The following is a 103,749-nucleotide window of genomic DNA, read 5'->3' as shown; positions in this document are numbered from 1 at the left end:
ACAGAAGTTTAAATTCATGACTCTATCCAAATTTAATCTACAAAACCCTGTTTAATACTGTCTTCCAAAATGGGGGGCAGTGCTACCTGTCTGACACTAAGGAGCAACCCTCAAAGAAACTGGTATGAATGCATCAAAAAGAAGGAACAATTCTGGTCAGGGGGAAAAATTAGGTGTAAATTTACCTGGGGTAAATATAATCCACAGAGTGAGGGAAGAAGCTTTTATAATGATGGACAAAGATCTGGACATCTTAATTCCTTTGTGTATTTAAAATATTCAGCCATTGAGAGAATGCTTCTGTTTTGTGTGTACTCGGTTTCATTCATGCAGTTCTATTTACATTTATTTATATTAATGTGGTGTATTTATGCCATGTTTGTCTGTCTGATTGTTCTTCCTCCACAAATACTTTTGGTTTTATATTACATCCAACATACCTTTTTTCCCTCTGTGTTAAATAGTAAATAAATGTAATCCTGTTTATCAGCTTTCAATTTAGCCTGTTGTTTACTTCTTCATTATTGGCTGAGTGGGCCAGACCTTACTGAACCTGCCTCCTACCTATCATTTTTGTTAATTGTGATTAGATACAGTCCCTTAATCCAAGATAGGCATTGTTCAGGACCTGAGATTTATAGCATCACAGTCCTCTAACACCAAATAAAAATGTAGACTCTCTTTAAGAGGAAAAATTCTATTCAGCTATGCCTCTGCAGCTGCTAAGCTATACGGATCCCTCTAGTCTTGCTGTTATACACAATAGGGAAGCTGTGTCTGAAACTGTGTCTTACTCAATAGAGAGATGATGGTGTTCAAGGTGATTGCATTGGTGTCAGGAACCAGGGCCTGCAGTGGACCCAGTTAGGGTGACCAGATGTCCCGATTTTATAGGGACAGTCCCGATTTTGGGGTCTTTTTCTTATATAGGCTCCTATTACCCGCACCCCCTGTCCCAATTTTTCACATTTGCTGTCTGGTTACCCTTGACCCAGGCTCTGGGCAACCTTCAACCACAGCTAGCCTGTAGTTGGCCGCCTGATTGGCGATACCACCTGATAGTTTGGAAGGGTCAGCAGAACAGCTTTTAAGCCCAGCAGCAGCAGAAGTTCAGTGGCTCTGCAAGGCATTAGCACACGACTTTGATAGCTCCTGCATCTGCTTGGACGTAGCCCTGTTCCTGCCTGGTTCTGGCCCATGGCCCCAGTTCCTGACCTCTGACTTCAGCTCTGGTCTGTGGCTCTGGCATCTGGTCTCTCAGTGTAGTTCTGAGCCTGGGCTTCTGATCCCTGGCTTTTGGTGCCTGCTCTAACCACTAGGCCTGAGTGCCCACATCCTGGTCACTGAGGACTGGTCCCTAACCATTTTTATTATGTCATTCCCACGTATCATTCAGTGTGAAGAGTAGTGGGGTGTGAACCCTCCATGAAGGACTGTATGTTTTTTGCTAAGCTAATAGCCTGCTATTGTTGATCATACACTGCAGGTGAAATGGGCCATGCAAACAGGCACACCTAACAGTTAAAGGAAAGCAGTAGTAATGAACAGTTGTTATAATAATTTACATAAATATGCATGTGTGAAAGTAGAATGAATTATATTGAAATTATAATTCATTAAAGAAATGCTACTTGAAGGGTTTGTTGAAATATAGTTGTCAGGAAGAGAAACATTAAGGAGTGTGAGACAATGGGTCCTCAAACTAATTAACTTAGAGCTCCTACTGAGCTAGGAGATTGGTAAACGTTAGTATGCAAATAAGATATGTATGTATATTTGTCAGTTTCTGCTTTCTTTTGTCTCTTATGTTAAATTGGCTCTGGCTTAGCTGTATAAGTTATCTTGAGCCTCAGAGAGGGGCTCACATCTGGGTGCATTAGCAAAGCGCTTTGCTAATAAACAGAGTGGTCTGACAAATTATGTGAGTCCTGAATCTGACTTTGACAATTTGGAGGTTCCACCTAGATGGCAACCGTCTTCTCTGGGGCTGTGTGACTCCTGACTGTTCTTAGGATGGCCGTGGCAAGCCGGCACCTGGGCATTTGGCCCGAGCGGTCCTCCGCCAGAATGGAAGGGGGCATGACCACAGTGAAGTCTACGCCATCGAACCTGTTGGTTCCCACTCTGTTCTGGTAGGGATCCCGGGATCTGACATCAGGAATCTGGTCAGGTAATTATTTCTGTATTTTGTCCGGACTGAGGACTGTCTTGTCTCTGTGTCTATCTGTCCTCCCTGTGGTGTGTTTGAGTCTGGGCGTCGTCTCCGTCCGGGGATCGGCTGACCAAAGGGTTCCTGTCCCCACGGTCTGAGTGAAATCTGCACAATCGCAGCCGCACCGCACCTTGGGTAAAACCCTTGGTGTGAAAGCAAGGGCGATTAAGGCAATAGCCTGTGGGCTCCTTTTGTGTGTTGCACCGGGCATCGCTCTGACGAACCCGACTTTCCTTCTTGTGTGATTGGTGTGTAAAGTCCTCCTGTATGGGTAACCAGACGTCTAAGTCGGGACAGTTCCCTAAAGGAATGCCAGCTCAGTTTATGTATTTTAGGAAGAGTCCGGACTCCTGTAAATTTCTGGAAAAATGGTCTAGGCTAAGGGGATCAGATAGAGTGGCTACTACCACCACTACGCTTCTGTCCCCAGAAGCCTTTACAGCTATTCTGAGGGAAAATGGGCCCTTTTCCCACAGAAATGGTCTATAAGGGACTGCTGCAGGCAGAGAGAGAATCTGATCAAAATTGTTTGACTATTGGGTAATGTAATCAAAATCACTAAAGGATGTAAGGGGTTTCTATTGGAACTTAACTTGGCTGCTCCTGGGTGTGTCTAGTTGTACAAGATGGAAGTGTTATCGGGGTACAGTTGTGTAAAAGAGTAATCACAGTGCAAGGGATGTTAGGCAAAAGAGAATTTTGTGTGTGTGTATAGTGCTAAAATCTGAAGCTGTGTCTCAGCTATTACCTGAGAATAAACTTATAGCTTGGTACAGCAGAGAAACTATTGCAAACATGGTCTGTTGCACAAGAGGGGAAACTGAGGTACACCACCTCATGGATTTCATAAATGACCAGTGAGTGGGGTAATTCACTAGCCTGACTATAGAACAGCCTGACTATAGAACAAAATAAGTTCAGCCTGGAGGTAATTCTTCTGTTTTTCCTGCAATTAGCAAGGAAATTTGTAAAAGAAAGTGGTATTATTATGAAGCAATAATCTGTCCCCACCAGGGGGGTGGAAATTGTTTCTTTTGTTTTTAGACTCTACAAGCAAGCTGGCGCCAGCGGAAGAATAACTCAGAATACCATGGATCTATGTTTTGTGTTGTTTGTCTGTGGTGTTTGTCTTGTTGCTAGCATTGTTGTGTTTTAATGAACAGAAAACCTCATGACATGGGTGGGGGATGGCTTCAAAAGGCTGACCTTGGGGGGTGGGGTGGGGGGGAAGATGTGTATGGGAATGCAAAAGGCTAACTCAGGAGAATCCCAAAATTCAGTGGCCACTGTTAGGATCTTGGGACAAAGACCGAGTAGACGTCTTAAAAGACAAACTCGGCCAACCTAAAACTAAATTGGCAAAAGGAGAGGTTGATTGTTTCATGCAGTGGTGGGAAGAGGCAAATCATAGGTGGACAGAATCAAAACTTGCCTCTCTCAAAGATTCTGGCTTCTATCTCCCCAGATGCAACTCATTTTACTGTTGTTGATTTGTGCTCTGCTTTCTTTTCTGTCCCGGTTCACCCTGCCTCCCAGTTCCTGTTTGCCTTTTCTTACAAGGGACAATAGTACACATGGACCACACTGCCCCAGGGGTATACTGAAAGCCTGTCATATTTTTCCCAAGCATTAGCCTGAGACCTTGCTGACCTTGTTTTCCCATCCAGGTCCACACTAGTCCAATATGTAGATGATCTACTCCTCTGTTCCTCTTCATTGTCTGCCTCTGAAACTGACTCTTTAGTGCTCCTTACTGCCCTAGCAAATAAGGGTCACAAAGCTTCTCACTCTAAACTACAACTCTGTCAAGCTTCTGTCACATACCTTGGCTTTCTCCTCTCCCAGGGTTCCTGTGCACTTTCTCCCACCCGTGTCCAAGCTATCCTTAGCTTTCCCCAACCTCGCTCCCCACGCCAGGTCCGGAAGTTTTTAGGCATGGCTGGATTTTGCAGACAATGGATTCCCCAATATGCCTCCCTTGCAAAACCTCTCCAGGAACTCACTCGATTCTCTGTGCCTGACCCCATGCCGTGGCCCCCTGAGGCCAATTCTGCCTTTGTTTCCCTCAAACAGGGTTTGGCTTCTGCCCCTGCCTTAGGGCTGCCTGACTATTCTAAGCCTTTTACCCTTTTCTGCCACGAACAATCTGGGTGTGCACTTGGAGTTCTCACTCAGATGCACGGAGAAAAGAACCGCCCAGTGGCTTATTTCTCTGCCACTTTAGACCCTGTTGCCCAAGGCTTACCCCCCTGCCTGCGTGCTATGGCTGCTGCAGCGTGCCTAGTTGAAATGTCTGATTCCCTTGTTCTCCGCTCTCCTCTTACCCTCCTGGTCCCTCACTGACCTCACCCTGCTCCAAGACTCTGCCCCAGAAACCGAGAGAGAATCCTAGGTTGCTCAGGGTTGCTCTCTACATCCCAATTCCTTTTGGCGCTTGCCTACTGGCACCTTTGTAGCCCCCTTTTCACTCTACCCATCTCTGGCCGCCCTGCTACACGGGTGTTTCACATGTCGGAAAGAAGGGAATGGTCTCTGCTGTAACAAAGACAGGATGGTGGCCCCCCCCATTTTAGCTCTTTTGCAGCCCGCCACTGTGCAGCCTGTACCATTTGCCAAAGCCATAATATTTACAGGTAAACCTGTAAAAGTGGCCCAGGGGTTCCGGGGCCTGCCTCAAGCACCGTTCTTGCACAAATGCCTAAGTGTCAACAATATGAATTTATATTGGTTATGGTATGTTTATTCTCCGGTTGGATTGAAGCCTTTCCTTGTCACAAGGCTGACTCACTGTCTGTTGCCAAATTTTTGTTAAACCATATTATGCTTGCCAAGGGAATTCCTGCTACTCTGTCCAGTGATCGGGGTACACGTTTTACTGGACAACTTGTTCAACACCTGGACCGTATATTGCGTATCAAACACCTGTTGCACTGTCCCTACCACCCACAGAGTGCAGGTGCAGTTGAAAAACAAAATGGTGTACTTAAGAATAAGCTTGCTAAAATGTGTGACTCTACAGGATTAAGCTGGCCAGTAGCCCTTATGGACATGAGATCCACTCCATCCCAAAGGCATAAATTAAGTCCCTTTGAAATTGTTATGGGACGCCCTATGCGAGCTATGTCTACCATCACTCCCGTTCCAGATTTGAACTTGACTCACAGTGCGCTCCTTCAGTATTGCAAGGAACTAATGCAAGCTGTAAGTCTCTTCCATTCACAGGTTCGAGTCGCCTGGCCCACGGAACCCACCTCCGACGCTTGCCACAACCTCGAGCCAGGCGATTGGGTCTACATACGGCGCCATCATCGAAAGCACACCTTGGAGCCCCGGTGGAAGGGTCCTCATCAGGTACTGCTTACTACACAGACGGCTGTTAAACTATCTGGCATCGCAGCATGGATACATGCTTCACAGTGTAAGAAGGCACCATCCCCAGAGAACCAATCACCACCTCAGGACAACACAGAGTCAATTTTGACTCCAGAAGAAGACGTAGAGGAACAGTCTGCAATACCTTACAATCTACGCTCTCGTAAGGGTTGCCAGAAGCAGACGACGAACAAAAAAAAAAAAGCAGTAGCGAGCCTAGCGCCTACTGCCTGGTGGGCGTAAAACCGTGACTGCGGTTCCCTCAGTTGAGGTTGTCAGAACCAGAAGAGCCTTGCCTCCAACATGCTTCTCTGCCTGTTCCTCGGCTGCTGGTATCTTACGGTCTGGGGAGACCACGATGACAATTCTTTTATCCAGCAGCAGGTGTGGATAGCTCAGACCCTTAATATTTCTAATTGCTGGGTCTGCAGTCACATCCCAGCCCACTCTCAAACTGGTGTTCCTGTCCTGGCTATCCCACTCAAGTCCCCAGACCTCACTGGAGGGCCTTGTCCGTTTAACAAAATATGGAACAGCAATGACACTTGGGAAGCGGTGGGAATAAATGCATCTAAATGAATAAGTGTGGTGGAGGGAAAAGGTCATTGGTGTTGGGTATGTAATGGGACAGGGCTGAACCTGGGGAAAAGCCATTGCCTTCAGCATATTGTGGCCAATGGTGTATGGGATTATTCAAACAAAACTAAAAAGTGGCGGGCCGGGTATGGAGATATGAATTTTTTTCTCAACCTGGGATCAAACAGAGAAATCACTCATGTTCCCCCTACGGTAACCTTAGTGAAAACAATACAATCTTTCAATGTCATGCAAATAACACCACTCCTCGTAAGGAGAATTACCCTGTACCCTTTGGGGGATACTCCTCCTCCTTTGCAAACATCTATATGACAAATGGGTGCAACCGAACCTTCCTGGCCTTAATAGGCCATCACTGGGTGTGTGGGACCAGAGCTTATACCACACTACCAGCTAATTGGTCAGGAATCTGTTATCCCGCCCGACTCTTCCCAGAATTCCGAGTGCTAGGAACCTTCCCTCGACAACGCCTCCGCAATTTCAGGCGAAAAAGAAGGGACTTAACAGATGCCCAATGGTATGTAAATAACATAAGCCCCTTAATCTCGGAAGAGGCCATTGGCGGTTCCTTAATACCATTAGGGGGAGTAATACATCATGCAAAAAGTCTCCTAAGGTTACAAGCAGTAGTTGAAATAATGGCAAATGAAACCGGAGAAAGTTTAAGAGCCCTGGCCAAAGAAACAGGGGCAATCCGACAGATGGCCCTCCAAAACCGTCAGGCATTGGACATAGTGCTGGCAGCAAAAGGAGGGACTTGTGCTCTCATTGGAAAAGACTGCTGTGTGTATATACCAGACAACACCAATGAGGTAATAGATCGTGCTAGCCACTTAGAACAAATCGCATATCTTCCCCATGAAGAGCCAAGTTCTTTATGGAAGTGGCTAAGTAACTTTTTCAATTTCTCTGGCATAGGAAACTGGTTGTTTCAGGGAGCCCTAACTCTCCTGTTTGGAATCCTAATAATTTTTGTATGTTTTCAATTACTTTCCTGTTGTATCCAAAATTGTGTCAGGCATGCTACACAGATAGCTGCCCCAAACCAGAGTGCTAATTTGATGATTTTAAATATCACTGATGAACAAAGAGATAAAGAGCGATTGATATGTGGAACCCAGTCATTGTTGGTCATTGCGTAGCTTGACCAAAAGGAGGGATTGTGAAAGTAGAATGAATTATATTGAAATTATAATTCATTAAAGAAATGCTGCTTGAAGGGTTTGTTGAAATATAGTTGTCAGGAAGAGAAACATTAAGGAGTGTGAGACAATGGGTCCTCAAACTAATTAACTTAGAGCTCCTACTGAGCTAGGAGATTGGTAAACGTTAGTATGCAAATAAGATATGTATGTATATTTGTCAGTTTCTGCTTTCTTTTGTCTCTTATGTTAAATTGGCTTTGGCTTAGCTGTATAAATAAGTTATCTTGAGCCTCAGAGAGGGGCTCACATCTGGGTGCATTAGCAAAGTGCTTTGCTAATAAACAGAGTGGTCTGACAAATTATGTGAGTCCTGAATCTGACTTTGACACATGAAAGAAGGAAATATGTGATAATCTGTGGGATAATTCATTTTGATAGTTGTAAAGGTGGTAGTGACTGCAAGCTCTCACGCTTTTCTGATATAGCATGCTGGAAGGATGGTAGGATTTGGGTCCAGTGCATGCTATCGATAATTTAGTGCCCCTTTAACAAAATAATTATAATCCATAGAGTAGACTAGGCCTAAGTGTCTGGGTGTCTACTTCAGTTAAAGCCTTGGACAGAGAACCTAGATAGTTTAATGCTTTTAAGTTATAGAATAGAATAACCCTGTTGTCTAGATTTATCTTTGACAACTATTGTTTGAGGTGTTAGCTGGCATCCCATCAGTACTGGGGTTAGAGTGAAAATGAAGCTGGAACAGCCAAAATCTCCACTCATTTTGAGCTGAAAGCACAAAGTGCTATGTGGTTTCCAACTGAAATAGAAACATTTTAAGATTCAGACAAAATTATGTCCATTGTTCCTTCTATCCAGCGTTAAATTTTAGGTTAACCTTCCAAAAGTGAGTGAGTTGTCTAATGGCAACGTGAATCACATCATAGGCAGGTGAAGTGACTTGTTTGTTCATGAGCTCTCCATTGGCTATGTACATTTTTAAACTAATACAACCAGCTGGGACCCCAGCCCAGGATTGGTACGTAAGTGCTGCTCTGCCATTCTCTTCTTGTGTCATACTCTGTGCTCTGCTGATGGGGAATATGGTATCTTCTCTAGCTGAACTGTAATGTCACAAATCAGCCAATCAACTTCCTTTTTGTCTTTGTTGAATACATTTGCATACTGTCAGAGGATTGATTAAAATACATGACCTATTCATTATAAAAGCACTTCTCTTTAAAAACAACTCAAATGAATCTCAGCCAGCAAAATCAGAACTGTCCAGTAATTTTCAATAATCAGATATGTTAGACCACTGAACACAAGATACTGCGTGTGAGACTGTTACTCGAATATTATGTCCAGTTCTGGTGTCAACACTTCAAAAAGGCTGCTGATAAAGTATAAAGGGTTCAGAAAAGAGCTACAAGAATGATTTGAAGTCTGGAAAATCAGCCTTAGTTTCTCACTGTAAAGAAGCTCAGTGTAATAAAATTGAGTTGACTTGATTGTGGGCTATAACTACCTGCCTGAGGAAAAAACTAAAGGCTCTTTGTTAAAAATCTCCAGCTTTTAGGCTGAAGTTATCTAGCTTCTAGCTATTGGATACTGTCATGTCTTTGCCTTTTTGATTAGTGAGGGTAATTAGCCATTGGAACAACGTAACTAGGGAAGTGGGGATTCTCCTCTACTTGAAGAAATTAAATCAAGACTTGGACGTCTCTGTAAAAGAGATGCTCTAGTTGAACCTGAAGTTACTGGCTTGATGCTGTGAAATTGCTAAACTGTATAATTTCTGGTCTGAGATCAGACTAGATGATCCTAATGGTCTCCTTGTAAATCTTTTGAATATAACACAGCCGTGATGGTGATAAACTATGTTTATTATGTACCTGGGAATGCTCTGTTTGCTAATCCATTGACCAGGGACCTCATGTAAAACTGAAGACCCACAAGCAGCCTCAAACAGCTGTTTTGTAAATCACCTTGCCAGTGCAATCTTTCCTTCCCCACAAATATGGAATTCCCCTTCTTCCTGCTCTCACCCTCAAATCATTCATCTCTAAAGCCAAAGGTGGGAAGTGTTCAGTCCTGGACACATGAGAAGTTTAAACCCTGCTATCGCGCTACCCTTAGAACGAAAGAGGAGCACTTTATACCAATGTAAAGGGGACATCTCTCAGATGTACAGTTCTTTCTTTTCACTCTTGTATATGCCTAGATATTGGACTTTAAATCTGTGGAATACAGAAAAAATAGAGTTCAAATTTAGAAGTGCTTTTAAAAATATTATCTTTAATGTTTTTCCCCCTCACCTTCAGAAATCTGTACAAGCTAACTGAGGATAAATAAAGCAGTTGCTCATAGGTAAGATATTCCTAATAACTTATAATAAGGTAATATTCCTAATAACTTTTTAAAAACAAACTTAGAATGATTTTCTTAAAAAGAAAAGGAGTACTTGTGGCACCTTAGAGACTACCAAATTTATTAGAGCATAAGCTTTCCTGAGCTACAGCTCACTTCATCGGATGCATACAGTGGAAAATATAGTGGGGAGATTTTATATACACAGAGAACATGAAACAATGGGTGTTACCATACACACTGTAACAAGAGTGAGGTAAGGTGAGCTATTACCACCAGGAGAGAAAAAAGCCCTTTTGTAGTGATAATCAAGATGGGCCATTTCCAGCAGTTGACAAGAACGTGTGAGGAACAGTGGGGGGAAGGGGAATAAACGTGGGGAAATAGTTTTACTTTGTGTAAAAAAAAAAGGAGTACCAATGTATTTGAGCATAAGCTTTCGTGAGCTACAGCTTCACTTCACGAAAGCTCATGCTCAAATAAATTGGTTAGACTCTAAGGTGCCACAAGTCCTCCTTTTCTTTTTGCGAATACAGACTAACACGGCTGTTACTCCGAAACCTGTTACTTTGTGTAATGACCCATCCACTCCTAGTCTTTATTCAAGCCTAATGTAATGGTGTCCAGTTTGCAAATTAATTCCAATTCAGCAGTCTCTCATTGGAGTCTGTTTTTTGTTGAAGAATTGCGACTTTTAGGTCTGTAATCAAGTGACCAGAGAGATTGAAGTGTTCTCCGACTAGTTTTTGAATGTTTTAATTCTTGACGTCTCCTGCTGGTAATAGCCCACCTTTCCTGGTCACTCTTGTTACAGTCTGTATGCTAACACCCATTGTTTCATGTTCTCTGAGTATATAAAATCTCCCCACTATATTTTCCACTGTATGCATCCGATGAAGTGAGCTCTGGCTGACGAAAGCTTATGCTCTAATAAATTTGTTAGTTTCTAAGGTGTCACAAGTACTCCTTTTCTTTTTATGGATACAGACTAACACGGCTGCTACTCTGAAACCAATGATTTTCTTGTAATCTCTGCAATATAGTCAGAACACATGTTAATATGCTGTAGAACAAAGCAAGAGCATGAATAAAACCCATATGCTGAATATCTTACTTGTGCCTTCACAGCTCATGACTAATGTGTCCATCTCATAGTCATGATGACAAACCTTGCTACTGCACTGTACCATCAGCTGTGCATTTCTAGACTACCTTTCAACAGATAATTTGCACGCGGTTCATCCACTAACACCCTTACAACAATCTTTATGAGGTTCAGCAGATAAGTACTGTACCCATTTTACAGCTCAGGAAAAGGGAAAGATTTATTTTTTTTAATAACTTGTGCAAGGTCCTACAGTCAGCCACTGGCAGGATTCAGCTTTTCTTTCTAACCGCTAGATGAATTCCACATGTGATGATCTTACACAATGTGACTTAAATTAGCCATTTCTTATAGTTTCCACATTTTGAATCATTTAGATTTGTATCATTCTTTCTGTGGATAAAGGGAGGCATGAAAGTGGTGAATCTGAACTGGGATTAGGACTGTATATGTGGCAGTGATGAAAGGTTACTATTCTGCCCTCAGTATCGTCCCACTTTGTGGAGATTCGGTACCGTCCAGTCACCGCAGACCTACCCAGTCAATGGGTAAATTAATGCTGATTTTTGTCAGCGTTCATTTATCCATTTTCATAGATTAAGGCCAGAAGGGACCATTCTGATCGGCTAGTCTGACTGCCTGCACTACACAGCTCTGAAACTTCCCTGAATTGATTCCTACTTCAAGTCCAATAATTGTGGTTGAACTAGAGAAGGAAAGGGCAACCTGAGCCTGAGAAGGAGCCAGAATTTACCAGTGTACATTGCCAAAGAGCCACAGCAATATGTCATCAGCCCCCCATTCGCTCCCCCACCCCGCTCCCTGTGCCTCCCACCCACCGGCAGCCCCGCAGATCAGCGCCTCCCTTTCCCTCTCCCACCTCCCAATCAGCTGTTTCGTGGCATGCAGGAGGCTCTGCAGGGGAGGGGGAGGAGCGAGGGCACGGCAGGCTCAGGGAGGGGGCGGGAAGGGGTGGAGCGGGGGCAGGGCCTGTGGCAGAGCCAGGGGTTGAGCAGTGAGCGCCCCCCGGCACTTTGGAAAGTTGGCGCCTGTGGCTCCAGCCCCGGAGTCGGTGCCTGTACACGGAGCCGCATGTTAACTTCTGAAGAGCCGCGTGTGGCTCCGGAGCCTCAGGTTGGCCACCCCTGAACTATAGCATGTCTTTTAGAAAAGACATCCAACGTTGATTTAAAGATGTCCAGTGATAGAGAATCTACCACAACCGCTAGTAAGTTGTTCCAATGGTTAATTACCCTCACTATTTAAAATAAAATTGTGCCTTATATCTAGTCTGAATTTGTCTAGCATCAACTTCCAACCATTGGATCTTGTTATACCATTGTCTGCTAGATTTACGAGCCCTCAGTGATCAAATTTCTGTTCCTCATGCAGGTGCTTGTACACTGCTCAAATCACCCCCTAGCCTTCTTTTTGTTAAGCTAAATATATTGAGCGCTATAAGTCTATCACTATCAGGCCTGTTTTTCAATCCTTTATTCATTCTTGTGGCTTTTCTTTGAATTGTCTCCAACTTGTCAACATCCTTCTTGAATTCTGGACACCAGCACCAGACACAGTATTCCAACACAGTGGAACCTGTGCCAAATGCAGAGGTAACATACCCTCCTTCCTCCTTGAGATTCCCCTGTCTGTGCACCCAAGGTTCACAGTGGCCCTTTTGGCCACAGTGTCATACTGGGAGCTCATGTTGAGCTGATTATCCATCGGGACCCCCAAGTCCTTTGCAGCTTCTGCTTCCAGGATAAAGTCCCCCAAACTACACTTTACACTTGGTTGTAATAAAATCCCATTTTAACCAAACAATCTAAATCACTTTGTATCAGAGACCCATCCTCTTTATTGTTCATAGACAATATGAAGATTGGGGAAGTGGTAAACTTTATCATAGTGATTTCTTCCTTCTTCCAGGTCATTGAATAACACAGAGCCAAGAAAGTCCACACTATAAAGAAGTGCTTGATGATGATTCCCTGCTTACAGTTACATTTTGAGACCTATCAGTTAGCCATTTTTTAATCCACAACATGTGCTGTGTTGATTTTGTATCATTCTAGTTTCTTAATCAAAATGTTGTGCGATACCAAGTCAAATGTCTTACAAAAGTCTATTACATCAACACTCCTACCTTTATCGACCAAACTTGTAATCTCATTTTAAAAAAATCTGATTAGCTTGACAAAATATGTTTGTCCCATAAATCCGTGTTGATTAATATCACTGATATTATCCTCAATTCTTTATTAAGCAAGTCTCCTCTTAGCCATTATTTTGCCTGAGCTCACTGGCTGGTTGACAGGACGATAATTACTTGTGTTGTCCCATGTACAACACAAGTAATTATTTTTAATTACCACCACAATATTTGCTTTCTTCCAGTCCTCTGAAACTTCCCCTTTGGCCCAAGACTTATTAACAATCAACATGAATGCTCCGGCGCACTCCTCCTCTTCTACAGTGTGGACCACCCCTTTGAGAGCCGGCTTGGGGAGGCAGGGTTGCGGGTGGGAGGGAATATGTTGGTGCGCAGCCTGTGAGCGTTGTGCTGCCTCAAAGACAACAGGAACTGTGGCCAGCTTGGCATTGGTGCATTGGCACTCAGCTTCTGTGGAGCCCACAGATAGCGGGTACTGAGCCTCCTGCTACTGCCACCGAGATCCCAGTGATATATATACATCTTTTAATGGAAGGATTCCAAGCAAGTTCAAGCCCTGAGTTCCCTGTCCCTTAAGCAGGAGTAGGCTAAACAGTGAATGATACGGCCCATAACCATTGCCTTTATGTAAAGGCAACCAAATTCACATTCTGCTCTTCCTTTTTCTGTGCTACTGCTGCAGTTTCTTTTCCCCACCTTCTTAAGGCTTGGTTTGAGGTCTTTGTTCTTGTTTTCTGTAGCTGATCGCTTCTGTGCACCTGAGGCAGCATGAAACGGAATAATAGCCTTGGCTGAATAATAGCCTTGTCACGTAACGCATTCTCTGGAACAGCTGAATTATGTAAGAATATATTTCATTGGTTTTAAATTTACCACTGCCCAAAACAGAAAGCACTAAATGCAATACTTATGGAGAAGAATGAATGAGGTCATCTATTAAATTTTTCATCTACTGCAGCTGGTTAAGCCTGAGGGTGTCCTGAGCAATATAAATCTGAGAGCTCAGAGCTTCAGAATCTGAAGGAAATGGAAGAGGAGAGAATCATGTGCTAGATATACAAGGAGCTGTAAAAAGAAATAATATACAGTTTTACTGGAAAAGACTTGATGATGCTGAATCCACATCCGGGCTTTACAAACCACTTGCATTCATAGTTCTAAAAGAGTGTCTAAAAGAGCCCATATTACAGCAGGATGGATTCTGAGCAAGGACAAAAAGATGTGTGATGAAATTTGGTGTAATTAGAGAAAGGATCAAAAGAATTTTGGTTTATAAACTCTAAAACCATACCAGTTAGACCAAAAAACACCCTTCTCGGGTTATCTAGTGCTCCCGCCCTGCTACTGCAGTGTTAGGGTCAGGTCTTCAGCTAGTCTAAATTGACATAGATCTCTTAGAGCTCAACAGAGCCATGCTGACTCACACATGCTGAGGATATGGTCCTTGTTCTCTACAGCACATTTGCTCATTTTTAGTCCAGTCATGTTTTTAATGTCGCAAGTGATGGGGCTTCTAGCTTTTTCCTTGGAAGACTATTTGACATCTTGCTGCTAGGAAGACTTGCTTTAGTCTGCCTAATCAATTTCTCTTTTTTGTTTAATTTTATTCACCACCCCTAACTATGCCCTTGTTAGTACTTTAAATTAGTACTCTCCAGCCTGGGTTTTGGTTTTGTTCTTTCACTCTCCAATGATGCTAGCACACAGGATGCAGAGCAGGGAGAAAAATACTTTCCACATTTTCCAATATCTATTGGTTCCTGTTACATTTGGGTAATGAAATGATACCAACCAAGTCCTCCTATAAGTATTTTTAACTCTAGGGAGCTCAGTTAGTCTGATGCTGGGTTTAATGGACGAACCGAAGTAAACTAGAACTGGACCAGGAAAGTGAACAAAAACGAGCAGGGGAAGTTGGCACTTAAGCAGACTGCAGATTAGATACCTCCTTGGCTATGCTGAGTAGGCAGGCCTTTCAATGGCTCTTAGCAACGCCCCTGCTTTGACCCTCCTCATATGTGAGGAAAATCAAATCAATACACTGTTCTTCAAATCACGATGCTGCAGCAGCAGGGTATCGCAGCAGTCTTCATCTCTTCTTAAATTTCTCAGTGCTTTTCCATTTGATGGTCTCTGGATTTCTAAACCTCACACCCCGATTGCATCTCTGAAAGGATCCCTTGAGTTCCCATGTATAGTCTTCTTGTTATTAGCAAGTATTATGTAGGCAATTTTAAAGTACTTCTGGATTTGCTGGCAGTGATGATACTGATCTGAAACTCTATTAGAATCTCTTTGTTGCTATAGCAGAAATCTCACTGGCAATCTATTTTAATTTAAACTGTAATTTGATTTTTGCTGCTGTTTGGCTGTGGAAAAATGATTTTTTTTTTTTTTAAATTTTTGCCCCTGCAAAACAATTAAAGCCAATGCCTGCTTTTGTTTTGATTTTTGGTAGTCGATCTGCATTGACGTATAGATTTGGGCTGGTGTATATACTTAAATCAGTGTTATCAGAACCCTATAAATAAACAATTGGTATTTTTGTTCCAGAGATGGCTAACAGAGGACCGAGCTATGGTTTAAGCCGAGAAGTGCAGGAAAAGATTGAACAGAAATATGACCTGGAATTAGAGAACAAGCTGGTGGATTGGATTATTATACAGAGTGGTGAAAAGATAGAGCATCCACCTCCTGGAAGGCAAAATTTTCAGAAATGGCTAATGGATGGAACGGTAAGTGTTGATCTAATTTCATATAAGAATTATTTATATGTGTACAATGCATCTTAGTCTATTAACATCTATACCCTAACTGTGTATTTTCATCTGACTGCATAGGACTGAGGTCATGGGTTATTTTCGACTATATACTAGTATTGACTGTACTATTACTGGTTTCCTTCTGATCAGGATGTTTTTGATATTTCAGAATAATTTTTCTGCCACTGTATTGGGATATGTATGTTAGGTTTGACTCATTCCTTCGCTATAATTTCTCATAGAGGAACAAGAGACTTGCTTTTACAATCAGGTTTGTACTTTTTTGAGAAGAAAATAAGAATGTTGCTGTTTGTGTGTGTAATACATATAGACTGGTGCGTTTGATGATGTCTTTCTCCTTGGGAATAATTCTAGAGCTATTATGTTGTATTCCATTGGTTTATCAAATAAACACACAAATGCTGCTGTTTGCACAGGGCAGTAAGACTTGGCTGCTGGCTAATTATTGAATCTCTGCCAATGGTACTTTAACAATATTTCAATTGATAGTGCTGTGTTTTCTTTTTTTCCTCCCACTACTGTCAATTGTTACTTAACCCCTAGTAAATAATTGTTTTATTTCTTGCAGTAGATCAATGTATATTTGATCAGGTTATCGGTGTCATTTAATAAAACCTTTAATGGCACTTTAATACTCAGATTGATACCAGTGGTGGTTTTCTATCTTTTTTTTTTTTTTTTTTTAAAGAAATGATTTCTCTGAGAGATTCTCCCCATGTCAGAGCTTCACACAGCATAATCCAACACAGAGAAATTACCTTCTGCTTTAGTGATCTGGAACTAATAGATTTTTTTTTAAACTTCTGTTTCTATTTTTATCTCTTAGCTGTTGTGCAAGTTAATAAACAGTTTACATCCAAAGGGAAAAGAACCCATTCCAAAGATCTCTGAATCAAAAATGGCTTTCAAGCAGATGGAACAAATTTCTCAATTCTTAAAAGCTGCTGAAATCTATGGAGTAAGAACTACAGATATTTTCCAGACAGTGGATTTATGGGAAGGTAAAAAAAAAATGATATTGAAAATGAGCTCACAGTCTTTATTCTACTCTGCTTCGATCTCCACTAGCGGTGCATTTTGGCTAAGGAAAAAAATCTCTAATGTAATTATCTTTTGCTTCTGTTTGCTTTACCTCATTACCATTCTCTTTTGGTGGTGCATTAGCTCCTCCAAGGGATTTATATTACCCTAAGGACATAATGGAATCTTTGCAAGTTAATGTGTTACCCAAAAGCCATCACTGTGACAGGCATAAAGGTAATAAAACAAACTGTTCCCCCATGCCACTTATTTCCAAGCAAACAGCTCCTAATAACAAATATGAAAAACTCTATTTTCCTGTGACAAGCCTTTATTGAATGTTTCAAATTAAAAGTGAGGCTTAAATTTTAGCTGTAAAATTGGATCACAAAAATCACTACCCCAAAAAGGGAAAGAGACATTTGATTTTTTCAGTTTGTGTGAAGTCTTTTATCTTAATCATGACTAGCTAAAACGAAAAATCACCACTGACATATAGGAGGGTTAGGTTTCCAGAGTTGTCAGCCCAACGTTTTTTACCAGCATTAAAGTCTCTTTAAAAAGATCACCATGGAAACATTCAGCTAAAACCTGAGAACGCCCCCGTGAGTTTGCAATAGCTCAGGTCTGTGAAGATTTATGCCATTCCACACAGGAATGAGAAGGGGTCTATATTATTTCCCCATGAACTTATGATTCTTTCTGAAAGGCTATTTGTATCTTCTGCCTTTTACCTCCTATGTGGTGATCTATCACTTTCTAGTGCTCCTGCCATGTGCTCTGGGGCATCGCTAACGCCACATGGTAGAGCGCAGTGCAAGGGCTTGACGTAGAGATGGCCTTAGCGTCGTTGAAGACAGGAGTTGAGATTTAGGGGGTGGGGGTGAAAGGGAGCTACAGAGGGAACAAAACAATGGATGGGGGAAATGATCGGTTGTAGATGGTCACTCACTGGAGTAAGAGGGGAGGCTGCATGGAGGACCCTAGTGCAGGGTTGTTCCTTACTGTTTCTTCTCTGGGCTTTTGTCGAATGTAGGGTGTATCTTCATTGCACAGTTCACCTGGGCTCTCACCCACGTTTTAGCCCAGTCTCTCCCCTATCCACACAAAAACCTGTGCATCCCGGGACTGGAGGTGCTTTGAGGCCCGGCCAGGGGTAGTGTGGGTTAGAGCCTGAGCTTGCTTTCTCTCAGACTGGAACCCACCCGCTTTGCAGTGAGGATGCAGACAAAATCGCTTGCATGCTGATAATCCTCCACTGCCTTCCCACAATCCCCCCCACTCTCCCAAACGACAGATAAATTCTCATGCAATTGACTGGGAAAGAATCCTAGAGCATCTCAGTGCAACAAACCATGGGCTATGCCCCACAACACGCACCGGCGAGAGTGGACACAGTGGCGACACAGAACTGTAGCTATGGCTTTGCTGTGGGAGTGCTCACCCCCAGGCAAGGCTAAGCCAGGAGCTCAGACTCGAGTGCCGGTCACCTGGGTTAACTACTCATTTTAAATGACTGAAGTAAATGACCTTCCTCTTGCCCTGGAAAAAGATTCCACCGTCTAGTAAGCTATTGCAAGGGAAGTTTATTGTGTGTGTTCTTGCTCAATCTGTTTTCAGTATTAGCCCACTTCAGATGTTGTTTTGGCAGCATTTCGTGTCCAGTAGTGATTTAACTCTATGCACGTAAAATTGCATCAGCTTGGTTCTTACTAAGAAAAGGACTTCAGTTGTAGGGAATAGTTCCTAAAGATAATCAATCTCCCCCCACTTTGCTTTTCTTTTGCACTAATTACTTTCTCCCAAGATTTTGGTTATTTATTTATTTATTTTATTTAATGCATGAAAGTGTGGATTTAGCTGGGTTGGATGAAGCCAGACCTAGTGTGGGCAGGCACAATCTTTCCTCATGCAGCAATTGCAGTGCATCTCAACCCTTTTCTGCAGCCTCTATTTTCCTGTCCTGGCACCCCCACAGGTCTTCCAATGCATCTCAGTCCTGAAATGAAACACCCCTTGTTATCCCAGTCTTGGGCCCTACATAATGTCTCCCCCTTCGCCATAGATGGGGCTTCAGGCACCCCTGTTATTTCACTGTTGAGGCTCTTGATTGGGAAGAGTTAGAAAATGGAAATGTTGCAGCAATTCAGAGGACGGAGGAGATGAGTGTGTGTAAGTCCAACATTCACTTCCTATTTGTATCACCTCACATACTAGAAAAGATTGCCAGGTTGTCCTCTGCAGTAGGAGCGTGAACCCTATTTTCTGTTGGGAGGGAGCTATGCTCTGAGTTGTCTAAACCAAAAACAAAGGCGGACGGCCAGATAAACAGCCCCTTTTGCCACTAATATTTTTCCAACAGCTTTTGCTGCAAGGTTCTTGAAAACCGAGAGCCAAAAATACACCCCACACCCCCACTGCTTGGTAGGCTGTTTCAAACACAGTAGACCAGCCTGTACCCATCTTCACCTCTGTGGCTCCTTCACCAGGGCTGCTGCTTCAAGCAAGGTGAAGCCTTGCTTTCTCTCTAGTACTTTTCTTACTTGCATGTGTTGGTCCAGGAAGCTTTTCTGCACTATGTTCGCAAACATCCCGATTACCTTACGTGCTCCTTTTCAGTGCATTCCCCTAGTATATTTCTGGGTAGCTTAAATCAGTAATAAGCCAACCCCAAAGAGTTCAGAGATGCAGCTTTGGATCTTTATCTACATTTTTGAGGACTCTGGTTCAGCGATCCCCTCCAAAATAGTCCCTCTGTCCCCCTGAGGCTGATCCCACAGGTCCCATAGAAACACTTGGCATGAAGGCCCAGGGACTTCTGGATAGGTTTGTCTCAAGGAGAAGGGACTCTTTCCAGCAGCTCCTCTTCGGGACAAGTTAGAGGCCCTCCTCCAGCACTGGTAGTGCCCAGCTTTTCTGCTAGGCCAGGCTGTCCCATAGGTATCAGTGTGCATTGCACAAGGGCATTTCAGGTTGAGAAGAAATGGCAGCAGGGGCCGAGAAAAGATGCCGCCAGTGGTATTGTCGTGATTCAGGAGAGGCAAAGGAAGGTCGGGGAGACAGGTAAGACCCTGTTGTGGAGTCTCAAGTGTGGTGTGGGGCCGAAGAGAAATTTTTAACGAGACTTTTCTGCATCTTAAAGTCTTGAGTTGTTGAGTTTGGCTTGAGGGGAGGCTGAGAATGCAGAATGACTTGCATTTTGTGTCTGATCAGGTCTTATTTTGACTTGTTCTTCCATCCCAAATATACATCTTCCCACATCTTTCTTCACGATGATGCTCCAGTCTGACTGTCAGACAGCAAGAGATGCCCAGCATTCCTCTGTGGTGTGGCCTCCTGCTTTCATCCTTCTCCTTCTCAGCCTTTCCTAAACTGCTTGTATCCTTTGGTATTTGCCCTCTTTCCACAGCCATGTTCGGTCTCCACACAGAATTACAGTCTGTGCTTGCATCACCTGTGTTCTCCATCAGGCTTCACACGCTTGTCGGGGAGGTAGCTCAGATTCCAGTCTTGACGACTGCTTTGTTTCATTATGTGACAATCATCCCCTACCCCATCTGTTTCTCCGGTGTCGCTTCTCCCACTCCCCACTGCTAGTTAAAGCACGGCTTTGGTGGCAGCCTGCTGAAGCGGAATGCTAGATGCAGGGGAGGCTACAGATGGCTCAGGCAGGCTCATCATGACGTTTTGCTACCGGCCTTTTGTTTTCCAAATTGCCAGCATCATCCAGCTCATTCAGTTTCAACTTTTCTTCCCCTCCCTGCTTCTCTGCTCCAACCACGGTGGTGCTTGCTCCAGGGGAGGTGTCACATGGGCAACATTATACTTAGCATCTGCTACAGCATATGGTACATCTGCTACCTTAGGGGGCCCATAATGCTAAAACCTCATGCCATGCTCTGTGTGTGCGTACGTTATAGCAGCCTCTTAGACTGCTCCTTGCTTAAAATAGGGCAAAGCTGCTTCAGTTTGTGGTAAAGGTGGTCACTGGCTGGCCATTTATTTTATGAGAAAATTAGCCCTTGTGAATAAAATTCCTGGCACCCTGCGCGGATGCAAAAACTTGGATCTGCATCCGATCTGCATCCCCAATAATTAACTTGGATCCGACCCACAATCTGCACTCCACCTTTTATATATATATTTGCATCTGACTGTTTCCACGGTATGCATCCGATGAAGTGAGCTGTAGCTCACGAAAGCTCATGCTCAAATAAATTGGTTAGTCTCTAAGGTGCCACAAGTACTCCTTTTCTTTTATCTTACTGTTAGAGTCCTGTACGGATACAAACATTTGGATCCACATAAGAATGGCCATACTTGGTCAGACCAATGGTCCATCTATCTCAGTATCCTATCTCCTGACAGTGGCCAATGCCAGGTGCTTCAGAGGAAATGAACAGAACAGGCAATCCTTGAATGATCCATCCCCTGTTGCCCACTCCCAGCTTCTGGTATCCAATCCTTGATCTGCAAAAATGGTAAAAATACAAACTCATCTGCAAATGCAGATATCTGTGGATTTGCAAGACTCTAAAATAAACTTAAATGGGCAATATCATGGGCCATTTCGACACCGTTGGAAGCTGCTACATATGTTGAGCTTAGGGACCTTACTCATCACAAACAGTCCAAATGCTTTGTGTCTGAAGGTTTGCGTACGTCATATCCCTTAATTTAATCTGTATGTTGCCAGGGAAATGTAGAATATAAATGTGTAAAACAGGAGGCTTGACTTCCCAGACACACACTCTGCCTTGCAATGGCTTCCTTAGCAGTGGTTGGTTGGAAATTGGTATAGTTTAGCAATCTTTTTTTTCATTATATCTACTACAAAACATCATGTATCTAGCATCATAAATTTTCAGGTGTAGATTAAACCATACATTCCCCATTCTGAAGCGTTTACAGTCAATGACAGACAAGGCCTAACATTATTCAGGAAAGAGAATAATGGGATAGAATGAGAATATTCAGGGAAGAACTGGGGTGGAGAAGAAGGTAGGAAGGAATCGTAGTAGAAATGGGATGTGAGGAGGAGAAAAGACAGGGCACATGGGGAAAGCTTTTTCAAGTGCCCAGCACCCAATGTGGGCAAATCTGCTATATGATTTCTGTGACTTTTTAAAGATTAAATGGAAAAAAGGTTTTTTGTTTTATTTTTTTCACAGCATTTTTGATTTTTTTGACTAAATGGAAACTAAAAGATAGTTTGGTTTTTCCCTCTCTCTTCCTTTTTCCTTTCTCTCTCTGGGACACACACACACACAAAAGATTGGAGAGGTGGGAGAGAGAGACTAAAGGTGGAAGGGGCAAACTTTGAGGGTGGGGGGCAGAACTGCAAAATGCTGACTAAAAGGGAAAACTGTTGTTGAAGAGCCATTTTTTTTGTTAGAAAATGTGTTGATGAAAAAACATCAAGCAGCTGGAATGCTGAGCTCTGTTGAAAAAAACTGGCCTTTGATTTGGTGCCTATGTAGGTGCCTGAGCTCTTTTGAAAATCTGGCCCTTGGTGGACAGGGAGTGGGAGGCTGTTCCAGGTGCAGGGGTGGCATGGGAAAACGTGGGAACGTGACAGAGATGAAGGGGGAGAACTAAGTCAAGAATAACACTGGGAGTAGGACAGAGAGGAAGATGAAGGAAGGAAGATAGACATGAGGTGACACAGAGTCATGAAAGTAAAGACAAGGAGCTTAAATTTGATATAGCACAATATAGGGAGCTGTTAAAGGGATTCGCAGCAGTAGTGGATGGGTACTTGGGCAAAAATTGGTGAGAATGAAGGGCATAGTAGTTGCTAAGGGATGGGAATATGCTCTCTTAACAGAGGGTTCTTGCCCAGGAATCTCCAGGCTCTTCAGAAAGCTGAGTAAGCATCATTATCCCCATTTTACAGATGGGGAAACTGAGGCTTTTTTACACAGTGCACCTGTCTGCGCCAGAAGGGGGTGAACTATAGTGCGTACTAACGTGTCATGTGCTAACTGGTGCTATGATAATAAAAATAATAATAATAGAGCACAATGCAGTTGTCAATGCCATTGCTGTCTGCTAGGCACACATCTATTACTGAATGGTTCTTGATTTCTTACTCCCAACTTTTTGTATTAAGTAATATCTCTAAAGCAGAAGTTCCTGCACCCAGCTAATGTTTCTGTGCTTGAGCAATCTCCCTTGAAGCAGGGATGGGTTTTTGTAATGGAACCTGCCTCTTAAAGGCACACAGGATTTTAAACTCTTATCTGTTACTCTGCAAGCTCCCTCTCTCTACATGCTCCCTCCTGAACTACAGTATCAAAATAAATATGGGACTGGGAAGCAGGAACTCCTGAATGCTAATCGTTGCTTTCTACTCCTCTCATGGTCTTCAGCAAATCAGTCAACATCTCTGCCTCAGTTTCACCATCTGCAAAACTGGGATAATTATGCTCACCAGTGGCATTGAAGGGTTTAATTAAGATGTTGGGTGGAAACCTCTGTGAAGATGCTAAATGATGGTGGGAAAACAGTGTTGCTATCCTGAGATCATCTACTTCAGAAGCAGATTTTTTTAATGATTTTCAATGTCTGGCTTTTTAGGGAAGGACATGGCGGCCGTGCAGAGAACCCTAATGTCTTTAGGCAGCTTGGCTGTCACCAAGGATGATGGATGTTACAGAGGGGATCCCTCCTGGTTTCACAGGTGAAGTGCCAAGCAAAACCTCCCACAGCTAATTGCCATTGGATGGTGGGAATACTGTCTGCCTTTAAGCACCAAATGGATTTAGGAAATTAACTGGGGACCGATCAGTCTTCCCAAAATGTCCTGGAAATTTTTCACAGTCCTGAGTGAGGTACCTAGGTCCTCTTAAGTTTTAGCTGTAGACCAGGTTTCAGACTAGTTCTTAATTGAATTAAGCTGAAGTGAATAAAGCCTGGTTTAACTTGAAATAAGAGTGTCCACACAGGGATTTGCACAGATTTAAAAACTCATTTAAGTTAAACTGGTTGAACTTTCATATGTGGACAAAGCCATAGATATTCAAGGTCTGATTTTCTCTCACTCGCCTGCGCTGATAATTCCTTAGAAGTCAGTGGGCCTGATGCTTTATTGCCTTGCACTTTGTATCATCATTTGTGTCAGTGCAAAGTAGGAGTAAAATGCCACCAGGTCAGCATGGTGGCTTTTTACACTCAGTTTGCACTGGAGTGAAGTGCAAGGTAATGGAGAATCAGGCCTAATGGAGCTGAACAAAAGTAAAACCTTGGTGACAGCAGAAGCATATATATATTCCTCATATTTCAATCAAGCACCCTGAATGAAAAGCAGCAGTAGATCTTGCTATCCAGCGGACCACTTAATGCCAAACGCAGCACACCTAGCCCATGGAAGTGCATATGATGGTAGGAATAATGCTAAGTAATATAAACTGTAGCTGTACTCAACTGTTATTAATATGCCTGGATCTCCTTTGATGTCTTCTATCTCATTCACAGTTTTGCCTGTCTTTGTTAATAATCACATTTCAACTTTCTGTAGCCAATGAACAAATTATCCAGAGATACCTGCCTGACATGATTAATAAAAGAGGAATCAAAATAAAAGGAGGAATTAGTTCCCAAGGTTTTAATTAAAATAAAACAAAGAGCAAATGAATCCCTGTTAGAATTAAGTGCTGGGAAAATTATAAAAATAGGGAGGGGAGAAATCCTCTCTAGATGGCATTGTAGATAGTAAGCTTGCTTTTCAGGTTCTGGAAAAGAAATCGAGAGAAAATGAAAATATGGCTGGTTTTTCAATAGGTCTAGGCTAGGCTTGCATCCCTCCTAGAAGAGCAATGTTTTGTGGGAAGACAGTCCATTATCTGATTTCTGTTAATTGTTAACTAAGTGATAGGAGGGTTCCCAGAGTCTAGGGTAGGAACTCATGAGCCCTTTTATAATTGTAAATATGTGAAAATGAGCAATGGCCATCCATTCTGAAAAACCACAGGACATGGCTGATTTTTCCTAGATCTTTTCCATGTTTCTGCAAGGTTCTGTGGCCTGCAATGTGCAGGAGGTCAGAAAGGCTAGATGATCACGACGGTCCCTTCTGACCTTAAAGTCTAAGAGTCTCATGAGAAATTTGGGCTGCCTCCTGCAATCTGCCTAGCACCGTGAGCCAAATCCAGCCAAACAGTTGACCATGTACTTACAAGCATTGCAGGCCATAGTGCTCAGCCCCTTCAAGGATCCAGCCCTTGGAGAGCCCTGAATTGATTCCAAACACTGCAGCTTCCTGGTGGAGGATTTTGATGTGACAGTACGCTGGTGGTTGTGATCATACATGAAAACAGGATAATGCAACATTGCAGGGTTACCTGACCTGCAGGATAAATAGAAGCAGGTGGGTTCCCTGCCTGGGTGAGATCATAGTTTTGCTTGTGAAGGCTAGCCTCAATTTGTGACACTGTTCTATCTTGTGGCCTATATGGCTGTATGTCAGCTACTATCATTTCAAGCCCTTATACTGGTTTCTCTCCCTTTTTTAAATGACTTTTCCCGCCCAGGTACGTAAGCAAGAAACCCATCTAAGCGGAATGCCTATTTAAATTACCCACAACCTGAGATCTAACAGCAGAGCCCAAAGCCTTACTGGCTTTGCCATAACTACCGCTGTGTACTCCTGGCTGTATTGGAAGAGACAGACATCTTTGGGTTCTACTGAAATACTTTCACCTAAAGCACTTTGGGGGCAGGGGAAGGCAGCAGTGGTACATAGATTTTGCTAAAAGACAGGGACTGTCATTACCGCAAGGGTTTGTTTAGTGGTAATGGGGAATCAGGACTCCTGGGTTCTAGTCCTTAGTGCTGCCATTAACTCATCCTGTGAACTTCAGCCAATCACTTAATTTCTCTGTCACAGTTGCCCTATCACTAAAATAGGTATAATTGCTGGATTCGAAGGAATGGAGCCAAATTTTGCTGTCATTTACGTGGGTATAACTCAGGAATAGGTCCATTGACTTACATGGAATGACTCCCAATTTACACTGGTGCTCTAGCTGGATACCAAATTGTGTTCCATCACAGACACCGTCTCATTGATCATACCCTGTGGCCAGGACACTGTTGCTAGCTGCTTCTGGATGCCATAACCTTACACAACTTAACCTTCTCATGACTGTGTCATACGTCATCATACAAGTATTTTACCTCCCAGGGTGTTGTGGGAGTCAGCATATTTGTACGCACTTGGGGAGTCTAGCATGAATGGCACAATACAGGTGCAAAGTGTTGGTATGGCCTTGGCTGGCATGTACATCACGGTGTGCAGTGCAGAAAAGCAGTTAGGCTGCCAGTGTTGTGTAGCCAATGGGATGCTGAAATAAAGAATAAAGCATTGCAGTGCAGAGAGAACACTTGTGAAGGGTCAATTTCAGAGCCCTGAAGCCTTTTAAAATCATGTAGGCATAATCAGGTTGATCCGATATTGCTTTTGTGTCTGGACAGGAAAGCACAGCAGAATCGGCGAGGATTTTCGGAAGAGCAGCTTCGTCGGGGACAGAATGTCATAGGCCTTCAGATGGGGAGCAACAAAGGCGCATCACAGTCGGGCATGACAGGCTATGGGATGCCGAGGCAGATTATGTAAATGGCTGTCTGTCGAGACGCATTCTATGGCATGATCTGATTACAAACACATAGCTAGCTCCCTTTCAGCCGAAAACATGTTTTTTAATAGTTTGCCCTTTTTAGGATTTTTTTTTCAGCTGCAACTTTTTGACTAAGAACATGGATGTGTGTGTTGTGTGCCAATTCACCCCGCGCACTGCTGCCCCCTACTGTTCACTTCTGAACTATGCAAAGACTCTGGTTTTCTGTATTTATTTATTTGCGAATTGTTACCTTCGGCATTTGTGTCTTACAAAACTCAATCTTGTATCTCAACAAGTAACCTCATCCTTCAGATCAGTGACAATATTGTTTGATCTTCTAAAAATAAAGACATTTAAAAAATCCATTTAGACTGAATCTTTAAAGCCCACAACTTCCAACACAAGTTGCCTGTGGAGTGGGGTTACGTGAACCCTCTGCCACGTGTAGCACTTTGGTGCCAGGAACCCCCAGGAGTGAGCTGGGTAGTTGACCAGCTCCTCTATCTCTTTCCTGTGCAACATGCAGAAAGTGCTTGCTGGAAACTGCATGTGCACAGAATGGCATTCCCCACCATACTGCTGCTGCATCTGTGACCCTGCTTCTCCATGGCCAAGTTACTTCTGAAGCTTCAACCGGGGCCGTACTCAAAGCTAGAGCCAAATTCAGCTCCTGAAGTAAGGTGGTGGGATTGCAATGGAGCTGCACCAGGGCTGAATTTTGGCTTATAATGTCAATGGTCTGACAAATGCTAGAAGTCTGTTGTGAACGGAATTCTTTCCCACACCTCTCCAGTGACCAAACCAATTAGTGCAGTCCATTAACTGGAACTGAGGGTCCAAGATAGGTGTACCTTAGAGTAGTAAGTAACTAATGCATTGCTTTTATAGAGAAGGAAACAGAAGGAGGGGACTTACTTGTGGCCACATGTGAGTTGATGATGAGTTAGTGCGGGGGTGGCCAACCTGAGCCTGAGAAGGAGCCAGAATTTCCCAATGTACATTGCCAAAGAACCACAGTAATACATCAGCAGCCCCCGATTCGCTCCCCCTGCCCCCAGTGCCTCCCGCTCACCGGCAGCCCCACGCATCAGCACCTCCCTCTCCCTCCCCACATCTCCAGATCCGCTGTTTCATGGCATGTAGGAGGTTCTGGGGGAGGAGGGAGAGGAGCGAGAGCATGGCAGGCTCAGGGGAGGGGGCGGGAAGGGGTGGAGCGGGGGCAGGGCCTGTGGCAGAGCCGGGGGTTGAGCAGTGAGCACCCCCCGGCACATTGGAAAGTTGGCGCCTGTGGCTCCAGCCCCAGAGTCGGTGCCTGTACACGGAGCCGCATATTAACTTCTGAAGAGCCGCGTGTGGCTCCGGAGCCACAGGTTGGCCACCCCTGATTTAGTGGATTAGCCATGGTACTGGTCTCTAATCTTGAGGGAGACTGGTTCCCTCAGGGACACAGGGCAAGTCTCTCAACCTCTCTCTTCTTCAGTTTCCTCCTCCATAAAATGAGTGAATGAGATTTCCCAGTCTCCATAAGGGTGCTGCAACTAAGACATAACCAACTAATGCTGGTAAAGTGCTTTATTATTGATTTGAATATTACAGCAGCAGTGATGAGGGCCCTATTGTGCTGGATGGGGTGTGTGTGTGTGTGTTGTGTGAATTGTGACAAAGTTCCTCCTCTGCCTTGGTGAATCCTGCGCTTATTGGCGGATTTGCTCGCCTCGGAGGTTCACGGCAGCCCTCAGTTTGGCCACTTTCGTGGCTCAAATCTGCCATTCACTCAGTTAGCCTCATCACTGGCCAGCATGGAGAAAAGGAAGAAGAACAATTCCCGCAGTCTCTGCTGATCCACCTAGTGGATCAGGGAACAGGCCAGAGACCTTCCCCTCTGGTGGAACCCATAGTCTAGGTCAACTCCTCTGGTATCAAGTAGGGAGTTGGGGGGATGGGGGGAACCCAGGCCCACCCTCTACTCCGGGTTCCAGCCCAGGGCCCTGTGGATTGCAGCTGTCTACAGTGGCTCCTGGAACAGCGGCGTGACAGCTCCGACTCCCTGGGCTACTTCCCCATGGCCTCCTCCCAACACCTTCTTTATTCTCACCACAGGACCTTCCTCCTGATGTCTGATAATGCTTGTACTTCTCAGTCTTCCAGTAGTACACCTTCTCACTCTTAGCTTCTTGTCCTTCTTGCTCCCAGCTCCCCGCATGCACACCACAAACTGAAGTGAGCTACTTTTTAAACTCCGGTGCCCTGATTCGCCAGCCTGTCTTAACTGATTCTGGCAGCTTCTTGATTGGCTGCAGGTGTTTTAATCAGCCTGTCTTAATTGTTTCCAGAAAGTTCCTGATTGTTCTGGAACCTTCCCTGTTACCTTACCCAGGGAAAAGGGACCTACTTAACCTGGGGCAAATATATCTGCCTTCTAGGACCTCCTCTGGACCTGGAAACTGTTCTCAGCGACCAGTTCCGTGGCGGCCACCATGGGAGCAGATCTCCTCACGGAGCCCCTGCTACACAACCCCCAGCTCCGTGTGCAGGTGGCGGAGTCCCGCTCGGTGCGCCAGAGGTTGGTCCTGGCAGAAGTCACGAGGGTCGGAGACCTCCTGGACTACGACCGGAGAGACTGGTTGGATCCCCTGACGCTCGCTCGGCGCATGGGGCTCTCCAGCCTCCGTACCCCCCGGCGCGTACTTCAGGAGGTGAAGGCCGCCTTGACCCCCGCTGCTCGGGCTTACGTTAGCCGAGCCTTGTGCGAGGGCGCACCCCGCCCATCCCTTACCCCAGGCCCGCCGGACCTTTCCATCGGGCCCCTACCCCGTAGATCCCAGCAAACCCCTCACCCTTTCACTGCAAGCCGGCTGCACGAACTGCAGCCGGTTAGCTTTCAAATTGCACCACGGAAATACTTATATACACTTACACTTCACACCCTTCACGCCCACACCCTGGTGTCCCGCCCCGATACAAAGTGGCGGGATCTCCTGCCACCTTTGGAGGGCGAGCAACCTCCGTGGGCCAGCCTGTATTCCACCTGGGTCCCAAGGCCCGTCGGGGACATCAGTTGGCGGTTCCTTCACGGAGCTGTGAGCACGGGCGTGTTTTTGACACGGTTTACCCCAATTCCGGATACTTGTCCTTTTTGTAATGTGAGGGAAACCCTGGCGCACGTGTATTTAGAGTGTGCCAGATTGCAGCCCCTTTTCTGGCTCCTCACAAATCTTCTATTACGCTTTTGGCTTCATTTCTCCCCTCACCTTTTTATCTATACACTTCCCATCCGTGGCCCCACAAAGTCGCGGGATCTTCTGGTCAACCTCCTCCTAGCTTTGGCTAAAACAGCCATTTATAAAACCAGAGAGAGGAGGTTGGCCCATGAAACGTCCTGCGATTGTGGGGCCGTTTTCCGATCCTCAGTACATTCACGTATCCGGGCGGAGTTCCTCTGGGCGGCGTCCACCGACTCCCTTGACGCCTTCGAGGAGCGGTGGGCGCTGTTTGGGGTTCTCTGCTCGGTGACCCCGTCCGGTTCCCTCCGTCTGACCCTTTGATTGAGGGGAAGAGCGAGAGACGCCAGCCCCAACCGTTGCCGCTGTGGATACCATCCTTTCTGTCATCTAGGAGAGGTCCTATAATACATGGGTGTCTACCCCCCCGACCCCTAAACCGCCCACCCCGCAGCTGTGCCCATCTTACCGGGCACTCTCAGGAGAGGGAGGATCGGTGACACTGGGCGCGGCACTGGGTAACTCGAGGGGGTGGAAGACCATGAGTGTCGAGGAAGCCCCCCCGCTCTAGGCCACCAGGTAACTCAGGAGGGTGGAAGACCACGCGTGTCGAGGAAGCCCCCCCGCTCTGGGCCCAGGCTAGCCTGAACACTTCTCCCTCCTGAAAGCTGCTGTGTTATACCTTCTGATTGCCTTGTTTTGTTTTGTTTTCTTTGGTAATTCTGTAAGCATTACTTTCTTCCTGTTTCAAAAAAAAAAAAAAACCTTCCCTGTTACCTTACCCAGGGAAAAGGGACCTACTTAACCTGGGGCAAATATATCTGCCTTCTAGGACCTCCTCCGGACCTGGAAACTGTTCTCAGCGACCAGGTCCGTGGCGGCCACCATGGGAGCAGATCTCCTCACGGAGCCCCTGCTACACAACCCCCAGCTCCATGTGCAGGTGGCGGAGTCCCCCTCGGTGCGCCAGAGGTTGGTCCTGGCGGAAATCACGAGAGTCGGAGACCTCCTGGACTACGACCAGAGAGACTGGCTGGATCCCCTGACGCTCGCTCGGCGCATGGGGCTCTCCAGCCTCCGTACCCCCCGGCGCGTACTTCAGGAGGTGAAGGCCGCCTTGACCCCCGCTGCTCGGGCTTATGTCAGCCGAGCCTTGCGCGAGGGCGCACCCCGCCCATCCCTTACCCCAGGCCCGCCGGACCTTTCCATCGGGCCCCTACCCCGTAGATCCCAACAAACCCCTCACCCTTTCACTGCAAGCTGGCTGCACGAACTGCAGCCGGTTAGCTTTCAAATTGCACCACGGAAATATTTATATACACTTATGCTTCACACCCTTCACGCCCACACCCTGGTGTTCCGCCCCGATACAAAGTGGCAGGACCTCCTGCCACCTTTGCAGGGTGAGCAACCTCGGTGGGCCAGCCTGTATTCCACCTTGGTCCCAAGGCCCGTCGGGGACATCAGTTGGCGGCTCCTTCACGGAGCTGTGAGCACGGGCGTGTTTCTGACACGGTTTACCCCCATCCCGGACACTTGTCCTTTCTGTAATGTGAGGGAAACCCTGGCGCACGTCTATTTAGAGTGTGCCAGATTGCAGCCCCTCACCTTTTCCGGCTCCTCACAAATATTCTATTACGCTTCTGGCTTCATTTCTCCCCTCACCTTTTTATCTATACACTTCCCATCCGTGGCCCCACAAAGTCGTGGGATCTTCTGGTCAGCCTCCTCCTAGCCTTGGCTAAAACAGCCATTTATAAAACCAGAGAGAGGAGGTTGGCCCATGAAACGTCCTGCGATTGTGGGGCCGTTTTCCGATCCTCAGTACATTCACGTATCCGAGCGGAGTTCCTCTGGGCGGCGTCCACCGACTCCCTTGACACCTTCGAGGAGCGGTGGGCGCTGTCTGGGGTTCTCTGCTCGGTGACCCCATCCGGTTCCCTCCGTCTGACCCTTTGATTGAGGGGAAGAGCGAGAGACGCCAGCCCCAGCCGTTGCCGCTGTGGATACCATCATTCCTGTCATCTAGGAGGGGTCCTATAATACATGGGTGTCTACCCCCCCCACCCCTAAACCGCCCACCCCGCAGCTGTGCCCATCTTACCGGGCACTCTCAGGAGAGGGAGGATCAGTGACACTGGGCGCGGCACTAGGTAACTCGAGGGGGTGGAAGACCACGAGTGTTGAGGAAGCCCCCCCGCTCTAGGCCACCAGGTAACTCAGGAGGGTGGAAGACCACGCGTGTCGAGGAAGCCCCCCCGCTCTGGGCCCAGGCTAGCCTGAACACTTCTCCCTCCTGAAAGCTGCTGTGTTATACCTTCTGATTGCCTTGTTTTGTTTTGTTTTCTTTGGTAATTCTGTAAGCATTACTTTCTTCCTGTTTCAAAAAAAAAAAAAAACCTTCCCTGTTACCTTACCCAGGGAAAAGGGACCTACTTAACCTGGGGCAAATATATCTGCCTTCTAGGACCTCCTCCGGACCTGGAAACTGTTCTCAGCGACCAGGTCTGTGGCAGCCACTGTGGGGGCAGATCTCCTCACGGAGCCCCTGCTACACAACCCCCAGCTCCATGTGCAGGTGGCAGAGTCCCCCTCGGTGTGCCAGAGGTTGGTCCTGGCAGAAGTCACAAGAGTCAGAGACCTCCTGGACTAAGACCCGGGAGACTGGCTGGATCCCCTGACGCTCACTCAGCACATGGGGCTCTCCAGGCCTCGTACTCCCCGGCATGTACTTCAGGCGGTGAGGGCTGCTTTGCTGCCTGCTGCTCGGGTTTACCTCGACCGGGTCCTGCACGAGGGCACACCCCTCCACCCGAGGCCCTCTGGACTTTTTCATCGGGCCCCTGCCCCTTGGACCCAACCGACCCCCCCCCTCGCCCCTTCACCGTGAGCCGCCAGCACGATCTGCAGCTGGTCCGCTTCCAGACCGCGCCAAGGAAACATCTATACATGCTTGTGCTCCACACCCTTCATGTCCTCACCCTTGTGTCCCGCCCAGACACAAAATGGTGGGACCTCCTGCCACCTCTGGAGGGTGAGGAGCCCCGGTGGGCCAGCCGATACTCCACCCTGGTCCTGAGGCCCGCCGGGGATATCAGTTGGTGGCTTCTTCATGGGGCCATGAGCATGGGCGTGCACTTGGCGCGGTTCACCTCTATCCCAGACACCTGCCCCTTTTGCGGCGTGAGGGAAACCGTGGCACACATATACTTGGAGTGTGCCAGGCTGCAGCCCCTATTCCGGCTCCTCATGAATATTTTGTTACGTTTTTGGTTGCACTTTTCCCCTCATCTCCTTATCTATGCACTCCCTATCTGTGGCCCCACAAAGTCACGGGACCTCCTGCTCAACCTTCTCCTGGCCCTGGCTAAAATGGCCATCTATAAAACCAGAGTGAGCAGGTTGGCCGATGGAGTCTCTTGTGACTGTGGGGCCTATTTCCGATCCTCTGTCCATTCACGTATCCTGGCAGAGTTCCTCTGGGCGGCGTCCACAGACTCCCTTGATGCCTTCGAGGAGCAGTGGGCGCTGTCAGGCGTTCTCTGCTCGGTGTCCCCATCTGGTTCCCTTTGTTTGACCCTTTGACCGCACTCCTGTCCCTGTTATTTCATTAGTTGTCCCCCGTACTCATTTGGTTTCCGGGTCCTGTGGATCCCCTTCTTAGGCTGCGGGGGACGGGGGTGGAGGGGATCCTTTAGCAGGACATTTTCATTCCAGTAGGCAATATTATCTGGAGTTTGATAGCAAGCAATTGAAAGTTTCAGCAGCTCTAGACTTGCTTTTAATCTAATACAGACTTAGAAATACATGTGTTGACCTATGGGCTTCCTCTTCATTCAACCATGAAGCAGCCAATAGGATCACTCTCCTGTAGCCATCTGGCCTGACCCTGTCACATATCCCCCACCTCTGCTCAACACTACGGGGTTGGGCAACTTGGAACATCAGGCAGTGTACCCGTGACAAACCACAGTATATATAATGAGAGTGTGAGCAACACACATGAGAACTGAGTCCAGGCTCGACCTATTTATAATGACAATGGAAAGAAAATGCATTCAACAGAAATTCAATACAAAATTCAGTCAGCTCAATTAAAGAGAAGTCAAAGGGCAATTAAGAAAACATAAACTTGCTTTAAATAACAAATAATGAAGGTGACCCACGTGACAGACTTTGCTCGTTAGTGTTGCCTGTAGCCTCCCAGTCGGACATTTCTATAGATAACACCACCTACTCTTTGTGAGGACGTGAGGAAAATAGAGTGTTAACAATAAGATAGTCCTGCTCACTACCTTTGTGTTCGTTGCTCACTGGGTATTCGCATCATTTTCAAAAGCTTAGTACTTAATCATGAGTCAATGACAATTGCAAATATCTTGTACTGCAATGGAGATGGCATCAAGGGAGGAAGGGTGCCCAGAGCCCACAAAGGGACTTAGGCATTGCAATGCCTAACTTTTAGATGCCTAGAAAATCAGTGGAACAACACAGTGATCCACAAAGCCTGAGTGTGGGTGCCTGGACTCCCTATACAATGCAGGGGGCGAGACAGGTGCATAAGAATGTGATCTGCTAGGCAGGGTGATGCAGACAAGAAGGGTATATCGTTGGCTCCACCCCTCTCAGGGAGCTGGGTACCTAAATCCAGGCTCCAGGAAGGTATTTATCTTTGCTTGAGATCCACAGCTAGGAACCTTTTTCCTGCGGTCATGCAGCTTAAATGCCTAAGCCAGGGGAGGGGGCTTTAAACCCATGGTCTCCCATCTCATAGGTGGGTACAATAACAACCAGGCTACAGAATTATTCTCACTCATACTCCCTGGCCCAGTTTCTGTTTAAATATTTGTATACAGTGGGACAGCTTCAACAGGAGAGGAAACCCACATCAGCCTAGCCCGCAGCCTAGTGGTTAGCGTACTTTTCTGGGATAGGGGAGACCCCTGTTCAAATCCCTTCTCCCCATTGGACGGGGCGGGGGGAAGGAGGCGAATGGAACCTGGGTCTCCCACATCCCATGTTAGTGCTCTCACCACTGAGCTAAAAGTTATAGGGTGGGTACCACCATCTCTGCCAACCAGACCATGAATGGTACATGACCTGGTGGACATGCTCTGAGCATGCCTACCTGAATGGACCCCACAGGAAAGATAGATGGGTGAACACTTACCTAATTTGTGGCTCACATGGGGCTTCTTTGTGATATAGCTGTCTGGGTGCCTAAAGTGAAGCATTGTATGCATGCCCAGAGGCAGAAACTGAGGCACCTAGGGAATTTTACAGTGAAAATTTAAGGGCTGAGTGAGTTTAGGCTCCTATAGGTTTAGATGGTAGGTGTGTGTGTGTGAGTAAGGGAAGGGGTTCTGGATCACAAGGGTGCTCAAAACTGGGATTTATGTGCCTAAATACAGGTTTTAGTTGCCTCAGTGCCTTTGTGGATCTGAGGCAATGATTTTGTTAAGGACCAGATTGGAAAGTTGGTAGATCAGGATTTTATTCCCATCTGTGCAATTGATTCTCTTTGACCTTGACCACATTGTTTTCTTTCTCTGCCTCATATGTACAGTAATACTTCCCCATATGTACAGTAATATGTATCACACTGAGGTGGCATTAACTCATTAATGTTTGAGTAGCTTCAATACTACAACGACAAAACATGCCAGAAATACCTAATAACCAGTAGGTATATTTAGCATTTAGAAATTGAGAGGGGAAGTACTGAAGGCTGCCAGAAATGCTGTCATATGTCCTGAGTCCCTTCTGCTACTCTGTAAAGTGAAAGAGGACCCAGGTACATCTTATTCAAAGGATTGCATGCTAGACTAAGGGAAGTGTCCAGAGGACTCAAGAGCTGTTTACAAATATGGAAACATAGGCACGTACGTGCGTGCGTGTACAGTTACACACACGTTCTGTCAGTCAGTGACAGGCTAGCTGGCCTTTTAAGGGAGTTAAGGCCCAATGTACCCATTTTGGGCTTCTTGAAGGGGAACAAATCTATTTTGGCCCACCTGTAAGCAATTAACTGTCAACCAGCTGCTTAGGCAGTTAACTGGCTAATGAGCACCGGGGATTGATGCAAGGTTACCAGAGTTCAATTGGAGGGTGAGGCTTCTAGAAAGACTTGCTCCCAGTGATTGAGATAATAGGGTCTAGCTGCAGAGAAGCTGGGTGAGGTCTACTGAGTCCTAAAGCATCACTAAACTCCAGGAGTAGAGCTGTGGACTCTCTATGTGTGGAGTGTGAGTATGTTTTGCGTGCTAACTCAGCTCTGAGAGGACAGCCAGCATCTTTTGAAAGGGGGAGAAGATGCCTGATGGTATTAACCTCAAGGCCAGAATAAGGTTTGGAGTTGGGGGTCTAGCAAGGAGGGGTTTTTTACTCTGTAAAAGGAGTTAATAAAAGAGACCCTCACAAAAAAAAAAAAAAAAAAGGATTCTATTCTCAGTCCCCAGGTGTGAATAAATCATTGCAAAACTGAAAGAGGGTAGCTGGCCTGTAAGGTCATACTGTGCCCCCAGGAGATGGGCTCAAGCATGCTATCCTGCCCCAGTAAATGCAAACACTAGCACTCACTGCCCAACTAAACTGTTAAGGAAAATTAATCTTTTGTATCTGCACCATCAAGACTGGCCTGAGCTGGGATCTGTGTTTGAGACTGAAGGTCACCAAATTTAGAGAGTGAGGGTGCAGAGTGTGGGTGTGGCCCATGTCTTGTGCACCGTATGCTTTTAACCAATGCTTTCCAACCTAACAAAGCTCACAAAGTTACATAAATAACACCTTGCATGGTTTAAAACCAAGTTAGAAAAGCAAAAAAGAGAACACAATGCCTGTCTCAACTTCTGGGGAAATGCCATCTATTGATCACCCTCAGGCGAGACAAAAAACAACTATCTGATTTTCTTTACATTTCCCTACATCCATCCCTCGAAAAAATCACTGATCAGCTGTTACTAAGCCTGAGAAATAGCAGACCAAGAGGTAATGTGGGGAGGGGGAGTTATTAACCATTGAACGGGGGATGTATAGGGTGGAATGGACTCAGCCAGAAAGAGATTTCTAGCTCTCACTTTGTGGTGTTTCAGTGATCCATGCAGTTGTGACCTTAAAATAAAGATATAATGCTCTTCAGAGCAGCAGAAATAAATGAGTCTGTAGTCCTAATGGATTTATAAATGGTGCTAGAGAGGTGACCTTTATCTCTAATGAAATCTATATAGAATGACTCTCTTTAGGAGAAATGTTACTCGTCTATTCTGCCCCTGTAAATCCTATCAACAAGGATCCATAATAGTGGCCTGCCCGTATAAAGCTCACTGCAGGCTAAGGGCTTGAGTCTATACTGTGCTCTGTGCCACAATGGGGCCCTGAGACTGAGTGTGGCCTCTGAGAGCTACTGTAATACAAGCAAATAATAATATGAGTTGTCAGGTCAGTGGCAGGGGGTGGCCTTTTCACAGAGCAGAGAATGTGAGGCTCCTTCCCATTGGGTAGTGGTATTCAGTCAAGATTGTGTAGCAGAGAGAAGTTCTCTCTCTGTAGGGCGCAGATGCATCCCTGTGTTTTGATACTAAAATCCCTCATACCAGGCCTACCCGAGGGGAGAGATTGTGGAGAAGTGAAGGCTCAGAAGCTGTTATACTGACATGAGACTAAAATGGAAAGCAGTGTTTGGAGAAAGACCTGTGACCATTCACTGATGGAGAGCCCAGGCCCAGCTGCTCAAACCTTGGAAGAAGTCAGACCTTTGACGTTACAGGCAGTGTCTTCTGTCTTTATTCTGTGCTTTCACATCTTACCAAGGTCTAAGAAGAGAGGAACACGTATCCCAATGACTCGCTTTAGTGGCACGTTTTCAAATAGGTGTCACTGGTAACTAACATTTCTTACTTCACCCCTTGATGTTTAATGCCCAGGATGATGATATGATCAGTGGCTGAATGAGAGGAAGAGTGGCTCAAGGGTTTGCCTGCTAGCTTGGCTCATGACAGACCCATGTTCAATTCCCTGCTCTGCTACAGAATTCTGCTGTGACGCTAAGCAAGCCAGTCCAGCCCCGCACAGATATTTAGGCACCTAACTCCCAGTGACTTCGGTGGAAATTAGGAGCCTCACTGCCTTTGAGATGCTGGGCCTTAGCCTTGCTGTACCTCAGCTCTGCACCTGTACAATGTGGATAAGTGTACTTCCCAATGGGGAATTGTGAGCTTAAATATGTTAATGATGGTGAGGTGCACACGTACTGTGGTGATGGGGCCATGAAAGTATCTCAGAGAGAGGGCAATGCGCCTGGACCAAGGAAAAATAAATGTGTTTGGTACGAGTTTAGAAGAGAGTTAGGGGGAAATCAAGAAAACTGATAGTAATGTATGGTGCCTCTGTGTCGTATGTCTACATGGCAAACCAGCCCCGTGCCAGTGAGTCTCAGAGCCCAGGCTACAGTGCTAAGGATAGCTGTACAGACATTTGGGTGTGGGCTCTAAAACCCAGGCGCTCCCTGGGCTTCAGATTCCAAGCCTACTTGTCTATGTGGCTCTTTATAGCACCACAGCATGAGACTCATGAGCCCAAGTCTCTTGACCCAGGCTCTGAGACTTGGTGCTGCAGGGATTGACTTCCCATATTGTCCTACCCTTGTTGCTCCCTGAAGGAGAGACACCCCTGCCCCTGACCTGCCAGTCCAGGGGTGTCCTTAGAAAGAGACTATGCTGAACCAGCCGGTGGCATGGTGGTGGTTGTGGTACTAAATCTAGGGTTTTCAGTGCCTTGCCTGGGAGGGTCTCCTGTGCTGCGGCAGTTGGGTGCAGCTGAAGCTAATTAGGCATATCCCTGTACACCTTGAAATGCTAGAGGGGGTCAGTATGTACAGATTGTTTTGCAAGCAGTAGGCATTTGCTAGTTATTGAGCAGTGAAAGTAGAATGTGGCCAGAGACTTGCTTCTACTTTTAGTTGAACAAAAATTTCATTTAGGAGCATGAGGGAGAATTCATTTTGTGGAACGGGTGGTTAACCTGGGTCTTCTGTGAACTTTCTGTTATGGGCATATTTGGAACTGCACCTTTAAGTGGCTTAGTTTCCCAGGTAGGAAGTCTGGGGCTAAGGGGTGCTGCAGAAGCGCATATTCTGCTAGTCAGAGGTAGTTGTGGATCTGCATCACTGAGTATGGAGGATTGCTGGGCCCGTAGTGATTACTGACCACCACAGTGTGGAACATGGCTGTGTCAAGCCGTGTATCTGTAGATCCCATGAAATATAGTACATCTATTCAGTGGCAAGGACTTGTTTCCCTTAACAGGCATTGTATTGTGTTGAAATTAATCAGCCAGATGCTCTGGGAGATGACAGTGAGTAACTTAATGCCTGCTCAGAGAGTGTGTCTGCATGCTATTGTAAGCAGTTAATTGCTTCATGTTTCTTATATTAAATAGGGGGTTTGGAATTGGAACCCATTTTTCACTTTGCCTGGCTTGCATGATTTGTGTCTAGTGGGTATGAAATGCATTGGGCTAGCAGTGCAATAGTCCTGAGTGTGTTGACACATGGATGTCTGTTTTCAGTGGGAAAGAGGGTGCAGAGAATACTTCAAAGTAGCCATAGGCATTACTTCTTTTGGCATTTCTTGGTGCAGTCCCTACCACTGAGGAGCTTGCTTGATGGTGATGGGCGACTCCAACTCGGAGCAGTGGTGGTATTGCTCATGGTAAAACTCTTAAGAGCTGAAATTTATGAAACTCTGCAGGTCTCTCAGGAGTCACTGGGAGTCTGAGGAGTTTAGCACTTGGTAAGGTTAGGGCCTGAAATGCTAGATGTAAATGGTATCACAACTATCAGAAGTTCATTTGATCGGAGAGGATAGTTTTAGTGGTTTTAAGGAACAAGTTCGCAGGACCTATGCTCTTCGGAATCATAGTGTCAGACCCCGATAAATTTAACTCTACTTTCCTCTATGATGAACTCAAATGATGAAAGGCACTTTTCTCTGTGGGATTTTCAGAAAGACTTTGAAATGAAGGGTTTGTCTGTTTTGCCTCACCAAAAATTAAAAAATTCCTGTTGCACGTTTTGCAAAAGTGATACGTAGTCCTAAGTGTTTGTGACCAAAAATATGATGTTCTCATCCAACTCTGTGACCTGGGCTGGCTTGTAGCTGTTCCATCAGATGTAGCTGCGTTGCAGTGTGGAATGGAAAATATAGAGTATATGAAATGCTTTGGACTAAGAGATTCCCCATGAATGTAAAATACACCGTGCTTTAGACTACGTGTTTGTGGAATCATAAATGTAACTACTATCAACTTCCTGTGAATAAACAGCAGTCAAATGAATTAAGGAAATCATTGAAGTAGGTTTTTATGCTAACTGGATTCTGAGCCATTATTGTTACCGAATGATTCCCAATAAGCGGAATGATTACATCCTTTATTGTAACGTACAGTATTTTGACTATTTTTCTGGAGTGTGAGGACTGAAAACAAAATGATCAGCTCCGGTTGAACATGTTCATTACTAATGCTTTCCAAAGAGCGATCATCAAACGAGTCATACTGGAAATCAGCTCTTTAGAACTATAATGAATTTCATTTTTAGATGCATGATGTATTTTTTAAGCATGAATTCTTTAATGGGATAGCTCAGTGGTTTGAGCATTGGCCTGCTAAACCCAGGGTTGTGAGTTCAGTCCTTGAGGGGGCCATTTAGGGATTTGGGGCAAAAATTGGGGACTGGTCCTGCTTTGAGCAGGGGCTTGGACTAGATGACCTCCTGAGGTCCCTTCCAATACTGATATTCTATGATTCTAATTATGGCCAGCCCACAACTATGATGTAAAATCACTGTTGTGGACAGCATGTGTGTATCTCATTTAATGGTAGAATATGTTCTGTATTTGAAATGGCATTCTCTATGATGAGTCCCTTAAGAATTGTATTCTGCAGTTGCTCTCCATCGAGCTCCTGTTGCAGACAAATTGGATTGTTAGATGCAGATAAATGGGCCAAGGGTGTATTTAATTGAAGAAGTGATGGTCCTGGGGTCCTTCTGCCAAGTATAAAGGCAGCCTCCTTTTGTTTCAAAGTATGGAACAATGAGATTTCATTGCTCTGAGTATTGTTTGGTTTTAGTAAGACTGTGTACTGGCTCTATGAAATGAATTGCAAAGCCAATCAGATCTGCAAAACTGAATTTTTATTTCTAAATGTAGTTAATATTTTCTGGAAGTAACAGCTTTATTTTCAGTAGGTCTGCACTAAGAAAATGATGCAGTTCCCTGTTTGATATGACATCTGTTTAAATGGACACAGCTCAATCTGGGCTTCAGACATAAATAGTGTATCTTAATCTTAAAAACACAAATGTTCTAAAACATATTTTAAAAATTAATACAATTCCTTGGCGTGTTAGTTTGCATTGCTTCTGCGTTCTCAACTATAGCAATCTATAAACGTAAGTGAAACTGCTTAGGTTACTTTTACTGACAGGGCTAAATGAAATGCAGAAGATAAACACTTTGTGTAGGTAATGGTAAATCAACTGGATTATCTGTCCACAGCTAACGGTTCATGATGTAGAGAATGCTCTATAATGATGTCTAAGCTACAGTTCCTAGATTTATTGTTCAGTTTCTGAACAAAATTGGGCACAAGATCCATACGAAAAGTGGAAAACCACAAATTTTCCAATAACTAAAACCAGCTATTTTTAGTAGTTAAATAATCGCTTTAGGTTAGCTTTACCCTAAAACTATGAAGGGCTAGGTGGATATGTCTACACTACAGCAGCACAGCTAGGTAGCTGTAGAGTAGATGCTTCCTATGTCAGAAGGGGCCTCCTTGAGCCAGTAGTTAGGCCGAATTCTTCCATTGACCTGGTTGCATATACAGTTTGAGCAGGGAAGAATATCCTGCAAAATACAGTGAGGACCATGTGTCTGTATGTAAGTGTGTGCCCCAGAGAGAATTGTCAGAAGCAGCATTCAGTACGCAGCATGATTGTTGGAAATGCTGACAAAATAAAGTTTCTTACAATGTGGCTTGTAAATATCTTTGTTAGTTCAACTTGCTTCCTGACTGATTATTGCTAGGATAAGAACTTGGTAAAGGGGCGGGGGGGAGTAGGAGGAGTGAGCTGTGTAAATTAACTATGACTAGAAAGAACCAGCCCTGCAAGGTACAGCTTTAGCAGGCAGCCTAGGTAGTGCCTGGAAATGCAAACCACTGTTGTGTACTGTTCAATATTTTCTTAGCCAAAGTCATAATTTTGCAAGGTGCTGGGTACCCTCCTCTTCTAGATTCTGAGCCTGCCAAGACTTAGGTATATGCTTAGTTTTATGCACACGAGTAGCCCCGTAGACTTCAATGATAGTATTCAAGTGCTTTGTTTTACACATATATGGAAGTTGTTGCAGGATTGGGGCCCTACTGACTATCCTGGCATTCCACGGTAGGCGTGGGTTCATCAATAGCTCTTGTGTAAAATGAAGCATTTATTGGTATATATTGGTCTCATCTGGTCCAGCTAACAAAAATCAACATAATTACAGCTTTATTCAGCTTGACACACATGCCGAAAACCCCCAGGGGTGAGCAATGGGTTTACTAGTGTTCTATTAGAAGAGGGAGGGTCCAGCTGCATTTATGGAGGGGAAAAAACCAAACTCTAGTAATGGAAACTTAAAATGGTCAGATATTATATAGGTAAGCCTCTTCTGCTATCCTAGAATATTTGAAGGGTTTCCAACCATTTCCAATCTCATTTGTGGCTTTGATCAAAACTCACATTTCCAACAAACATTTTCAGTATAAACATGTAGTATGTCATCTAGTGAGGATGAAAATACTGAGATACAGACTGTTTGGGAGGTATGTGTCTCTCTATGACAGAAGCATTATAGGCCCGTGCATAAAACCCCAGCTCCTAGAGGAAGATGAATTGCCTTTGCCTTTTTGGACATTTTCTAGCCCTCATAGTGTGGAAGCAAAGCTTGAAATGGTGATCTAATGGTAACTGACACCTGCCTGAATGTACAGAGAGCATGCTTCCCTGAGGGGACACCAACAACGCATCTACTCCAACAGAAGACAGTGTGTGTGGTGGAGGTCCTTGGTGTTCCCAGTCCATAATAGTTCTCTTGGGGTGGGGGGATGAGATCATGTGAGTGAGAGATTAAGACTTTCCTTGTGGGGGATCTCTTCCATGCTACCTGATTTCCCCAATCTGGAAAGTGTCTGATTAAATCACTGTCTCCTGGTGGTCTCTTCTTGTTTGGCTAGCTAAAGGAAAAATAGAACACCATATACTGTTGTCATCATGAATAGGTCGGAATATGAACAAGAGGCTGCTCGGCAGCTCTCCAACACGAGTTTCTACAAGCCATTACCCTATGATCCCACTGAGAGTTACCAAAAGCAACTACAGCATTTGCTCAAGAAACTTCCTGAAAAAGCACAAGATCAAATCCGCACAGACACACCCCTGGAACCCCGACCTGGGATATTCTATCTACTACCCAAGATCCATAAACCTGGAACTCCTGGGCGCCCCATCATTTCAGGCATTGGCACCCTGACAGCAGGATTGTCTGGCTATGTAGACTCCCTCCTCAGGCCCTACGCTACCAGCACTCCCAGCTACCTTTGAGACACCACTGACTTCCTGAGGAAACTTCAATCCATCGGTGATCTTCCTGATAACACCATCCTGGCCACTATGGATGTAGAAGCCCTCTATACCAACATTCCACACAAAGATGGACTACAAGCCGTCAGGAACACTATCCCCGATAATGTCACGGCTAACCTGGTGGCTGAACTTTGTGACTTTGTCCTTACCCATAACTATTTCACATTTGGGGACAATGTATACCTTCAGATCAGCGGCACTGCTATGGGTACCCGCATGGCCCCACAATATGCCAACATTTTTATGGCTGATTTAGAACAACGCTTCCTCAGCTCTCGTCCCCTAAAGCCCCTACTCTACTTGCGCTATATTGATGACATCTTCATCATCTGGACCCATGGAAAAGAAGCCCTTGAGGAATTCCACCATGATTTCAACAATTTCCATCCCACCACCAACCTCAGCCTGGTCCAGTCCACACAAGAGATCCACTTCCTGGACGCTACAGTGCTAATAAACAATGGTCACATAAACACCACCCTATACCGGAAACCTACTGACCGCTATTCCTACCTGCATGCCTCCAGCTTTCACCCTGACCACACCACACGATCCATCGTCTACAGCCAAGCTCTGCGATACAACCGCATTTGCTCCAACCCCTCAGACAGAGACAAACACCTACAAGATCTCTGTCAAGCTTTCTTACAACTACAATACCCACCTGCAGAAGTAAAGAAACAGATTGATAGAGCCAGAAGGGTTCCCAGAAGTTACCTACTACAGGACAGGCCTAACAAAGAAAATAACAGAACGCCACTAGCCGTCACCTTCAGCCCCCAACTAAAACCCCTCCAACGCATTATTAAAGATCTACAACCTATCCTAAAGGATGACCCAACACTCTCACAAATCTTGGGAGACAGGCCAGTCCTTGCCTACAGACAGCCCCGCAACCTGAAGCAAATACTCACCAACAACCACATACCACACAACAGAACCACTAACCCAGGAACTTATCCTTGCAACAAAGCCCATTGCCAATTGTGCCCACATATCTATTCAGGGGACACCATCACAGGGCCTAATAACATCAGCCACACTATCAGAGGCTCGTTCACCTGCACATCCACCAATGTGATATATGCCATCATGTGCCAGCAATGCCCCTCTGCCATGTACATTGGTCAAACTGGACAGTCTCTACGTAAAAGAATAAATGGACACAAATCAGATGTCAAGAATTATAACATTCATAAACCAGTCGGAGAACACTTCAATCTCTCTGGTCACGCAATCACAGACATGAAGGTCGCTATCTTAAAACAAAAAAACTTCAAATCCAGACTCCAGCGAGAAACTGCTGAATTGGAATTCATTTGCAAATTGGATACTATTAATTTAGGCTTAAATAGAGACTGGGAGTGGCTGAGTCATTATGCAAGGTAGCCTATTTCCTCTTGTTTTTTCCTACCCCCCCCCCACAGATGTTCTGGTTTAACTTGGATTTAAACTTGGAGAGTGGTCAGTTTGGATGAGCTATTACCAGCAGGAGAGTGAGTTTGTGTGTGTATGGGGGTGGGTTTTTGGAAGGGGGGTGAGGGAGTGAGAGAACCTGGATTTGTGCAGGAAATGGCCTAACTTGATTATCATGCACATGTTATCACTTTGGATGGGCTATCACCAGCAGGAGAGTGAATTTGTGCGGGGGGGTGGAGGGTGAGAAAACCTGGATTTGTGCTGGAAATGGCCTAACCTGATGATCACTTTAGATAAGCTATTACCAGCAGGACAGTGGGGTGGGAGGAGGTATTGTTTCATATTCTCTGTGTACATATAAAGTCTGCTGCAGTTTCCACGGTATGCATCCGATGAAGTGAGCTGTAGCTCACGAAAGCTCATGCTCAAATAAATTGGTTAGTCTCTAAGGTGCCACAAGTACTCCTTTTCTTTTTGCGAATACAGACTAACACGGCTGTTACTCTGAAACACCATATACGACACCCAGGCTCTGAAGGAGGGTAAAATCCTGTTTAGATCAGAAGGATGTGTAAGGAAACAGAAAACTTGCCCTGCTGATGAGAAATGCACCATCTTCTGCCGAGAACAAAATGATTCCATTCCCAGTTGGTGTTTCTGTGACACTGCAATGGCTTTGCCAGCGGAGAAGCAAACAAATGGTTCTGTTGAGAAAAGCCATTTGCAGAGTTGGGTAAAGAACCACTGTTGCTGGAAATGGAATATTTGAGGGATCTGAACTTGTCGGTGAGCAGAAACAGTGGATTCGCCTATAGAGACTGTGTGGAAGGGGGGAAAGGGACATTTTCCATCCGTGAACTATAGCTTCTACAGAAGGTAACAGACATGAACTTTAACTCCCATTACCTGGTTTCCAGATCAACTGTCAAGCAACTGAGGCCATATTGTGGGTCACTGCTTAAATGTTTCACAAAGTATAATACAAATAGCAATGTTGGCATGAACTTTGATAAAACTGTAACAAAGTTAATACAAATGGAAATATGATTCTTAAGGTCTAGAACTTCAAACACAATAGCACTGGATAACAGCATGAGAACTACTATATTTCTACTATGGTAGCCTAGCCTTTAGGCACCAACTGGGTCTCAGCCCCAGCCTGCTTTGTCCTGTACAAACACATTTTAAGATGGTCCACGTGTTGCAGAGGTCATTATATAAGCAGACCAGAGAGAAATAGGAATAGACTGACAAGAGGTAAACGTACATAACATGTGAAAAGTACAGAACTGGCTACTTTCCCTCCCACTCTTTTTACACTGCCCCAGCCCTAGGTCCTGTATGTCAGTGTTTTACATCCAGCCAAAAATAGCCTCTGATCACCCTGCTTACCTCACAAAAAGGTGATGCTGGTGGTTGGGGGAAGGGTGGCTACCATATGTAATTTAGCCAAAACTCTATCTAGGCTTTCTCCCTACCTACTTCTTTTCAGGTGGGGTTCATATCTTTATGGATTACAAAGCCAGAAGGGACTACTGTGATCATCAAGTCTGACCTCCTGCATAACACAGGCCATAAGATTTACCTGGATTAATTACCCTATGAACTAGAGTATACACAGAGTTGTTTGTTTGGATGGGTTGTTTGTTTGTTTAAGAGAAATCTTGATTTTAAGGATTCCCAGTAATGGAGTATCCACCACAGCCCTTGCAAAGTTGTTAAAAATGTGTGCCTTATTTCTAGTCTGAATTTGTCTAGCTTCAGTGTCCAGCCATTGGGTCTTGTTACATCTTTCTCTGCCAGACTGACTTTTCCTGTATTAGCTGATTTCTGTTCTCCATGTAGGTACATAGGCTTACATGGACTATCCACAAAGGAATTTAGGCTCCAACCTTCCATTGACTTGAAGCTCACTTGTGGATTTGGGCTTTAAAGGCTGATCAAGTCCCCAATAACCTTTTCTCTGATTAAGCTCCTTGAGTCTATCTGTTTAGCTTTATCGGTATAAGGCATATTTTCCAATCCTTTAGTCATTCTCAAAGGTCTTCTCTGACCTTCTCCAATTTATCAACCTCCTTCTTGAACTGTGGACACTGACTCTGGTGTAATATATATGTGGCTCACAGCATTCCTGAGGGAAGCTGATGGCAGGCTGTGTGGCCTCTCCCTCGCACCCTGACAGCAGAAAACGAAAGTGAAGAGTTCTTCCCTACTGTGGAAGCTGAGGGAAATAACTGTAGAGCACTTGGATGGCAACATCAGGAGGCTGAAACCTGTGGGGGGGAGGAGAACGTTTGGGGCATTCTGTATAAAATCTCAGCCTATTCCTGGATTTCAAGATGGCAGAGCTGTTGCTCTGGTTTATCCTTATGTGATTTTCACCATTCATTCAGGGAAGTCTTATGGCTGGTGTTGTCCTATGGCAGATGGTCAGACTGTGGTCCCTTCTGGTCTTGAAACCTATGGGTAAGTGCTCCCAGGATCTTGTCAAATTCTTTAAGCTGAAACAATGAAGCAAGGACCTTAAATTCTAAAGTGGAAACAAGCTCCCTTCTATATAGGATTTTATACTGTGCCCATCACCCTAATAGGAGTACACAAAGAAAACAAAAAGAAGGTGAAGGAAAAGGGGTTGAAGGAAAAGACAATTCAGAGTTTACTGGGGGCCTGTTGGTCGACAGAGTTGGAAAAGCTGATAACAGGAGCCCCACCATGTGCCAGGCTGATGGCAGGGGCTCCCACTGTCAAAACTGTGGTGCAAACTTAGTATTGCACGATCTGCAATATCACACATTTATTAGGGCCTTATTTGCAACCTCATTTCTGACAAGTGATGGATGCGTGAGCAGAATAGTGCCTCCCAACACCAGTCTGGGGTACTGATTTACCAGGAGAGAGTCCCCTACAATAAATCACTGATATCCACACCCTGTAGCTTATGGATGTTCTTGGCATGTCTCCTATTGAAGTTCCAACCATGCCTGACCTTTCTAAACTGTGCAATTGAGTAGAAAGAGCTTGAGCTTGTATGTCAGCACATCTTCACTAGATGAAAGAACAGAAAGGCTTTGATAGGCAGTGTGAATAGTATCTTATAGGGGACTTCTCAAAAGACTCACATTCTTCTTGTGAAGTGAGTGGGAATTTTATCATTGACTTCACTGAGCTGGTGTTATGGCAATGCTGAGCTCCTTGGAAAATCCCACTCTTATGTTTTGGAAAATGCAGCAAATCCCGTAGCAAGGTGTGATGGAGCGTGACTCACCACTGCGGAGCCTCCTACTGGCTATCTGGGGAATTGGCACTGCGCCCTCTTCCAGTGGTGTCTCACCTGCTGTCCCTCTGCTCCTGGACTCACATCACGCCCAGGACTGAGGCATCCTCTTCAGTGACACTGCCCTCTGGCTGTGCCACACTCTGTTTCCCCCCTTTCAGGGCAAACTGCAGCCCAGTCCAGCCACTTCCTTCAGTGGCTCCAGTACCCTTTTTGCTCTTGTATTAGGGTCTCAGTCTGCAGATCCCAGTAACCTGCCAGGAGCTGCCTTTAGCTCTCTGGGTCTCTGCCTGCCGCACTGCTTGGCCCAGGGTGCTTGCTGTCCTCCGCCTCCTCCCTTTTCAAGCTCCAGGGAGTGACTGAAACTACTCTGTTCTGCAGCCCTTCTTTTATGGGCCAGCCTGGCCCTGATTGGCTGCTCCTATAAGCCCTTCTGTGACTGGCTGCCTCCTGCGCAGCCTCCCTAGGGCTGCTTTTAACCCCTTTTCTGGCAGTGTGGGGAAGACGCCCCATCACACACAGGTGTAATGTTGTGACTACACCAGGGTTCAGATGAGGTCTCAGACCCTGTACAGGACAGAATTTTGCTTTCTTTATGTCCAATCATTTTCGCTCAAGTTATTGCTCGCTTTGCTGCACCTAGTCAGTTGAAAATAGGTAATTCATATGAGTAACAGAGAAATTAAGAATAAAATCAACTGGTGGGCGCAATACGAGGTAAGTGATGCATAAATATTAACTGATTACGTCTGTCCTTAGAATGTCACAAAGAGATGAATGGGCGCTTCGTTAGGAGATGTGCTCGCTTACCCTTTCTGCATTAATTGAAAATGATGGTTGGATACAAATAACCAAACTGAGTTTTAAGTCTGTGCAAGCGGAGTTAATTGCTCTATTAGCATTCAGGGAAACTGCAGTGCAAGCCGGCTGCTTTATTTCAGACTGTGCATTCTGTCAACTGTTGGCATAGGGTCTGGATCTCTTTGACAAGGGATCGATAGCTTTCATTGCAGATGCCAGTTGTCAAGATGGTGTTGTCTATCAGAATATATTTCGTTTCATCAACGGTCTTTGGGGAGAAGTCATGCATCTTCTTAAGTAAGAAAAGTGACAAGTTAACTAAGAGCTTAAGTGGAAGAGAAGGAGATTCTATTATTTTGAGGCTCCCGTACAACTACTGGATTCAACAGTAAAATTGAAAATAAGTGTATGGTTTTCATACAAGGTGTAGAATGTAATTAGAATACTTCACAATATTTCCAAGAGGTAGGGGAGATTGGAAGTCAGAAACAAACCAATATTGGTACACTTCTTGACCTGGCCTCATTTAGTTTCACTTGCAACTTTAGTTGGCTGTCTTTGCCTCAAATATAAAACAAGTGGTTCTTTTGTCACGGTTCTTGACGTTTGTAAAATACACACAGGAACAGGTGTGTCCAAAATACTGAAAACATTGACAGTGTATCATTGATCTGTGGGACTCACTCTTTAATATATTGTTTATATTCTAGTAGCTCCTGGAGGTGTGGATCAGGAGTTAAACAGGCTAGGAGTTGTACAACCACGTTGTAAGAGATGGCTTCTTCCCTGGAGGACTTAAAATATCTAAATAGCCGGGCGTGAAAGTAACTTAAATGACTTACTGGTACACAGGATGGCTGGGGTCCTGGGCAAGGCGGAAGTGGCAGGGCTGGGGCCAAAATCCTTCAGCCAGCCTTTCAGCGCTGCCTGGCCTGCGTCGCCCGGGGCTCCGGCTCCAGGTGCGGTAGCAGCAGCGACGGCTGGGAGCCCCGGGCCCTTTAAATCGCTGCCAGAGTCCCAGGGCAGCTTCCCCTTTTGCACCCCACCCACCCATCAGCAGCCCAGCCAGTATGGTTGAGACTTTCTTACCATATTGGCTTACTTTCACCTCTGAAAACAGTCTTAACTGGGTTTTATCTTCATCTTTCCTGTTTGCAATAATAAGCCATAAGGTTTTTCTAGGTTACCTAGGCATAATTGAGGCCAAGATTTTACATTTTCAATTTACATGGGTGAAAGCAACTATGGGTACGTTAAGCCGAAAATGAACAGAAAGCAAACATAATATTTCTGCTTCAGGGCATAAGCCAATTCCTATCAGACAGATATGGGAAGAAACTTACTTTTAGGGACATTGTACACTTTCTTCTGAATCATCTAGTACTGGTTACTGCCTGAAACAGTGTACTGGACTAGACAGATTGTTCATCTGATCCATTGTCCCTGCCTAGGGAACTCTTTTCTGAAAGACTGTTGTTAGAAGTCTGTCAAATTCTTAGTTCTTCCTTACCCATCCACTGCTGGGGTACTAGTCTTTTTAATAGAGCTTAATGAATAATTGCCCCTTTTTTGTGTGTGTTGGTTTTTGGGGAGGCTGAACTGAAGAATCAGGGGCAAAAAAATCAGTTTGCTTCAAACCAAAATTACTTTTCTTTTCTTACTGTAACCATGTTTTATCAACTTTTCATTTCAGGTTTGTGTCATCCCCCTTCTCGCCCCCCCGCATTTTTTGCTTTCTTGAAAAAATTAGGGTGTTTTTTTTTAAGTGAGCAGCTGTTTTAAAAAGGACTGAAATGAATAGTTTAAATTTTTTTCAAAAAAATTATTATTATTATCATTTTTTGGCTGAAGCCGTTCACCCAATTTAATATATAAAATATATATTAAAAAAATTATCCCTGAAGAGACTTTTAAAAATCCCAGTTCTTAGGGTGCTTTATTTAACAATATAAGATACTTGAGGCTTACTTGGATCAACTTATTTGTATATCACAGTACAAAACAAAATGCATGTTAAAAAAAAACAACCCAAAGTACTTATTTATTTGACTTGCTTTTAGAAACTATAGTCAAATTTTTGTCAATAAAAATCCTTACCTGTTACTAATAGCTCTTCATGCTTTTGAAAGAATTTCTGTGATCTACATCTTAAGTGATGTAACTTACCCATCTGTTCATTTCTTGCTCTCTCCATTGCAGCTAGTTAAGTCTGCTTGTTTCTAATTCTTATTCAGTTAATGTCAATAGTCTGATTCTGGTGCATTAACATGCTGCAGGAGTCTGTTAAAACTCTATAAAAAAAAAAACACCAAAAAACAACAGACACCACCCTCCCCCACCTCCGGTCCCAAACATTTGGGGGCTAAAGTTACTTGATAGTGTCCTTTTAATGATCACAACAGAGCAACAAGGCAGATGAAATTACAGTTGGAAATTCATGAATGTAAATTGATGCCTTCCTTAGCAAGTTGTCCTGGATACGAGTACCACTTCTCCTTGGAACGGAGCTGGGAATAAGGCCTAGGAATAGCGTCTCTTTTAAACCTGGTGTGAACTTGACAAGTAAGTCTCCAGAATGGATGAACAAAACAGTCACACGTCCGCCAAACCTGAAGATGACCTAAGTGTAAGTAGGTGATTTAAGTACCCTCCACTATTGTACCAGACCTGTGCACTGTGCATAGAGGGTTAAACCTATTCGTAAATTGACAACCTCTAAATTTTTATTGTTAATTACGTTTTATCGCTTTGAGTTAAAAATTCAGTCTATTTGTGTGTCTTCTGATGCAGTGCAATGAGCATTTACTGACAGAATTGAAATATCAAATGTCAGTGTGACAAAATGGAAGGGATAGACTGGTTTCATGACAAGGAGCAGATTTCTGCTAAGAAATCTATTTCCAGGAAAGAAATCCAGCATTAAACTAAGTATAGCTACCTTTCAAATGTATAACTAAGGCTATCACTGCATTGGAGATTACATGTGGCAGAAAGAATGAGGAGTCATTAAATAATTTAGTGTATTGTGATACTTAATTTGCTTTATTAGCTTAACTGCATTTTATAGTGCAAAAATTGATCAAAAGCAGGAGAAAGATGCATGGTTTGAATAAAATAGAAAACCTAATCCATGATGTTTTAAACTCTTAATGCTTCTATTACTATGAAATGTTTTGGGTTAAACTAAATACCTCTTCTCCATAAATCATTTTGTAAATATACAGCTTAGCCATTAGTGCTGCTATCATCAACTCGGTGCTCCGGCATTATGCACAAAAGCTTGCCATGCACAAAAGGCTTGATACATTAAGTTCTTTTTTTTTTCTCCCAGATAAAATGATGGTAGCTAACAGACTGATCAAATCTGAAGTATGAATTTACATATGCACTCATTAACAATGCAAGTACTAGGCAGCCATCATGCATTCCTACAGTTTGAGGGAGTATGTGCATCTCCTTCTTACACTAAAATTCTTTTAAACCTGCCCATCTTTGCAGTTAGGCCCGAAAGAAATGAATAGGAATAAGATGGCTCAGCTTCTATAGAAATCAATCTTGACCTGTACGTGCAATTAGTGACTTTTGGGTGTCCTATTTGGTATCTTAAAAGAGCCTGACTCTTTTATTAAAAAGAGGATGGGTCCTAAGTGTTTTCTGAAGATAGGGTCCTTCAGCTGTCGTGGTGGACACCCACATTTACTAGTTCCTTGAAAACTTTTGACTGCAGCTGTCAAATAGACAACAATATCCTTTTTCTATTTTTAAGCTTTCTCGATTACTGTATTCAATAGGATACCGTAAAGAAAGAGATGATGTCTGTTAAGTCTGTAGTGCTTTTCCATAAGGGTATAGAAAATTGCTAATTATTTAGAAACTGACATGACATAGACTGGTTGGATGCTAGATGTTTAATGGTTAAATACAGGCATTTCATACCTTCCTATTTTGCTATGTCTGTGGTAAACAAAGTTAAAGATGGCCTAAGAGGCTAGGGGGCATGTGAGAACTGCCCGTCCTATCTGCCTGTTGTCGATTTTTCTGGATCTTGTATTGTATTATATCTGTTCCTTCTGTAATGATGTCAAGAGCCCTTCTCTTAAAAGGAGTACTATATTAGGGAAGTTAATATACAGCTGCTTTTGTAACTGAAAAGCCAAGTAAGTCTGGCTTAGGCTGGTGGTTAAGCTACAGCTGTGCATGCTGCTCTTAACCAGAGCTGCACAGAAAAACAAACCTCTGTTGTTGATAGAACCAGTGTGAACTTTTCTGGATTTGCAACAAGCGAAATACGTAGTATTTCTTCCCCAAATGTTTTTTTCTGATGAAAGACAGTTTCTGGAGGGGAAAAATTTAGTTTGTACTCCAACCTCCTTCTCTGCCCCAATTTGCACTAATGCCTCCTAACTGAGCTTCCACTCTGCCTTCTCCACTCTGCTCTCCCGCCCGAGAGTGCTGAAGGAATTGGCGGCTGTGATTGCAGAGCCATTGGCCATTGTCTTTGAAAACTCGTGGCGAACGGGGGAAGTCCCGGATGACTGGAAAAAGGCTAATGTAGTGCCAATCTTTAAAAAAGGGAAGAAGGAGGATCCTGGGAACTACAGGCCAGTCAGCCTCACCTCAGTCCCTGGAAAAATCATGGAGCAGGTCCTCAAAGAATCAATCCTGAAGTACTTGCATGAGAGGAAAGTGATCAGGAACAGCCAGCATGGATTCACCAAGGGAAGGTCATGCCTGACTAATCTAATCGCCTTTTATCATGAGATTACTGGTTCTGTGGATGAAGGGAAAGCAGTGGATGTATTGTTTCTTGACTTTAGCAAAGCTTTTGACACGGTCTCCCACAGTATTCTTGTCAGCAAGTTAAGGAAGTATGGGCTGGATGAATGCACTATAAGGTGGGTAGAAAGCTGGCTAGATTGTCGGGCTCAACGGGTAGTGATCAATGGCTCCATGTCTAGTTGGCAGCCGGTGTCAAGTGGAGTGCCCCAGGGGTCGGTCCTAGGGCCGGTTTTGTTCAATATCTTCATAAATGATCTGGAGGATGGTGTGGATTGCACTCTCAGCAAATTTGCGGACGATACTAAACTGGGAGGAGTGGTAGATACGCTGGAGGGGAGGGATAGGATACAGAAGGACCTAGACAAATTGGAGGATTGGGCCAAAAGAAATCTGATGAGGTTCAATAAGGATAAGTGCAGGGTCCTGCACTTAGGACGGAAGAATCCAATGCACCGCTACAGACTAGGGACCGAATGGCTAGGCAGCAGTTCTGCGGAAAAGGACCTAGGGGTGACAGTGGACGAGAAGCTGGATATGAGTCAGCAGTGTGCCCTTGTTGCCAAGAAGGCCAATGGCATTTTGGGATGTATAAGTAGGGACATAGCGAGCAGATCGAGGGACGTGATCGTCCCCCTCTATTCGACATTGGTGAGGCCTCATCTGGAGTACTGTGTCCAGTTTAGGGCCCCACACTACAAGAAGGATGTGGATAAATTGGAGAGAGTCCAGCGAAGGGCAATAAAAATGATTAGGGGTCTAGAACACATGACTTATGAGGAGAGGCTGAGGGAGCTGGGATTGTTTAGCCTGCGGAAGAGAAGAATGAGGGGGGATTTGATAGCTGCTTTCAACTACCTGAAAGGGGGTTCCAAAGAGGATGGCTCTAGACTGTTCTCAATGGTAGCAGATGACAGAATGAAGAGTAATGGTCTCAAGTTGCAGTGGGGGAGGTTTAGATTGGATATTAGGAAAAACTTTTTCACTAAGCGGGTGGTGAAACACTGGAATGCGTTGCCTAGGGAGGTGGTGGAATCTCCTTCCTTGGAAGTTTTTAAGGTCAGGCTTGACAAAGCCCTGGCTGGGATGATTTAACTGGGAATTGGTCCTGCTTCGAGCAGGGGGTTGGACTAGATGACCTTCAGGGGTCCCTTCCAACCCTGATATTCTATGATTCTATGATTCTATGATTCTTTGTATTCTATTGCTTGTCTGCTGAAATATACAAAAAGGTAAGGACATAACCAATACTCCGAGGGACTGGAAAGGATTTCCTGTTACCTATTTGCTAAGCTCCACCCCAAAACAGAATTGGTCAGCAAAGAATTCTCAAAGCAAAACTTGCTTTCTCACAGCTCTATCCACCATTGCACTGTGATAGGCGACATTGTTCATGATGCTTTTTTATTACTACTACCCTAAGCTGCAGTAGCTGCTGTCTCTTTACTTTTCTGTTCCTGCCAAAATGATACTTCCCCCACCACCCCCATGTGGGGGCTGGTCATGCACAAATGCAGTGTGGGTTGCATACATACAGTTTAGATTGTAAATTGTTTGGAACCATCTTTTTGTTGTGTTTGTATGTGCTTAGCACAGCTGGGCCCCACACCATGTAGGAGGTGGGGGGGGGGGGTGAGGAGAGGTTCCTAGATATAGTGCTGACTTAATAATAAATTGGGTTTGTATAGTAACTTCGGGGGGAAATGTAAAAAGAAAAATTTCCTCTCTTCTGGGTGCAGGTTCGCTGAAGTGCTGTTTGAAATGTTCCCCGTGGCTCACTGTACATTGATTTTATTTGTTTGTTAGGTATCAAATATTTCAATCCAAATAGTAAATGCAGAAGAGAAGTTGGCAAAGAAGATACTTCCAAGGAAAAACCATGGCAAATCCAAATCTAAGAGGAAAGTAAAGAGAACAATATGGAATTTTCAAAATAAAATAATTCTTTTTACGCTGGTGCTGTTTGTGATAGGTGTTATAACTTGGACCTTACTGTGGCTCTTCATTGGTGAGTTACTGAAAGCTCATGCATATTTCACACATCAGTATGTTATTGAAGGCACTCAGTAAATTGCTTTTAGGGCCTCAGTTGATCCGAGGTCTCTTCCTGCATTGCACATGAATTGATTCACGATGGTCTTTTAAGATGCTTTCCTTTGTCCCTTATGGTATGTCTGCACTGAGTTGGGCTTGCCAGGCATGAACAAAGGGGCATTTAATTGTGTGTAGATGTTCTGGCTCAGGCTGGAGCCCAGGTTGTAGGACCCTGCGAGGTGGAAGGGTCCCAGAGCTTGGGCTGCAGCCCATGCCTGAACTTCTACAGCACAATGAAATGCCTCTTTGTGCGAGCCCAAGTCAGCTGGCATGGGCCAGCTGCAGGTGTCTAATTGCAGTGTAGACGTACCCTTGGAACCTGCATCACAGTGACTTTTGCTTTAGCTCAATGTTGAACATGACTGTTGCTGGAATAACTCACTGCAGCTCCAAGCATCAGCCACTTCAAGTGATCACTTTATAGAGATGCAAAGCATTCTCTCCTCATGGTGGCTAACCATGCTAACTTGAATGCTCGTATAACACCGACAGACCCCGGTCATTGGCGGGCAGGATCGAACCGGGGACCTCTGAAGCTTAGTGCATGAGCTAAAAGCCAACTGCCTGTTAGCTAAGGCTGTAGAGCAGACTCATTTTATCTCTCTTTAAGTGGTCTTGGTGCCACTAGATGGGACAGAACACTATATCCAGAAGGTGTGTGGGTTACATACTTCCCCTAGCTGAGTTGCTATTAAAAAAGAATTTTAAAAAAAGAAATTAACCTTCCTCTAACTGTTTTGCAGTTGAAGCAGAAAACAAAGATGCCTTGTATTTTGTTGGATTATTTCGTGTCGCCAACATAGACTTTCTCCCAGAATATAGGCAGAAGGAGTCAAGAGAATTCCTCTCAGTGGCACAGAACGTGCAGCAAGTGGTAAGAACATAGATCATGTTACAGTGTTAGCAAACAGTTCAGAGCCATGAATGATATTAGAAGAAGCTTCAGTTTTGGCAGTAACACTGGCTGTGTAAAGGGTTTGCCGCCTGGAGTAATCCTAGAAATGTAGGGCTGGAAGGGACCTTCAGAAATCATCATGTCAAGCCTGCTGCTCCGAGGCAGGACCAAGTAAACCTAGATCATTCCGGACAGGTGTTTTGTCTAATCTGTTTTTTTAAAAACCGCAAATGACCGGGATTCCACAACCTCCCTTGGAAGCCTATTCCAGTGTTTAACTCTTTTCTAATATCCAACCTAAATCTCCCAAACTGCGGATGGCGCCCATTACTACGTGTCCTACCTTCAGTGGACATGGAGAACAATTGATCGCTGTCTTCTTTATAACAGCCCTTGAACATATTTTGAACACTGTTATCAAGTCTCCCCCTGCTCCCACCGCAGTCGTCTTTTCTCAAACGAGAAACAAGTCCAGTTTTTTAACCTTTCCTCATAGGTCAGGTTTTCTAAACCTTTTACCCTCTGTTGTTGTTGTTGCTCTCCTTGACTCTGCAATTTGTCCACATCTTTCCACCCAGAATTGCACACAGTAGTCCATCAGAGGCCTTACCAGTGCTGAGTAGAGCAGGATAATTACCCCCTGTTCCCCATGTCTTACATCCAATATTCCTGTTAATACACCTTACAATACAAAAATTTGCCTTTTTTTGCAATTGCATCACATTGTTGACTCATTGAAGTTGTGATCATCATTGCCCCCAGATACTCTTCAGCAGTACTGCTATCTAGCCAGTTATTTCTCCTTGTGTAGTTGTGCATTTGATTTTTTTCCCCTTGGTTTTTATTGAATTTAATCTTGTTGAATTCAGACCAATTCTCCAATTTGTGAAGATCAGTACTTCTGCGCTCCCAAGTGCTTGCAACCCTTCCTGGCTTGGTGTCATCTGCAAGTTTTATAAGCATACTCTCCACTCCGATAGCCAAGTCACTTAATGAAATTATTGAATAGTACCAGACCCAGGACTGACCCCTTACTACAGATGTCGTCCTCCCAGTTTGATAGCAAACCATTGATAATAACTCTTTTAGTATGGTCTTTCAGCCAGTTGTGCACCCACCTTATAGTAGTTTCATCTAGACCGCATTTCCCTACTTACCTTATGAGATGTGAGACTGTGTCAAAAGCCTTACTAAAATCAAAACATATCTACTGCTTCCCCCATCCACTAGGCCAGTAAGCCTGCCAATGAAAGAAATTAGGTTAGCTTGGCATGATTTGTTCTTGACAAATCCATGATGTCTATTCATTAAAACCTTGTTATCCTTTAGGTGCTTACAAATTATTGTTTAATAATTTGTTCCAGTATCTTTTTGGGTACTGAAGTTAAGCTCACTACTGTATACATTTCCAGGTCCCCTTTGTTCCCCTTTTAAAGAAAGGCACTATGTCTGCCTGTCTTCAGTTATCTGGGATCTCACCCGTCCTCTGAGAGTTCTCAAAGATAACTGCTATCAATTCCAAGATGGCATCAGCTAGTTCCTTAAGTACTCCAGGATGAATTTCTTCAGGCCCTGCTGACTGAATGTATCTAACTTTAACCTGTTCATTCTCTATTTTGGCTTGAACTCCTTCCTTCCTTGTTACTTCACACAGTTAATATTAGCATCGGGTCAACATTTACTTTTTTGTTCTTTTTTTTAAGACTGAAGCAAAATAGGCATTAAACATCTTTTGCCTTCTTGATAGCATCAGTTATTAGCGCTTCTTCCTCACTAAGTAGAGGAGCTACTCTTTCCTGCATCTTTCTCTTGTTCCTAATGTATTTAAAGAAACTCTTTTATTGCCTTTTATGTCCCTTGCTAGGTTTAACTCATTGCGTGCCTTAGTCTTTCTGATTTTATCCCTATCTGCTCGAGCTATTCTTCCGCATTTCTCCTTAGCAATTTATCCATGTTTCCACTTTTTGATGGAGCCATATTGGTCTGTTCTTATTCTTCCTATCTTTTCTTCGTATCCGTATAGCTTGCAGTTGTGCCTGTAATAGCATCTCTTTGAGAAACTGCCATCTCGCCTGAACTCTTTTTTTCCCCTTACCTTTTGTTCCTGTGGCAACTTATTTACCAATTCTGTGTCTGTCTGCGTTTTAGATGTTTGGTGTTCTTATTTTGCTTAATCTACTTAATTACAACTTACTCCGTAGTTTGCCCACCCCTGGCCTAGGGTGGAAGCCTCTACGTTCAAGATGCCTGTCTGGTGAGGGATCCCACAGGCAGACGAAGAGCTAGCAGTGGTGTTGGTGACATGCCATTTTCCTCCCATAATGAGTGCTTCTGTGTAGAATATCTGCTGGCTAACTCTCTTAGTCTCCTATCTGCCTTTGTCTCACCAGCCATGTGGAAGGAAGAAAAAACCTGGTTGCTTTTGAGTCTTGTTTGTTACAAATCAAACTCAGGATGGGTCTATTTAAGTTTACAAACCTTTCACACAGTCCTGCATCCATCAATGGATGTACTTGATATGGGAGACACTGAAAAGAAACCAACATGGAATCCCATAAACCCCTTTTTTCGGGTCACTCTGCAGAAATGAACTGCCATTTAATATTAAGCTCGAGATATTGAATGTGAAGACTTTTTATTAACTTGATATCTGTTGACTGTTTCCTGGCCTGCAGCATCAGTAATGTCCTTAGAGCTCTTGAATGCATTTAATTTCCTCCTAATGCTTGCCTGTTTTGAAGAAGCGTATTCTTCCCAAAATGCTTTGCTCCAGTCAGACACAGCAGGAGCAGCTCACAGAGCATTCCATAGTATGGTGGAACTGCTGAACTCAGGGAAAATGGTCAAACACAAGAGTTTGTGCCAAAGAGGAAAATGGAGACATGAAGGCAGTTGTTCTAGGAAAATAGTGAAGATTTAGAGAGGGAGAAGTCTGGTGTTCAGAGATGGATGGCAGTGTTGTCAGCCACAAGCATTCAGCAATCATGAATCAGGCTGCAACAAATCAGGAGATTTTGAAGAGTAATGCTAGGTCTTTTTTATTTGCTTTCTGATGTTTCAGCCTTTTTGTTAACGTATTGCAGTTTTTCCTGCAGCCAGCAGGACCAGAAACTTTTAAAAATGAAACCGTTACATGTTCATATAAGAGCTATGTATTGTCAACTAAATATAGTGAGAGACTAATGATAAAATGTTGCGAGTTTGCAATGCTGACAAGAGCAGTCATTGGAAGCCATTTACAGAGCATCACTAGTATTCTTGTTCCTGCAAAACCCATCATCTGTTACGTGCTCTGGAGCTCTATCTACTGGCAACTTATTTCCATATACATATGGATGTACTGCACTTCTGTAATAAATAGCAGCATGATGGGGAGGAGGGTAACTGTAGGATCTGGCTCACAAAATACTTGCAAGTGGATAAGTTAAATTTACTTGTTCTGTTTCACACGTTTTTGGTGGGGTATTTGAGTGGTGACATGCCTGGAAAAAAAAGTGACAAACCTGCTTGATTATTGGAGGTTCTAAATCCAGGTGTGAGCTCTGTTTGTGTCTCACTCTCATAAGTGGCCTTGTCACACCCTGATCTTTACCATTCCACAGAATTTAATTTTGGGGAGGGTAGGAGAAATAGGGCTTTTTAAAAGGAAAAGAATGTGTTTTAGAGGCCATGTGGTGACTGCTTCTTTTTCACCTGAATCTTATCTGCTTGAGAAGGGAATTGTTCACGTAACCATAGAGAAAATTAAATGGAATAGTCTAATGTGACACACCGAGTAAGGAGGGGAAGTTCTTTTGCCCCTGTATTCTGTAACATGTTTTTGAAATGATGCACCTTTGTCCTTCCATTCTGGCTCAAAGGTCACTGCAGTATATGGCTTTCACATGAGAGGCAGTGAAATAGTTACCTTCCTTCATCAAGTTACCTTCCTTCCCCTCAGTGAAAAGACCTAATTGTTAATAAATCACTTCAAGCCTAATCTGGAGAAGTATTGAACATTCACAACTCCCTTTGATTTACAGGTTTTTAATTAGTGTTTCCTGACATCATTATTTAGTTCCTTACATTTAACATTATAAATTGGGCACAAACAAAATATCAGTCCCTCCTTGATTTTGTAGCTCATGCCTTCCTCCAAAAGAGATGGCCACAGTGTCTAGCCATTCATGTCCATGCTGAATTAAATGCTGTCTACAGGAAGGAAAGTGGTTCAAAACTACTTCAGGCATATGCCATCTAGTGGCGAAGTGTAGTATGCATCTTCCAACAATATGGTAGGAAAACCAAGTTATAACTCTATTTTGGAACATTCTAAGAAGTGGCGTCTCAAGCTTTCCAGGCTACTGTACCCCTTTCAGGAGTCTGATTTGTCTTGCATACCCCCAAGTTTCACCTCACTTAATCTACTTGCTTACAAAATCAGACATAAAAATACACAGGTGTCACAGTGCACTGTTACTGAAAAATGGCTTACGTTCTCATTTTTACCATATAATTATAAAATAAATTGATTGGAATATAACTATTGCTCTATATACTATACACTGAAATGTAAATACAATATAAACAAGTCATTGCACGGAAGGTGCAGTTAAGTCATGGCTACACATAGTTAAATACATGTTTAGCATACTGAGCACGTGCCCATTCTCCTGAAGACCTGTCTGGAAGTTACAAGCTGTAGCTGACTTGTAGAAACACTAACTTTTTCATCCACATAACATTTTTCTTTCTCTTCCAGATGAACTTGGTTTACACAACCTCTGCCTTCTCCAAATTTTATAAACAGTCCATTGTTTCCGATGTCAGGTAAAACTCAACGCAGTGTGTGTGCATGTCTTTGTCAGGTGTGGTGATGATGCTTGAATGCCGTAATCCTGGGGAGTGTAGTTCACCATACAAACTAAATTTTGTGTGAAACTCACTCGGAGTTATTTTGGTTCTGCCTGGTCCATGCACACATTTGCACTGATAAAACTAAATCTGTTTAAACTGAGTTAAACCAGTGCCGCTTCATGTGTGGTAACACTTAAACCTGGCTAGGGGTTAGCTAATGCTGTACAATCAGTCTTAAGCTCATAAAGGTGTTTAAACAGGTTTAATTACACCAGTGCAAATGTCTGTGTAGACAAAGGTCGAGGGTTTGAAACTTGTGGGCGGGCTTGAGGGGAGGCAAAACAATCATGAACTGAAATCTTGGTTGCCACTTGAAACTAAAGAGATGAATTTACCCTGCTGATTTAGTTAACCGATGCAAAAGGGTGCGTATACACTGTTTTATATCCATTTGAACTAGGCTTACTTTAGTTTAGTTTGTCTGTTAGAAATTGGTTTAAGCTAACTTGAAATAAGCGTCTGTTAATCTGAACTGGTGTCTACCTGGGGATTTGCACCAGTTGAACGAAATAAACTAATAGTTTGTCTATTGGTGTAGTTTAAAGCAGTACAACCCCTTAGCTCTGGTCTGCACTACAGAGTTAAGTCATCGCAAGGCAGCTTACATTGACCTAAATCTGTAAGCGTCTACACTAAAATGTTGCACCCACTATGTCAACTTAACTCCAGCTCTGCGAGAGATGTAGCGCTTGGGTTGACCTGGTTAGGTCAATGCATTGTCAGTGTAGACACTGCGTTGCTTACATCGACTTGATGGCTTTCAGAAGCCTTCCCACACCCCACGCTGACAATTAAATTGGTAAAGTGCTCCTGCTGATACCAGGAGCATAGCGTGGACATGCAAAAGCCATTTAATTACTGTGGTGGTTGTATATCGATGTAACTTAGGTTGACATAATTTTGTAGTGTAGACATACCCTTAGTGTGGATGCAGTTACACTGCTATAAAGATGTTTTATATTGATGTAGCTATTCCTGCAGGGGAAAGAGAATGAACCTTGCCTGCACTGAAAAAAGTCTGCCAGTATAGCTGTAGGAGAAAACTCTCTAGTGCAGGTTCAGCTTATTCCAGCAAAAGAGTTGTTTTACCAACTTAGAATTATACCAGTTCCCTGAAAAAAACATTCTACACTGACAAAATGACACTTTTTGCCAGAATATCTCCATCTACACTAGGGCTTTTGATGGAATAGCTTTAGCTGTTTGGGGTGTGACAAAAATAAATAAATAAATTTTCTTTTTTATTTATTTTAACACACTCTTAACTGACACAGTTGTGTCAGAAAAACTTTTTAATATATAGACCAGATTTAACTATACCAGTAAGGTATCTTTCTACCAGTATAACTCTGCCCAGGCTTGGGCTTGTATCAGTTTAACTAAGTTGGTGGTAAAACCACACCCCAGCCACGTAGTTATACTGATATAACTTTAAAATGTAGACCAGGCTTCAGCCAGGGGAGCAGACAGAAGATAGATAGAGGCTCAGTTCTCTTATGAAACCTAAAGATAGGATTAAATAGTAGTAGAAACTGTTTTAGGATACCACAAAGTGGTTGTTCAAGGATAACATTATGGGAGAGATGATCTTTTCTTCATTCCTACTTCATTCCTTAGGGAACCAAGCCAACTCCAAATCAGGTGGAAAGATTTCCATTTGCCTCAGTAGAAGGTGGGGGCCCTCTGAAAGTTACTCTAATTGTTTATGATCTTAAATCGTGTCTTCTGAAGAGAGAGTGAGACTGCCCAGTGTGTCAAAACAATGAACCCAGATATAAAGTGGGAACCGTACTCTTCTAAATCACTATCCAGAAGCCCATGAAAATGTCCAATTTGACGAACATTGCAATATGACAGAATCTATATGTACATTTAATTTCAGTAACAACAACAATGGAGGCCTTCTTATTCATTTTTGGATCGTATTTGTGGTACCACAGGCTAAAGGCCAAGTGTTCTGCGAGGACTGTGTGGCTGCCATTTTAAAGGACTCTGTTCAGACAAGTATCATCAACCGGACCTCAGTGGGGAGCCTTCAAGGGCTTGCAGTCGACATGGACTCCATTGTGTTGAGTGGTCAGTATTTGTACATGTCTGCATCCTTAATGAATTACTTCATGTATTAGAAGTCTATTATCCTAGAATAGCAACTGTTATAAAACTACCAGGTCTCCTATCCTCAGCTCCACTATTAATTTATGATAAAAGCAAAAAGCTACATCGAGGCCCCATTTCAGGTGGAAGATGAACTGAAGCACTGAATCCCAAGGATCCCCAACTTTGGGAAGGTTTGAATTCAGTTTAATTTGTTGGCACCATAAGAGTGAACTTCCTGATTTTGTAAGACACAAATCCCAGTCCTCTCACTAACATTAGTTCAATCTGTTTGCCTTTAATCTAAGGATTGTTGTTTTTTTAAGAACAAAGGCAAAGGACCATGCTTTTTTGGTGAGGACCTTTCTCATCTATGTTTGCCTAGAAAGGGGGCTGTGCCCTGATTGTGGAAGGCAGTGAGAGACTTCTTATGTGACTGATGACCAGGAAGTTCCTATCCTGTATTAAGGGCCGAATCTTGAAGGTGCTGAGCATGCTCAACTCCTACTGCCTTCAGTGGCAGTTGAGTGCTCAGCAGCTCACGCAGTTGGGGGCCTTTAGATTTTAGTGAAGACGAGGACACGGGTGATGCATCATTCAGTGCATTCACTGATGACATGGCCCTAAATCAGATTACAACATGTGCAAGTTGAGCAGTGTGGGCCCCTAAGATCTAACACAAAACTGTGTGTTCTGCCTCCATAGTGGCCAGATAGCACACTCTGCAGGTGTGTAGCCTGAGAAACAAATAGGGTTTCTGATGATCAGCAATTGGACAGGTTCTAGGATGGATGGGATTTTCTCAGTGTTGAATCTCCCTTAAAAGTGTGAGAGCTGGAATTACTAAAATTATATGAATTTATTCCACAGAATTCTCACTGCTCTCACTGCTCTTTCTCTGCTATTCAGGTGTCAGACACTCTCCACAGAGTATTATGAAACTGATAGCTGAAATATGTAAAGTGTAGTCATTACTAAGTTTATATGGATTTGGCTAGATTTAAATATTAGATTTTTTGAATTCCATGTAAAATATGAGCAGGTTCACTTTAATTTCTTTTCCAGTGCAGCTGGGCTTCGATCAGATTATTCTTCAACAACTGGAACAGGTAATTTTGGTGGTGGTGGTTGTTTGTTTTGTTTCCATAGTCACTATGTTTTATTCCCTTGTAATGAGATGTGCATTTGCTCAGTTTTGTTCTACCAGGGTAAAATTCAGCCATGGCATGTATGTGTGGAGCTGCCATTGCAGTCAAAGTCCTGCTTGTGCCCAAGCACAGAATCTGTCTCTGAAAATATTGTTTGGTGGTATTTTGATAGACATCACAAACCACTATCAATATATGCTTTATAATTATGTCTGTGTGAAACTCCAAGGCTTAGGTTTTCGGGGTGTATTATTGTCCTCCACTTTGTTCCCTCTGAAATTACATAATGAGTTTAGTGTCTGAATGAATCCCATAACTTAAAGCAAAAGTTGCTCAAAACTGCTTAGTTTTTCCTGACCTTAGGGGTTGACACCATGCAGAGCCTCACTTGGTTTCACACTCTTGCCATAAATCGGAGTTGCTTGAAACTCAGATCTCATTTGCTAAAATGTTCATGTACTTGATTGTTTCTTGGATTCATTCTAGGCCATAGCAGCAGTTGGCACGGGGTCTACAGGGTTCTTTCTACATGCTTTTTTAAGTATGTTAAGGAGCCACTTATGGGACTGAAATAGTACAAGATGTGTGTTCCAACTCCATGGTAATGGCAATAACATGAAGATCAGATCTTGCATTAATTTAGTCCTGTATGTGGCTCCTCTAGATGGGAAAAGAGGGAGGGGAGAAGGAAAAAGAGGACCATTTGATACAAACAGATGTTTGAGATTCTCTCTCCTAAACATGAATGGAAAAGATGACATCACGTTCTAGTCCTCCTTTGTCCACATGATACACTCACTGTGTATGTGAGAGCAGTTGGTAATTGGTATCTAAAAGAAGCTTGATACTGGAATACCATGGGGCTGCAGGTAAACATTTAAATTAATTTTTCAGAGTGGTCTAGGAAAACTTGCACTGGTGCTATCTTGTTTCATGCCTGACTTCAGTTAGTTATTGAAATGATTTACTTTCACAATTACTAAAATAACCCACAAAATTACTGTAGTCAAATGAAATTAATAAAAATTAGTTGTCAGCAAAGCTGATCTTGTACTGGGGGCAGTGGGTGGAATGAACATCTGTTATGAATCAAAAACTGATTTTTGGTGACTAATAACTGCACTAATTCTGAAAAAAAAAAAGAACTATGTGAGAGAGAAATTGAGTTTATGTTGAAGGTATGTGACATTTATGCTGTTCAGTCATTGATGTGAATAAATATTTCAAGAATATTAAGGGATATTTGAAAGCCTCAGAAATATCTGCTTTTTCCTGCATTAACTCACCACTGATTAGCCTCTCAGCTCTAATAATTTACACTTCTGCGAAGAAGACTTGTTGGCAACCTTGCTAGGAGCTTGCTGCTACTCGTCATGTTAAGAGAAATATTTAATTTGGTTTACCAGTTGCAACATAGTAATACAGCTGCTTTTGGGTTCACCCACAGATGCATTTACAAATATTCCAGTAATCTTTTCATTGATGTTTCAAGGGGGTAACTATCTGAGCTGAGGAAAATGTACCCTTTTCATTTGTAAAGACTGAGGTAATTACCTTGTGTGGGCCCAATTCTTTTGTATTCCCCCTCTTTCCTTTTAAAGAATAGTGCTAAGAGTTTCAGGTATGAATAAATTGAAAATCCCAAAGCTTTTTGAATTGAAACTAAGGGCTTGACAGTTACATAAACTGGCTCATCTTAACTTAAATTAAAGTTTGCCAACTTCAGTGGTACTTTCCAATGAGCTTTGTTCAGATTTCAATTTTTGTCATAAACTGAAACCAGACAAGTTATATGTGGTTTGGGGCTTTCTTGGGAATGTTGCACCAAACCCTAATAATTTGTACTATTTGCGCTGTAGACTTGCTGGCAGAATTGTTAGCCTGTTTCTTTTAACAAGTAAAAGAGCAATATCTAAGCAGATGGACACTTCAGTTGAGAAACCTTAATGACAGCAACACAACAGTGCACTTTGGATGTTCTGAAGCTTAGAAATCAATGGTGCACAGTGGAGACCAGAAATCTCACAGATTTCTGCCATGTGGCTAGACAAACTTTTCACAAAGAACAATTAGAATTTACCTCTTTTTTCTCTTGACCCGTGAACCCTTGTGTATGTCAAATGTATTGTGCAAATAGCAGCTTTTCAAAATGACAGTACTTCTAGTGCAAATGCGTCTTCAAATATTTATTCATGCTGGCATGCACCCTGCTTTTATTCTCTCCCAATTTTCTTGTGGCTATAACTATCTTTAATCATAGACTTGTGGATAAATAAGGCTGTAAAAGCCAGTGGGATATATTGGCATGTTCTGCTCACAAGAAACTTTATGAATACACTTGTTACATTTGTCCATCTTGTTTCACTCTCCTTCTCCCGCACCCAACCCCGACTTGACTAGGTGCAGTGAGTCAATATTAATGTTGAAAATGTGGTATTTCTACAGGAACAAATTGCATATATGATCTATACGCAGATCGTCTGCATCGGCACTTTCCACTGGACATCACTGCTACCTCAGGGAGAATTATTTGTTATTTCAAATTGATTGCATTAGTGGGCCATCTAATTCGTCTCTCTATAGCGTCTATTCGCATTGAAGCAGATAACTGCATCACTGACTCACTGACCATTTATGACTCCTTGATGCCAATCAAAAGTAAGATACTCTACCGGTATGTATATATTTTAAATGAGAATTCTTTGGTTCTGCAAGCTTTTAATGAGGTTTTTTTGTGTTTTTACTTTTTAGTTTAAGTACTCACTGAATTTTGTGTTTTGTACAAATGATGATAATGAACTTCATTATCTTACGTGAAGAAATGAGTGGAAAAACTGGTCTTGCTAATGAAAAGGCATTTGGAAAATGGTAAATTGTTAACTTAGATGCAAAAGTGTGAAAATATGCAGCTTGTTATTGGGCAGAATTTCCATTTCCTTTCAGGAAGCATGGGTAGACTGGAAGAAATTTCAAAATTTCATCCTTTGAATAAATTAGGAGATGACAGGAAACTTTGCTTTCTTGTGTGAAAACTGATTACCTTGCACTGCTCTAAAAACTACTATCTTGGTTCTGCTGACACTACTCCAATTCCACTGTGTGATCTTTTCTCAGCTGTCCTATGGCTTTCAAGTGCAAGTAATATTTGTATTTTAAGGATTGTACAGTTTATACCTTACTTAAAAGTTTGAGTACTGTGAATTTTTGTAGCTGGAGAGAGTTGGTGAGCAGGGTTTTTTTTTGGAGGGTCAGACAGATATTTTTGTTCTGTGTTTGTGTGGTACTTAGCACAATGGGTTCTTGTGCCCTGATTGGGTCCACTGGATACTATTGGAATAATAATATAGAGTACAGGAGTAATATGGGCAGTGACCCCTTCTTCCACTCTGCTCTGCTCAAGTGATTCAACTCTGACCTGGAGGGAACACCATGTACAGATGGAAAGCTTAATTTTGTAGCTCTTTAAATCCCTTTTTCCTGCCCAGTAAGAGGGTGGAGGATTTTGTATTCTGAACACCCATCCTGTGGAAACTTTACTGAGATCACTGGCTCAGTTCATACAGGTTTCCAGACCACTATTAGTGGCAACATCCTTGTTACACTTTTCCGTAAGTGAACTGTGAAAGGCCAATACAATTTCCCCGAGCCAGCCAGACTGTGATTGGCTTCAGAATGTAAATGTTTTGGTTCTTAGAAAGGTGATAAGACCATTTTTTTTTCTTACTGGTTTTGTCATCTGTACTCTTGTGTGTCTCACTAACGAATGTAAGAGTTCAGGGAAATGGTGTCAAGCTGCCTGGAGTCAGGGGGGTGAAAGCGTCCTAAAAGTGTAAGTGTGTGTGTGGGGGGGGGGGGGGGGAGAGACCACCAGAGCCTGAACCTTGGCCCCACCCCTTTCCCCTGAGGCCCCACCCTCCCGCTCGCTTGTCTCCACCCCCAACCCCCCAGCGCTTGCCCTTACAGCTGGTACCCTGTCTGGAGTGGTTCATGACCGAGAGTGCCTACCTCAGGGCATACTCTCAGAAAAGAGGGCAGACCCTCCAAACTCGATGAGTTCTATAATTAGATTTCACCAAGCCAGTAACAAATGTGAACGTCTGGATCACTATATCAGTCTTACTATGGAGTCACAGACAGACTGGAGAAGTCTAACGGGACTATCTTGCCACCCAGACAAACTGGACTTAGTGGTAAATGGCCACTTAAACAAAAAGTCACACCATATTCAGGTTGCTTCCAGTCCCAAGAGACCAATCACTTACCCCAGATCAGTTGATACTCTAGAAGATCCACACCAAGGACAATACCTGTAGCCAGTACTGTAATAAATTTATTTAAAGGTTTATTCACTAGAAGAAAGGACTGACTTATTTACAGGTTAAAGCAAGCATATGCACACACACTAGTGAGTTACCATCTAAATCCTAAGAGTGACAGAGTTGTAGTGATCTGTCTATTCAAAGTGTCTTTCAGGGCACAGCCCCTGGGGATCTCTGAGTTCAGTTTAGAATCTCTGGCCCTCCAGCGTTCAAACAACCAAAAAGATGCAGTTTCCTCTTGTCCGAGATTTTTATTCTCTTCTCCCAGAATTTATGATGATGGGTTGAGTTCATGTGCACTTCTTCTCTTCGTGGGTTGCGGAGGGGAGCAATCAACAGTCCTTTCGTCCACAATGGTTTGAATGGTGTCTATGCGCCTTCTTCTGTTGGGCAGGAGATAACCGCTCCTGTGGCAAACTAGTATTTCACACTTTGGTAATGCTTCTCTCCTGATTGTGGGGGTTTACAATTTCAGAGCAAACACTTAAATACTACCTTATAATCTTTATAGTATAAGTGAGATTGATACATGCAGCAACATACAAGCATTTCCTAGAGTCTAAACACTAAATACATTCTTTAGAGACTAATACCTATTTTGAGCAAAACTCACATACAGGTGACCTGGCCTGGTCTCCAGCTACGAGGTTGTCAGTTCTGAGCTAATGCCTGTAGCCTGGGCAAGAGTTGGCATTTGGCCTGCCAGCATCACAAATGGTACCTGTCCTCTCCCCCCTGTCCATGGGCCTGCTAGGGCGCCCACTCTAGGCTTCAGGTCAGTGGAGTTTAACTTAATTCAGCAAATTTTTATCTTTGTTTCATAAGGCGAGTCCAGGATATTGGCTTCTGTCATACCCAGTTCTTAAAATATTATTATCTTGGCAAACATTTCAATAGTGTCAATATGAATAAAAAAAAATCTTATTTCTGTGGCAGAAAATCTAACCTACCTGGATAGATAAGAACTTAATTTGAGCCATTCTGCTCTTTGTGTCTTTAAAAATCCAGAGGGAATCAAAAATGTCAATACTGCCTGAGGGAGGAAAAGGAAGAGACCTTAAGGGATTAAGTGACATGTCCCCAACCTCTCAGTCAGTCAGGGAGTGAGGAAGAAGGGGGAGGAACTGTTATGGAGAATGTCTGGTGATCGCATAAATGACTGAGACATTTGGTGGCAAAATGGTCAAGCAGCTGAACAGGAGAGATGGGGAGCTGAGTCAAATGATGACGAGAGAGGAAGGAGAGCTGGCATGTTTAACGGATAAGAAAAGGAAAAGGCATTTAGGGAACTTTCCCACCACCAGCTTTGTTTATGGTTGCAGCTGAGATGAGTCCTGTGAAGTCTCTGAATGACTCGTTCAGCTTTGAGTTCCACAGAGCAGCAGACTTTGGCAATTATATTTAGTATGGAAGCAAGATTTGAGGGCTGGAAATGTGAATAAGGCTAGAATATGGAAGGGCATATGCATCACTAGAAGTTGTGGGGATCAAATGTGTGTTGCTCTTTGAAATGCCACCGGAACTGACAGGGCCAGATTTTTTTCTCTGAGGAGTGTCCTTTTATAACTAAAAAGAATAATATGGTGCAGTTGATCAGAAGTACTTGTGCATTGTCTGGTTTATTTTCAGTATTAAAATGGAAAACCCCCAAACACCTCCCTACCCCCGCTAAAAGCAATAGTAGCAAACCATGAGCTAGCTTCACTGTTTGCTGACCAGAAAATAGTATGAAAGCACATGTCTTTCTAGAGCAGGGGCGGGCAAACGTTTTGGCCTGAGGGCCACATCAGGTTTCCAAAATTGTATGGAGGGCCGGTTAGGGGAGGCTGTGTCTCTCCAAACAGCCAGGCGTGGCCCAACACCCCACACCCCCTGCTTCTCACCCCCCGATGGCCCTTGGGGCTCCTACCCTATCCACCATTCCCTGTCCCCTGACCACCCCTGGACCCCCCTCTGCCGCCCCTCCAACCCCCCCATCTCATTCCTGACTTGCCCCCCGGGACCCCTGCCCCCTCCAACCCCCCCTTCTCCCTGTCCCCTGACTGCCGCCCGATCCAACCCCTCCTCTCCTTCCTGACTGCCCCCCCAGGACCCCTGCCCCATCCAACCCCCCTGTTCCCCGCCCTCTGACCGCCCCAACCCCATCCCCACCCCCGCCCCCTGAACACCGCCCCCAACTCCCCTGCCCTCTATCCAACCCCCCCACCCTTTACCGCACTGCCTGGAGCACCGGTGGCTGGCGGTGCGGCACGGGGCGCTGAGGCTGCAGGGGAGGAGGGACAGCGGGGGAGGGGCCGGGGGCTAGCCTCCTAGGCCAGGAGCTCAGGGGCCGGGCAGGAGGGTCCCGCAGGCTGGATGTGGCCCGCGGGCTGTCGTTTGCCCACCTCTGTTCTAGAAGGACAGGTCAGTGATTTTAAAGTAGAGTTTGGACGGAAGATGGCTTTACAAACTTGGTTGTCCATGGAAACTTTGCACATTTAATAACAAGACTGATGTGCTTTTAATACAATACTATTCATGTGTGTGCTGTCACTGTTTTCCCCTTTAGAATTTGTGAACCAACCATCTCATTAATGTCATTTGTTTCCACAAATAACCTGATGCTGGTAATGTTTAAGTCAACACAAATACAGCAACTGAAGGAAGTTCACGGGTACTTTGAGGTCATTACACAAGAAAGTAAGTTATTATTTAAATGAATTTGTATTTTTCATGGAGATGCCACTCAAACCCCATAGGCTGACTTAATGAATTTGGATAACTCCTGGTCAGTTTCCTTTAGTCCTTCTTTCTCTTCTACCTCCTATATCATCTCAATCTCTCTCTCATGTGCTTCAGCACCCACTTCTCTCTCTTCTGAATTGTTTTTTTATCATGCTGACTCCCAGCATGATAAAATTTCCCTATTTTTTTTTCCCTTCCTGTGGTCATGCTTGTTTGGATTATCTATTGTTAAGTGAAAGCAGTCATGGAAGTACATTTAAAAACAACTTGACTGAACTTGTATTTCAAACTAATCACAAGTCCTGTACTCCAATATGCCAGTAGATGGAGTTGTTGTGTTAACTGAGTGACTGTCTATAAATAAGGCACACAAGTGTAAACTATTCCTCCCACTCACAGCTTCCTGTTAAGAAGTCATTATTTACTTCAGGCAGCTTTTCGGGATCACAGTGTAGTACTATGGGTGAGACAAGAAGTTGTTGCAGATTTTTGACCAACTGAAGGGCCATTGTCCATTTATAAACATAAACAAATACTGTGTTTGGACATGTTATTTTAATTAATCATGTTTATAAGAGGAATGCTTAAGAGGCAACCAGGAATGGGGCCCCATTGTGCAAGGTGCTGTACAAATACAGCGCACTAGACAGTCTCTGCCCCCAAAGAGCTCATAGTCTAAATGAGACAGATACAGGGTAGGGGAAATGGGTATAATGGACAAGTAGAGTGAATGATATGATGGTGGCAAACATGTTGGTGCCACAATTTTATTCTTGGCTTGTGGGGTATGAGTTGTGGGGAGTAAGGAGGGGAAAAGTTACATGGAAAGGAAACTGAAAGGAGAGGGAATGTTGCAGGGGCAGGTGTGGCGTGAAGCTGAGGAGAAGAGATGGTGAGGGAGGGGTTGGAGGAAACAGCCAATCAGCACAGGGCAGAGCAAGTCCAGTCTCTGAGATTATTAGCATTCCTGGGTCCCTGCTTTAGCTACTTATGCAGCTGCTCCTACAGGCTGGAGTCTGACTGGCAGTACTAAGACTGAAGGTGTTGAGTACTAAAGTATTCAGCATTCAAGCAATTTTGTTGTTTAACTCTTGTTTACGTTTAAGATCTTTAAGATCTTGTTTACGTTTTAAATTTCTCTGTTTGGGCAATAAATATAGACAAGCAGGTTTTAGACCTTTGTAAATAATCCATTTCTTTTCAATTTCTCTTTGAGATTAAGAGGTGACTTCATCAGGCTAAAAGTACTTGCTTGGGGAACAGAAATTTGATGAAAAAGGGCTCTACGATCTAGCAGATGAAGGTATAACTTAGTCCAATGGCTGGAAGCTGAAGCTAGACAAACGTAGAGTGGAAATAAGTGCAAATTTTTAATATTGAGGATGTTTAACCATTGGAACAACTTACTGAAGGTCCTGGTGGATTCTCCTGCAATAGCAATTTTGGAAATCAAGATATGCTTTAGTTCAAACAGGAATTATTTTGAGAAGTCCCTAATGCCTGTGTTATATAGGCGATCAGACAATATAATGGCAATGGTCCTTCTGGGCTTTATAAAACAGAGATTCTCATGCACTACTACCATGCAGATGTGTTTTGGTTGCAAATATACTACTTGGTAATATTTTAGGTCCGTATAACTGAGTGTGGTTAAACTTTTAAAAAGTAAACTTTCAGACATAAACTCACTGTGTAGGTTTTTGTTTTGTTTTTTTTTTACAAACACGAAATACAGCTCATCAGTCTGACAAGGTCTTGTAAAATGACTTCTGTGAGCCACCTCTACTTTTGAGCTGCAGTGTGTTGGCTTGAGGTTGTTAGTTGGCAGCTGTTGAGGACCGAACAGTTAATGTGATCTGGTGACTTTCTTGTTTTGGGAGAGACATGGAGTGGATTTTCTGAGGCAGCATTCTTGGAGCTTGCCAGTTCAGTGTCTGCATTTTCAGTGCCACTCTGCTGCTGCTATTTTTGTACAGCTCTGACTTCTGATCTTTTGTGGGTGGGCCAGAACAGAACATTTAAGTTGTCCTGTTGTGTAGCCAAAGGACAGCAACTAACTTAGACACTTATCCAACAGGCTCCAAAACTGGGATATTTAAAATAATGTGAAACCTCACCGAAATATTTCTGTTTTTAGAATGTGGAAAAAGTATATTGACAAAAGAGAAAACTGACTTTGAGGGGCGAATTGTGAGTCCATATTATCCAAGCTACTATCCTCCAAAATGCATTTGTACGTGGAATTTTCAGGTAATGTCTATTCTTCTTTAGGCATTTTGCACAATTTAGGCAACAGAATCCTAAGAGTAGGCCAAAGGGAGGCTTTTGGTAGGTAGTGACATGCTTTCTGAGAAATGGGGTAGTCATCTTGTAGAATGGTTATTGCTGAATACATGCAATGCATTGGCACCTCTAGAAAGTAACCACTGAAAGGCCCAACAGAAAGTAGCATCTCAAAATAGACAAGCGGGTCTGCAATAACAGTGGCTGCGAATTTTACTTGAAAAGCCAGGAGATTAAATCAGATTTATTTGTTAACAAGAATTATTCATGAAATGCTTAGACATAAATAATTTAAAATGTGCAGGTGTGAAGTCACTTGTGTAACAGAAAGTGTGTTCTGTCTGCTGCCATTCACCTGGGATGTGGGGCCAGATTGTAAGTGCTCAGCATTCACGCAGCTGGTATCGCATTTTCCACCAGAGCAGGGGTGAAAGTAAAATACAGCTCTTACCGGTACGGGTCCCACTCTTCCCCTCCCCCCAGAAGGGGCGGGGCCTCAGGCAGAAGGGGCAGGGCCAGAGGTGGAAGTAAGTTACATTTCTCACCTATACAGTCCAAATACAAGCAACCCACACTTTTATGTGCCTGGGAGGGAGATTAAACAATCCTTGATCTCTGACTTTTTAGATCTAAATCTATTCTTATTCCAGGTATGTTCTAAATGTATATGTCCAGTATGGATGGATCTCTCAGAAAAGATAGCTCTTTAGTGTAGGAATCGGACCAACAGCCCCCCGCCCAGGGGCAAGGTGCCATTAAGCAGCACACATTAAGCAGAAGTTCCTGAGGTGTTAGCTGCAAGGGTGCAGGGACACACCAATGGATGGCTATTAGTAGGGGAAGACCGGGGTGAATGAAGGACAACTAGAATAACTGCCATGAAATATACAAGATACTTAGAGAAAGTTTTGTCAATTTCAGCCTCCGCACTCTGCAGGACACCGACACCCACAAAACAAAAAGAGATCTGAGCCCCTATGTCCTCAGGACATTTCAGGTGTTTAATGCAATATATAAAGAGGGTGGAATGAAAACTACTATTTCTTTCAAAGGAGGCACAATAATTTCCCTGAATATCCAGTTTTCCCCTCCAGTCCTTTGTGGTTTTGTCTATGGGGCTATTTGCTTTCCCTGTGAATCTTTAGTTGTTTTACCAAAATTGCTTTGCCCAAAATAAATCCCAATCATCAGAACACATCTTCCCACCATGTTCTCCATGTTTTTGTTTTTCTTTAAACATTAACATTTCAAAGAGGATCTGCAAGCAGTTTGGACATCACAACCATAATCCTCTGCTGGGGAGGGAATGGGATAGATTTGAACTTGGAAATGGTTCCTGATTTTGATTGTATTTTTTGTGTGTTATATTATTGAAGATCGCCTCATCCAGGGGGCAGAAAAGAACTGCCCAGGCTTTGGTACAACAACCTTGAGTGAAATTAACAAGGAAGCCAGAAATAGCCCCTAATTCCAGGGTTCAGACCAGGGAGTGAACAGCTAAATTTAAACTGTTCTTATGCAGACAGCAGGCTACCTGGGGAGGCTTCTCCCTCAGCCAGTCCCCCTGCTCCAAGCTAGAGGGGAGCCACTGCAGCCCTTGCTGAGGGGGTGGGGGGAACAGGGAGCCTAGGCTGTTGGGCAGCCTGGCTGGAGGAGGAGGGAGGAGAGAAACCAATGTGACAGTGAGTTTTCCCCTTCCACTGGCTTTTATTACCTCTGGATTTAAGCTGTGCAGCCAAATGGCTATTGTATTTCTGCCCCTGCCTTGGTCTCACACAACCCCCTCTACCCCGCTCCCAGCAACAACCCTGAGTGAAATTAACAAGGAAGCCAGAAATAGCCCCGAATCCGTGGTTCAGACCGCGGAGTGAACAGCTAAATTTAAACTGTTCTTATGCAGGCAGCAGGCTACCTGGGGAGGCTTCTCCCTCAGCCAGTCCTCCTGCTTCCTGCTACAAGCTAGAGGGGAGCCCCTGCTGAGTGCGGGGGTCGGGGGGAACCCTGGGCTGGAGGAGGAGAGGGAGAGAGACAACAACACAAACGTGACAATGAGTTTTCCCTTTCCAAGCTTTTATTAGCTTTTAGTTTGAACTTTTTGTTCTGCAGCCAAAAGAGGTGAAAGTGAGCCGGTACTGAATGCTCCACTTATTTGCCAGTGCACTACTGGATCTTTTTTTACAGGTACTCCGGACCTGCTTACCTCCGTACCGGCTTACTTTCACCTCTGCGCCAGAATTAAGCGCCTCTCATTTAACGCGTAAGGCAAGATTTGTCAACACCTTAGCACCCAACAGTCACTTTGCTGCCTAAAAGGAAGCTCAGCTCTTTTGGAAAATCGGCCCCTGGTGCTAATGTATACAAATGTAAAGCAATGCAAAACAGCGTGAAGTGCAGTGACACCTGTCCCCAGGCTGTGTGTAGACAGTGTTTGCCTTCTGATCATCTCAACTCCAAACAGTTCAGCCAGTCTTCTAAAACATCTCAGACTGATTCTGCACAGTCTTTACTTGTGTTGAAGAGGTGGCTGATAAATGCAGGTAACTAATGTTGCAAAATACTTGGTACCTTTTTGGATGGTCATTTAATAAAAGTGGGGTCTTGTGTACACCTTGAATTGTAGTAATGTTACTTTGAACGCCTCTGTGTTCTCCTCTCATATCCGTGGATCTGCGGGCACTCTTCGTGCATTGTACATTTCAGGATTCATAGTGACAAGTCCTAGTTATTTGTGATGTCAGTGAACAGTCACTTCACCAGGAAAAGAGACTGAGTCTGTAGCTTGGGGATTACAGCAGTCATCGGGGTGCGGGACCCATGTTCAAGTCCCTGCTCCAGTCATATTAATTATTTATACAAATTGGAACTGCTTCAACAGGAGAGTGTGGCAATGTCTACTCTTCGAGGTGGTGTGTAATTCCCAGCTTGAGGAGACATACCTGCATTAGCTCCATCAGAGCTAGTGCACTAAAATGAGTATAGCTGTGGCAGTATGAGGGGCCATCCACCCTGAGCACTTGCTGTCTGAGACACGTATTCAGGGCAGCATGTCACCGTGGCTATGCTCCATTTTTAGTGCATTAGTTCTGTCAGAACTAGCCTGGGTATCTTTCCTCAAGCTGGGAATTATGCCCATAGCTCAAAGTGTAGGCAGCCTGAGGGAACAAACGCTGCATGATAGATGTGCAGTCTCCTGGTTTAACTCACAATTGGAAGGTGCTCAAATACTACCATCATGAGCACGATATAAAAACCTGTGTAGAATAGACTAGAGAGACCCATGCCAGAATATCTCGTAGCTCAGTGACTAAGGCACTCTTCTCAAATGTGGGAAACACAAGTTAAAATCCCTTCTCCACCTCAGGTAGAGGGGGCAATTGAATCCAGGTCTCCCACATCCTCAGTTAGTGCCCTATCCCCTGGGCTAAAGATTATGAGGAGGCCAGTGGAACCACCACCTCCTCTTCCTCCCCCTCCCCCACTTTGTGACTCTGGCCTGAAAAATTGAAATGTTTTGGTAATACTGAAATGTAACTGTACATTTCAACATTACTGGTACATTTTGATTTTTTTGGTTTGGTTGAAACTATTCAGTAAATTCACTGATAGTTTTGCTGCTACTGAAATTGCATTTTTTGGTCATTAAAATATTGGCAAAATTTTTTTCACCCAGTCTGGTTGTCAGTTTTTTAACATGGGCAAAACATTTTGCCCGAGTTTTTGTTCTCAGAAACCGCTGAAATAGTTTGCCAGAAATATTTCGCCTGTATCAGACTTCCAGCACAGAAAACTTCAGCCCACACACAGTTTAGGTTTGAGGTTGTAAGCAACTGAAAACAGGATCTTATTATAGGAAGTATTGGGCTCAGGTTATTACAAAGAAAACGAAGCTGGTTTAAAAACAAAACAACCAAAAAAAAACCCAAAAAACCAGATTCAAAATGTTGCCCTTGTTTCACTGTGTAGACAGACCAATTTCCACAATTTTTTGGGAAAACTTTGGTCACTTTTCTCAGTATGTTAGAACTTTTTTTTCATTTTAACTGTCATTATTTGTATTGTGGTAGTACCTAGCAGTCCCCGTCATAGACCAGGGCCCCATTGTGCTGTGCGCTGCACAAACACAACTACAAAATGGCCCTTGCCCCGAAGAGTTTACAGTTTAAGGATCAGCCAGCAGATGGATACAGACAAACTGGGGAGCACAAGGAATCAATGAGACAATATTGGTCAGCATGTTAGCTAGTGTTCTCGGTACACCAGCAGCCTAACTATTATCAAGCATGAATGTGGGGAGGAGTTTATCTAGAGGACAAAAGAGAGTTCTATCATGAGAGCTGCAGGGACACTAAACTCTGTGCTTTACCAGAGAACTGAAGAATGAGCTCCCACTTGGAAGTCCCTCCCTTTGCATTCTGCAATGTATCCTGGTCCCTTCTGGAAAATGGAAGCCCGACAACTCTGTTTAACTTACCTTGTACCCTTGGAACTTGTTAAGGTATTAGGGAACAAACAAAGAGCGAGTCAGTGTAGATAGCAGGAGGGCATCAAAGGAAATAACTAAGAGCAGTGATCTACACAGCAATAGTGTATTAAAAGTGGTGAAAAATTTTGAATTGGATGAGGAAGGAGGTGAAGAGATTCAGAATGGGGAGTAGCTGCTCTTTTTTTGGTGGTAGGATTTTGAGTAGCTTGGGAGCAGGGTTCATGTGGAAGAGCCAAAATATAGATATAGCTTAAATTTGTTAGTCTCTAAGGTGCGAAAAGTACTCCTTTTCTTTTTGCGAATACAGACTAACACGGCTGCTACTCTGAAACTGGAGATAAGTTGGACTCTCTAGAGACAGAGTGGAGGAAATCCATCGGGACTTAATAGTTTTGATGTGGGAGGAAAGAGTCAAAACCAAACAAAAGCTTTCAAACATGTGTATTGAGGAGGACAATGGTGTTTTTTCACGGTGATGGGAGGGAGTTAAGATTTTTCCACATTGGTCTTGAGCTGTTAGGATACTTAAACAGAGGAGAGATGTGAGCCTCAATAGAAAGCATGGAAACAACTGGGAACTTTGATAAATGCAGTATTGGTAGAGTGGAAATGGATGGAAACCTAAAGTGAGTTAAAGGAGAGGAAATCAAAGCATCAGAAAGAGCCATCAATCACACTCAAGGAGTTGTGGGGGAGGGAAGGAGTAACTCACTGAAGAGGCAGGAGTTAGTGGTGTTCTTATGTGCATGTTAGAATGTTCAAACTGAAGTCAGCATAAAGTGAGAAAGCAAATAAAATGAAGCGCTGCATGGTGAATAGTGAAAAAGAACTGCATATATAGATAACGAGGAGGGGATGAGTAAGGGAGCTAGAGAACCAGGCAAGGAATAAGAGATATAAAGGGAACAGATTGAGTGGCTGTTGTATTGTTGGAAACTAGATAAGAACATTTGGAATGACCGAGTATGAAGGGAGAAGAACTGGGGCTATAGTGAACTTGCTCCAGGCTGCTGAGAGCTTTTACCTTGTCCCCTACTATTCTTAACTCAAAAGGCCCTTCACAACATACACAGGAATTGCTTTTTGGTATGTAAGAACTAACTCTAGCCAAGCACTAGTGCTGCACTGTGCAAATGCTGTGCGTGTGGCCAAATTATACTTCTCTCATCATTAAAAGGTAGGGATGAGATCATGACTACTAGCTTCTAGTCACTTGCCTTCTGTTCCTGTAAAGTGGAACCTCTGTTGATTACATACGTCTGTGATATCCTTAGGCTTACTCTGGGTTTTAAAATGCTTTGAAATCCTCTGGATGCAATGTGCTACCAAAAAGCATGATGTTATGGAGAACTCAGTATGTACCTCAGAGTCTTAGCTGTCAGTCAGCCATGGCTGTCTGCCCTTGCTCTAATGAAGTTGGAATAGCCAGAGGCCTTTGATCTCAGTTTGAAAGCCGCATTCCATATATGGTCAGAAGATGAAAGGATTGTTTGCTTAAGAGGGATGGAAAGCCTGCAGCTGCACTTGGCCTCTGCCAACCTGAGCTTTTGCTGGCAGCTGAAAAACCATCAGGCCTGCTCAGGTGCTCTCTGTTGAGCTGTGCAAGCCAGTGCTCCCCTGTAGCTTGGTATCCCGAGAGCATAATAATTGTTAAGACAAATCTAAAGATTTTAATTCCCTGTGTGCACAAAATGTTTTTACCAGCTTTCCTGCTTGTTTGCTACAGACTCCTCAAAAGAGCCTGGGTATAGCACTGAAGTTTCATAACTACACTATCAGTGAGAAGAGCATCAAGGGCTGTGAGCGGGGATGGTGGAGAATTAATGAACACATGTAAGTATTTCCACATGGTTATTAAACTAGGAGTTGTCGGTAAACTCATTCATGCTACTGAGGCATCTGGGTTAAGTAATTCTTAGAAAAAGGGTGAAGAAGAGAGATTCAGCAACAAGTATAGCATCTGTAACATGCCCCTTTGTTTGGAATGATTTGTATAACTATAAACCTAAAATCAGATATTTTTCTAATTAAAAGAACAGCTAGGCTGAAGAGAAGGGCTCTCTCTCTCTCTCTCCTCATGCAAGAGATAGGAATGGGAGAATGTTATGAAGACGGATGTCCTGTGAACCATGCAAAATAGCTTTGGGTTCACCGGCTTAATCAAACTGAATTTTTTGTACAACTTTTTAACTTGTAACTTAATTTCATGATTGCTCAAAAGAGATATTGAATCTGATTGGAGTCTAGTGAAAGCATATCAGGTATCATGAGGACTTTATTAGGGAAGGCATGGTTCTTCTGTCCCTATCCCCATCCCATACCCAAAGTGCTAAGCTGGCATAGTTGGGTGCCCTGTGTGTGGTACATTTACCTGTCATTAGAATATTGCTGATTCTTTAGTTTTCCCCCCACAGGCTCTTTGCATCCATTTTTCACTCTGTTGCAGGTTTTTGGTTTTTTTTTAACCCTTCCCTTCACTCTTTACTTGTTGGGTTCCCCACTCTCCCCCGCCCCCACAATCTTGCTTTACTGGAACATCAAATCCAGTTAGCTGTTAACTCAAACTTTAACTTCTGAACCTGCTTTGGAAACTAGTCCAAGTTTGGGCCTACTTGAGGATATGAAAAGCTCACTAGCTAGAAAAAATGCCTTCCCATTGTTATAATCCTATACAGTTAAGTATTTAAATGAGAGGCTCAACCTCCTTCTGAAGCTTCTGGCATTGACTTTTTATGGAAGCTGGTTACCGTACTACATGGACACTAAGTACTTCCCATATCAAATAGACATCCGGAGGACTTCATTTTTTCCTGAACTAATTATAGAGTACCTGTGAAATTCCCCAGGGTACAATCTGGACTGTTGAATAGCTGTATCCCCTCAATTCTCCAGACTGGGGTGTCTCTTACACTGCTTTGCTGTGAGTAACCACTCCTGGTCTGCTCACACGCAGCCTCCATCATGTAAATTACTTCCAGCTATACAGTATGAGTGCTATGGCCAACCACTCTTGAATTACACTGCGGAGTAACACCAGCAAATTCCTAGTCCTAGATTTTCCCCCAGAAATGTGTGTCTTGTACTGCCAAGCTCTCTCCTGAACAACACAACCTCATAGAAAGTCCATCATTTTATTAATAGAAAATGATATATGTACAAATCCTGTTATTTCAAATGGAGTTTTCCAAACACTTCAGTCTGATCACACTGGTTTAGATAAAAAAAATAAAACAAGTTTATTAACTACAGAAAGAGAGATTTTTAAATGATTACAAGTAATGAGGCGCAAAAGACAGAATTGGTTACAAGAAAAAAAAAGGTAAATCACAAACTAATATCTAACTTAAGCTAAATGAATTCAAAGAAAAGGTCTCTCTCACCACATGCTTCAGCAGTCTTACTGGCTGGATTCCTTTCAGCCAGGGTCCCTCCTCCAGTTCAGTGTTACTTGCCTTGTCTTTTAGGAGGTGTTGATACTTTGAGTAGAGAGAAAGGGGGGAGTATTTTGGGGCATCTGTTCCCCTTTCTTATAGTTCTCTTTTTCTTTGAAAATCTCCTCCAGCTGAGGTTCAGGAGACCAAGTCTGTGGGGTCAGGAACCTCTCACTATTTCCTTGCCAAAATGTAGATATCTTGCCCACATCCTTTTTTCCTGCCAAAGAATGGTCTCTTAACCAGGTGATAGTCGATTTGATTTTGTTGACACCTGTCTGAGGCATCAGTTTGCCTTTCGTCTCTGAGGAACTGGTTTGTGCCTGCTTTTCTAAACTTGGAACATGTCTCAGCAATGTCATAGAGTAGAATCTTATAACTTTACATACCATGTTGTCAAACATATTTTACAGGACAGTAATGATCAGCAAAGTATGAGTTTTCAAATGATACCTCACAAGGCATACTTTGTGCAAAACTGTAAAAAGGGTCAATATAGGGATACATATTGTCACAGTACCTTGAAGGATTTAGGATGTAAGAAGACTTCTGGGATGATTTCATATCCAATGTGATATCTGAAAATGAAGCTGGGGTGGGGCTTTATTAGTGTGAATCTCTCCATGAAAAGCCTCTTTTAAAATAATTATGGTCCAGCTGCTTGCCTGCTGAGTCATAGGATTTTTTTTTTCTTTTTTTTTTAAAGTATGGCCCATGGTAACTTTATTTTAGTGGTGTAATTTTCGAATGTGAGGACTGGGACCATATTCCTGATCTTGGTAACCTGGTGATATTACAGCTAGGGCTGGGTCAAATTTTCCATTGAAACTGCTTTTCAAAGGAAAACCAGGTGTTTAACTAAACAAACTTTTGCAGCAAGTGTCTGGAAAATAAATGCACTTCTGACCAGTTCTAACGACAGCATTAACTATGTTGGGTGAACCTGGTTAAAACGCTGCTGGAGACTGGTGTGGTTTTGAGGATTGGAGTAAGGCCTTGGAATATACTGTAGCTGTGATGACTGGGACCCCCGCACCCCAAAATTACTACAGCTGTCTGTTCTGATTACATGGGGACAGTAATCAGTCAGGGACCCACTAGTCCTACTGTATGACTTTCACTGTCTATTCAGTGAGCCCAAAAAACTTCTGCCTACCCAGAGAGCACATACATTCTGAGAACTGATTTTGCTAAAGTTTTTACAGGCTTCTAAAAATAGATGTCTTATAGTTAATGTTTCTGTGTGTGAAAACACCACCAGAAGAATTCCACATACTGTGATAAGCTGTAAACATTTCCACAAGGGACTGTTTTAAAAACTACTCTGCTTCAGCACCTCGTTGTGCATCCCATCAGAAGTCACTGGCAGGTCATCTTGTGGGGGTGAGAGGAGGCAGTCTCTCCTGGCTTTGGGAGCAGGTGGTCAAGTATGGTAGCTGGTTTCTTCACTATGGAGGTGTTGGGTGCAGAGAGGGGCCCCCTTGTATTGAAGGAAGTTGAGGTATGGAGCAGGTCTCTGCTAGCTAGTAGGGAGGACTCAGATGTCTAATAAGCCTCCTGCTGTGTGCGCATTCTGGCAGGTCCTCTCTTGCTGTGGGGGTGTTAGCAAGCATGTGGCAAATGAACCACACACACTCCTATTGGCCCTGACAAAATGCAGTAAGTCCCTGCTCCTAGTAGTAGGGCAACAGAACTGCGGGGGGGGGGGCTGGTCAACAATGCACTTGCATGAGCCCCCTTCTGCTCAGCTGTGTGAACATGGTTTGGGGTTTTACAACTCACTTTGTAAAGCTGTTCTTGTGCCATTTAAAAAGCCACACACCTCTTTCCATTTGCTGCTGGAGCAGAATCTCCTTCATACTTAATTTTGCTTTGCATGGGAGCTTTATTGCACCAAAACCCCTCACAGGAACAACTTTTCCATTCTATACAGTAGACGGTTGTGGTGCACACAGATGCCGGTTAATGTCCATTAGTTCCTTGAATCCTCATGACAAGTGGACTGATTAACTTCTCTGCTATCTTCTGTATTGAATATACTCTTATCTGTTTATACAGCATCTAGCACAATGGGGTTCAGGTCCTGTTGCGATAACTGGGCCTAGAAATTTACCCTAATTGTAAGCTCAAATGTAAAAAGTGAGGTGTAAGTTCATAAGATGTCACAATAACTTGTAATGATCAATGGTGATGTGGAGGAAAAGATACGAAACAGAGACTGACTAAATTATGCCAAACAAAAAGGTCTACTGATATAACTCAAGGCCAGTGTTAAGATTATACCTGGTAAACAGGAGGAGTTGGGGACTGGAGATCAGTGAATGAAAATTGGTGTGTCAGAACCTAGGCCTAATTGCTGGACAAAATAATGAGGCTGGGGAATTCTACCCATCACTCCCTTTTGAGGTTCTGAAAGAGACTTTGGGGGAATAATTGGCTACTAGAGCAAGCTTCACCATTATGGCTGCCATCCCACCATCTCTTGAGACCCCCCCGGGCCTTTGTCATCCTGAGAAATACCCTGGCCAGAGAGGGACTCTCATGACATCCCCATCAATGCTGGCTTCAGCTAAATCCTAAACACCACCTGAGATGTGAGACTTTGCCCCCTTTTCTCCTCCTGTGCACCTAAATATGTCCTTTTCCTTCCCTACCTTCTTTTTTCTCTTGCCTATCTCTCTCCCTTTTCCTTCTGTTTAATAAGCGTCTGGCTTAGCTGGCCAACCTATGTATTCTGTAACACTGCTGTAAGCCTGTGATTAGAAAGTGACAACTAAAAGCAGTGTCCTAAAAGGCCTGATGCTGTTAGAAGTTTGCAAGGTCTCAAAGTAAGACTCTGTGCTGTCCTGGTGTTTTTCAAGCAGTGAGGTTGCAAGTGAATGTCAACACCAGTCTTACTTTTTTTCTGTATCTTTAATAAAAGGTTAAAATTATTAACGATGTGTATGACATGGTATTAAGCTGGTTGAGGTCTCTGTATACCAAACCTTGTTTAAAAGTGTTTACATAACCCAGTCACTGTCCAACATTAAACAGATATTTGGCCCAGATATTGAGCCTAAATTAATACAACAGATGTACCATAATAAACAGAATGAATAAAATGTAACTTCTAGTTCCAGCCTACAAATCAGTCCTTCTCAAACAGTGCCCCAAATCCAATAATTCCTATGATCCTTTCTTGAGTTTAGTAGGTGTTAACCAAAGTTGTTTTTGAAACAATTCTGCTCTTGGCTATGCTTGCAAATTAAAGGTGTTCAGCATCAATTCAACTGCTTCCATTGCTTTCACCTCTTGATAATGATGGGTATTTTGCTAGTGTAGGTAAGGCCTTAAAGCTGACAGATTATTCCTCATGATAAACTGTTAGTTTGGGGAACTTTTCCTTTATTACTGTCAAATTCTAGACGAGCCTCAGTGCTTAAATGTTGCTCAGAATTTTTTCCACTTTCAAAAGCTTACCCTATTTTTAAAATGAGTCTAAAAGGCTGATGGATGGCATTCTTTTTATATATATATTTATTGTGTGTGTGTGTGTGTGTGTGTGTGTGTGTGTATACACATGCTAAATATAAATATTGTTTTACGGCACTGTCTACAGATCACGTGCAGCCTCTGTGGCATCTTTTGATTAAAGGTGCCATAGAAATGCAGCTGGACGGGCTGGCTTAAGTGTTTCTTGGCATCTATGGGCAATTTAGCTTTCTCAGATTCAGTAAGTGGCATCTAGGCAGAAATCCAGAGAAGCTGTTTGCCAAGATGGCAGCTTAAACGAGATGTGCACCCAAGGCAGTTCTCCATCTTTCATTCAGTCCACTTGTTTAAAGACTTTGCTTTCAAAGGGAAAAGCCCTTGAATATTAATAGTAGATGTGGGCTTGGTGGTTGCTTGCCAGGTAACTTATTTTTTCCCTGGTACCCTTTCTCTCAAAACATCCAGGTCCTCCTTTATCCTTCTGACTGTTTCCTGCCCTCTCCTTAGGAATAAGAGGGCAGCTGGAATGCTACATTTTTATGAGGACATGGGGACCACTTAGGCTGGTCACCAGAAGACCATTTGGAGAACTTCTTTCCACCAGTTTGTTTGTCATATCTATACCAAATATACTTTCAATGTAACATTTTCTTAATGTTTTCAAAACATTCACTTTTCATGGTGAAGTTTTTGGGTTCCAGTATTTATTTTGCCCTGAACAGAACTATAATCTAGTTCCATTTTGAATTATTTCACACTAACTGAAAGAACAAAACAGAATAAGTCTCCAGGAGACAGCACGTGTGTTCTCTTCTGCACTGCATCAGCTCTACCTCTCAGAATAGCATCTGCCCTTGGCAGGAAAACTGCTAGAAAGTTAAAGGTGCAGTACAAACAAGTCACCTCTCATAGTTACCTGCACTACACCCAGCTCATAAAAAAGCTCCCTAAGTTGTTAGATTCTGTTTCAGATTTTGGTCCTGTGATATTTTCCAAACCCTTCTACTGTACATGCAGTGGAATGTTTCAGAGGCTACTACGAGGGAGAAGAATTTTTGTTCTTAACCTCTGAGGATAGGACATGAAGCAATGGGTTTAAATTGCAGCAAGGGACATTAGGAAAAACTTCCTAACTGTCAGGGTGGTTAAACACTGGAATAAGTTCCCTAGGGAGGTTGTGGAATCTCCTTCATTGGAGATTTTTTAAGAGCAGGTTAGACAAACACCTGTCAGTGTCTAGATCAGTGGTTCTCAACTGTGGTCCACTGCTTGTTCAGGGAAAGCCCCTGGCGGGCCGGGCCAGTTTGTTTACCTGCCGCGTCCGCAGGTTCGGCTGATCGCAGCTCCCACTGGCCGTGGTTCGCCGCTTTAGGCCAATGGGGGGGCTGTAGAAATTGGTGCGGGCTGAGGGACATGCTGGCTGCCCTTCCCGCAGCCCCCATTGGCCTAGAGCAGCAAACCGTGGCCAGTGGGAGCCGCGATCAGCCAAACTTTCAGACGCGGTAGGTAAACAAACCAGCCCGGTGCACCGGGGCTTTCCCGGAACAAGCGGTGGACCAGAGTTGAGAACCACTCGTCTAGATAATACTTAGTCCTGCCATGAGTGCAGGGGACTGGACTAGATGACTTCTTGAGGTCCCTTCCAGTCCTGTGATTCTATGATCAATACACTGGGGACTTAAGGAGCTGCCTGTTGCTATTAAGTTTTCTCTTGCAAATGGCACTAGTCAAACTGACAAGGAGAAGGCTAGCCATAGTAAAATTGTACTAAGATTTAAGAAAGCAGCCTTCTCTCCCTACCCCAGTCAATCCACAATGCTGAGCTTCTCCTTTTCTCCCAGCACAGTTTCAATAAGAAAAAAAAATATTTCTGGAACTTAAAAACCTAATTGCCAGGTGCTGGTGCTTCTGGACATAGCAACGAATGCAGTAGAGCACTGTATTCCATGTTAAGAGTTATGTTCCAATGAAGATGAACACTTCCATGTACCGGTCAGCAGTTTAACACAGTTGCCATAGTTTCCTCATTTCTACCTTAAATCTGGAGTGTTAACATTTTTAGTTCACTTTATCCATTAAAGCCTGTTCCTGCAGTGATGGGAACTTTGTGTAGATGGTTTATGATGATTTCCCTTCCTCCCCCCCCCCCCCCGCCCCCCGATGGTGCCCGAGCACTTTGGCTGCACAACCAATCACCATACCTTATCTAAAATCACGGGCTTACTGAAATCTTAGGTTCAAATCCCAGTAATAGTGTTGCCAACTCTCATGATTTTATCACAAGTCTTGGAATTTTTGGTGTATATGTTCAAGCCCAAGCTCCTGGAGTCAAGAGGCTACATGCAAAATCTCAGTATTCATTAAAGAAAGTTAAGTTTCTCCCTCTCTCCTGCAGGGAACAGCTTGAAGGCATGCAGTGAGAGCCTCAGGGCTCAGAACCTACAAGGCAAAAATCCTGAATGTGGTGTTTAAAGACACATGCACAGTAAGCTACATACCCAGTTCTGCGGAAAAGGACCTAGGGGTGACAGTGGACGAGAAGCTGGATATGAGTCAGCAGTGTGCCCTTGTTGCCAAGAAGGCCAATGGCATTTTGGGATGTATAAGTAGGGGCATAGCGAGCAGATCGAGGGACGTGATCGTTCCCCTCTATTCGACATTGGTGAGGCCTCATCTGGAGTACTGTGTCCAGTTTTGGGCCCCACACTACAAGAAGGATGTGGATAAATTGGAGAGAGTCCAGCGAAGGGCAACAAAAATGATTAGGGGTCTAGAACACATGACTTATGAGGAGAGGCTGAGGGAGCTGGGATTGTTTAGCCTGCAGAAGAGAAGAATGAGGGGGGATTTGGTAGCTGCTTTCAACTACCTGAAAGGGGGTTCCAAAGAGGATGGCTCTAGACTGTTCTCAATGGTAGCAGATGACAGAACGAAGAGTAATGGTCTCAAGTTGCAGTGGGGGAGGTTTAGATTGGATATTAGGAAAAACTTTTTCACTAAGAGGGTGGTGAAACACTGGAATGCGTTACCTAGGGAAGTGGTAGAATCTCCTTCCTTAGAAGTTTTTAAGGTCAGGCTTGACAAAGCCCTGGCTGGGATGATTTAACTGGGAATTGGTCCTGCTTCGAGCAGGGGGTTGGACTAGATGACCTTCAAGGGTCCCTTCCAACCCTGATATTCTATGATTCTATGATTCTAAATAAAGTCTCTCAATTTTTAAGTCAGTCCCATGATTATTTTTTTTTGAATGCTTGAGGTTGGCAATAGTGCAGTAGGTTCGATTTCCCCCTCTGTAGTTCAGTGAGAAGTACATTGAGCTATGTAGCTTACTGTGCATGTGTCTTTCAGATGAGACCTCTTCTCCCCCATCCCCTCCAAAAAGAAAACAGTCTCATCTGCTCTGTGAGGGATAACATCACACTTCTCATTTTCCCTTGTCTCCTAGGCTGAAATCTGTTAGGCAGCTATACTGTGTACTAGGTGGCTGCACTTTGGCGATGTTATACTTAAATAATATGTGAAGCACTTTAGTGCAAAAGCGGCTTTTTAACTAATGTTATCTTCACTCACTTTTAGGTACTGTGGCTACTACATTGATCACCAAACAGTTTTCCGTGTCGCAAGCTCTGTAGTGAACGTTGAGCTTCAGTGTAGTTCCAAGCTTTCAGAGCAGCCGCTTCTGGTGGAATATGGGAGCTACAACATCAGCCAACGTAAAATGGATTTCAGTTTTTTGCCATGCATGTTTATAAAATCCCTTTTTGAATTAAAATATTTATCACAAGTTTAGTTTTATTAAGATTCATGACAAATGGATTTCCCGAGAAACTGAATTAACTTGAGAATAAATATTCCAAGTAAATCCTGTTTTCTTCATTAACCTTAAGTAAAAGAGTTTAAACCTAAAATAAGTCAATGACCTACCCTGAGATTTATCAACTGGTTCACAGTGTTCTAAAATGTCAGCTAAATTTGCCATTCTGTCACCCCCCACACACACACACCAAAGCCATTGTTAATGCCTGTCTTTGCTGTTGCTGCTCCAGAGAGCTCCCTCAATTAAATAGTTCACCAATTAACAAACTCTGACCATACAGTTTTTTTAAAGGGTTTGCGTACTCTACCATGCAGCAATCATAACTAAAGAACCAGCTATGAACAGCAGAAGTTGTAGGTAGTTGGTGTAAAACCATAGGGAATCTTTATTGGGCAGCGTAACACAGAAAAGATGTATGTGAGGGAGGGGGAAATACATGAGGCTATAGTAGGAAAAAATCCCAACTGAGATCTGTTTAATTGAGGGGGACTGTGTGTATAAATCTTATACTCTAAACTTTCTTATGCCCATCTTCTACACTGGAACTGGACTGGTCCGTACTGCAGTGACATTTGCATTTGACATGCATAAACAGAAATGGACATCAGAAAGGAATCTGAATATTAAAAAAAGAACCAGGCCTATTCTTGTTTCTATGGTGAAAGTTAAGTGAAGAGTAGGGTGTAAGAGTATGGCTAACATTAAATACTTTCCAGTAAGTTAAGGGGGCAGTAATAACACAGCCAGCAATATTTTTTAACAGGTTTCAGAGTAGAAGCCGTGTTAGCCTGTATCCGCAAAGAGAACAGGAGTACCTGTGGCACCTTAGAAACTAACAAAAGTTACCATACAAACTGTGAGAGGCTAATTAGTTAAGATGAGCTATTTTACTTTGTTTTCTTACAATATTTTAATCGCGTTACTTTCCTGTTGTGAATTACAAATATTTGGAAGCAGAGAATTGATAGATTATGCATTTTGCCTTCAGCATGTCCAGCCGAGTACTTCAAATGTTTCACCGGCTTATGCATTGAGCAGGCTCAGCGCTGTGATGGGGTAAATGACTGCTTTGATGAAAGCGATGAACTCTTTTGTGGTTAGTATTTGCTTATTATTTGCAAACGGAAACCCAAAGTATGTGTTAGCATTTTTTCTGTTGGAATTTAAAGAAGATAGTACTAGAAAACTTGAGATTTCCAGCCTGTTTTTGCAGGCCTAAGATTAATTCAGATTTGGTTGCTTAAACAATTGTGAAAAATTTTTGAGCCTTGTTTATTTGCTATAGCCACGATGGTGATATTAAAGAGCAAGGGGATATAGGTCAATCAGTTATCCAAAAATAACTGAAAGAAGTCATGTTTGTTTTCCTCTGGAAAACAAAAACATTCTATGTCCCACCCGCTTCCTCATCCTCTTCATCTTAGCAATGCGACTTTATTCGAAATGCACATTACTGGGTGCTGTTGGGGACAGGCTATATAGCGGGTTAGTGCACTAGCCTTCAGTCATTAAGGATGTATTATCTGAAAACTATAATGGAAGGGATGGCTGAACATCAGATTGGAAATAACCAGTTACAGTTAAAATCAATAGGGTGTACTGTATAAATTGAGATGGAATATACAGGCCCAAAGAGTTGAAGTTGTTACCATGATCCTGAAACCGTGCAGCTTTAAACAGTGTTAAACAAGGGCTGGGGTTTGGTATATCGAGACCTCAGCCTGCTTAGTACCATGGTAAACACTTTAAACTTTTTTATTAAAGAGAAAGAAAAGAAGGAAAAATAGTTAAAGCATTTGAAATGTAAAGTATTAAGACTTTAATTTTAATAATATTGCTTGTTCCCTTTTTCTCTAGCTAGAGAGAGGTTTCAGAAGGAAAATGCCCCTATTTGACAGTCTCTTAGGTGGTATTAAAGATGTTAATATTTGTCCTTTGTGGGGAAAGAGAAGAAATTAGTTGTGATTGGCTGGAGCTGTTTGTTCTTGTTAAAATCCAATCCCGTTTCATCCCAGGTGGTGGTTGGGATTCAGCTGGAGCCAGGGGAGGTGGCGATGTTATTTGGGTTCCTCTCTCTGGCCCAGTCTGGTCAGGACATTGTTCAGATTAGGATGATGAAGTTCTGGTGTCCCAGGAGATGGTGGGGTGGCAACCATGATGACTTCTCTCCAAGTCTCCTTCTTTAAGGAGCCCCAAAGCAGCAATGGATGGAATAGCCCGTCCTCTCGTTGTTTTGGCCACCAACTAGGCTTAGTTTCCAACACACCAATATTGGTTCCCTAATATCCTGTTCCACACTTTCCTTGTTTACCAGGCATGATCATAGCACAGTCCTGGAGTTATATCAGTAGGCCTTTTTAGTTGGACTAATTCAGTCTTTGTTTCCCTTTTGTATCTTTGCGTATCATCATTTGTTGTTACAGGTTATTGTGAAATCTTATGAACTTACACTCAATTTTTACAGCTGACATCACAATTAGGATAAATTTGTAGGCTCAATAATTACAACCGATGTGGGTTTAATTTCTGAATCTGCCACTGACTAGTTTTGTGACCTTGGGTGATTTACTTAGTGTTCTTCTCTTTGGTTTCCTCATGCATAAGACAGTAATAATTCTTACCTTTGTAAAGCACCTGGTGATAGAGGAAGATGTATAAATCTTTTAGATGGTGGCAGCGTTGGTATTAATAAAACTCTACACAGACCTCCAGACTTAACCATGATATTTGCGTTGCTGATCTCTTGCTTTCTTCCTACTCCAGCTGTGCCCAAAGAGAATTGTAATGCCAGCTTCTTGATGCAGTATACTTCACTTGCCTGCAATGGAATACATGACTGTGAGGATGGCAGAGATGAGCAGAACTGCACCAAAAGTATGGTTACTTTTTGGTCATGTATGTTTCCTCTCCATCACTTACCCAACTCTAGTTGGAATATCTGGCCCAAATGAGTTACTCTAAAGGGCACAGACAAGCTCTAACATGAAAATCTTTAGACAATTTTTTTGTGTAGGCATGAAATGATGCTTAGCTTCCTGAGATGCTTGTAAAAAAGCCCAACAAACCTCTGAGGCTGCTCTTAGGATTCAGTGCCTGTAAAGAGCTATGTAAGAGGTAAGTCTTATTAGGAGTCAGCATAGTTTTGTTTCAAGCACAGATATTTCTCAGATCAGCAAGACACCAAAAGACCAAAATTGGGGAAATGCAACAAAAATATTTTTTTCAGGCTAGCCATGTTTTAGGCCTATTTAACTTTTATTCTAGCCATGTGAAATTTCATAGGATATTTCTGAATTGGCAAGAAATGAGTGTTTCATTTATTTAATGTGACCCAAGAAGGAATAGAAAAAGATATGAAGGACTCAGAGGTTGGAATACACCTTACCTAAAATATGATTATTAAAGCTTCCCTCATTGAGTTGCTATGGTTAACTTATGCTGTAATAAAAGTGTTGACGTCTTTGCTAATGACTTTCATTGTTTTCCAGTCTACACTTAGGCCTTGCCTACACTTAAATTTTTACAGCATAACTTTGCTGGTTAGGAGCATGAAAAAGAATCACACCTCCCAGCATAGCTATGTCACCAAAAGCCTTATTGGAGATGCTGCTTATACGAGGAAAATTTTCTTTTGCTGGTATAGCTTACTCTGTTCAGTTTTTGCCAGTATAAGCTGAATATCTAATAGGGGTCATAAATATAAAGGGAAGGGTAAACCCCTTTAAAATCCCTCCTGGCCAGAGGAAAAATCCTCTCACCTGTAAAGGATTAAGAAGCTAAAGGTAACCTCGCTGGCTCCTGACCAAAATGACCAATGAGGAGACAAGATACTTTCAAAAGCTGGGAGGAGGGAGAGAAACAAAGGGTCTGTGTCTGTCGGTACGCTGCTTTTGCCGGGGATAGAACAGGAATGGAGTCTTAGAACTTTTAGTAAGTAATCTAGCTAGGTATGCGTTAGATTATGATTTCTTTAAATGGCTGAGAAAAGAACTGTGCTGAATAGAATGACTATTTCTGTCTGTGTGTCTTTTTTGTAACTTAAGGTTTTGCCTAGAGGGATTCTCTATGTTTTGAATCTAATTACCCTGTAAGGTATCTACCATCCTGATTTTACAGAGGTGATTTCTTTACTTCTGTTTACTTCTATTTCTATTAAAAGTCTTCTTGTAAGAAAACTGAATGCTTTTTCATTGTTCTCAGATCCAAGGGTTTGGGTCTGTGGTCACCTATGCAAATTGGTGAGGATTTTTACCAAACCTTTCCCAGGAAGTGGGGTGCAAGGGTTGGGAGGATTTTGGGGGGAAAGACGTGTTCAAACTACGTTTCCCAGTAAACCCAGTTAGAGTTTGGTGGTGGCAGTGGATATTCCAAGGACAAAGGATAAAATTAATTTGTACATTGGGGAAGTTTTAACCTAAGCTGGTAAAAGTAAGCTTAGGAGGTTTTCATGCAGGTCCCCTCGTCTGTACCCTAGAGTTCAGAGTGGGGGAGGAACCCTGACAAGGGGTTTTTGTAGTGGGGGTTTGGCCAACCAGTGGAGACCATTTCTTAGTCCACGTTGCTGGATTGACATTCCAGAAGCATATGGTTCCTTTTTGTTTCCTGTTTCAGGTATTCCTTGCACCAACCAAACTTTCAAGTGCAGAGATAATATTTGCATTAGAAAGCAAAATGCAAAGTGTGATGGAACAGCAGACTGTCTTGATGGAAGTGATGAAAGCAACTGCAGTAAGAGGCTCTTTCAATTATTAATCTTCAAATTTTAGCTTTTTATATTTAAATTACATTTTTTCCTATTTAAAGTACATACACTTTCTACTCAGTGGTAAGTATGTTCAGAACGTGTTAAGAACATTGTTAATAAGTTGAAGTTTGGAAATCAAGTGATATTAGGTCTGATTTGTGTTGTTACGGAACTTCCATCGTTTTTTAGTGTTTGTATTGTGAGGAGCCTTAACTCAAACTTGTGTGTGTGGTTTTAATCTTCAGGTTTAAAATAGATTCTTGTCTGGGGTGAGCAGGGTGAGTTGCAGAGTGAAGTTGGATAGTCAGTCAAAGAATCAGATCTATTCAAGTTAAAAATTTGCCAACACTGCAGAGAGTTTTTTAACTGATGCACCAGCTTCCTCAGTCACTTAATTTAGAGGATATTGTTCCCATTACATGATGATAAAATCCTATTAAGAGGATGGATGCCTCAGCAAACCATCGGTGATTTGAATTTTCTGAGGATCATGGTAAATTTGGAGGGAGAAGGGAGAGCTGCCAAGGATAAACAGTTATCTTGAAAAGTTACATAAAATCTAAGTTTTTTACTATGAGCTGTGTGCTAATGAAAGGTGCATGGCTGACATCACAGGATAGTAGTCCTCTGTGCACGGGAAAAAGTATAGCATGGAACATAGTGATTAAACCAATGCAATAATATCTGCCTGAATTTGCAGGTGGTCTTAGACAAATCGCTCTGAGAAGTGTAACCTGCCTCTTTCAAGGTCAAGTGTTATTGGCACCATTTGGAACTTAAATGGCAACATGAATTATTTTAATGCAGATCAAAGCATGAAAAAAGAGATGCTCTATAATGAAGATCTGTGCTATCTCAGTGGCATCTGTTTATTTCATTTATTGTATTATTCTTCCATTACTTAGTGTAGGCTCACGCCTTTTGGCAGGGAATGTTCCATGTTAGGTTAGGACTGTGCGTACAACGGTTCTGTGATTGGGATCCGAGGTGCTACTGCAATACATGTAATCAATAATAATAAAAATCTTACGTTGGCATGATGAGAAGGTAGAATCTTGGTTTGTTTTCCAATCTGTTAGCTACAAATATAAGTCAGAGAATATTCGTATCTCTTTATACCAGCAAGTCGTTCACATACACATCCCAGTATTGCCAATCCCAAAACATAAGCTGGACACCAAAAAATCACGACACTTAACATTTAAATCATGGTGTTTGTCTGTCATCTGACTTTTGAACTCCACTTGCCCACCCCAGTGCACGTGCCAAATTAATGTTGCCAGCTCCTGCTAATTTATACTGAGACTATTTTTTGTCCCCTTTTTAAATAAGTTCTAGCTAGGGGACTCAAATAAGGTCAGAACCTCATTGTTATGCACTGTCCAAACACAAAAGCATCTCTCACCTGAAGAGCTTACCTTCTCATGCAAAGCATGGCAATGGGTTTGTGATACGGGAGCTGGGAATGGGACTAGCCAAGATCCTTTTGTATAGAGCTGCTCACCAAACAACCTTTGAAAAGGAGGCATTGCTTTGTGGAAAGGGTAAGTTTGCTAACTCAGTTTGCTAACTGATCTTTCTGGAGGCAGGTACGGTCCTCCACTCCTCTCGGGGGACTTCAGGCAGAATGTTCCACGCATTGCTGTGTCTCAAATACTCTATTGGCCATATCCCGTTCTTAAAGTGATGGCTCCCATTAACCAAAACACACACACTGAAAATGCAGGCTATGAAAGGACAACAGGAAAACAAATGTTAATACAACAAATTCATTTCTAAATCCAGTGTTCTGCTACATAAAACATCCTGGGCTCCTTATGTTAACTTGGATACAGAAATATGTTTTTTTACCCCTGCATACACCATAAGTGCACAACCTTCAGATCCCTCCCACAGACCTCTTCCAGTTATAGGAATAACTGGTGAGAGGGAAGGCATGCTGTTATCTTTGCTGTAAACCAGTCTATAGAGGGAGACATGTAACAAGACTCCTGTTTGAGTCACCCTTGGGGGCTGAACCAAGGACTGATGGATCTAAAAGCATGAGCCTCTAGCACTTGAGCATACCCCCCCGCCCCCCGCAGAACTCTTAGCATGGAAGTAGTGGCAGTGTCATAAAGGTCTGAGTGATCCAACTGCTAGTGAGTGAGACAGAGCCATATGGTTCATGTAGCTAATTGAAGCACCTAATTTGCCATTTTCCTTCTGAATGCCCTGTGGCAAAATGGGTGAGACTAAGCTCTCTTACAATGGAGACTTGTGTTCTAGTCCCCAGTCTTTCTGAAGTGGAAGTGAAGACCTTGTGCAAGCTCTTAATTACCTCATCTATGGGATGGGTGAGTGATAGTTAACCCCTGAAGGGTATGAAACTCCTAAAAAGAGTGGCTCATAAGAGAGGTGGTGAAATGCCTAGAAACATAAACAGTCATCAGTGGAGAGCTGGGATAAGAGCTCATGGTATATAGACTTGTAGTTTAGTGCATCATCTTCTAGGTAACAGGGCTTTGCGGGGTAGGGCGGGGAGGGGGAAATCTTTCTCCCTTGTGTCCTAAGTCACATGATGTGTGGAGCTTTTCATGTCATTGTGAGACTGCCAGTAGCAGGGGCCAAAATTGTTGTATTCGTAAGTTTACAGGAGCCGGCAACAGTGATTTCTACGCCAAGTTATTGACCACTGCAAGTGTAGTCTGTGTGAAATAAACTTTTTTGGCCCCAATCCATTCCTGAGTGGACAGGAATCCAAGTCATAAACCTCTCACTGTGGCTGCCACTCAACTGCCGCTTTCTTCACAGTTTCAAGAGAAGGGCAACAACAAGTGGAGTAGTTCAGTAATGCTGTGTAGCTCCTCCAAAAGTATCTGGTATCTGGTCTTCCCCCCCGTATCTAGTTTATATATTGAAACCCACCCACAGTAAATTTATTCTCCCAACATCTCTGCGAGGTAGGGAAGGGTTATCTCTGCTTTGCAGATGGTGAATTGAGGCACAGAGCGTGAGTGACTGGCTCACAATTGCTCCGGAAGTCTGTGGCAAAGCTAGGAGGAGAACCCAGAACTCCCCAGTCCGGTGCAGTAACCACAAGACCATCTTTTCTTTCCAAGAATAGGTAAGATAAATCTAGGACCCCCTGTCTCCAGGGTTTTTGGTTCAGGGCCTTTCAGTGAAATGCATTTCAAAATGCCTTTGTTGAAGATGATGGTGGGAAGAAGGATTCTTTCTTCCTCCGTTTGGGAAGCATCCTCGCACATGATGGGTGTTAGTGTCATAGAAATAATAAACTTATCAATCTTCTTTTAAAGGCTGCGGCAGTAGTAAAATCAGCGATATCTACCATCGAATCATAGGAGGCTCTGATGCACAGGAAGGTGAATGGCCCTGGCAAGTCAGCCTCCATTTTGTTGGAGTTGCTTATTGTGGGGCATCGGTGATCTCTAGGGAATGGCTTCTGTCTGCAGCTCATTGTTTTCAAGGAAACAGGTAAACAGTGACATCCACTTAATGGACCTGAAGAATTTTCAGTACCTCTGAATGTGGTGGTTTCTGGTAGATATGGCACAGGGTGACTTAACTGAACACTGTCACTTGATTTCAGTTCATTTAATACTATGAATTAAATAATGAGGGGGTTTAACCAGTATCATCTTACAAAAATAATTCCCCTGCACTTCACATGTACAGAAATCCTAATGATGTCGGGGGGTCCAGTTTTTAAATTTACCTTTCATTTCACATAGTCTAAATTAAGTTTTGGTGGCATGTTGAGTACGTACACTGTATTCCCTCACAGCATGAGTATAAATAACAGTGTAGCCAGTGAGGATCTGCTTCGGCAGGTAAAGACATGCCAGAACCTTACGGTATATACCCTACGCACCTTTCTACATGCCCAAGCAGGGCCTCTCATGTCTACCATGTGAACTTTAGCAGACTAGTGTCTTGCTGCATTCCCACTGTCAGAGCCACATGTAGCTACCTACACACCACAGTGTGGACACAGCCTGCTTTTCACTGTAGCGTGTAACTACACATACCCTATATGCTGCCACCAGTGTAGAAAAGGCCTTCGATGCAGGTATCTACAAGGTGGTATTACTAACAGTGTGCTGCTAACAGCAAGTTAGACGCCTTTACAGGGAGGTGTGAGGACAAGGTCCTCGTCCCAAAGAATTACTATGTAGCTAAGACAACAAGGAAGCTTAAAAAGGGAATAGGAAGCTGCAGTAAAAGCATTTTGGGTAAAATGTGATACCAGCACGTATTCTGTTAGTTCCATATTTTGTGGTTTTGGTTTTCTTCTTTTGGGTTTAAAAATTGCCATTTTATAATTCAACACCAGGGTTTTCCTGGGCATTGTGTAATGAAGATGTTTCCAAGAATTTGCCTTGAAGATTGATTGTACATTAATCCATTGTCAATCAGGCTATCCGATCCTCGAGCTTGGACTGCGCACTTAGGCATGCGCATGCAAGGGAACGCCAAGTTTGTGTCTGCAGTGAGAAGAATCATTGTTCACGAATACTATAACAGCAGAAACTATGACTATGATGTTGCACTGCTACAGCTAAGCCTGCCATGGCCTGACACAATGAAACACGTCATTCAACCAATCTGCGTACCTCCACTTTCACATAAAACACACAGTGGCGAGAAGTGCTGGATAACAGGCTGGGGTCAAACGCAAGAAGCAGGTGAGCTCTTTACTTTCGTTCACTCATAGGTCCAGACTGAGTTCCATTGTAAGCAAATGCATCTCTGTTGACTCAAGTGAAGTTGTACTGGCTCACTCCAAGGTTGAATTTGACTTGTGGCTGGTTAGTCTTCACTCTTTGCTGCATAAAGCAAGACTACACTCAAATGGAAGGACGGGGCAGGATTCCTTATTTCCTACTGCCCTGTAGTGCGTGTGTTCTGTTCTTCCTGTCTGAAGGGGGTAAGCTTCTAGAAGTGTCTTAGGGAGGTTAACTCCAGACACTATGACTGTTCGTTCTGATGGTAACTTGACATCCTGATTGGAGAATTCAACTGGCTAGAGTTTCTGTAGAACCAGGTAGAACTAAAAATCTCATGTGTTTATGTAGTTTGGATTAATCTTGCACGGAACTAATCTTTGTATGGTGTTAGGTGTTGTGGAATATTATTGTTGAACTATTTGTGTAGGGCCTGATCTTTGCTCCTCAGATGCATTCATGCAGCTGCTGGTACGTTAGAAGACAATGAGATGTAAGTTTTAAAAGAAAGGAACTTAATTGTTTAACACAAGTTGTATTGAACTTACATTTGTATTGAACAATACGTTATCTTCATGGGTTGTATTGAGATAATTGCCTAGATCTGGAGCAACAGGAGTTAAACTGTTGGGAGGGAGTCTCCAGAAGCTAACACACTAACTGTCAAATACATGAGCAGTATTTTTGAAGTCTGTTAAATCAGGTTGGCTTTCTTTCAATGTGTTTTCCAGATGACCAGGGTTCAGCAATTCTGCAGAAAGCTGAGGTAGAAATTGTTGACCAAACATTGTGTCATTCCACATATGGGATTATCACAGCCCGGATGCTATGTGCAGGGATGATGTCTGGGACAAAAGATGGCTGCAAAGTAGGTTTTTTCAATACAGCTCAAATTAAATCATTCTCTTTGATCTTTCATTGTAGTTTTATAAGTGGTAAAGAACTATTGGCTAACTGTCTTGATGTACGTATAGTTCTGCTCTGAAAAACAGCTGTGCAAAAGACCTTTTTATCAGTAAATCTGCCATCTGTGTGCTTGCTGACTTCACTAGCATTAAATGTGTTGGCAGTGGTGGGAAAGGAAATATTATTACTCTGGTTAGTACTACAAAACCAACACAGCAAAGAAGAAGCTGAGACCTACTTCTTTGTGTGCATCAATAGCACTGTTTGCTAAGTTTCAGTTACAGGGCCAATGGGTCACACAAATGCAAGTCAGGATCACAAGGTCTCAGGATAAATACTGCCTTCAAACAGATGAAGACTTAAAAGAAAGCCTGAACCTAGCCTGACTCTTGGATGCCAGGTTGGGATTACAAGGTTGACAGCTGAAGTGCAAGAAAGCAAGCAAGCAAGCATAATTTCACAAGTGAATGGCATACTTGATGTGGAGTCACTGAAAGACAATAAACATGGAATTCTGTAATGTCATTTGTACAATCGCTTTGCTCAGTCACTAAGATGAGTATATCTGCTCTTTTAAAACTTGAGGGCCAGAATCTGAGTTTATTTAATCCTGTCCTGGCCAGGATTAAAGTGGGATTGACCTATAAACCTGTCCTGTCCTTTTGCTAGTGTTGGAAAGTGATAGTGAAAAAATAAGTATCTAAGGCCTTGCCTACATAAGGAATTTGCCCCAATCCACCAATCAGGAGTTAACACTACTACAGCTATGTGAGTGGGTGTCATACATAGTCAAGGAAAGCCACAATTTGCAGCATTGATGCCTTGTCCCATTGAAAGCTGGAGTAAGCACCACTGGCTGATTTTTGTGATTCTTAGAGCTAGTCAAAACCTGGAATTTCCAAATTGGGACAAAAACATTTGAAATTTCTGAACTTTTGTTTTGGTAACATTGAAATGACCTGATCAAAATCTTTGATTTTGACTTCCATTTTATTAGTGTATTGTATAAGATAAAATTCAAAACAGTGAAGTTGAAACACAACATTTAAATTGTTTCCTTCAAAATATTGGATGAAATCAGTACATGTCTCTGAAAGCTTACTCCAGCTTTCAAATCAGCTTTTCTCTCTTGCAATTTTTGACCAGTTCTAGTAACCACCCTGATGGAGCTTTGTTGATTGGCTCCCAATTGCCAGATGTGGGGTAAAATCTCAAAGTAGAGTAGACTTGAATCATCATGTCGACTTTAGATTTGTATCATGAATGTGGAGGAACTATACCATGGATCATCTATTTCTATGAAATTTTGCAAATAGTACTGTTACCAGAGTACCCTAGTGATAAAGAGAATACTGCTACTAGGTTGTCTTTTATAGCATTGTAGTTGCCTTGTGTTTTTATAAGGGTTAGTATCGTTCAGAGCAGATTTCTTTATCATACTCCCCTATTTTCAAATGCCTTTATTATTTTTCCATACATATTTTCTTCATTCTGAAGCCTGTTTAAACTGTATAGTGTCATAGAAAGGAAGAAACACAACTTAAAACAAACATGCTTGGCTATCTCTCACTCATGAGTTCCACATTGTTTCTATTTGTATTTGACTTAAAGGTCCAGTCCTGTTCCCACTTAAATGTTATTTCATATTTTATTTTGGAGTTAAAAAAGCTATTTGTGGAATATTATTGTTGAACTATTTGTGTAGGGCCTGATCTTTGCTCCTCAGATGCATTCATGCAGCTGCTGGTATGTTAGAAGACAATGAGATGTGTGCATCTATTAGAGGGCGGAATTTGGTCTTTGTTCTAAGTTGCAAGGATGATATTGAATCCTAAAATGTATTGCATTAAATCCATTAATAAAGATAATACTTTTCAATCGCAAGTGAAGGTACCCCTAGTTTGGACAAAAAAATAAGCATCTATATAACTCTAAGATCATATCCAGTGCATGTTAGATGACAGCAAATGTTAGTAGAATAGGTGATACAAATGGATAAGTCTGATCTGCATTGTATTTAATGGTATTCATTTCTTTTATTCCTAGTCAGACCTACTGGGCCAAGTTTTTCTGTCATTAAGCAAAATTTCCACTGAGCTCCATGGAGTTGTTGCCCAAGTTGTTGCCCAAAATACTGTGGAATTTTGCCTAGGTTTTATTACTCTTTCTACCATAGACTCTCTAAACTAAAATATTCTTTTCTTAGGGTGATTCTGGGGGACCCCTATCATGTCGAAGCAACGGCGATGGAAAATGGTTTTTGACTGGCATTGTTAGCTGGGGTTATGGCTGCGGAAGACCAAATTTTCCTGGTGTATACACAAGGGTGTCAAAGTTTTCTCCGTGGATTCACAGATATGTGCCTTTGGTTTTGTAATCTGGAAATGGTCAAATGGCAACAAAGTATATTGTATCTGGATTATCTCCATTAAAATCATATTAATAAAAGTTGGTGGAAGTTCAATTTTTTTGCATGCATCACAGATCACACAAATGCCTTATCTTCAAAATGTCCACAAATTCTACTTGCTGCAATAGAAAATACAGGGCATCTGTTCAGCTGGAGGGTGAGATTGTATTTCGCATGTCTGGAAAGCCTAGTGCAAGGGATGTTTAAGGTAGACCACAGGCATGCTAGGATGAATAAGTGTCAACTTTTGAAAGCAATATGGACAGAGCAATGACTGCAATGGGAAATGACCATGCAAGTCACAACAATTGTGCAGTTTTGGCAGAAGAGTCATAGAGTTGAAGACCAGAAGGGACCACCAGGTCATCTAGCCCAGGAATCTCAAACTTAAAGCTCATGCTCAAATAAATTGGTTAGTCTCTAAGGTGCCACAAGTACTCCTTTTCTTTTTGCGAATACAGACTAACACGGCTGTTACTCTGAAACTTAAATCACCACGCGGTTCACATGAGGACTAGTACATTGGCCTGAGGGGCACATCACTGACACCTGCCCCCCTCTGTCCCAGCCCCACCCCTTCCATGAAGCCCCGCCCCATCCGAACCCTTCCCCAAAGTCCCCACCCCAATTCCGCCCCTCCCTGCCCCTATTCCAACCCCTTCCACAAATCCTGGGCCCGGCCCCACCTCTTCCCCGCCTCCTCCCCATAGCGCTCTTCCCCCCTGCCTGCTGGAAAGCCCTAAGCACTGCCAAACAGCTGTTTGGTGGTGGGAAGTGCCTGGAGGTAGGCAGAGGAGCAGGGACGCGGCGCACTGGGGGGGAGGGGAGGCGGCAGGTGAGGGGAGTTTGGCGGCCACAGGAAATAACTCCATGTGTCTGAGATCCGTGATCTAGTCTGACTTCCTGTGTATCGCAAGCCACCACCCAGCATCCAGACGCTAACTCAACAACCAAAATGAGATTACAGCCCACAGGAGACTAGACTATTATGTGCCACAGGCAGAGAATAGGAGGGACCAAGGTGCACCTGTGTTTGAGGCCCCTGCAATGGCAGGGAAATGATTAAGTGAGATATAACCAGATAATCCTGGCAAGTGACCCAGGCCCACACACTGCAGAGGAAGGCAAAAAAAAAAAAAAGACAACCCGAGGTCCTTTCCAGTCTGACCTGGAGGAAAACTCCTTCCTGACCCCACACATGGCAATCAGTTTGACTCTGAGCAGGTGAGCAAGAACCAGTCTTAGTGCAAACAAGAGGAAGAGTTGGGTCCCATGGCAGCAGCTGTATTTCTCTACAAGCATGCAAAAACAAAAAGAAAAGCCAGGCCAATGAGCAGCCAAAGGAAATCAATCCAGTCTTTCTTGTGACCTGTGAGTCTTTTCCTTGTTCTTCCCATTTCTCCAATATTACCTGGTAATAGTCTAAACAATCAGCAGTAATGGCGCCTTCTGTCAGGAAGCAGGAGATAAGATCAGTACTTATGTCACAATCAATCCATTCCCTGTAGCTGTTGATGTCCTGCATGGTGGGAGCATGAAGTAGCATCCACCTTAGTATTTGTGCCCACTAATCTTCCTTTCTTCACCTCTTCCAGCAAGAAGACAACATCAAGTGAAGGAGACCAGACTGACGTTGGAAAGCATGGCAGAAGAGTTGGGAGTAAAAGAGGATTAATGATAGTAGACGAGTTTCATTTTCTTTTTGCTCCTCCTCAGACACCAGCAGTCTGAATTC

General features: G+C 43.4%; 2 protein-coding genes across 2 annotated transcripts; both read left to right on the top strand.

Annotated features, from left to right (window-relative positions):
- The first annotated feature begins 15,029 nt into the window (after window positions 1-15,029).
- On the top strand, window positions 15,030-26,502 carry TAGLN3 (transgelin 3). The gene is made up of 5 exons (XM_077807298.1): window positions 15,030-15,045; window positions 15,525-15,706; window positions 16,581-16,755; window positions 23,354-23,456; window positions 26,249-26,502. The coding sequence occupies exons 1-5, from the start codon at window positions 15,030-15,032 to the stop codon at window positions 26,388-26,390; spliced, it is 618 nt and encodes a 205-aa protein (XP_077663424.1). The 3' UTR covers window positions 26,391-26,502.
- Window positions 26,503-51,368: 24,866 nt separating this feature from the next.
- On the top strand, window positions 51,369-101,981 carry TMPRSS7 (transmembrane serine protease 7). Its single transcript, XM_077807297.1, has 18 exons — window positions 51,369-51,419; window positions 55,376-55,577; window positions 56,407-56,537; window positions 61,300-61,367; window positions 63,337-63,530; window positions 64,619-64,657; window positions 67,142-67,370; window positions 71,564-71,694; window positions 73,877-73,989; window positions 80,232-80,338; window positions 88,987-89,123; window positions 90,216-90,323; window positions 91,991-92,101; window positions 93,839-93,955; window positions 97,271-97,448; window positions 98,391-98,659; window positions 99,430-99,566; window positions 101,811-101,981. The coding sequence occupies exons 1-18, from the start codon at window positions 51,369-51,371 to the stop codon at window positions 101,979-101,981; spliced, it is 2,493 nt and encodes an 830-aa protein (XP_077663423.1).
- The last annotated feature ends 1,768 nt before the right edge of the window (window positions 101,982-103,749 follow it).

This window comes from Eretmochelys imbricata, chromosome 1 (assembly GCF_965152235.1).
Source record: "Eretmochelys imbricata isolate rEreImb1 chromosome 1, rEreImb1.hap1, whole genome shotgun sequence".
In the NCBI taxonomy this organism is placed as follows: domain Eukaryota; kingdom Metazoa; phylum Chordata; order Testudines; family Cheloniidae; genus Eretmochelys; species Eretmochelys imbricata.
This window is presented reverse-complemented; position numbering and strand designations above follow the sequence as displayed.

What these genes read in the sequence shown, in the direction of transcription:
- TAGLN3 (XM_077807298.1), top strand. An exon ending in GACAGTGGATTTATGGGAAG is followed by an intron (nt 16,756 to 23,353) that starts GTAAAAAAAAAA and finishes CTGGCTTTTTAG; the next exon opens with GGAAGGACATGGCGGCCGTG. An exon ending in GATCCCTCCTGGTTTCACAG is followed by an intron (nt 23,457 to 26,248) that starts GTGAAGTGCCAA and finishes GTGTCTGGACAG; the next exon opens with GAAAGCACAGCAGAATCGGC.
- TMPRSS7 (XM_077807297.1), top strand. Translation starts at nt 51,369, where the DNA reads ATGGATGAACAAAACAGTCACACGTCCGCCAAACCTGAAGATGACCTA. An exon ending in AAAAGTAAGATACTCTACCG is followed by an intron (nt 67,371 to 71,563) that starts GTATGTATATAT and finishes TTTCCCCTTTAG; the next exon opens with AATTTGTGAACCAACCATCT. An exon ending in GAGCTACAACATCAGCCAAC is followed by an intron (nt 89,124 to 90,215) that starts GTAAAATGGATT and finishes TTTTGCCTTCAG; the next exon opens with CATGTCCAGCCGAGTACTTC.